The sequence below is a fragment of the Rhinopithecus roxellana genome, chromosome 11 (assembly GCF_007565055.1).
Source record: "Rhinopithecus roxellana isolate Shanxi Qingling chromosome 11, ASM756505v1, whole genome shotgun sequence".
Taxonomy (NCBI): Eukaryota; Metazoa; Chordata; class Mammalia; order Primates; family Cercopithecidae; genus Rhinopithecus; species Rhinopithecus roxellana.
Genome location: NC_044559.1, coordinates 99,923,045 through 100,067,223, shown reverse-complemented (window position 1 = coordinate 100,067,223; position 144,179 = coordinate 99,923,045). Strand labels below are relative to the sequence as shown.

The 144,179-nt window shown below is 36.9% G+C and overlaps 2 protein-coding genes and 1 pseudogene across 3 annotated transcripts; 2 read left to right on the top strand and 1 right to left on the bottom strand.

The window, feature by feature from the left end:
- The first annotated feature begins 67,005 nt into the window (after positions 1–67,005).
- TMEM26 (transmembrane protein 26) lies at positions 67,006–114,855 on the top strand. The gene is made up of 6 exons (XM_010376259.2): positions 67,006–67,431; positions 86,549–86,627; positions 91,480–91,593; positions 93,654–93,874; positions 110,744–110,820; positions 113,560–114,855. Exons 1-6 carry the CDS (start codon positions 67,241–67,243, stop codon positions 113,979–113,981), a joined length of 1,104 nt encoding a protein of 367 aa, XP_010374561.2. The 5' UTR covers positions 67,006–67,240; the 3' UTR covers positions 113,982–114,855.
- On the top strand, positions 73,270–73,713 carry LOC104672458 (peptidyl-prolyl cis-trans isomerase NIMA-interacting 4-like). Its single transcript, XM_030941355.1, is given in 2 exon segments — positions 73,270–73,396; positions 73,399–73,713. Coding segments are annotated over 2 exon segments (393 nt in total). The 5' UTR covers positions 73,270–73,287; the 3' UTR covers positions 73,683–73,713.
- On the bottom strand, positions 100,939–101,462 carry LOC104672459 (annotated as a pseudogene). The gene has a single exon (XR_749395.2). The product of XR_749395.2 is annotated as a 40S ribosomal protein S12 pseudogene (transcript).
- Positions 114,856–144,179: the final 29,324 nt, after the last annotated feature.

Below are 144,179 nucleotides of genomic sequence, written 5' to 3'. Positions count from 1 at the left end.
CTTGACGGGGATGGCATTGAATCTATAAATAACCTTGGGCAGTATGGCCATTTTCACGATATTGATTCTTCCTATCCGTGAGCATGGTATGTTCTTCCATTTGTTTGTGTCCTCTTTGATTTCACTGAGCAGTGGTTTGTAGTTCTCCTTGAAGAGGTCCTTTACATCCCTTGTAAGTTGGATTCCTAGGTATTTTATTCTCTTTGAAGCAATTGTGAATGGAAGTTCATTCATGATTTGGCTCTCTGTCTGTTACTGGTGTATAAGAATGCTTGTGATTTTTGCACATTAATTTTGTGTCCTGAGACTTTGCTGAAGTTGCTTATCAGCTTAAGGAGATTTTGGGCTGAGACAATGGGGTTTTCTAAATATACAATCATGTCATCTGCAAACAGGGACAATTTGACTTCTTCTTTTCTTAACTGGATACCCTTGATTTCTTTCTCTTGCCTGATTGCCCTAGCCAGAACTTCCAACACTATGTTGAATAGGAGTGGTGAGAGAGGGCATCCCTGTCTTGTGCCAGTTTTCAAAGGGAATTTTTCCAGTTTTTGCCCATTCAGTATGATATTGGCTGTAGGTTTGTCATAAATAGCTCTTATTATTTTGAGGTACGTTCCATCAATACTGAATTTATTGAGCTGAATTTATGAAGGGCTGTTGAATTTTGTCAAAAGCCTTTTCTGCATCTATTGAGATAATCATGTGGTTCTTGTCTTTGGTTCTGTTTATATGCTGGATTACGTTTATTGATTTGCGAATGTTGAACCAGCCTTGCATCCCAGGGATGAAGCCCACTTGATCTTGGTGGATAGGCTTTTTGATGTGCTGCTGAATCTGGTTTGCCAGTATTTTATTGAGGATTTTTGCATCGATGTTCATCAGGGATATTGGTCTAAAATTCTCTTTTTTTGTTGTGTCTCTGCCAGGCTTTGGTATCAGGATGATGTTGGCCTCATAAAATGAGTTAGGGAGGATTCCGTCTTTTTCTATTGATTGGAATAGTTTCAGAAGCAATGGTACCAGCTCCTCCTTGTACCTCTGGTAGAATTCAGTTGTGAATCCATCTGGTCCTGGACTTTTTTTGGGGGGTAGGCTATTAATTGTTGCCTCAATTTCAGAGCCTGCTATTGGTCTATTCAGGGATTCAACTTCTTTCTTGTTTAGACTTGGAAGAGTGTAAGTGTCCAGGAAATTATCCATTTCTCCTAGATTTTCTAGTTTATTTGCGTAGAGGTGCTTATAGTATTCTCTGATGGTAGTTTGTATTTCTGTGGGGTTGGTGGTGATATCCCCTTTATCATTTTTTATTGCATCTATTTGATTCTTCTCTCTTTTCTTCTTTATTAGTCTTGCTAGTGGTCTGTCAATTTTGTTGATTTTTTCAAAAAACCAACTCCTGGATTCATTGATTTTTTGGAGGGTTTTTTGTGTCTCTATCTCCTTCAGTTCTGCTCTGATCTTAGTCATTTCTTGCCTTCTGCTAGCTTTTGAATGTGTTCGCTCTTGCTTCTCCAGTTGTAACAATTGTGATGTTAGAGTGTCAATTTTAGATCTTTCCAGCTTTCTCTTGTGGGCATTTAGTGCTATAAATTTCCCTCTACACACTGCTTTAAATGTGTCCCAGAGATTCTGGTATGTTGTATCTTTGTTCTCATTGGTTTCAAAGAACATCTTCATTTCTGCCTTCATTTCGTTATGTACCCAGTAGTCATTCAGGAGCAGGTTGTTAGTTTCCATGCAGTTGAGCGGTTTTGATTGAGTTTCTTACTCCTGAGTTCTAGTTTGATTGCACTGTGGTCTGAGAGACAGTTTGTTATAATTTCTGTTCTTTTACATTTGCTGAGGAGTGCTTTACTTCCAATTATGTGGTCAATTTTGGAATAAGTGCGATGTGGTGCTGAGAAGAATGTATATTCTGTTGATTTGGGGTGGAGAGTTCTATAGATGTCTATTAGGTCCGCTTGGTGCAGAGATGAGTTCAATTCCTGGATATCCTTGTTAACTTTCTGTCTCATTGATCTGTCTAATATTGACAGTGGAGTGTTGAAGTCTCCCATTATTATTGTATGGGAGTCTAAGTCTCTTTGTAAGTCCCTAAGGACTTGCTTTATGAATTTGGGTGCTCCTGTATTGGGTGCATATATATTTAGGATAGTTAGCTCTTCCTGTTGAATTGATCCCTTTACCATTATGTGATGGCCTTCTTTGTCTCTTGTGATCTTTGATGGTTTAAAGTCTATTTTATCAGAGACTAGTATTGCAGCCCCTGCTTTTTTTTGTTCTCCATTTTCTTGGTAGATCTTCCTCCATCCCTTTATTTTGAGCCTATGTATGTCTCTGCATGTGAGTTGGGTCTCCTGAATACAGCAGACTGAGGGGTCTTGATTCTTTATCCAGTTTGCCAGTCTGTGTCTTTTAATTGGAGCATTTAGTCCATTTACATTTAAGGTTAATATTGCTATGTGTGAACTTGATCCTGCCATTATGATATTAACTGGTTATTTTCCTCGTTAGTTGATGCAGTTTCTTCCTAGCCTCGATGGTCTTTACATTTTGGCATGTTTTTGCAATGGCTGGTACCAGTTTTCCTTTCCATGGTTAGGGCTTCCTTCAGGGTCTCTTGTAAGGCAGGCCTGGTGGTGACAAAATCTCTAAGCATTTGCTTATCTGTAAAGGATTTTATTTCTCCTTCACTTATGAAACTTAGTTTGGCTGGATATGAAATTCTGGGTTGAAAATTCTTTTCTTTAAGAATGTTGAATATTGGCCCCCACTCTCTTCTGGCTTGTAGAGTTTCTGCTGAGAGGTCTGCTGTTAGTCTGATGGGCTTCCCTTTGTGGGTAACCCGATCTTTCTCTCTGGCTGCCCTTAAGATTTTTTCCTTCATTTCAACTTTGGTGAATCTGGCAATTATGTGTCTTGGAGTTGCTCTTCTGGAGGAGTATCTTTGTGATGTTCTCTGTATTTCCTGAATTTGAATGTTGGCCTGCCCTACTAGGTTGGGGAAGTTCTCCTGGATGATATCCTGAAGAGTGTTTTCCAACTTGGTTCCATTTTCCCCCTCACTTTCAGGCACCCCAATCAGACGTAGATTTGGTCTTTTTACATAATCCCATACTTCTTGCAGGGTGTGTTCATTTCTTTTTCTTCTTTTTTCTTTTGGTTTCTCTTCTCACTTCATTTCATTCATTTGATCTTCAATCGCTGATACTCTTTCTTCCAGTTGATCGAGTCGGTTACTGAAGCTTGTGCATTTGTCACGTATTTCTCGTGTCATGGTTTTCATCTCTGTCATTTCGTTTATGACCTTCTCTGCATTGATTATTCTAGCTATCAATTCTTCCACTCTTTTTTCAAGATTTTTAGTTTCTTTGCGCTGGGTACATAATTCCTCCTTTAGCTCTGAGTAGTTTGATGGACTGAAGCCTTCTTCTCTCATCTCGTCATAGTCATTCTCTGACCAGCTTTGATCCGTTGCTGGTGATGAGCTGTGCTCCTTTGCAGGGGGAGATGCGCTCTTATTTTTTGAATTTCCAGCTTTTCTGCCCTGCTTCTTCCCCATCTTTGTGGTTTTATCTGCCTCTGGTCTTTGATGATGGTGATGTACTGATGGGGTTTTGGTATAGGTTTTCTTCCTGTTTGATAGTTTTCCTTCTAATAGTCAGGACCCTCAGCTGTAGGTCTGTTGGAGATTGCTTGAGGTCCACTCCAGACCCTGTTTGGATATCAGCAGCAGAGGTTGCAGAAGATAGAATATTGCTGAACAGCGAGTGTACCTGTCTGATTCTTACTTTGGAAGCTTCCTCTCAGGGGTATACTCCACCCTGTGAGGTGTGGGGTGTCAGACTGCCCCTAGTGGGGAATGTCTCCCAGTTAGGCTACTCAGGGGTTAGGGACCCACTTGAGCAGGCAGTCTGTCCCTTCTCAGATCTCAACCTCCGTGTTGGGAGATCCACTGCTCTCTTCAAAGCTGTCAGACAGAGTCGTTTGTGTCTGGGCAGGTTTCTGCTGCTTTTTTTGTTGTTGTTGTTTAGCTGTGCCCTGTCCCCAGAGGTGGAGTCTACAGAGACAGGCAAGTTTCCTTGAGCTGCTGTGAGCTCCACCCAGTTCAAGCTTCCCAGAGGCTTTGTTTACCTACTTAAGCCTCAGCAATGGTGGGCGCCCCTCCCCCAGCCTCGCTGCTGCCTTGCGGTTAGATCGCAGACTGCTGTGCTAGCAATGAGGGAGGCTCTGTGGCCGTGGGACCCTCCCGGCCAGTGGTGGGTATAATCTCCTGGTGTGCCCGTTTGCTTAAAGCGCAGTATTGGGGTGGGAGTTACCGGATTTTCCAGGTGTTGTGTGTCTCAGTTCCCCTGGCTTGGAAAAGGGATTCCCTTCCCCCTTGCACTTCCCAGGTGAGGCGATGCTTCGCCCTGCTTCAGCTCTCGCTGGTCAGGCTGCAGCAGCTGACCAGCACCGATTGTCCGGCACTCCCTAGTGAGATGAACCCAGTACCTCAGTTGAAAATGCAGAAATCACCGGTCTTCTGTGTTGCTCGCGCTGGGAGTTGGAGACTGGAGCTGTTCCTATTTGGCCATCTTGCTCCGCCTCCTCCTGGTGATTTTTCAAAGAACTCAAAGCAGAATTACCATCTGACCCAGCAATCCCATCATTGGGTGTATAGCCAAAGTCATATAAATTATTCTACCATAAAGACACATTAACATGTATGTTCACTGCAGCACTCTTCACAATAGTAAAGTTGTGGTATCAATGTAAATGCCCATCAATGGTATACTGTGTTAAAAAAATGTGATACATATACACCATAGAATACTATGCAGTTATAAAAAAGAATGAGATCATGTCCTTTGCAGCAACATGGATGGAGCTGGAGGCATTATCTTAAGTAAACTGCCACAGGAACAGAAAATGAAATGCCACATGTTCTCACTTACAAATGGAAGCTAATCATTTAGTACATATGGACACAAAGAAGAGAACAAGAGATACTGGGGCCTTCTTGAGGGTGGAGAGTGGGAGGAGAGTGAGGATCAAAAAAATGATGTATCAGGTACTATCCTTGTTACCTGGGTGACAAAATAATATGTATACCAAAGCCCTGTGACATGCAATTTACCTGTATAAAAAACCTGCACATGTACCCCGAACCTAAAATAAAAGTTTTTAAAAATTCAAAAAAGATGAAGAAAAACATATCATCTCAATAGATGTAATTAAAAACATTTTGCAAAATGCATCATCCACACATTGTAAAAATTCTGAGCAACATATAAATATTAGAGTAAGAGTAGAAAACCTTACTTAAGGTAGCATCATACTTATGGTGAAGGATCAAATAATTGTCCTATAAGTTTGGGAAAATGGAAAGAATACCTACCCCCACTTACATTCTACATTGTCTTTGAAGTCCTAGCCTGTGAAATAAAGCAAGAAAAATAAAATAAAATAGGTTTGGGTTCAATTGTATCTTTTCTAAATAGTTATCCATATATACGTGTATGTATAGATATGTATGTATTACACTGTTGAGGTGATATGTTTTTCTTCATTTTTTTTGAATTTTTGTGAACTTTTATTTTAGGATTGGGATACATGTGCAGGTTTGTTATACAGGTAAACTGCATGTTACGGGGTTTTGGTGTTCATATTATTTTGTCATCCAGGTAACAATATATACACACACCTTCCATACACACACACACACACACACGCACATTCATATAGATAGATTAGATAGAGAGATAGATGTTTCATTTGTTTTTTTTTCTGTGTGTGTATATATACATGTGTATATATGAAAGGAAGCTATAAAACTTAAAAATTTTTTTGGATATTGCCATCCTGTACATAGAAATTCCTAAGATCTCTACAACTGAAGCTACTCTAATCAGTATGTGAATATAACATCAAACGAGACAAAACCAGTAGACCAAAGTCAATGATTTTCTCAATTTTAACAACGAACAAATATAATGGCATTAAAAACCATAAAGAACATAGAGATAATTTTAACAATACATGGAAAAATATAAAAAATTGCTGAATGCAATTAAAGGAAACAAATAATTTGGGAGGCATAATGTTAATGAATTGGAAGACTGAATATGGTTATGATATTGATTATTTCCTAATGTATTTATCTATTTAACACAATTTCAAACAAAATTCAAGCAGAAGTTTTTACAGAAATTGTCAAACTGATCCTAAAGTTTATGTAAGTCCACAAAGAATACAGAATTTTGAAAAAGAGTGTATCCAGAAAAGTTTTATTCCCTGAGTTGAAGACACTATCAATATGTAATGCTTATATTGGCATAAACATACATATCTAGATCCGTGAAACACAACTGAGAGTTCAGAAATAGATGTATGATTATATGGTCAATTTAAAAAAATTGTCAAGATAATTCAATGAGGAAAGAATTTGTCTTTTAAATAAATGGTCCTGAAAGATATGATCCAGCTGGATGTCTGTATGGAAAACAGGATCTTAGGCACTTTTCTCACAACATACACAAAATTTGATTCAAAATGGATCATAGACCCCAATAAGAGCTAAAACTCCACAACTTCTAGAAGAAAACATATAAGAAAAATCTTTGTGATCTTGGGTAAGGCAAAGTTTGCGAAGACAGGATGCAAAATATATGACTCACCAAAGAAAAATATTTTATAGTTAAAGTGCACCAATAGAATAAGCTTTGGCTTGTCAGAAAACACCATTAATTAAGAAAACTAAAAGATAAGCCACAGATGGGGAAAAATACTTGCAAAACATACATGTTACAAAAGACTTGGATTCAGAACATATAATGAAATCTTACAACTCAATAACAAGACAATCCAATACGAAATGGGCAAGTTATTTGTAAATGTCCAGCAAGCCCAGGAAAAGTTGTTAAACATCATTGGTCACTATGTAAATGCAAATTAGAACCACAGTAATATACTATTACACAACCATCAGAATAACTACAATTAAAAACAAGCCCTGGCAAAGATGTGGAGCAACTGGAATCCTCACGAACCACCTGTGGAGGTGCTAAATGACTGTCAGGAGAATAGCAGTGTTACAGAAATGGGCTATTCTATCAGCCTAGATTCTGGACTAATGAGGATTCTGGAGTAATGAGACAAAGCAATAGCCAACACAAAATTTCAATAAAGCAAGAGATAAATCAACATTTGCTGTTGCTGTACATGGAGATGTGAGGATTACTACACAGCATATCTTAAAAAAGCTGATGAATAGAGTTGTATTTTTACTGGTATATGGTGTTATATTTTCTTTTTTTTTTTCTTTTTGTCTTGCCACATAAAAGATATTTTGTATTCAGTTCTATTGTTTTTTTATTGCTTCAGAATTTGAATCATAATGGAAAAGACTTTCCAGCTTTCATGTATTAAAATGATTTACTTATTTTCCTTCCAGTATAGGTAATATTCTCTTTTTTATATTTATATCCCTGATCCATATGGATTTTTTGGTTGGTGTATAGTAAGTGAGAGGTTTGGATTCAATTGTATCTTTTTCTAGTTATGCAATTGTTCTATGATCATTTACTTGTAAGTGCATCTTTTTCCCAGTAATATAAGATGCCACCTTTACAGTATATCAAATATCCATATATACTTGCTCTAATTTTGTACTTTCTATTCACTTTCACTGTTTGTCTATTTTTTCTTGTACTAACACCACAATGTTTAATTATACTGACCTTATTATATAATTAAGGTAGTTTTTATTGATTTTTTTCCTACATTTTCTTGACTATTTGCATTTTGAGAATCAAGTCTGTAGCTTAGCAAATAACTTCATATTTTTACTGGAATTGCATATTGTAATTTTTATATTAACTTAAATAATATTAACCCTTTATGAGTCAAATCACCAAATTCAAGAATATAGGGTGTCTTTCTTTTCAAGTTTATTTTGCTTGCATCTTCTAATAGTGTTTTATTATTTTCCATGTATAGATTTCGCACCACATTTATTATTCACTGTATTTCTTGTTTTGCTCACTTTTTTGTTTTTGTTGGGGCATCTTTCCTTCTATGCCATTTTCTATTTTTGCATATATGAAATAATTTTTGCATGCTAATTTTAGATCTTGATTTCTCATGGAACCATATTTTTGTTTGTAATTATATTTTCATTGATTCTTTTCAAGTACACTATTGTAATTCATACATATAGATGTATTTTTATCTTTTCCTTTATAATCATTATACTCCTAATTATTGTGCTTATTAGTACATTGGGTAATTGTATTAGTCCGTTCTCACATTGTTATAAAGAAATACCTGAGACCAGGTAATTTATGAAGAAAAGAGGTTTAATTGGCTCACAGTTTTGCAGGCTGCATAGGAAACGTGATGCTGGCATCTGCTCAGCTTCTTGGGAGGCCTCAGGAAACTTATAATCATGGCGGTAGATAAAGGGGGAGTAGAAACATCATGTGGCTGGAGTAGGAGCAAGAGAGAGAGAAGGCGAGGTGCCACACTCTTTGAAACAACCAGATCTCACGAGAACTCCCTCACTATCATGAGGATAGCACCAAGGGGGATGGTGCTGAATCATTCATGAGAAACCACCACCGTCATGATCCAATCACCTCCCACCAGGCCCCACCTCCACCACTGGGGATTACAATTCAACATGAGATTTAGGTGTGGACAAGGATCCAAACCATATCAGTAATGTCTCTAAAACAAGATGATATACTAGTGGAAATGGTAGGCATCCTTGCCTTATCCCTGCCTTAGGGAAAATTTATGTGGTGTTTTCTACATAATGTTAGCATTTGTGTTGAGGACTGGATATACATACATACACAGACACACAGACACATATGTAATAATTTTAAGGATGAATGCATTGAATCCTATGTCACAAATCCTTTTTTCTAAAGTTAGAAAATGATGTTGAATTTTCAAATGCCTCTTAAGCACCTAGGAAGATGTATGATTTTGTTTCCTTAAATTTATTCGTGTGTTGAATTACATTAAAGGCTTTTTAAAAATTGTTGAACCATTCTTGCATTATTATAATGAATTCCATTTAGAGTCTGGATATATTATTTTTTAATGCACGGTTTGATTTTGCTTGATCATATTTTATTTGAGATTTTTGCATTGATATTCATAAATGAAATTATCTGTAGTTTTAATTACTTAGGGTTCCAGCTTTCTAGTTACAATATTATGCTCTAATCATAAAAATAATTTGAATATTTTTCTTCTCTTAGTATCCTCTTTGATGGTGATGTTATTTTCTATTTGCTCACATCCTTGATCTGTATAGTTCTTGGGAAATTATATAGAGAAATTAGAATTTGCTGATGGCCATTATATAATATGAACCTGGAATTTTTATCTTATAATACCAATGCATGCTTCTTGAAAAAACTTTACTAATTACAGATGAGCAAAAAGAAAAATACAATAAAGTAATAATGGTAATAAAATCAACAATCCTTTATTGTTTTGAATAATTTTTTACAAGATGATTTAAAAACATACTAAGCGATCAGCATCAGAAAAATAAATGTACCTTAAATACTTCTGTCAGTAGAACGTTAGTCTGAAAAGCCTTGCTTTTGGTTTACTAATATATTTTTATTTCCTTTATAATAAAAACATTTTAAAATATTTTGATATACATAGTTCTTCTATAAACTAATGATTCTATACTGTTGGAAGAGTAAAAGACGCCTTTTAGAAAATAAGAAATAGCTCATTTTAGTTATACCAGATGGGACCGCAATATATTAATTATATGAACAACTAAAAATTGATGAAAATGAAGACTATCATTCTTCAGACATAAAACCAATTTTTGAGATCTTACTTTAAACTTCCTCTCAAAAAATGTCATTTGCATACTTTCTGAATTCATACCTTAGGTAATAATGTTTTAGATTCTTCTTTATGATTGGATCTGAGTGTCAAATTAGGATACTCTTACATGGATACCTGATATATATATATATATATATATATATATATATATATATATTTTATTTTTAAAGACAGCAAAAAGTATAAAATAAAATATTCATTTTCTGTTTTATGTTCCTCTATTTCCCCTTTCTTACATTCCTGTGGATTATTTCAATATTTTATAAAATGTCATCTTGTTTTTTATTTATAGTATTTTTAGTTTCAGTAGGGATGGTCCAGGTTCTAACAATATGCGTATTAGTCTGACATTATTAACATTTTGCCACTTTGAGTGAAATTTAGAAAGCTTACTCCCATCGAGGTCCCTTTACCCTACTCAATTACTCCATTTAAAAAATAATTGTTTTATATATTTCTTCTGCATACATTAAGTACCACATTAGAGGGTGTTAGAAATTTTATTTTAATCATCAAACATGATATAAGAACTTAACAAGAAGATTGTCTATTATATTTATTCCTATTTTTACCCATTCCAATGTTATTTCCTTCCGAAGTTTCAAGCCTTCTATTAATATTTCTTTCCCATTTATAGAACTTCCTTTAGTAATTCTTTTACAGTGGATTTGCTGACAATAAATTTTCTTAGTTTTACTTCTTCTGAGAATGTCTTTATTTTCCCATCATTTTTAAAGGCTCTTTTCGTCAGACATAAAATTTATATTGAGTTCTTTTCTTCCAATACTTAAAAAATGTCACTTTTTTCTGTACTCCCTGGTTTTAGATATGAAACTGGTATGTTCTTATAAGCAGTGTATTATTTCTTTGTGGCCATTTTAAAGTTTTTTTTGTTTTTAATTTTCAGAAGTTTATTTATGATGTTTGTATCTTGGCATGGAATTCTTTGGGTATTCTATTTGCAGTTTGCTCAGCTTCTTGAGTTTGTAAGCTTATGTCTTTTACCAAATGTGGAAAGTTTTTAGTCATTGTTTCTTTTCTTTTCCGAGAAGGAGTCTTTCTCTGTCATCCAGGCTGGAGAGCAATGGTGTGATCTTGGCTCACTGCAACCTCCATCCCCTGGGGTCAATTGATTCTCTTGCCTCAGCCTCCTGAGTAACTAGGATTACAGGTGTGTGCCACTGTGCCCAGATCTTTTGTGTGTGTGTGTATTTTTAGTAGAGACAGGGTTTCATCATGTTGGCCAGGCTGATCTTGAACTCCTGACCTCGTGATCCGCCTGCCTTGGCTTCCCAAAGTGCTAGGATTACAGGCGTGAGCCACCACGCCCGGCCTGCCATTATTTCTTTGAATACTTTTTCAGTTCGACTCTTTTTCCTTCCTTGTAAGTCTCCAATGATACTAATGTGTGTTCTTTTGTTTTTGTCCCAAAGGTCCTTGAGACTTTATTTTTATTTTCACTCTATTTTCTTTTTTTTTCTTTTTTTTCTTTTTTTTTTGAGACGGAGTCTCGCTCTGTCGCCCAGGCTGGAGTGCAGTGGCCGGATCTCAGCTCACTGCAAGCTCCACCTCCCGGGTTCATGCCATTCTCCTGCCTCAGCCTCCCGAGAAGCTGGGACTACAGGCGGCCGCCACCTTGCCCGGCTAGTTTTTTGTATTTTTTGGTAGAGACGGGGTTTCACCATGTTAGCCAGGATGGTCTCAATCTGCTGACCTCGTGATCCGCCCGTCTCGGCCTCCCAAAGTGCTGGGATTACAGGCTTGAGCCACCGCGCCCGGCCCACTCTATTTTCTTGCAGCTGTTTAGACTGAGAAAATTATATTGATCTATCTTCAAGTTCACTGATTCTATCGTCTGCCATTCCCATTCTACTATTGAGCACATTCAGTGAGTTTTAAAAAGAAATTGGCCGTTGTGTTTTTTAGTTCTATAATTTCCATTTCATTCTTTTTGAATGACTTCTATTTCTTTGCTGAGATTTTCCTGTTTGTTCACTTGTTTTAGAGAATTTGTGATTGTTCATTGAGGCATTTTTATGATGGTTGCCTCAAAATCCTTATCAAATTGCTGTAACATCTGATTTGTCTTGGTGCTGTCTTCTGTTGGTTGCTTTTCTAATCCTTGCGATTTTCCTGGTTTTTGATATGAAAAATAATTTTTTGTTGTGTCCTAGACATTTTGGATATTATAGTATGAGACTCTGTTTCCTATTTAATAATCTTTTCTGTGCAGACCATGCCTCTTTTAAGGGGCACCTCAAGGTCTGGGTGGTTGTATGTGTTCAGCTTCTTGCAGGGTCTTGTCTACCATACCCTGGCAAAAGTGGGCACTGACTCACACTGCATGGTTGCTGCAGGGTGTCGATGAAGCTTGGTTCCATACTGAGCCTGACACCAGAAGAAGAAGTGGAGTTTCAATTATTCCTGCCTCCCACTACCTCTTCTGCCTGTTCAGTGCCCAACAGGGTGGAGGTTTAGCTTCTCACTAGTCCTGCTGACACAAAAGTAGAGGGACAATGGGACAACTATCCCACTGTCAACTACCCTGCCTTCTACCACTTCATTCAATCTCCTTGATGCTAGGTGGGTGTGGAGGTTCAGTTCCCCACCGAGTCTTGCTGACACCTGGGGTGGAAGTCAACAGGAGCACAGATTAGCCACAACTGACACCTCTTTATTTAATCTTGCTGGTTGTGGGTGGGAGTGGAGATTCAGGCTCCCACTCGGCTCCACTGCCATAACTCTTATGGGGAAATTGGAGCACTGCCCATCTTCACCAGGCAGGGGATGGAATACCATCTCCCTGCTTAGCCCCATGGACATCAATCAGATGTGGGGAATCAGAATGCTGCCTATTTTCACCCGGGCAGGGGATTGGTGTGGAAGATCAACTTCCCACTGCATGGCTGAAACCAGAGGAATACAAGATATACTTTTTCCCCTTCATGTTTGGCTAGAGTTTGGCAGTGTTGCCAAGAAAGTTTTCTTTTTTCTTTTCTTTTCTTTTTTTTTTTTTGAGACGGAGTCTCGCTCTGTCACCCAGGCTGGAGTGCAGTGGCCGGATCTCAGCTCACTGCAAGCTCCGCCTCCCGGGTTCATGCCATTCTCCTGCCTCAGCCTCCCAGGTAGCTGGGACTACAGGCGCCGCCACCTCGCCCGGCTAGTTTTTTGTAGTTTTTAGTAGAGACGGGGTTTCACCGTGTTAGCCAGGATGGTCTCGATCTCCCGACCTCGCGATCCGCCCGTCTCGGCCTCCCAAAGTGCTAGGATTACAGGCTTGAGCCACCGCGCCCGGCGAAAGTTTTCTAATGTCAGACCATGTTTCCTGGTCCTCTTGACTTGGGCTGAGCAGGTTTTTCTTGGAGCATTTTGGTTTGTGGCTGTTGACACTTCTGGGTTGGAAGCTTCTGCCTGGCGTGGTCTGGGATATGCGGGAGGCAATAAGTAGACACAGGAAACTCATCACCATGTAGTTCCTCAAGTCTCAAGGTCTCTTTGCATCCAGCTTTCTTCTTTCCCCCATTTCTGAGAATTCCTTTGCTTGTTGTGTTATATCCAGGGATTTTTTTTTTTAATTGTGAAGGTGGGGCATTGGAGAGAAATGAAACTACTCCATCTTGGCAGAGCCAGAACTCCCTATCATATATTAAGATTTAAAATTTGTAAAAAAACACATTAGCCTTTATTTTTTACTTTGCATGTTGCACACTGACCTGATCAAAGATTCATTTAGCTGTCTGATCCTCCTTATCAGATCAGACCCTAGCAGATCAAGAGCAGATCAAGTTTAAGTCGTCATCAATCTGTTAAAAGATGGTGAAGGGAGAAACATTCTCCCTAAGTAACTAAGGTGGAATTTTTTAATATGTCTTTTGATGATAAATGATAAGTGAGAATATTTGATCCAGTGACATGTGCAATATTTCCTTTGGATTTATATCTACCATTTAGCACTACCATGTTTAGTTCATGAGCACATTTAATGATAAATATCCCTTTTAGGTTAATTTTTCTATATCTAAAATAGTGGCCCAGTGGGAAGAGGTGGCCAATCTATTCCCCAATGACTTCAGGTGGAGAAATACTGAGTTCATCATCAATCTTACCCTTCAGTCCTCCAGGGAAGATTACCTTTGTGGAACATTGTAAAGCTAAATAAATTTAAAAGATTATCAGAGAGAGAGAGATAATAAATCTAAGCATAAGTTCATGATTCTGGGCACTTGTTAGAATCACCTAGGGAGTTAAAAAAAAAAATAACACTAATGGGTTTTCATTGCTCCAGATCAATTACATAAGAATTTTTTTGGGTAGGGCCTGGGCATTGGTATTTTTTAAAGCTCTCAAGGTGAATCTAATATGCAGCCAAGATTGAAAATAACTCATATAGGTGGATGTCGTTTTCTATGACAAGGAAATTCATTGCATCTACCATACCAGATAAAAACTCGGACTGAATAGAAGGTGTTCTGGTTTCATGAGAGAGGCAGCTTAAAGATGGACCCTTTAAGATTGCTCCTCTCAGTTGAGCGTGGTGGCTAACGCCTGTAATACCAGGACTTGGGGAGGCCTAGGCAGGTGGATCATGAGGTCAAGAGTTTGAGACCATCCTGCACAACATGGTGAAACCCCATCTCTACTAAATTTCCAAAAATTAGCTGGACATGGTGGCATGCACCTGTAATCCCAGCTACTTGGGAGGCTGAGGCAGGAGAATCGCTTGAACCCGGGAGGCAGTGGTTTCTGTGAGCCGAGATTGTGCCACTACACTCCAGCCTGGTGACAGAGTGAAATTTCATCTCGAAAGAAAAAAAACAAAAAAGAGATTTCCCCCTCTCATCTTCACTAGTGACTTACTTGGCTGCCAGAATGTCCTCTAAAACCAGGAGAAAGAGTAGACAATACTCTAAAAATATTTACCCCAACAGATAAAGAAACGCCATGAATCCAGAGAGATCGATGCTCTAAAATGTAAGTCTCTTGTACAAAAATTATGTTAGTAACCATCAAGTTCCTTAACTGTGGGATTTACAACTTCCTGACATAAAAGAAACCTTACCTTTCAAGCAATACCTGCCAATGAGTCTGTCAGGAGCAAAGCACTGAAACTGCGGTATTCCTATGTAGGGAGTGCTGAACCCTGCTCCTGGTGGAGAGCTCATCGTGAACCTGGCAAATCAATCTCATTTTGTCTATGGAGAACATTTCTAAGCACGAATTTTCATTTTTGAAACTTCAGGGCTTCTGGGTTGGTTACTTACAGTGGTGAGTTAGCCGCACCTGGAAAATGATGAAGGACTTTTTCCTAAGGGAGTGGTGTTGAGCTGAGAGGGGACGACAAGAATATTCAGTGTCTCCATCTGGAGGGTTAACAGAGGGTGCCAGTCCTGAAGCAAGTACAGGCTCACAGGTTATACAATAATATATCAGGGCTTTAGTAGGAAAAAGCGAGTCCCTTTTTCAGTGGAATCTTGCAAGGAGACATGATAGAAGTTTCTAGATATGATGAGTATTGTTATTAGGGCAAAGGCATCAAAAGTTGTTTAAATCACCTTTCAGGGAAAGCGACATCTATTTATTGGTCATGAGCTTAATCAGCCTTGGGATATGGAAGAAGGATTGAAAAACACCAGTCACAGCCATGTTCTTTTTGTATGAAAGGTAAGCCTATTAACTGGGATAAAATAGATCTCTCCTCCTTAAGTTTTCTTAGCCCATGTTTTCCTGGCCATAATGGGATCTGTCAAATTAAAAGAGCCTCCACAACTGATATAATTTACAAAATTCTATGAAGATTTCACTCTGTCCAGGTTTTCATGAATTCTTATTGATGCTGCAGAGGCATTCACAGCAATTGGCCTTAGTGTCCATGTATTTTTAAGAATGTTTCTCTTGATTTAGGGTCTAAGATTTGGAGTTAGCATCAGTTTAAGATTTGGAAATTTGTATTTAAATAGGATATTTTTCTTGGCTTAACAAAAACAAGAGGCAGAAGGGTTGCGTAAGAATTAGCCAACCTGGCTTCTAGAAATCTTACAGGTAAATTTAGCAACCAATTAGCATCCACATAAATAACACAAGTGGTCAAACTGAGCTGTGTATGTAGGGCAAACAGAAGATTCCTTGAAAGCCATGCCATCCCTAAAATTTAGAAATGGACTAGTAGGTGATTTAACATTCTAGAGACAACGTTGGGCCAGTTTAACAAAATATTGTTGAATACCATTATATGCTAATATGTACAGAAATTGATAAAATATGATCTCTATCCTTTAGAACCTTACAGAACTTTTAGAATTGCCCCTAGTTTCAGACAGTGTTCAAAGAAAGTTTAATTTCTGCTTTATAGTTCACCAGTGATTACATAACTAAGACCCTTAATTCTAGCCTTGAATATAATTACTGCTGGTTGACTTACTCATCTCTCATTTTACATATTTATTATTAAAGCTTTTCTATATAAAGAACTCTACAAGCATTCAAATTGTATGAAGATGGCTCACCAGACCAACTACATAAATTATAGTTGGTGGCTCTTTAAAGTCTTAGCAGGCAGCCACCAACATTCTCAATATTTGTCAGCCATTTCTTACATGTCTGTGTCCAAAAGGAGTTCGAGCCTCATTGTTTACATCTATGAAGAGTTACAGTCCACATGTAGTGTATAGAGCTTGTTGCATGATTAATTAGGTCTCCAAATAAATTGAGTGAGAGTAAAATGAAAATAAAAGTCCATGATGGGTACATTTAATGCTTGAAACTATTTAATTCATTTGCACTTAATGATAGTTGCAAGATTTCTCTAAAATTAAGACAATTACCTCAGTGTATATTAGATGTTAAAGTTGGAATTGAAGAGAAAAAAATTCCATTTGGATCTTCCTAAGCAAATGGCTGATGAAGAGACATCAGCTGCATTACATTACTTCTTTCCATATTGGCTAACTAAACTACGTGCTCATTAGTTTATTGGGTTTATAGATGAGAGACTAAAAAATGTACATGCTCTTACAAGTGAAATATTTTACAGAGCCAAAGGAAGCCTGACTAATTTGAGTTAAATTTAAATCCTCTGTCTTTTGTAATGATTCATACCATGACATAATGAAAGAGTCATCAGCTTCTAATTCTGATGTGGTTGGTGACCCACCAAGAGAAAACTTGGGAAATCCTCTTCACCAAAGGACCACATCGCCATATCTGTAAAAGGATAAGACTAAACTGATGCTTAGGGCTCTACCCCATCAGATAAAGATCCTAAGGGGTTTTATATTTATGTTTACAACTTTGTCTTGCATATAATAAAATCGATCTGTTGTTACTAAAGCATATTCTCATAGAGTCAAGTTCATTTAAGGTCTGAGGTACATCCTAGGCTGAAAAACACTCCAGGGCCAAGACCCATGATGTAGCTGCAGCTATGAAATTGCTGAGCTCTCAAAGGAGAATGGGCTGATGATATATTATCATGAGAGATGATAATGTAAGGGAAAATGCTTTACAAACTATTTGGGGCAATACAAACATCAGGTGTTAGGCATCGTTATTACCTTCTCCATTTACTGAGAGAGATCAACTTACAGACGTGACTTCAGCAAGGCCACATATTAAGTCAAGAACAACCTGGAAGAAAAGCCAGTTTTTTATTCTGACATTCCTTCCATTTCTTCATCCCACCAATATTTATGGATTGCCTTCTACTTGCAAAGTAGCAGTGGGGGAATTAAAGTTGTCTCTAAGACACTATTACAATTCACAATGAGTTTGCAATGTGATAAATACGTGTAGAACAGCATTGTCTACTTTTCTTTAATGGCGTTATGAGTAAAGAATAATTTTCCCTAAGTTTTAAGTTCTTTGAAGGCTCAAAGTAGACTTTTATTTCTTTTGAATTTCTTGACACTGTTCAATAGACTATTGGACATATTGTCCTAAAAACACGTTGATAGGAAAATAAAAACTAAGCTCTGGAATAGTGTTTAGATTCTCTAAAGTGTTATACAAATGTAAGTTATCATCATTGTTTATGTTTGAAACTTTCTCTAGTGCAACTTGAGAAGACATCTAGACACAGATTTCATTGCTATAAAATTATACTGGACCAGTAACAACCCAAAATAATAATCCAAAATATCAACTTTTTTGAAGATTAATAATATGCTAGGCATTATGTTGTATGTTTATATGCAGTATCTTATTTATTGACCACAACAATCCTATTAACTTGAAACTTATTATCTCCCTTTAATAAATGAACAGACTAAAGTTAAGCGATGAAAACCAAAATCACAGGGTTAGTGAGTAGCAGAATGGGAAACTGAATTAAGCATTATAGTTGCCAACACTTGAAAGGTGATATTACTGGGATCTGAATCTACCTGATATACCACATAAGTAATTTCTAGAATTTTAGATCAATTAAGATTAGTGGTTCTCAATGCAGGATGACTTTGCCACCCAAGGGATTTTTGACAATGTCTGGAGGCATCTGAGGAAATCACAACTGCAGGAGTCCTATGGAGGTTAGCATAGAAGCTAGGGATGCTGCCCAACATTCTCCTCCATAAAGAGCTTCCCCCCTCCACAAAGAATGATCTGGCTCTGAATGTCCATGGAGAATCCCTGATCTACACCTCTTTTTCCATGCCTGGATAGTTCTGTTGTAAATTAGTGAATTCCTTCTTATGGCTTAGGCAGACAAGAAAACATATGACCTAAAGCCAGCATAAGAGAGTCAAGTATGAGGGTACATTTGTGATCTCAAAGCTTCTATGGAAGTCAACGCTATGTGGGGTATTTTTTTCCAGAAGGTAAGAAGAACATCCTCCTTTGATATTTATTATTTTTTGATTGAATTTGGAATTTATAAAGGTTTGGTTTATAGGTCATCTTCCTCCCACAACCACCCCTACTCTTCTTCCTAATTTAAACTTATGTCCTATAATTTTCTGAAGTATAAAATATACCTGAAGTCTTTCCTATACTTGAAACTGTTTCCATTTAATAGTTACATGACTTTATCTATGAGTGGCTAAGATAAATAGCTATAGCAATTTCATGGTACTTAAAGTCACATTTCTTGATAATCTCTGGATTTTCAGGGACCATTACAGATCCCTGTGTGAATCTTAGAATAATGAAAAGTACATTCGAGCAAAGACTTTAGGTACCCTGCTATTACTGCATTGATTTAGAAACACATTTCTAAATCAATTTTTTTTCACAATTTTAACTTGTAATAAAATGAGTCTTAACCAAAGTGCCCTTTGCAATCTAAATGCTTAGGTTTGAGAACAGCAGGCCAAATTGAGAATTAATTAACATTTTGAAGTCAGAGTGCTATGTTGTTTAATCCTAAATTGTACTTCAAATAGGGATTGATTTCTACACCACAGAAAAACAAGTGTTGCCTCTTCCCATGCCCCTTTTAATAAAAAATATGGATAGAGTGTATTTAGAGAATAAGATTAAATAATTCAATCATTAAATGTTTTTGATGAAGCCATAATAATATTCTATTACAGAATCCATGTTCTCCAAGTCATCTTTATAACTTTGAGAAAACAATTATTACAGAATAAGTAAGACAGAGAAGCAACCAATACTGAACACATTAGTATAATTTATGTATTCATAAAACTGATCATAGACATTTACTTCTAAAAATTCTTAAAGCACAGGTAATAATGGAACCAGTCAGCAATTTACCACTTGCAATTAATCACTCTCTTCATATTCACAACATTCAATTTTTCTTGCTATTTGAAACAGTAATGATTAATTGATAAAAGTTTAACAAGTGCACTAATAGCAGGTGCTTCTAATTGTAAAGTCTTCAAATGATTCTCCCCAAACCTACCCTATGCTAATTTGTACAGCATTAGTCATAACACTTTATGATTTTACTTTTAAAATGACTTTTCTTTTAGTCACCCTAATTTAATTAAGAATTTTAACTAGTTACATGTATCAAGAACACCAATGAATTTTAAATTTGTGAGTTTGATTACCATAAGAGATTAACAGGAAGACTCATAAAAATGCACGGCTGCCAATTAGAAGCATCAACACTGTGTAAATTAGAATTTGTTAATTGGTTTAGCAAATGTAAATTCAATTTTTTGAAATTTTATGAACTGAAAAATTGATTATATTTTTTGTGAGCCTCCAGAAATATATTATTAGAGATGATATTTGTTTCAGTAGTTGCTGAGATTATCCTTGTATTTTAGCTACAAATGTTTCTACTTCATTTATTTCAAAAATATCTGACTTCAGCATTCATTTTTCATCCACACGTTTGCCCCTCACTATCCACACTATTAAATGCATACTTAAGTATACATATTTCTTTCATCTGTCCTTCCTCTCAGCAAGACAGATAAAATATGCATTCTAGGTAAGGTTTGTTATTTTGTACTTTCAGTATTAAAGTGCATGTAATTAATTTAGCTTCCTTAAACAACATGTGTTTATGACAAAACCTGCAGATGCTTTTACAAAAAATACATATTGAGAAAGCATTTCAGGTATGCAGATTAATACTGTTTGTCTCTAGGAAATAGACCCAGCCATCTCGCATTTTATAATTATAAGAAGAACAGAGCTATAGGTTAGTACACATTGTGGAATGGGGAGGTCTCTTAGCAATGGAAGATCAAAATCTATTCTCAGAGAAATATGGACCCAGGCTGAGTGTTAACCTTTAGTCAGTTAACTCCCATGGTGAGTTGCAGTCAAGAAACTGAGGGTAGAAATTAGGACAGGCCTTACATATGCTTATGACTGAGAAAGCATGAGAAAGTGGGGAAAAATAGAACATTGGGTAACTCTGTAGACTTAGCACCCTGAATTTTCCAGATAATTTGACTGATTTGACTTGTGAATACCCTCACTCTGCCTCCTAACTTCTCCAGTACCTCCCAGAGGTGTATTTGAAATCACAGCTCTAGATATTCTTTCCTAATACCTAATTCTTTCCTAATTCAGCAGCAAATTCAGCAGATAATTATTTGAACACTCAAAACCTCTTGCATCAATACACTATCCTAGACTGGGCACGAGGTCTCACACCAGTCATCCCAGCACTTTGGGAGGCCAAGGTGGGTGGATCACCTGAGGTCAGGAGTTCCAGACCAGCCTGACCAACATAGTGAAACCCCATCTCTACTAAAAATACAAAAATCAGCTGGGTGTGGTGGTGCACACCTGTAATCCCAGCTACTTGGGAGGCTGAAGCAGGAGAATCGCTTGAACCCAGGAGGTGGAGGTTGCAGTGAATGATAAAGACACTGCCCTCCAGTCTGGGTGACAGAGTGAGATTCATTCTCAAAAACAAAACAAAACAAAACAAAAAACCACTATCCTCAATTATAGTTGTAATACTCTACCCCAATTAGCTCCAAAGGACCAAGACACAGAATGAAACCGAAGGGTACAGGAAGAACAAATTTAGCACCTTCCCCTTTGATCAATAGGAGTAGGAAGGGACTTAACATTAATAGAGGATATGCTTCATGCACTTAGTTCTGTACCTCATTGTCTTTAAGCAGGAACTGGAGCCTAGACAGCTAGACATGGCAACCAAGTAAGCCCAAGAAGGCATCTATCTGACAGGGGCCCACTGCTGCAGGAACCCAGGTTTAAAAGAGATCTAGTCACTAGAAATCAGTTGGGTTGTAGGAAGCAGAGCAGCCCCTGATTACAAGAAAGAGGATGGGTTTGTTTCTCTAACCCTGATCCCTTCCTCCTTTCTACTCTCCCCTCCCTGTCATAGTCCTCATGTTATGCTAGTTTAAAAGAAAAAAGTGGAAACAACCTCAGTTTCCAAAAACAATATGTTGTTTAAATAAATGTGGATATTAGTGAAATATTATGCAGCTATTAAGATAATAATGAAGACATACATATGTATTGATATGGAATTATGTGCATGATTAATTCATTGATTTGCTAATATTGCCGCATGCCTCTTCCGTGGCAAGCTCTGAACTAGGTACTTCCGTAGAAAAGAAAACAGGCCTGCACTCAAGAAATTTACGTTCTAGTGGTAGATTCAGATGATGAAAAACTAAACAAACAAACATATAATGTAATTCAGGAGTGATAATTACTATGAAAAAACATAAAGCAAATTAAGGAGTCACAGGAGGTGGGAACAGCATTTCATTAGATACATATTTGAGAGATTTGGGGCCTACACAATTCTGTAGGTCAAAAGAGTATGAGATATAGGGATAAGAACTTTCCAAGCAGACGGAGATGTCAGGATGAAAGCTCTGAATTGGGAGTAAAAAGGATACAGGGTGGAAAGACTTGGGCTGGAAAGGAAGCAAAATAGGAGTTAGGACAAAGAACAGAGAGAAAAACCACAACAATGACAGTAGGTTGGGGATCCTCTAGTACTCTCACTCAAGTTTTTGTTTTGAGAATAGTAGAAAGAAAGGAGGCATTATATGCTCTGAGCTGGTGGTGATTCTGGGTGTACGAGGCATCTCTCAATAGTATAGTCTATATATACTAACAACCACGAGTGTCAAATGCATTGTCTCACATCCAGTGGTGCACAGACAAGTGTGGCTGCACCCTATTTATGTTCATTAAAAATAAAAACACTATATGGACCAGTCAGATATATTTGTGACTTCCTATGTGGGCCTTTTGGCTGGATTTTTGTTGCCCCCATCTTAAACCATTCCAGAATTGAATGTTCTGGAGGAATCAGAAAAACATGTGTTGCAGTCAAAGGAAATGCTTTGAGTAGATTTTCTCTGGGAGTGCATCAACTTTCTTTTCCAATTTGTCAACCTTTTTTCTCTTTCCTAGATGTACCCTAGGACTTTCTCTGTAGTAATCAAAGTTGTCTATAAATTTCACTGTTTTAAGACTTCTCTCATAATATGGTATTGAACATTTATAGTATGTATGTACAGTGATTCTAATTCTCTAATTTCCACTTAAGGTTTTATGGGGGAATCCTGGGCCAAGCAGTTCCACTTGAAGCCACAACTTTATAGGTTATAAATGAGAAGAATAATATTTATCTTTCCCTTGAGATGGTGCAATGGTTGATTAATAAATGCTTATAGGGTGTTCTGAAGATTACAAGTGTCAACTACTATTGTGATTATTATTAGCTGATCCTACAATCCAGAATTCAATGAGCACCAGGTTATGGCTGACTCTTTCATCTTCTGTACATACGTTCTATCCACTGGAGGAATTAAATATAAGCCCAGCATAATTAATTAATGTTTATGAAGCATGTTGTGAGTCTCAATTTCTCTAAGTGCCAAGTGCGATTATAAGAAATACCATAGCTTTCATTTCAACCTTGTAGTAATATTAGATTCCGATTAGCTTCATTTTCATTATAGATCATGTACTCAGTGTCTCATTTCTATATTCTGTGCAGCACCTGCTAGCCTGATGGTATAAGTGTCCAATAAGGGCAGTAATAAAGTTGTAATCTCTTTTCTTTCTTTTTGATTCACCTTTGTGTGTGTGTGTGTGTGTGTGTGTGTGTGTATTTTTTTTTTTTAATAGACTACACAGGAAGAAAGAGCTCTTTCACTTTTGGCAAAAGATAATTCTAAATCTCTGTTGATGGGAATATGAAATCTTCTTTCTCCTGATTACCAATCAGGAAAATGAAAACTATTTACTCTGAAAAGTCTAGTTGTATCACTTCTAAATCATTTATAGTCCACTAAGTGCTTTGAATAATGGAGGAGCTAGGAGAGCCCCTGATTTAATTTTGTCTCTGTGTTTCTTCAGTATCTTTGCGCTTTCTTGCATTTAGAGGAATAGCACAGAACAGAGAGTTTAGATGATTTTTTTTTAAGAAAGCTATTAAAAGCTTTTACAAGGGACTTGAGCTTTAATAAAACCTCTCTGTATGCCGAAAGGCCAAATCTCCAGGGATCTGGAAAGAAGCAACCTCAGAGTTAAACATTTGCAAAGCAAACTAACTTCATGAGTTTAACATCATTTTTTCCGTCTCCCACCCTTATCTTTCTTACAATAAATACAACATTGGTTCAATATATTCTTTAACCCAACGTCTCTAATAGATAGCAATATCAAACTTTAGGAGCACATATTTGCCTGACATTTTAGTTTATAAAATGCTATATTACATATGTATTAGTTTTCTATTGCTGCCCTAACAAAACTACCATAAATTTAGTAGCTTAAAATAATCACTATTTATTATTTCACAGTTTTGTAGGTTAAAAGCCCAGGTTCAGGTTGGCTCAGCTGGCTCTCTGCTCCAAGTTTCAGAAGGCTGAAATCAAGGTGTCTGCAGGTCTCTCTTCCTTTCTGGAGGCTCTGGGAGGGTCTTCACTTCCCATCTCATTCACATTGTTGGCAGAATTCAGTTCCAGGCAGTTAGAGGACTATGGTCTCCACTTCCTTGCTGAGTGTTGGCTGGGGTGATTTTCAACTGTTACAGGCAGCCTGCATTCCTTCATTAATGCCTCATAGTGGATCAAATTCTTTTCAAGCTTTGAATCTTTCTAATACTCCCTTTTGCCTCATCTCTCCTCTGCTCTCTGCCTGGAAAAAAGCATCTTTTTTAAGAGCTCATGTGATTAGACTGAACCCTGTCTGATAATACAAAATAATCTCACCACATCAAGATCTGTAAATTTCATTATGTCTGCAAACCCCTTTTGCCATGTAACACAACATATTAGCAGGTTCCAGAGATTAAGGCATAGACATCTTTGAGGGGAGACTGTTTTACTGCCTGTAATCCCATAGAATTATCATACCAGGCAAGGTGGACAATATTATCCTAATTTTATAGAGGAAGAAATACAGTATTTCAGTAGCATGAATTATTTGACCCAGGTCACAGAGTAAATAAATGGCAGAGCCCAGGAGTAAAGACTAAAATCCTTTTGTCATTTTTAGTTATTTTTGCTTTTAATAAACATTTAAAGGGCTCATGGTGTCAGGTTTCTATATCAAATCTGAGAATACAGGGATGAAAGATGTCTCTGAACATAACAGGTTCGTAATCTTACAGGCAACACTGAGAAATGTCCAAGAAATTTAATATAGTTTGTAAAGACTTGATAAAGAACACAGAAGGAGTGTAATCTCAGGGAGAAAAATAAGTGGGCATTAAGAAAACCTTTACAAAGAAGGTGATCTTTGAAAAGGCTCCTTAAGATCATGTAGAAGTTCATCAGTTAGATAGCCAAGGTATATTGGGAACAGCATATGTAAACGCTTGGTGTCAAGAAATGCTAGGGCTCCTCTGAAATCCAGCAAATGAGGTGAATGGCACCAGTAGAAAGGAATTGACAGATAAGCCTGTGAAGGTGGGTATAGCTATACTGTGAAGAACATTTTAAACAGCACTGTACACCTCCATGGTGAGGAAGAGCTGAAGCATTTAAGCCAGGGTTGACATACTCCAATATGCATATTAGAAATGTATAAAATAAGGGGCTCGATAAAATGAGCTGAGATGGTGAACAACGGTGATCATTAAATTTAAGGCACTTGCCATATATTTTGAAGATTACAAAGAATATAAATGATACGTATGTCCCCACGGAGTTTTTCGTCTTCTATCAAAACTCTTTTGGTTGCAAGGAATGGAAAGCCAATTCAAACTAACATTAACTGGAAAAGCAGAATATGTTGATTCACGTTACTGAAAATTATGGGGCAGATGACTTCAGGCAGAGCTGGATCCAGAGGCTCATTTGATGTCATCAAGGATCTATCTTTCTCCATCTCTGACTTCTGTCCTCCTCTTTTCTGGAATCACTTCAGAGAACTTTCCTTCATGCTACAGCAAAGATGACCAGCAGCAATTTTTGGATTTGCATTATCCATACAGCTAATAATCCCAGAGAAAGGAGCATTTGCTTTCTCCCACCACCCATATTATTCTGAAAAAAGGACTCTGATTGGTCTTGCTTACACATGCCCAGCAATGGACAAATTACTCTGTTTACAGGGGTAGCATACTCTAAATAGCTTAATTTAGTTATACATCCACTTCTGTTTCAGGCAAAATGCAGCCAACCTCATGTGCTGGAGTCAGAGCATTTCCTGAAATAGAGAAATGACAGATTTCCTGAATCAGAGAACGACAGTTAGGCAAATATAACAGATCTCCGTTACACAAGCGTACGAATCACCAGAGGGTGTTATTAAAATGCAGTTTGTGGACCGGGCGCGGTGGCTCACACCTGTAATCCCAGCACTTTGGGAGGCCGAAGCGGGCGGATCACGAGGTCGGGAGATTGAGACCATCCTGGCTAACACGGTGAAATCTCATCTCCACTAAGAATGCAAAAAATTAGCTGGACGTGGTGGCGGGCGCCTGTAGTCCCAGCTTCTCCGGAGGCTGAGGCAGGAGAATGGCGTGAACCCGGGACGGGAGCTTGCAGTGAGCAGAGATCCGGCCACCGCACTCCAGCCTGGGTGACAGAGCGAGACTCCATCTCAAAAAAAAAAAAAAAAAAAAAAAAAAAAAAAAAAAAATTGCAATGTGTGCTTCCGTAGTACTGGGAGGAGGCTTGAGTTTCTGCATGTTTCAAAGCTCCTAGGTGACACCGATGCTAGTGGTCCATGGACCACATTTTGGGTAACAAGGCACTATATTATCTGTGGGGTGGCCAAGCCCAGCATGTGAAAAGGCAACCATAGTAATAAAAAATGCAAGTTGTGATTCAAGATGATGAAAGAAGAGAGGTAAAAAGGGGATTATCAACCAAATTTCAACGACAATGTGCACCCCACAGTAATACAAAGAAGGATTTCTTCTAGGATCCATTAAAAGCCTCAAACTTTGGTCTGCAGTTAACCTGATAGGTTTTCAAGGGGTCCATGAGGCAAAAACTGTTTTCATAAGAATATTAAGATGTTATTTTATTCTTTTTCCCACACTGACTTGTAGTGATTGTACAAAAGCAATGATAAGTCAAACTGCTGGCAGCTTAAACAGTACTGATAGTTTCATCACTAACATGCCCTCGCCTTATTTAAAAAAGGAAGAAAACAAGAAATGTCAGTTTTGTTAAAAAATGTACCCAATGAAGCAGAAAACACTATTAATTCATTAAATCCCAATCCTGAATTTTATTAGATATTTTTAACGTCCTGTGTAGTGAAATGGGAATTATGTATAAAACATTCTGCTGTATGATGGTTGTCAAGAGGAAAAACACTTGTGAAATTGAGTTACAAGCCCAAGTAGCCACTTTTTCATTGCACACATTTATTACTTGAGAGAATGACTGACAGATTATGGCTATTCTGACTTTGGTATTTGGATGTTTTATTAAAAACTAATGAATGACTCTCCTACTTCAAAAAATGATAGTTTTCATTCTTAACAATAACATTAGAACTTTCCACAAACATTAGAACTTTGAAAAATATGTCCCCAGGATTGTGATGGCATCTCAATTCTGAAAAGCTTTGGTGTTAAGATTGATGGTATATTAATAAATGCAATTTTAAAATTGCTGTGTAATCATTTGGATGATTTACATCATTCAGTGAGTCAAATTTTCCAAATGGCCGATGTACAATGTTGCAAAGATATTTATAGGTGAAAAATCCATTGGAAGTGCAAGACAGACACATAGACATCCCTACAATATGTACCGAAAATTCATTGATGTGGTTCCAGATTCCATATTGCAACTAAACTTTAAGAAACTGTCTCTTTCCAAGTTTAGTTCCAAAGAAGGGTATCCACAATTATCTTACAAAATGAGTAAAGTACTCTTCTCCTTCCAAAATACATATCTGTGCGGGCCAGATTGTCTTCACATACTTCAACCTAAACATATATTGCAACAGATTGAACGCAGTAGCTGATATGAGAACTCAACTTATCTGAAATCAGGCATTAGGGAATTAACAAAAATGTGAAACAATGCCACTCTTGTCAAAAATGATTTCTTTTTGGGCCTTGGAAAATATAGCTGTTTTGTCATAAAACTATTTCATTTATTTTAGCATGCATTTGGTTTAATGTTATTTTTAATAGCATTAAAGTAGAAATATTTAAAATTTTTCTTCAGTTAAAAATTTTCTAATTAGGTAAATGTTTATTGGGTTAATCTACATAAATAAAAGGTCTTTGGGATTCTTAATAGTTTTTAAGACTGTAAAGTGGTCTTGACTCCAAAATGTTTGTGAACTACTGGGGAAGGCTAATCAGAAAAACCTGAGATCGCCAGGTTTTTACTGCCTTTTAATTATGGAATGTATTATAATAGCACAAAAACCATGGGTCCTTACTCCTTGAATAAGCTTCCATCATCTAATTTGGTGTTGCTAACCTTTTGGATAAGGTATTTGGAATAGACCCTGTGCTTTAAAAATATTTCAGACAAAAACAAAAAACAGAGGTAAAAAACAATACTCACAAATAAATACAATTAGTCTCCTTTAAACGCCATTGAGTATAATACAGCATTAAATGTTTGTACTTTTACTTAAAATGTGATTCTTCAAAATAAAATTTAGAGATCAAGTCTTTCACATTTCTGAAATAAATACTATTTGGCAGGGCTTCTGTTTGTCCCAATTTTCTTTCTTTCTCTAGCTCCTTCCTTCCTTCCTTCCTTCCTTCCTTCCTTCCTTCCTTCCTTTCCCTCCCTTCCTTCCTTCCTCCCTCCCTTCCACCCTTCCTCCCTACCTCTCCCTCTCTCCCCCTTCCTCCCTCCTTCTCTTTCTCTTTTGCTTTTTCTTTCTTTCTTTTTCTTTTCTCTTTCTTTCTTTCTTTCCCTTCTTTCTCTTCCTTCCTTACTTCCTTCTTTCCTTCTTATTCCTTCCTTCCTTCCTCCCTCCTTCCCTCCCTCCCTGCCTCTGCCTCCTTCTTTCTTTCTTTCCTTCTCTTTCTTTCTTCTTTTTTCTTTCTTTCTTTTCCTTCCTTCCTTCTCTCCTTCCCTTCTCCTCCCTTCCTTCCTTCCCTTCCCTTCCTTCCTTCCTCCCTCCCTCTCCCTCTCTCCCCCCTTCCCTCCCTCTCCCTTTCTCCCTCTCCCTCCCTCCCTCCCTCTCTCCCTCCTTCTGTTTCTCTCTCTCTTTCTTTCTCTCCCTTCCTTCTTTTCCTTCCTTCCTTCCTTCCTTCCTTCCTTCCTTCCTTCCTTCCTTCCTTCCTTCCTTCCTTCCTTCCTTCCTCCCTTCCTTCCTTCCTTCTTTCTTTGTTTCTTTCTTTCTCTTTCTTTCTTCTTTTTTCTTTCTTTCTTTTCCTTCCTTCCTTCCCTTCCCTTTTCCTTCCTTCCTTCCCTCCTCCCTCCCTCCATCTCTCCCTCTCTCTCTCTCTTTCTTTTCTTTCTTGCTTTCTCTTTGTTTTGCTACTGCTTTTTGAGATGTCAAAACACACTTAAATAGTTGTTCGGAGTTGGTCCTTATTTTTCAGTACTTTCCTTTCCCTTTAATGCTAAACTGAAGGTTGGATCACTAGAGGGTTGGTTGATAGATATATTCTACCTAAGATTACCACCTCAGGATGAGGTTATAAAGCTTATTATGTGAATAGCCATATTTCTTCCACCTGAAAACAAAGCTTTAGAAAAAAACTTTAGCATTCCCCATAGGAAGATTTGTACCACTTGCTATTTATCACATATTATTCTAAAAGCCTTGCAAATGTTGACACATTTAAACCTCTTAACAATATTATGAAGAACCTATGAAGACATTGGAGCCCAAGGAGGTTAAGTTACTCATTCAAGATCATACAGCTATTGAGTGATAGAGAGCCCAGGCAATCTGACTCCAGATATGTGTCCATAACCAAAGGCATTAGGCTGAATTAGTGTGTTCGAGATCATTTAAAAAACAACATTTCAAATGAAGAGTTGCTTAATTTTGGTGGGAATAATCTTAATTAGGATTTACTTGTTCATTGGACACATACCCTTGTGCTTGTAAGGCTTCCACGAAGAGATTCAGGAGAGGTTTAGGTCACAAGAGATACAACTTAGCAATAATTTAGAGTTGGTGGAAATCTAGTAATGCTCCTCAAACATTGCCGGCAACATACCCACCAAAAGTATGCAAAAGTATGCAAATCTGGGTTCTCTGTTACAAATGACAAAATGCTTTTGAAATTTCTTACTTTATCTTATGTTTTTGAATTTTGCATATGATAATGCTTTAATATGAAAATCATGTTTTAAGTTACTCCTCATTGAATAAAACTAATTATCTAAGAAATCAGCTGCCACAGTCTTTTGAAGCTTGGAGTGGCTGCTGGCACATTGTACCAATCTCACCTGGAGAAACCAACTCCATAGAATACTTTTGGAAGACCATGGAGTGTTTGTTCTTCTTTGTCTCCTCTTTGTGCACTACTGCTCAGGCACTCCATACCAGCCAGAATTTGGTTGCCCAGTTTTAAATAAAATGTTAAGAAGAGGGCTCCATGTGAGAAACTGTGTACACTAAATAGGTTTAGTGAAGTCATCCAATGGTCCTTCTTTAACTCATGTCAGTAGTTGCAGTATCAAAAGTCTAAAGAGATTAACAAGGTAACTTGAATGAATGAAATTGGTCACGAATGCATATTATAGGAAATGTCGGAGACTCAGATAAATGGAGGGCATGTGTACTATTTAATGTGAGATGAAGTACATACCTCCAACCCACTAAGAATGGGGATCAGGTCGCCTCAAGTTTTGATCTTTAAAAAATTAGAGAAGCAATTTAAATTATTATCTGATTTTTTTTGATTTTGGTAAAAAATTCAGTTTTATAAAATATGTGGACAACCAAATGAGTTTCAGACCTATATGTTGTATCATCTTTCAGTAAAGGTAACACCATTTATGTTGCACAATTGTGTAGTCGTTGATTGTTAGTAGGCACACTCTGGCTGCGTGTGTGTCAGAGAAAGGGTGAGAAGAGAAACTTTTGTCCTCGGATCATCTTAAAGTTTTTGTTTCCATCTACTTACAAGTCCCAAGAGGGGAATTAGTATGTCGCTTTCTGAACATGTTTATGGTATCATCCTCTGAGGAACATACATTTCTTTTGTTCTCTCTCCGATGGAAAAATGGAACAACTTTTTCCCATCCTCTGAAAAGTTCTCTGTATGTTGAAATAGTTATTAAGGCTCTCCTTGTTCATGTTTTTGCTTTCATCAGACAAAATAACCACAAATCCTAAAGTATTTCTTTAAAGATTTATTTTCTTCTTACTTTTTAATTATTTTCACTGTAGAACTATGGACCCTTTTCAAGTTTCCCATAGCTTGCTTATAACATGGTTGCTCTGGACTAACTTGTCCTCATAACCGTTTAGCCAAAGCTAAATATGAAGAGAACATTATTTGCAGTTACGTTTCATATCTTTGTGTTATTTTCAAACAGCATTGCATTTCTGACTGATATGTAACTTATAATCTGCTGCAATCCCTATATCATTCCCATTATATTTATGCATAACCAGTTATTTATTTTTTGTCCCATAATTTGTAACTTTAACTGCCTTATAATTCATCTTAAACACTTTCCTTTCTGTATGTTTTTTTCCATTCTGTCTCCGGAATGTTGGAGCTTATACTACATGGTGTCCAGTACATAATAGGTGCTTAAGACAGGTATAATGAATGAAATAACTAAACCAAGATTAGGCAATATATCCCACAATAACTTTTATTGGCTCTAACACAATATAGATTTATTGAACCTAGTAAAATCTAGTAGAAACTTTTTCCATACTTGACCAAATGTTTGGACTTTATCTAGAGAAAGATCTTTGTTTAAGCCTTGGCTCTTGCTTCTTATTAGCTATTTAGTTTGGAAAAATCATTCAAGTTCTCTAAGCCTTTGTTTTCTGCTGTAGAAAATGTATATAATAATAGCTACCTTTAAAGTTATTGTGACATTTATACAAGATATTGTATGTGAAATGCTTAAAAGTGTTCTTGGTACATAGTGAATTCCCACAAAAATGCTGACTCATAAGAAAATGTAACACCCAAACCACTATATATGGATAAGTTAAAGAGGGGGATGTTTTTCTCAGCTCCTGTTTTCTCTTCTGAAAGGATTTATGATGGAAATCATTCTTGGATGCTTAAGAATTCTTCTTCAAGGTATTCTCTATTGATACTTAACTTTCTCATCTTTCTTCTCAAATTGAATGCATAGTACACTTGTTTAGTCCCAGAAAATACTCACTACAAAATGTTAAGACTTCAAAATTAGCAGCAGCATCAGCTTCATCTTTTCCTATTATCTTGAGATAAGATGATAGAAAAAGAGATAAGAATCTAAATGGCAAGAAGAGCCCACTGATGCAACAAAATAAATGTATACCTGCCATTGAAATACTTCAGAGAAGAATAACATTTTCGAGAATTCAGTGAAAAGGGATGGTACCTTTGGAAAAAAGGAATCAGGTCTTATACAGAGTGTGTGCCCGAGGAGATGTAGGGTAAATGTCTCTTGGGTGATGATGACAGAGATGGGGGTGATGATGGCAGAACTGGTAGTGTTGATGATATGGATGAGTTACCATAACATGGAAAAGAGGGCTTGGCCACTATAGTAACAACAGAGTATTAGATATTCCAGTGAGTATCCGACTATGGCAAAGCTTTAGGAACGTAAAAGAGGAAATGACAGTTCAGAAGTGACTCACAGCAACGTGAAAATAACAAACCGACAGACTGCATGGATGCTAAAATTCACAATTTAAAAATGGCCACCTGACACTCATGCCTCAGCAGATGTTGTAGTTTAAAGTGAAGATTTACAGTTTCTTTGGCAGGAAGTGAGTTGCTCAGGAAAAGGATTTTTATAAGACTTCTTAATTGTCATCAAATGATAGGATTTAGGGATGGCATTTGTTAACACAAGTTGCTATAAGGTGGTAACTCACACAAAGTTTACGTTAAGCTTAGGATTCACAATGCAGATTTTCAAAATCCAGATAACTTTGCAAGGCGATTTTCATTTTCAGCCACTGTAGAACATTATTTCCTACTCAGAACAACTTCACAATTGTATGTTCCAGGGACACACTGAATTTTATTTTTACGCCTGTCTAGTTTTACCTACACTAGGAAAATGGTCACTGATATGAGACAAATAAAAATCAGAAGATCCTAGCGTTATTACTCTTATTGTTAGGCTTATTCTCGGATTACATTTATTTTTTTCATAAAAAGCACAACACCCTTAAAATTATAATGTACTAGTGGCCCTAATATTTGGAGAGCCAAATTGTATGTGGATCCACTTGGGATAATTGTGTATGCAACTGCCTGGAAAAATGGTGAAACTGAAACCAGTTTAAGAATCAGATTGCGGCCGGGCACGGTGGCTCAAGCCTGTAATCCCAGCACTTTGGGAGGCCGAGACGGGCGGATCATGAGGTCAGGAGATCGAGACCATCCTGGCTAATACGATGAAACCCCGTCTCTACTAAAAAATACAAAAAACTAGCCGGGCGACGAGGCGGGCGCCTGTAGTCCCAGCTACTCGGGAGGCTGAGACAGGAGAATGGCGTGAACCCGGGAGGCGGAGCTTGCAGTGAGCTGAGATCCGGCCACTGCACTCCAGCCTGGGCGGCAGAGCAAGACTCCGTCTCAAAAAAAAAAAAAAAAAAAAAGAATCAGATTGCAAAATTTTGTTTTGGTTCTACCATTCATTATCTGTGTGTCATTTGTTAGGCAAATACTTTGAGTCTCACTTCTCCCTCTAGTTAAATGGGAATGATTTCACAATGGCTTCACAGTGCTGTTTGACAGGACAAAGGAAATAATGTAAGGTCAATGAAAACCACAAGGGTTGACCAAACACACATAAGTCACTACTATTACTAGCTACTAATACTACTTCTACTACTGTTATTACTGCTATTATAACTGCTGCCAACATCACTAACAGCATTACTTTCATCTTGGGTTTGCTTTGAGTAGCTACTTCTTATCCTGGGTTTGAAGATGAGTAATATATAGATATACGACATATATACTATATTCCCCTGATACTTGTATAATTAAAACAGTGGAAGATAAGGTAAAACATAGTAATATGATTTTACATATTTACTTTTAATAAAATACACATCAATTGTAAAAAAGGGTCAAAAATAATACAAAATTATGATGTAAAAAGTGAAGTATTTGAATAAATAAACAGAGGACTCTCTTCTGTTATCCTTTCCCAGTTCCATTCCCCAGAGGTTATTCAGTCTATGCTTTTTCAGTGTACGTCTCTCAAGGCTGGTTGTTTCGGGAATGAAATAAGTACATCTTGGATGTAAACACTGTTCAGCTATGCAATTGTCTACACAAGCAGGTAAGTCAGCAAGTTAGTCTTCAAATACTTTGGCTTCTAGTGGGAAGACAAACTATCTTAAAACATCATCAATAACAAATAGATTTTGAGTGCCTGTTACCTACAGGGTGGAGTACTGGTTACACTGAGAGGTACGGATTCTCAGCTTTCCTTTTTGTTAACTTTCATACAGGCTGTTGTTCTCTTCTATCTATATTCAGCACATAGCGTCACTCTTTATTTTAAATAGATTTTCAGCTTATCTCACAGCTCCGAGTTTATAATTGATTTCTTCTGGAATGTGTTTCTTATGACATATAGAGAGTCACTGACTTCAGTAATCCCATATACCTGAGTTCTTTTGCAGGTTGCCCAAAGAGAGTGAATAGCATCTGTTTTAAATGGAGTGGCTGGAGATCTGAGTGAAAGACAGGATCCCATAGGCAGGTATGTAAATGGGCCTGCCACAGATGGCCTAATTTTGGCTAGGTTGGGATAAAATCTGGTTTCTGATACTAGGGTTATGTATGGCTGGCACAGGTGAGGGCATAGAGGGATGCTGGGCCAAGAAGATGTAAAAACATGCTTTAACTTAAAATTAGAGCCTAAACATTTCTCCATGTACATTTAAATGACTTTACAAGAGTCAAGAATATGCTATAATTGCCCTGACCATTTACCATTGTGCATTATATTATTTCCAGTATTGTGTTATGAATAATGGCTGTAAGGAATGCCTTTGGGTATACACATTTCTTCACATTTATACTCATTTCTTTAGAATAGAATCCCTAAGGTAGAAGTTCAAGTCAAAGATTATAAAAATGGTAATGACATAGTTACAATTTTTATATCACCTAACTACGAGACCACAACAATTTAACTCACAACATTAATGGTTGAGATGGCCTGTCTCACGGGTTCCTCATCCTCACCCCATCCCTGGAAGATTCTTCTTTAATCTCTGCTAATTTGACAGGAACAAGAAAGGGATTGTGCTCCCATTTTCTTGATTGCCATGTCTATTTAATACTACTATTTCTTCCTTTGTGAATCGCTGATTGGTATGGAAATCCTCTTACAAACCTTAATAATTTGTATGAGCTTTTTATATAGAAGTGATCTCAATCCATTGTGATACTTATTGTAATATTGTTTCCAGTTTATTTTTGCCTTTTAATTTGAATTATATTTCATTTACAGAATAACAAGTATTTTATGAGAATATAAACCAAAAATAAAATTCTAAGCCCTGCCAACTGACTGAATGGACCCCTCTTCTTGGCCAAGGGTATTCCAAAGTTAACCTGAAAAACTAGTTCAGGCCATGATGGAAAGTGGAGGTCAGACATGCCACATTATACTCTCCTCCCTTTGGAATTCAGGCACCGTGACCTACCAGCATTGACATTAAAAAAGAAATCTTAAGACTGAGGAAACAGACTCTTTGTAGCAGTGATACCAAATTCCATCCTGACTAGTATAACATCACATGACAGATAACAGGCCCTGAAAAGAATCAAAGTATGTTACCCCAAAATATATTTCTTTGATGTATTTTTAAAAGGTCCTTCAAAGCTGTCAGAATCAGGAGAGTGGAGCACCTTTTAAGGTTTACTAAGAAGAAATTTACCATCTATATCTCTGAAGCCGAATAGCTGGAGGTTTCATCTACATAATAAGAACCATGACTTCTACAACCCCCCTTATCTTAACCCAAGTATCTCTTTCTGCTGATTTCAACTCTTCAGGCAAAACAACTCTTTCAAAGATTTGCCAATCAGGAAATCTTTGAATCTATCTATGACCTGGAACACCCGCTTCCCTCCTATTCCTGCTTTGAGATGTCCTGCCCCTCCAGGCTGAACCAATATACACCAACATGTATTGACTGATATCTGTCTGTAACTTCTGCCCACCTAAAATGTATAAAATCAAGCTGTGACCCAACCTCTCAGGACCTTCTGAGGCTGTTCATGGGCCTGTCCTTAAACTTGGCAAAACAAACTTCTAAATGAGAGGAGCCTCAGATACTTTTTGGTTTATAAAATCAAATAAATGATCTTTTATGTTATTTCTATTAAACAATGTAATAAATTAAAGATGAAAATGCAAGATCATTTAATAACTCTAAATGATTACTAATAGCATTATTATTAGTGCTGCTACTAGTACTACTACTACTAATGCCACCACCAACACTATCATCACCATTTTCATTTGGACTATACAGAATAAAATGTGAAAGTCATCTTCATCTTCCCCCCTCACCCAAATCCAAATCAGAGCTAACTATTAGCAGTTTGATGTAAATCCTTTAGAGCTTTTATTTTATATGAATCTGGAATCTTCTTTGCACTTACTCTTCTCATCCTATCAGCCATTGAATCCAGTGGATGCACCTTTCAAACCACGTCTTTAATTTCCCATGTATTTTTGTTTCAAAGCCACTTTTATGGTCCAAGTTATCATCGTCTCTTACAATAGCCTAAAAGTGGCTCCCAACTTCAATTCTGTCTTCTTAACAATGCATTATCTTCACAGTGCTCCACAATCATCATTTAAAAAAGCACTTTCCTTTCAAGCCATGGAGTAGTTTTCCATTACAATTAGATTAAAACACACATCCTTAACCAGTTTATAAGACCCTGCAGGGACTGGCTCCTGCCTATTCCTCCAGTTTCCTACATTACCTCTTTTCTGCTTACCAACACTATTTTTATTTTTTATTTCCTTGAAGCTTTTTTCCTACTTGAGCCACATACGGTTTCCTCTCCTTGGGATGCTCTTTCCTCCCTATTCTCTTTACCTAACTAACTCCTACTCATTCTTCACATTAAAGATTACTTCTTCAGGTTTGTATTTTCTCAGGTTCACCAATCTAAATTACATTTCTCTTTTCATACTTTGAGTTTTCCATTGCAATAGTAATATCAATTATTAATAAACAATCGTTTGTGTAATTGTTTACTTAAGTAAACAATTTGTATTCCTCAGTAGACCATAAGTTCCATGAAAGCTAGGACATGGTCTCTTATTCACTTATTTGTAGAGGTTAGGGAAGGTTATTATCCAGGATAGGGCACCAGGAAAACATCTGAAGTGCTGAAAATGTTTTAGATCTTCATTTGACTTGTAGGGACAGAAAGAGTGTGATACCTTTCCTCACCTGTCATAAGGGTCACGGCTGATACTCCCATAACAAAAGACAAGTTTACAAGAGAAAACATCAATTTATTTAATCAAAGTTTTTTTGTGACATGGAAGCCTTCAAAAATGAAGACTCAAAGATGCGAGGGGAAACTATTTTTGTCCTTTGATTGGGGACAGCCATGTAGAAATGTGATTGGACAAAGGGGTATCATCTAATTAATGGTGACAGACTCAGGTGAGGAACCCAGTAAGGCCTATCCATGTAAATTCTTCTTGGCTTCTATGTGCAGCATCCTTTCCTCCTGGATATGGGGCTGGACCCCTCTGGAATGAAGGTCTTCAAAAGAGAAGGGAGAGAGTAACTTTTGTAGGTTTTAGGACTTCCTGTGTAGGAGAGGGCTTCTGGTTTCTATGACTTGCCTTGGGAAGGGAAATTCTGGTTGCTTTGACTCACTTCTGGGGAGAAAGGAGTTGGAGACAGGAGGGCAAGAGAAGGTCAGAGAGAATTTTCTTTTGAGGCCCTTCCAGTGTTCTTCAGTTCAAAGTACTCAGCATGTCAAAGTGCCATACTTATAGGGTATCATTTTCTGAGCCCCACAGACTGATGGTTACAGAAATGATGGCATTTATTTTTACATGTACGTGAGTATATCAATTTGTAAAAACTCTTAAGGTTTGTGAAATTTATTATATATACATATATTATTAATATTATATATATTCATCAAGTAATCAAAGACATACACATTTCAAATTTTCATAGTGAGTGTCCGATTGTGCTTCAGAAACTATAACAATTTATATTCCATCAACAAATGTGAAGATACTCTTTTCCAACAATATGACAAGCAAAAGGTAGTATCTCATTGATATCCAAATTTGCTTCTTTGATTATTAGTAAAACTGAACTATGATCATATTTTCAATACATTTGGGACTTATTTCAGTATACAATATAAGGATTAAATTTATTTTTTTCATCCTGTTGTCCCAGAACCATTTATTGAATAATCTTTCCCTTCCTCTTTGATTTGTTATGCCATTAATCTTTATCATATTTTATGATGTCAATGGCCTTGATAATATAATACATTGTTGTATATTGTAGGATCTATTTCTAAGATATCTATTCTCATCTATTCATTTGTCTCTTCATTATTGTACTAGTGCCATGCTGATTAAATTAATAGAATGTTAAAAAAGTCATCCTCATTAATCTTCTTTTTCAAATGTAAAGAGAATCCTGATGCTTTAAATGATGCCTAAAGTGGCTTTGTTAAGTTAAAAAGTACCCACTGAGATTTTAATTTGCAATTCATCTTAGGTTGGTTCCTCCTCAGGGAAACAGATGCTGAGATGGAGATTTGCATGAGGGAAGTTTATTTGGGAATCTCATGGGAATAACACCTGTAAGAGAAGAAAGAATGCAAAGGGAGAAGTTAAACTGTGATGGAGTTGCAACAGAGGCTTCAGTTGATTCCATAGGAAGCTCTGAGGCTAGGATTGTTCTTCTGAATTGACTGGAATTAAACAAAAGATCTACAGCAACCTGTTAATGGACACAAGCTACCACCAAGAAGGTGTAGTGGGCAAGGCCAAAGGCAGTTTCTGGAGAAGGACTCAGCTACAAGCTGTCAGTAGCCAATACTCTCAGTCTCTGGAAATGAGTGCCTTGATCTTGAATAGGGATGTGGGCAGTGCACCACAGCATCCATGTCACCATTTTTACAATCTTGCTTGCTTTTCCAGGAAAATGATTAGCTTTCCCTTCTATTCAGTATATTTTAAATAACTTCGTTAGGCTAAAAATACAAAAGAAAACAATCAGAAGAATTGATTAAATTTTCTGTGCAATGAGTAATAGATAAACAGAAGCTCAGTAGATGGGAATCATGCATTCAAATCAACAAGACACCGTAGCAGAAACAAATAACAATCCTTTACTCATTATTAGTGAAAGTATAATGTGGTTCTTAGAAAGATACATCATCTATTCCTTTGTTTCCCTTTGGTTTTTCCAAACCCTTTCATCCTCCTTGAGCTATGAGTGAACTTCAAGAGCTTCCTCTCGTTCTTCTTCCTCCTTAAACTCTGCATCTTTTGACATAGCTGACCATCAAACCCAACATTTGTATGTGCAGATGTCTCCTGAGCATCCCTTTCATCTCGATAGACTCATTATTTTCCCCCCTCAAACATGCTTGTTCCATATGTTCTCTTCAGGGCCATCTCCAACTCTTTCTCATAGCCTACTTTTAGTTTGTGGTCAGGACTTGCCACGCCTACCTATGGGATGGGTTTGAAACTCCTTCTCATTTTTATTCTTGATGCTATAAGCAAAAGTAACATCAATATTATTTCTTATATGGGGTAATGCTATAAACTCCTGATTTCCATGTCTCTAATTGTTTCCATCTGTAACCGGTTATGTCACTGACAATACCATCATCAACACCCAAGTTCAAATATTTTGATGACTACTTCCCATAGAAAAAAATTCTAAGTGTGCTCACATGGAATTCAAAGCTCTGAATATTCTGGACCTCACCTAGAGTCTTGGTCTGTAGCCCAGATTTACCATATTGCTTGCCTTCTCATATCTCTTGTTTATATTGCTTCCATGTGTCTCTTTTCTTTGTTATAAATGTAATTTTCCCTTTGTCCCTCCCCAAAGACATTCCATTCATTTTTAAGACCAATCTCAAATGCTACCTCAGTGAAGAATTCTTGGATTCCCACAGTAGAAATCAATTGTGCATCCTCTTATTTCCAAATGTGCTTTGTTTATGCCACTCTTGCAATGTGTATCCTGTGTATGTATATACTTGTATGTATGCCTCCCTGAATACATTGAGTATTGGAAGGCAGGAGCTTTTTATTTTTTTCATCTTTGTATTCTTCACAGAGTCTGGCCTAGCCTAATTCTTTATTGTGCAAAATATATGGTTGTGGAATATAATTCTGATGTCTAAGGCAAGGATGTAATTGTTTCATTCATTCTATACTCACTGAAATGCACCTAGAGCCATGCTGTCCAATATGGTAGCCATTAGCCACATGTGGTCATTTAAATTTAAATTAATTAAAAGGAAAGGAAAGATTCCGTTCTTCAGTCATACTAGCCACATTTCATGCGTTCTAGCAGCCACACGGGGCTCATGGCTACCTCCCATGGTGACCACTACAGATATGGAACATTTCCATTGTCACAGAACGTTCTACCGAACAGTGCTGCTCTATCGGATTTGCATTAGAATGCTTTCAACTGCAAGTAACGGAATTCTCAACTCATACTGAGTTGGGCTCCTCCAAAGCAGACCCTGAGACAAGGTTTGGGCTTATGTAATTTATTTAGGAGGTGATCCCAAGGTCAAGTAGAGCACATTTTTAGGAAAAATAAAAGTAAGAAAAGGAAGGTAAAAGACCCAGTAGATGGCATATTAATATGAAGTTTCTACTGTAGGCAACTGGGACTCCTTTGGAATCCTCTGAGAAAACTCACTTCAGAAATGTCCTACCAGGTGTGGGAAGGCTGAACCCTCCAACTCTACCAAATCTCCTTCTTTATTGATTAGGGATAAGGGGGAAGAGGCTTAAACTCCTCCTCCACTTTGGCATTGCAACCTCAGGAAGAGAAGAAGAGGTGCAGGTGCTTGAGGTGGAAAACTGTCAGAGTGCTAGAAACTATTGCAGCAGCAGATCATCTCAGGGTGGCAAAGAGCATGTGTCGGTGCATCAACAGACTCTTCTACACATCAAAATGGGGATAAAACAATAACTAAAATCTATTGTCTCACATAAAAATGTCTGGAAAAAGGAAAAGTTAACGTTTTGTTAATTCAGTGGCTTATTGATGAAGGGGCTCTGGATTGGCAGTTCTGCAATAATCTTGAGTTTCTTCCTAACATCATCTCAAGTTGTCTGCAGCCCTTCCAAACATTACGATTTCGGAAGTAAGTATTCCAGTGGCAGGAATGAGTGAATCCACGTTTGGAGTCTTATAAAAAGTAAGATCATTTCTACAAACCCTGCCAGAAGACTTCCTTTTGTATCTCGGAAGTCAAGGCTGCATCATATGGCCATGACAATGGCAGAGTAATAGACTTGTTGTGATTGGTTTAAACTAATCAACACTCACCTCTTGGGTCCAGGGACAGGGCTGCCTTTCTTAAGCATAATGCTTCCCAATATCTGAAAACAATAGACATCTGTTGGCAAAGAGAAGAGATAAATAGGGTGGTGATGCATATGTCCTGCGTAAGCAAGAGTATGTCACAGGTGCAGGCAGCAAATTTTAAGAAAAATATTAACAAACTCGAAAGAATCTAGAGAAAAAGAACGACGATTTCCAAGGCTTAGCAACTGCATTGTATTTTGAGTAAATAAAGGAACCAGGCACAATCAGAGCTCTGATGTCATTACACCAGTACATTAATCAACCTTTGAACTTCTGTAATATACAGAGGTAAAAAGGGTATTATGGTAGCTATCATTAAATATTTAAAAAATAGCATTGGTTGGTAGATAAATTTAATTATATGATGTACCAGAGGCTATAGCTGGGACCAGTGTGAGAGTTAGATTTTTTTTCATATATTGAGCAGAGATTTAGACTTAACAATTAGTTTATATATCATAAATCATATACCATAAATAATATGAAAAAATAGTAACATCTTCACCAATGGAAAAATTAAGAAGAGCTGAATTCCATTAATGGTTTGCATTCGAGTAGTGCTTCATGTTTCAAAGTATCATTTAATTGAACTGTTATTAAACCCTTATAAGGTATAGTATGTAAACACTATTGTCTCTATTTCCCTTATGGAAAGAATGAGTTCAGCAAGTTTAATGATTGCTTAAGATCATGGAGCTAGTAAATCGCAAAGATTTGACACACACTCAAATTTTCTGACCCTCAAATACTGGTATTCCTAAGTCATTGTAACTATCTGGGTTTTTAAAATGTTTTAGGTAATTGAAAATAGCTTTATAATAGACCTGAATTTGACTATGCTTCTATTGCTTTGTATCACAAGCAATCTTGTTCCCAGGAATGCTCATCATTAGCCACTTCAGCCTCCCTCCCTCCCTTCCTTCCTTGTTTCTTGAGACAGGATCTCACTTTGTCACCCATCCTGGAGCGCTCACGGCAGCCCCAAGCTCTAGGCTCAAGTGATCCTCCCACCTTAGCCTCCCGAGTGGCTGGGACTACAGGTGTGCGCCACCATGCCCAGCTAATTTTAAAATTTTTGTGGAATTGGGGTCTTGCCATGCTGCTCTGGCTGGTCTCAAACTCCTGGGCTCAACTGACCCTCCCCATTTGGCCTCCCAAAGTGCTAGGATTGTAGGTATGAGTCACTGTGCCTGGCATAAAGTCACATTTCTTATTGTTCTTACTGCAGTATGTCTATATCCTGCAGATTCTGCCTGTGTTTCCTTTAGTGGAAGATGTTGTATTTGGTATTAGTCATTATGTATATTTTTACCCCTTTCCAGTATACATTGTATGGTATCTGGTTTGTGAATAAATGAAAACATAGTACAGGAAATAGATCTTGTTTCTTTTCTTGGACATTTTGAAATTTTTTTCTCTTTCTTGGTATCTTCTGGTTTATTTTGTGATTCATTGAAACAGCAAATTCTCTCCTTCCTTTCATTTGTATTCAATATTAAGGATTACCATTGCGTCTGTTACACAGTCTTCTGTTCTTAACTTCCTCACAGGGTGGACGTCAGTGTCTTCTATATAGCCTGCACTCAGTGGAATTCTCTTCAAATAAATTAGGAGATTCTATTTTTAGATATGAAATCTCTTTATCCAGTTCTGGATGCTGCTTTATGGCTCGATTTTTTTTTTTTTTTTTTAAGATTAGTGCAACCATACTATTTCTCTAGTTTTTGAGATGGAATTTTTAATATCCACCAGAGCTTCAAGCTTTACATGATTTGAAGCAGCTCATTATATTCAGATAACAAATGGACTTTGCTTCTCAAATATGTTTGATGTAGACTTTTCTTTCAACTACTCACATGGGTAACTTTTGAAGTAGTGATTGCTGATACTGTATTGGTCACTTCAAAATGTGTTATGGCTACTCCAAGCAATACCAAAGAATTTTTACCTCCAAAATTATGCAACATACATGCCAAAAAGTACAGATTTTGTAAATACTTTCCAGTGACTACCGTGGTGTTTGTTTGCTTCTTAGCGTTTACGTTGGTCTGCTATTTCCTTCTAATTGGTGCTTTATTTCATAGTAACAAAAATAATAATACAGATAATAACAATATTGAACAGTTATTGAGATTTTACTGTGTATGAGGCATCACTCTAGGCATTTTACATAAATTAACATAAGAACATTGTCAACAGAGTACTGCTGTTATCCCCATTTTACAAATTGGAAAACTGAGGCACAGAGAGGTTAAGTAAATTACTCAGTCACACAGCTATAAAATGGTGAAGTCAAGATTGCCACCTAGGCACATCACTATACTTTTAAAAAAATAATATTAGTAATAACATTTTGTTATTAACATTTAACATTTTACTAACATGTATTATTGTTATTATTACAAAATGTTCTCCAAGTTGGATTGGAAAGTGGGCAGTAAAGCACAAAGGAAACTTGTTTCTAAGATGTATTAATGAATTTCTTCATTCTCTTCAAACAATCTTTGAGTATTCAACTTGCATATTTAAGTACTGGTCAATGTTTAATATTTGACATCTATATACAAATATATCTAAATATAAAAAATTTAAAAAATGGGCATTCTCACCTAAACCCTCTGTATAGACTCTAAAATCTTTGGGATTATAAATTGTAGCTTATGAACTCACCATTTTTTTGTTCTTAAATTTTCTGTCTCATTTTTTAATTGATATGTAAGGGCTGACTTGACCTGTCTTTGAAGGAAGCCTAAACTAGGAAGTAAAAGCAAGTGAGAGGAATAAAATTAGAGAGAATAGCAGGGCTGGAAGGATTCCTGGTAGCTGTAAAAGCAGTAAGACATATGAATAAAGGAGATAAAAAGTTTAAGCCAGAAACACTAAAAGATAAAAGGAGTTTAAATAGTTTAAATATTCTTATATGAGGAGAAAAAATACGAATGTTTGGAAACAGATGCCAATCTATAGAATCACAAATTAGGATTAATTTTTATAAATCAGAGAAAAAGAAAACTCAAATCTCTCTATATATATTTAGGAAAGAAAAATTGGAGTCATTACTATTTTATCATTTTTCCTCAGAAAAAATGATGGGAAAAGAGAAATAAAAAGTCAAAGAGATGAATAGGGAAAAAAGAAGCAATGCAACAAAAGGAAAACAAGAAAAAATATTGATGGGGCAAGATTTACGGAGAAATTCCTATGATTTTTAATGACTAAATGCCACAGATACATAAAATGTGAGAGGAAGGCAGAGTTGAGTCATTCCCACAGCTGGCTGTTGAAGAAAAGGCTGTAATGTTTCTTTATTATGACAATTGACCGGCCAGATAATTTATGATTCAGTAAGTTACGGGTGTGGGAAATGGAGTGGAAACATACAAGGGACTCAGCAAACTGTAAAACTGCATTGGCTTTATCAGTGGACTCATGTTGAGTCCATCTAGTTGATGAACATCCTTATCAGCCAGCAAATATAAATGACTTATGGGAATAATATTTCAAAGCATAATGACACAGCTATATCTAGTATTCTTCTAAGATCTGGGTTATTAAATATTAAATATCAAAGCTGTAAATTATAGTAGCAGTTTTATATAACTAAATTAAATTCAAACAAAACCTAATTTCCTTAATCATTGGCTGTAATCCTCCAGGAACATATGCTATTAACTCAACTACAAATGGCACAGAAATTGTATGACTTCAGTTAAGTTATTTGATATCAAATTCTAATCCAGGGCAGACTTCTCTGTAAATCTCCTACAGGGATTTTAATACCTCTACAATCATATTGGCTTTTTACAGAGTAACTAATCTTTTCATACTCTGATTTCTTGCTCCTTTATTCAATTTCTTTTTCTCTCTCTCTTTTTTCTCTCAGAGCATATTCTAGGTTAATTTTTAAAACAAACTTCCTATGGAATTTTAAAATTTTGTCCAGAGTTATCACCACAGTTATTATTACCTGGGATTTTGTACAGAAAACTAATTAAACTTAGCTGGAAGTATTTATAGCTCCAATTAACTGTTTATGGCCATGTATGTCAGTGCAAACCCAAAATAGTAAAAAATTGATCAGTCTAATGTGGCTGCTTGTCCCGGTGGCCAGATGTCTATCATGGAGCTTGTTCGGTGATGAAGTGCATTGTGGCTGCTGTAATTGTGAATAAATGGCTGAAGTGAATTAATTTTGTTCTCTTCTTGGCTAACTGTTAACCATTTTTTGAGAAGTTTGTTATGGTCATAGAGTAATTTATCATTTAGAATCTACAATTGCTTGAAACTAAAAGTTTGAACAGTAAGAAAATGAGAGTCCCGAAGAAAATGGATGCCTGAGAGGTTTGGGCCTCTGTTATTAACCAAGGTAAACAGCGATGTGAGGCATGGGGAGATTAGTCTTGCTAGACTCTTAAAGGAAAGAGGGTACCTATTTCAGGTTTTAGTACTGAATGTCAGGCTTCTTGAATACATGGATGAAGTAGTCCAGGCCTTCCTTGAATCTAATAAGATTCCCATCTTACCATTCAACAAGGTAGCCTGGTCAACGGAGGAGACAGTAGCTTTCCTGGAGAGCAAAAGGTGATAACCATTTCCTTTTGCACCTATATGGTAAAAAGTCTTCTTTTTTGGTTTTTGTTTGTTTTTTTGTTTTGTTTTGTTTTGTTTTTTTGGTTTTGTTTTTATTTTAGAGACAGGGTCTTGGTCTGTCACCCAGGTTGGAGTGCAGTGGCATGATCACAGCTCACTGCAGCCTCGAACTCCGGGGCTCAGGTGATCTTCCCACCTCAGCCCCCCTTGTAGCTGGGACTACAGGTACACATCTCCACTCCAACTTTATTTGCTGAAGACTCTTACCTTTTCTGTATCCCAGACTTCCCCAGCCTTAGGGTCTCTCCCAACTCATTTCTGCTTGCCTATGTATATCTTCACTTGGATGTCTAATAGTCAGAGCAACATGAACTTGGCTCTTGTTATAATCAGGGTCTCAGCATGGGACAGCTGGCATACTCAAAAGGTTTAACTGAAAGTTTAATGAGGGCCAGGAGTGGTGGCTCACGCCTATAATCCCAGCACTTTGAGAGACTGAGGCAGGCAGATCACTTGAAGTCAGGAGTTCGAGACCAGCCTGGCCAACATGTCAAAAACCCTTCTGTACTAAAAATACAAAAATTAACCGGGCATGGTGGCACGTGCCTGTAATCTCAGGTACTGGGGAGGCTGAGGCAGGAGAATTGCTTGAACCTGGAAGATGGAGGTTGCAGTGAGTGGAGATCATGCCACTGTACTCCAGCCTGGGCAATGAAAAAAAAGAAAGTTCAATGAGGTAGAGTTTACCCAGGTGTGGGCAGAACTATAGAAGCCAATACAAGGTGTTAAGGCATCCTGGGATTAGCAACAATGGGAAGCTGTTATCTTCTTTAATCCTGTAGGGACAAGCAAAGGGAACCCAGAGAAAGCCTGGAGTCATAGAACAAAGTCCATCCAATTGAAGTAGTAATCCCAGAATGCAGTGACTGGCAAAACTGGAGTGAGACAGGGAGGGGTCTAAAGGAATAAATTCTCCTACTTGTTTCTTATTCAGCCTCTTCCTGGTACCTCATATTGCCTTATGCCATTTGAAATCAGATGAAAAGAGCACACCCCGGCCATAAAGCAGAGCAGAGAAGTGTGGGGAATAGGTGTGTGCCTGTGCATGTACATTGTTTATTTGTGGAGGTGGGGGATTGGCACTACTTGTACTATTACCAATCCCCATGCTCCAAATAAACACACACATCTCATTCTTTCTTCATCCTTCTCCATCTCATTAAAAGGCACCAGTATACACTCAACTGCTCGTGTGAAAAAATTATCAAGGACCATTTTTATGCTTTTCTTTTTTTTCTTTCATGTCCCACATTCAAACCATTACCAAGCCCTGCTGGTTCTCTCCATTTGGGCTGCCAGACCCTTATGCAAACCACCATTTTTTCTCCCTTGGGCCATATTAGGAACACCCTAACTCTTCTTCTTTTTTTTCATCCCTACCTCTCTCCAGCCTACCTCCCTATCTTTGTTATGAGAGACTTCGTAACCTGGTGGTGTCAAGGAGTTTTCACAGTCCAAACAGCTGTCAATAAAGCAATATCTCACTTCACAATTTTATTTCATATGTCTCTCCTGGGAACAGACCACTGTAATAACTGTTCGTTCACAATTCCAAGCCCTGCAGATCCATCTGTGAACAAAACAAAGTCTCTACTCTGCTGGAGTTTACGTTCTTGTAGGAGGAGACAGACAATAAACAAGTAAGTATAAACTGTGCCAGGTATTGAAAATTATATTATGAAGAAAAATAAATCAGGGTAAGCAGATAGTGACTGAAGTGCTATTTTAGTCATGGAAGTCCTCACTAATGAGGTGTTTGAGCAGAGCCTTGAACGAAGTCACAGGGAGTTATGAGCCAAGAGTTCCAAGCAGAGGAAGAGGAAGTGCTAAGGCCTTGATCCAGGATCATGCTTGGATTTTATGAGGAAGTGTGAGAAGACTTCTGTCCATGCAGAATGAGCAAGACAGAAAGTGAGAGGAGGCCAGTTCAGAGAGGAGGTGAGGGGCTGGATCATGATCAAGCGGAAGCTTTCAGGCCATGAAAGGGATTTGGATTTAAACTGGGTGTGATTGTGAGCCAATAGAGGGTTTGAAGGATCAGTGGCAGGAGCTGAGTCACAATTTTAAATCATCACTCTAGTTGCCGTATGGGTAACTGAGGTAAAACTGAAGGCCAAAGTAGGGATAAACTCATAAGTAGAGACAAGTTAGGAGGCTATGGTTATAGACTAGATGAGACCTGAATTAGAGGGATAACAGTGGGGTAATGAGAATGCTTAGAATTGAAGATATATTTTGAAAGTAGAATTTGCTAATGGCATGGATGTGGGGGCTATAAGTAAAAACAAGTTTAGTCAGCTCTGAAATACAGTCTAACTATTAGCAGTTTCACAAATCATCTCTGTCATTTGAGTCATTTGCTATTGTTTACTCAAGAGAAGCACTTTTTTTGGTCAAGACTTTATAATATTTAGTATCTACTTAATAGTCTTAAATATTTTAACGTATCTTTTCTCTTGGACTCATTGCAAATGAAAGAATTATACTTGGATGAAGAGAAAAACATTTAGACTATACTTTAATGAAGGGACTAAAATTCAGTAAGTTGTAGAGGTTCAAAAGTTGCCTGCTGCTCAACTCTTGTGTCTTAGTCAGAGCCCTGAATGATAAATCACATTGGTCCCAAAGCCCAGGACTCCTCAGGACCCTTGTTTTTTTAGTTAATCTTGTTGTTGAAGAACAACTTCTCTTCCACCCTGCTTTCTTTTCTAAACTCAAAGCCTACTGCAGAGTGGGGAGTTTTTCCACATCCGAATTATGCAAAATGTTGATATTGGGTAGAGGAAAAACATAGAATTAAAATAGTTTTACTAGGGGCATGGGAATTGTGAGTGACCGGAAATTTCTGGAATTTTGCAATGCATTGATGGTGCCAGCAGCCTAGAAAAAGACTGACTCTGATTGGTTATTATGGGATCTACGTTGTGCAGGTACATAGTAGAAACTCAGTAAATGTGTGTTATTAAATTAAGAAACACAGTACATTAGGAGGGAACTGAAGAAGATATCATTTGGAAAAAATGTAATCTATATAATCTTTAGGGGAAAAGTTCATTCCCTTGTGTGGTATGAATATCATGAAGTTGAGACAACCTAGGACTTAAAGGGTCATTGCTGCAAAGAGTGGGGAAGGATTCCATAGTTTGCTCTCTGTAGCTAGGACACAAAAATAGCCATTCACTCTAGGTTTACACAGGTAGTTTGATATATTTTGATAATGTTGATATCAGGTAAGTTGAATTTTTAAGAGTTAAATTTTATATTTTCTGTAGGGGAATATAAATATAAAAATGCTCAATTAATTACAAAAGGAAAAGTGAAATTAAACTATCCTGAGATAGCATTTCTCATCATCAGGTTGGCAAAATGCCAATGTCAGTGCATACTCTGTGGATGACACTAGTGATGGGGTGGGAAACAGCCATTCTTACATATTGCTGGTAAAAATGCAAAATAAATGGTACAACCTATAGGAAAAGGAATTTGGCAATATTTAGAAAAATTCACATACTCATTTACACTATTATTGGCAATCTTACTTTAAAAAAATTATCCCAACGATTCAGTGGCAAAAGCAAGAAAATATATGTGGACAAGGCAATTCATGGTAAGGCAGTGCTTTGTAACAGCACACTACTAAAAACAACTCAAATGCCCACCAAAAGGGGACTAGCTGAATAAACTATGGTACATTCACACAATGGTGTACTCTGCAGCTATTAAAAAAAAAATCTATTAGATTGGTGCAAAAGTAATTGTGCTTTTTGCCATTAAGAGTAATGGCAAAAGTAATTAAAAGTAATAACAAAAAGCACAATTACTTTTGCACCAATCTAATATTTATACCTTTCTTTCTTAGATAACTAGAAAAGTAACATACATACTTCAGGGTTTTTTTTTCATTCAATAATAAGACATTCTGAAAATAACTTTAGAATGGCTCGTGTATGTGTGGAGAGAGAGATTCCCCATTCATGTATATTTACATATTCATGTGTATATGTATGTATAAGTCAACTTTGTTCTATATTTCAAACAAAAATAAGAATCAAGGTTTTAGGGTATCAGTTAATATAGACTTCTGGGCTAGTTGACCTTTGCATGAGCCAACTGGCATTGAACTCTTCCTTCTTCTAGGTGCTGTCCATCGCCTGTGAGCATCTCCAAAGGCTCAGTCCTCAGCCCTCTGGTCTTTCTCCTTAAATTCTATTCCCAAAATTCATGGGCTCTGACTTCATGGCACAAGAAATAACTCAGTGGGACAACATATGAATAGGACTGCAGAATTTAAAAAGCATTTTAAAAAATTAATATTCTTGATTAAAAAGGAATAAAGCACACAAGAAAGATAAAGGGGGCAAGTGGTTCATCAAGCTTTCAGTAAAGGACCTAAATTACATTTGTGACACGTAGCCATGGTGTGCTCTGTAACCATGAACAATCCTTGATCATTTGTGCTTTAAGAAAAAGTAACTCAAAGGTTTGCAGGCCTCTCCAGCTCGCGGCTCCTGGATAAAGTCACCCAAAGAGTCTTTTTTCAAAGTCTATGAAGGTGATGATTGTCCCCATATAACTAACTCTCTGTTCTGTTTTAGGGTCGCTGACCATCCTATGGATGACCATCTCCTCCATTAGTGCCCCTAACTGTGGATTCTGGTGTGATCACCTCAGAAAATGTTCTGACCACAGATCCAGAAGGACCATCTCCAGAAGTGCCCTGAAGACAGACCCAGGTGACCACTTCTGTAAATGTCCTGACCACAGATCCAAGGTGACCACCTTCGGAAGTATCCTGACTCCGGACTCTGGAAGTGCCCTGACAGTGGATTCTGGGGTGATCATCTCTGGAAGTGCTCAGGCTGCTAATTCCCAGTTCTTGCTCAAGCTTTTCACCTGGTGGTGTGGATCCGCCATTGATGGTTAGAGCTTCGTGGCGCCTTGCCTTGGACTGTTTGGTTTTCTTCCGTAGGACAGTAAGAAAATGCTTTTCCTTTCTGACATCTCACTATTTTTTTTCGTTGTTGTTAAAGACAGTTTCACTCTTGTCACCCAGGCTGGAGTGCAGTGGTGCGATCTTGGCTCACTGCAACCTCCGCTCCCAGGTTCAAGTGATTCTCCTGCCTCAGCTTCTCGAGTAGCTGGGACTAAAGGTGTGCCATTGAGTCCGGCTAATTTTTGTATTTTCAGCAGAGACGGAGTTTCACCATCTTGGCCAGGCTGGTCTCGAACTCCTGACCTCAGGTAATCTGTTCACCTCGGCCTCCCAAAGTGCTGGGATTACAGGCGTGAGTCACTGTGTCCGGCCCACATCCCACCCTTAAGGTCGATGTCCCATGACGCAGTGGCCCGGTTTCCTAGTGATAACTAGTTTTACTATTTACTCAAAGCACGCAGGTGACTCTGGAGGGTTACAAACAACCTCCCAGAGTGCACAGGACCCCTCTTCCCTCGCCTGAGAGCCAGAATTTTCATCAGTTTTAGTAAGTGACTGATTTCTCTCGTTCAGCGTTCCTCCAGAAGGAACTTTTAACTTTGTCCCTCATTGGTCTAAATTCCTGCTGCATGTGGAATTCAGGCTCTTTGAGGTTTACGGATCCTACAGAAACCTGGGGCATGGCTGTGTCTATTAGTTCGGAATGTGCAGGAGTCGGGTGCTTAGGGAAGAACAAATAGCCTCTTACTCTTTGAGGGCAACAGAGCAAGTTTCAATAGGTCCATTTAGGGTGGGATTCGGAGTCTGTGTGTGGGAGGCAGGAGGTAGAGGAGTTTGAAGTGTGGGGGAAGGGAGCCGTCCATGCTAGAATGTCCAAACCTCAACTCATACCTCAATGTGCCTTGGTAGGTTTGCGTGGTCTGCCATACCAAGATTTCATTTATTGTAAGAAATTTTTAGCTAATTGCATGCAGTATATTTTTACTTGTGACTAAATTGTCAACTCAGTTTTAAATCTTCTTGAACCTGTCTTAAAAAGTAGCACTGGGACAAGCGTGGTGGCTCACACCTGTAATCCCGGCACTTTAGGAGGCTGAGGCAGCAGATCGCCTGAGGTCAGGAATTTACGACCAGCCTGGCCAACATGGTGAAACCGCATCTCTACTAAAAACACAAAAAGTAGCCGAACATGGTGACACGTAGCTGTCATCCCAGCTACTCTACTAGGGAGGCTGAGGCTGTAGAATCACTTGAACCTGGGAGGTGAAGGTTGCAGTGAGCCGAGATTTGCACCACTGCGCTCTAGTCTGGGAGACAGACTGAGACTCCATCTCAAAAAAAAAAAAGAAAAAAAAAAGTGACACTGTCTGGTAACTCTGGTAACTCCCTCCCTACTGTTTCCATTCACCATTCCTCACTCCTTATGACTTTAGGAATCTGTTGTTGTTATTGTTGTTAGAAGGGTACCAACTTGATAGAATTTAGTAATATGGTAGAAGCCATGTTGATATATATTTTTTAACAGCTCTGTGGGAAACAAAGGCAGCATTGGTATAGTTCTTGAATTTGGGGCTTGTAAAAAAATTCATTTTTTTTCCTACATTGGGGGCTTTGAAAAGACGAAACAGTAAGAACAACAGTCAATTTCATGCTCAATACAAAATATTACGAGCTGAAAAGTTCTGTACCAGAGACTTCAAAGAAAATATAAAATATATATACAAAAATGTAAAGGCATAAAGGTTAGCTGTTCCATTAGGTAATTTGTAGACTTCAAATAGCTTCAACCATTTCCGTGAAGTCTCCACAATTTTCTGAAGAAAGTTACTCTTCAAATCACAACTATTGTTCAATAAAAAGAAAAGAAAAGATATTGTCATGATATTTGTGCAATATTTCTGCATTATCAACTTTTGATTCAGAAAAGGGGGGAAAAACTGAGTTTCTCCAAGGAAAGCCTGTAACAATCGATTACATGAATCTAACATTGCACCTTTTGAAAAGTTTAGAAATTGTTTTACAGAAAAATTATTTTGCTTTTATTTATAGCTTCATAGGTCATCTCCAAAGTCTGTGAATGCAGAGTAGTGAAAAATGGAAACACCTTAGTGTTGCTACAGACCACCTTTTGTTTGACTTTTCTTTTGGACTTACAGCATAAAGGTGTTATATTAACACACATGAAAATATTATATTACACTTGAAAATATTTCAAGAGTCCTCTTCAACTTTATAAAAATAAAAATTAGTGTTACTGAAAGAATGAAAACCAACTTGTTGCAAACATAGGGGCCTTGCAACAAATTAGGGTTCTGAAATTTGGTTGTGTAGTATAAATTAAAACACACACACATACACACACACACACACACACACACACACACACCAGACATTGTCTTTGTAATTCTGGTTTAGCTCTTCATTGCTTGATTGCAAATTCCCTGGACCTAAACCAAGTCTTCTATAACCCAACTGGTAGCCTGATGTTGAGATGGTAGTATAACCAGGCTATGGTATCTGCTACTCCTGCTTATAGCCAAAGGTGACAAATGAAAAAGGGAACACCTTTGCTAGTCAGGGAGCAGGTTAAGGCTATTATCTTATCTTCCAGGTTAAGGCTATATGTGTAGCTGTGCTTTCTACTAGAATCTCCAAATGAGCTTCTAAAAGTCAATTTCTTTATTATAACAACCTTAAACGTTCAGATGAATCAATACCCAATCCCCATCTTACCACCTAGGTCCCTCACTAGAGTACTACCTAAAGGGAAGGACAGCCTATGCCTTTACCCCCATTGTGTCTCCGAGGTTCAGCATATGGTAGACACTCAGTGAAAAATTGTTGATTATTTATTCTCTGTTCCAGACATCTCCCTGCTATTGACAGGTTTGTCATGCAGCTTTTAAAACAGCATGATGAAATCTTCCCCTAAGACATAAAGGAATTTATAATCCAGCCCTCAAAATACCCAACAACATATGTTTTCTGATTTCTTCTGAAAAAGAGCCCCATTGAAGGCCTGTGTCCAGCCTGGAAAATAAACAGAAAGGTTTAGAACATGCACACAATAATTGGACTGATATATTTTAAATAAATTCCCTCTTCTGTGATAGTGAGAAATACCCCAGGTAGAGCTTTAGTCATTGTATTACACAACTTGGGCTGCCATAACAAGGTACCGCAGACTGGGTGGCTTAAAAAATAGACATTTATTTTCTCACAGGTTCTGGAGGCTGGAAGCCTCAAGATCAAGAGCCAGCAGGGTAGGTTTCTGGTAAGGCCTCTTGTCCTTGCTTGCAGAGGGCTGCCTTCTTGCTGTGGACCTGCGTGGCCTTTCCTCTGGGTGAGCAGGGAGAGAGAGACCTCTAGTGTCTGTTCCTCTTTCTATGAAAACAGTCTGATTGGATTAGGGCTTCACCCTTACGACCTCATTTCAAACTAATTACCCTACTGAAAGCCCTGTCTCCAAATACAGTCATGTTGTGGGATAGGGTTTGAATATATAGATGGCGGAGGGGAGACACAGTTTACTTCATAACATTCTTCCCACATACTTACTTAAGTTATGAGACATTAAGGAGAAGAGTCCATCATACAAGGAGTGTGCATCCTCTTCTGGGGAAAGGGTTAGTGCAGTTATGCTTGTATGCAGGATAGCTGTATAATGTGGTGGAAGTATGATCTTGTTATTATCCTTATTTGGACATTACATGTGTTTTACAGAGACGTGTACAGTGCCAAGTTGACAAGGGTGGGCTTATGATGGTTAATTTTGTGTCAGCTTGACTGGACCATGAGATACCCAGATATTTGGTCAAACTGGGTATTTTTGTGAGGGTGTTTTCGAATGGGATTAATAATTGAATTGGTAGACTGAGTAAAACCGATGGCCCTCCGTAATGTGGGTGGGTTTTACCAAACCAGTTAAAGATCTATGTAGAGCAAAAGGGTGACCTTCCTCCAAGTAAGAGATTTATCTTGCCTGACAACCTTTGAACTGAAACATCAACTTTGTGTGTGTGTGTGTGTGTGTGTGTGTTCTTTTTTCCTCTGCCTGATGGCCTTTGAACTCTGAGATGCTGGTTCTTTCTGGTACTATAGCAGCCTTACAGCCTTCAGTTTCAAGCTGGGATATAGGCTCTGCAGGTTTGTAAAATCCTATTAATTCTGCTTCTCTGGAGAACTCTGATTAATACAGACGTGCATCTCAAAGGCCAGTTATCTCCCACGTGTTGTCACTTAGTGATGTGTATTGTAAATGTGTTCTGGTTAGTCATGTTTATATTTTATTGTTGCAGAATGTGGGAATCAGAAAATCTCAGCCATAGTTCCCACAGTTTTCTGACTCTTAATTTGAGTCAGAAATTTGAGTGATTACAAAATATCCAAGTGACTATGAAATATTTCCTAAATTCTCTAACATACTAGCTGCATGACCTCGGGTGAATCACTTATTTGCTCCAAAATTCAGTTCCTCATTTGTAAAACGGGTATAAAAGTATATCCTCTTTCTATTTCAAGGAGTCATTTTAGCATCTCATGACATGGCACATGTAAAAGTTCCGGTAAAGATGCAAAGCACCATCATGTGATTGAGTTTCTCACTAATACTGCATAATATACACATGCATTTAGTGCTATGTACGTTCATCTTGAATGGAAAATTCCTAAACCTTAGGAAACATCTTTTGATGACACACTCCTTTGGATAAATCAGAGATGGCAACTCAGTAGCACACATGCTGCTAGTCTTCCTTCCCACTTCCCTGACAGGCATCTGAAATCCACCAAGGATATACTTCTTTCCCACTGAGCATGTTAAGGGTTTAGACTGGTAGTGGTGGCTCATGCCTATGATCCCAGCAGTTTGGGAGGCTGAGCTGGGAGGATCACTTGAGGCCAGGAGTTTGAAGCTGCAGTGAGTAAAGATTGCCCCACTGCACTCCAGCCTGGACGACAGAGACCCTGTCTCTTTTAAAAAATCTTCTAATGTCTAGTATTATATTAGCATTTTATAACCACTACCAATGGACTTGAGTAGGTCCACAAATTGATGCCTCATTGATTAGTAACAAATCTCTAAATTTGTTACTAAGTTAGCAATTCTCTGGGTAGCCTGTTCTGTCAAAGGAATGTCTGGATTACCTTTAATTTAATTGGTGTGTGGATGGTGTGGAGAACTATGTTTAATCTTCATTGTTGCAGTTAGCAATAAGAAGCAATAACTCCTCTGCATCAACTTTGCAAAACATTTCCAGTGTGTCCCTCAGCATTTGAAACCTTTATGGTCAGAAATACAGACATTTCTGCCCCTCTTTGTACATTTTCTTACAAATTCTGCAGTTTGTGGGAATTGCCACTGCAAAAAAGAGTGACTAGAACGGGAACAAGAAATCAGACAGTCTATGCACCAAGAGAAGAAAATGGGCCAGATTATCTACCTTCCTCACCATCCCTTTCTTGTCTCCCTCCCACCAGTATGGGCATAATTAGTCCTTCTGGGGATGGTTTTTTTCGATTCCTGCTCAAATTACATAGAAGAAACCAGAGTTCTCTGATTAAGTAAGCAGAAGGTTTTATATTTCCCTTTGTCACTGAGTCATAAAAAGAAACAAAACAAAACACATTCAGCTCAATCGAAATCTAACCAATCACATAGCTTTATTAAACATAGCATCAACAGAAAGAAAATATGTAGTCTTTGCCCAGAAAGGATGGATGCCAAGAACAGAGTAATTTTCTGGCTTTGTCTTTGATATCTGTAAATTTTATTCTTTGTGCGAGTCACTACGTTCCTGAATAGCTGTTGATATTAAACATTGGGGGAAACTTACAAATGGACAGTGAAATCCATTAGGGATTACCAGATGTTAACTAGCCACACTCCGCAAAGACCCTACTCACATCTGTTTTTGACCTCCAGCGTGCATAAAATACTTTCTTTTCTCTTCTATTATTCTATCTCCTTATTTTTCTGGCCAAGTGTATATTGGATGCAAAACTTGTTCAAATCAAAACTTGGCATGTGAACTCTTGATTTGGCTGCAGTTAGGTTACCACCAATTTGCGAAATAAAGTATGAATAATAATCCATGCTGTAAGAGTGCAAAGTAAAATAAATCTTTGCTTTACATCTTATCAGGGAATATAAATCAATCTGGCATGTAAGTCAACCTTAATTTCTGTGTAGAAGTTCCAGATGTAGTTATGATTGTATTTTATAAATATAACCAACATGTTCGCTATAATGAGAACTAAAGACTTCATAGATCTCATGAATGACCCTTTCCTTATAAACACAATCCAAGCCTAGGGGCATGGAATTCAAGTGGGTTTGCTTGATAACTTTGACTGTATACAGTCTCTTCTCATCTCTTTGCTCCTGTCCCTTACTCAATTCAACTTCTTTCCCCCTCCTTATTTTCTGCCAGGTATGTGTATGTGTCTCCGCCTTAGTTGTAGGAATTAGATTAGCTATCTGGGGAGCAATCAGGGCCAAAAAGGGAATTGTCTTTAGTGTCTGCAGTCGTGATTGGGGATGTTAACCTCCATCATTTTTGTCCTTCGAAGTAGGCATAAATATTAGACATTTGAATATTTCAAACTTGATACATTATGAAAGACTGTAGTCACACCTGACCCTCACTGATGCTCTGTCCACCTGGCACCAGGATGTCATTAGCCCTCTGTCCACTGTGTGCAGGCCTTGCACAGACTTGTAAGACTATCTAGAGCCTTTAGCCACAGTGAAAGCTGGGAGAAGGAAACCATTGGCTCTCTTTTAATAGGTACTCATTCTCTATGGTACAGGCACATTACCTTCTTTGGTGGCACACTAGCATGTTAGGTAGTGCTGTTACAAAGGAGAAAAGGGATGCATAGAAGGTTTAGGTTCTTTCCTGTAGGGACATAGTACTGACAGCCTGATGCTAAGGCCTATGCCCTCACCTTGTGCTGCTACTCTCCCTGCCATATTAGAGAGGAGTTTTTTTAACCCTTCCTCCCATTTTGCAATTTTTGGTCACCAAACAAAATGCATTCCCATGGTATCTCCTTTCCTTGGCATGTTTTTTTTTTTTTTTAATATTTTTATTTCAATAGCTTTGGGGGTATAAGTGGTTTTTGGTTACTTGGATAGATTGTATCCTGGTGAAATCTGAGATTTTAGTGCACCTGTCACCTGAGTAGAGTACATTATACCCAATATGTAGTTTCTTTATCCCTTGACTCCCTTCCACTCCCCTCTTTGAGTCTCCATAGACCATTGTATCATTCTGTATGCCTTTGCATACCCACAGCTTAGCTCCCACTTATAACTGAGAAAATACAGTATTTGATTTTCCATTTCTGAGTTATTTCACTTAGAATAAAGTCCTCCAACTCCATCCAAATTGCTGCAAAAGATATCATTTTGTTATTTTTTATGACTGTGTAGTATTCCATGGTGTATACGTACCACATTTACTTTATCCACTCATTGGTCAGTGGACACTTAGATTGGTTCCATATCTTTGCAACTGTGAATTGTTCCTTGTCATGCTTTTATCCTTTACTGCTTTGCAATTCTGCACGTCAACATCTGTACCTCCACCATCCCAGGATGTATTCTCTTGGCACCCAGTTCAGCTTCTACCATTTTGTAAGTGTCATCCTCTTTTGAAGTTGATGCTATCTTCTTTAATAGCCTATGACTCTCTTAACCTTCCAGTCATCTCCTTTTATTCACTCAGATACTTGGCACATGAATTGAGGTCCTTTTCTACCAAATTTACTTTTAAGAGATTTTACCTTCCCTGGTCATTCTAGAGACATCCAATTTCTTGCTGTGTCTATTTTCTTCTAGTCAGTTGACTTCCTCCATTTTATTTTTTTCCTACACCTCCTAGACTTTACAGCTGATCTCAGAATAGTTGATATCAACATCCTTGGTTCCTTTAGATCTTCATACTCTGTTAACCTTGCCCAAGAAAACTGAATCCTAGATGAATGCCACAGTCCACTTTCTCTATACTTGGACATCTGAAGGTTGCTAGAGAAAATTGCACATCCCTATATGTGGTGTTAATACAAGCTTAGAATTATTATTTTTATTTACCTTTGCTTAGATTTACTCTTTATCTTCAAAGACAAGCTAAAATCCTCACCACTCTCCTCCAGTTCCCCACCCAATGCCCACTCTTCACTATCAGCACATGGTCTCATATCCTATTACTATGATGGTTGAGATCATCAGACCTGACTTACATCGTTTTCCTGTCTCACTTTAGTCATTCCCTTATCTAAACCCTCACCCTTCCTTCCTCCCTGCAATCTCGGAGGACAAGACATCCCTTCTCTTGCCTGGAATCCCTTCCCCTTTTCCCTCCATTTGGTGAACTCTTCCCTCATTTTTTAAGGAATTGCAAGTGGTCATTCTTCCAAGAAGGGTTCTTTAAGGCCAGTCCCATAATTGGGTTAGGTGACTCCTTGGAGCTTTATACACACACACACGCACACACACACACACTCATATTTGAAGCTTTTCTGGCAAACACACACACACTCATTTTTTCTAGTGTTTTGAGTATAATACAAATATCTCTTATTTCACATTCTGAAAGCTGATAAAAATGAAATTGATTGCGACTTTGGAAAAGTCACCTGCCTCTTGTGGGCCTCAGTTTGTTAAGTGAGAAGATTGGACTAGATAAGCTCTGCGGACCTTTTAGCACTGAGATAATGGTTTTTATTGATGACAACAATCATAGAACAGACTATTTTCATGGAAGGTAGCAGAAAGATAATTGATCATGGTACTTGAAAAGTATTCTTAAAATGTCACATAATTCCTTTATCTGACATTTCGGAAGTCTATTTTTAAATGTATAATCTGTTCTGAAATAAAATTAAATAACCAAATAAAATGTTATATTTACCTATCAACTTTTAAAAAAGAAACCTGTAAATTTTATAATAGTTATATTTCCATGGAATATTTTCAAAAATAGTACAGAGTTCCTATGTATCCTTCATTTATTTTTCTTATTAACATTTTACATTATCACATAACTTTTATCACAAATACAGAACCAACATTGGTATATTACTACCAACTAAACCCTTGGCCTTATTTGGATTTCATTTTTTTTGTTACTAATGTCCTTCTGGTGTTCCAGAATCCCATCCAAAAGACCGCATTACATTGAGTCATCATGTCTCCTCAGTTTCCTCTGGTCTTTGAGAGTTTCTCAGTCTTTGCTTGTTTTTCATGGCTTTGACGGTTTTGAGGAGTATTGGTAGGTTATTCTGCAAAATGTCCCTCAATTTGCCTTTGTGTAATGTTTTTCTCATGTTAAACAAGGGCTATGAGATTTTGGAAGGAATATCATAGAGGTAAAGTGCCATTTTCATAACGTCATATCAAAGGCGCATGCTATCAACATGACTTATCACTGGTGATATGAACCTTGACCTCAATGTACAAAGCATTTTCATAATCATTACCTCATGTGATTCTTTTAATGATCTGAAATGGACCAGACTGGTATCCTTAACTCCATTATACAAAGGGAATCTTGAGGCTGAAATAGAACTAAGGTGTTGGGACTTCCACCCTACTGGTTCCTTTGTAACACCTGGCCACCTCTTCTAAATTATACATAAATGAAGCAATGTCGTACAATGCTTTCCCATGTCAACTCACTCTAGAGCTGCTGTGGCTAGGAATGTTCATGATTTAGTGATTCATGTTATCTTCATATTGTAACTGTAACCTTAGGCTTATTTGAACAAATTTAGATCATCACAGAAGATGATCAAATGTTTCTACTGATCAGTGTTCTCCCTTCTTTGTGATGGAGTGAGGCAAATGACATTTACTAGCCCCATCATTTATAAGCAGCTGGCCTTAGAATACTCAGCTATGGTCCCAGCTGGGGAATTATTTGGGTGTTGTTTACCCAGTCCTCACTTATATGTTTATTTATTTATTCAACAAATATTTACTGAGTACCTGCTTTATTCCAGATATTTTTCTGAGCACTTTTGAAATATCAGTTAATTTAATCCTAATAATAGACATGAAGGCCTAACGTTATTTGTTTTTATAGATGAGAACCAAAATTCAAAGAAATTAAGTAACTCTCCAACTCTCACGTAAGAAGTGGAGCCAGCTCTTGAAGAAGGTGGTCTCATCAAGGTCCTCCACCTGCACTTTAGATTCCTATTCCTTGTTAGCTGTTGAAGTGTCTGAAAACTGATCACTACCATTGACTTTTATTAGTTTCTAAAGATGAGTAACTATGATAGTTATTACTAGCTTAATAAAGTTCTATTTTCCTTCATATTATATTATAATGTGAAATAATTACAATTCCTTTTCCTGTTTAATACACACATTTCGAACAGTAAAGCAACCTGTGAGTTTTCTGTTTCAAACTGGGAACTGGGAATTAAGATTTCATCTTTGAAATGGAAGAAAGGATTTTGCAAAACCAAAAAGATACAATAATAGCAGCATTAGAAAGCATGAGGGGTTGAACCTCCTTTTTGAGGAAATCCAGGGAGACAGAATACAGACAGGATTTGGTCAATGGAAAAACCAGTGCAGAGGAAAACAGAGCAGTAATGTTTGAGGTGTTTGTTCAACACCTATATTGAGAACAATTGAAATGTCCAGAGATCATTTCTGCTTCTTTACTTAGAGGATATCACTAGTGATGTTTGCCCCCAAGCTAAAACCTGAGAGGTGTTCTTTAAAGAAAAGTTGTTGGGTGGACTGTGAGGCTTCTAGTAAGGGCGTGAGTAGAATGGGAGCATTGTTATGGGTAGATATGGATCTTCACAGCAGCCAGAACTAGGGCATGGAGTAGAAGAGAGACATCAAGGCAGCTCTACCAAGGACTGAATAAGATGCACTAAGAACCAGCTCTCAGGGGAACCTTCCTTGCCTTGATACCCCTGCCTGCTCCTCTTCATTGCACCTGTTAGGGAAGCTGACCTGGCAAGTGTTTCTTGCCCAAGTGTCCAGGACCACAGCCAGCTCTTCCATTTAATAGATAAACAGCAACTCATACACCTATTTCAAATATGTCCTGTAACCAGCCCAGTCCTCGGTTTGTAAAAATAAATGAACAACAAAAGATCATCAGAGTATTTGAGAACCGTCATGTAACAAAACCCTGGATGTAAAGGATGCAACTGAGCAACCAACCAAGTAAAAACAGAAATAATTCAGGAAGACAAAAAGGTATTGTATCCACCAGAAAAGAATAAACTGCTGTAAAAATAAGTCTCATTAATGAGTAAGGCTTATTACAAAATAAGTTGACCAACAACAAAAAATGCCTTATAGTCAACAATAAAATTAAATAATCCAAAGACTAACTTAAACATATAGAAGATAAAGGTAAGAAACTACAAGAACATGGATGAAAAAGACAAAGATGAAAAATATAAGGTATTCCAGAAGGAGAAAACAGAAACAATGAAGGAGAAAAAAAAAGATCAAAGACATAATAAAAGAAGACTTGACTCTCTACTGAAAGACACAAGACTACTGTGTTGAGCAGGGTATATGAAAGAAATGTCCAATATCTAGATGCAGTCAAATGATAAACATTCCAAGGTAAAAAAAAAATTCTAAAAATTTCTGGAGGTTAAAAAAATACTTATCTACATGAAGAAGACAATGAGACATAAAACATACTTCTTATCAGTAACATTGCATTCTAGAAAATAATGGACTCTGAAAATATGTGAAAATATATTGAGTAATAATTATATATTGTATTACATATTTTAAATATTGTTTGTTGATTTTCAATTTTTAGAATAAACCAGTTGAGAAGACACAGTATGCAGGCTTAATTATAGCTGGAGAATAGAATGTTACAGACAACAATTTTAACAAATTTGGGTAGTACAGGTGGAATGAGGAAGGAAGAAGGTATTGCAGGAGTAATGGATTCCCCAAATTTTGAACTGAAAAATCAAGTTCTGTAAATTGGTAAATCAGGAAATAGAGGAATATAAAGTGTAATTTTAAAGGTATAATTGTAACTATCAGAAAAAAAAATTGAAAATGGTAATTGTGAGTGGTTCTTCTGGGGAATAGATACATCTTCCTGTAGTGTATGATTTTTTTTTCATGCATTGTATTACACACACACATACACACACACACACACACAAACACATTTATGTATACAAGTGATGTCTGAATAGGATTAAATGGAGCCACGGGAGGAATGAAGATTGCCAGGAGACTGCAGCTTCTGTGAACAATCTGCAGCTTTGGTGGCCTCTGGATGCAGATGTGACTTTGTATTGCATCCCTGTTTGGAGACCATAGCTGGGTGCATAATTGCATGCACAATGTTTCAATAATACTAGGGAGGGGCATCTTTGGCGTCATAGGTGTAGGATATGGCATGTCATCCCACAGCTGCATAGTACTCCACGTTTCAGTGTACCTGCCATGCCCATTCCTCCCCTGCTTAAACTCTGCTGCCCAGAATTTTACATTGAAGGATGAACAAAACAACACTAAACTGGTATTTGCATAGGGATAGTCAATGACTGGATTTCAGTCAGTAGCCTGCTCTGCGGTCCATAGTGTGACCCTGGTACTTAGAGTTGAAGGAAGTCAGTTGAATTCCTTATCTCAGCAATTTGAATTCAGTGTGGAGAAATCTGGCTAGAAGACAACAGTGTCAGAGAGTTGCTGTGCAAAGGTCTGGAAACTGGAACCTTGAGATCCTTGCTGCCGCCCAAGTCCACAGCTGTCCTCTGGCTCCCAGTTCCCAGTTCAGCTGTCTCTTCATCTACCTCCTATTCTTCAGTCAAGAAAGTCCATCTCCACTTTTATACCACACATTCCCTTCCAATAACTACTCCTTTTACATGAGCGAATAGAGGAAGTCTCTTCCTTGTAGCCAGAATCACCCAAATTGAAAGAAAATCCTGATAATTATGTTCAGTTTGCATTCAGAAGGGAAGTTGTTAGCTGCCTCCTGGGATAGTGGAACAAGCAGGCTACATTTTAGTGCAACCTCAGCCTCTACAAGACCTGGGTGCATGCAACTGAGATTGCTTTTTTTCAAGAAGAGTAAATTTTTAAAATTGCTTATTTTTTTCTTTTTGTTTAAACATTATTGGGCTATTTGCCTGACAGTTTTAAGATACTTGTGAAAGCTTCCAGTCTTTAAAATGGACTTAGGAGAAAATTAAGAAGAAATAACCTTTAATTCTCTTTAATGACAATTTTGTTTGTCAGATCCAGAGACAATAGAACCTAATTTGTTTCTGAACCTTCAAAATAGGGAACAACAAATGATTGGAAGATGTCAGACTGACTGCCTTCCCTTTTTTAAAGCTCTCCTAGAAAGCCCTTCCTAGTAGGCTTGAGAAAGAGAGAAGTTGCCGAATGCGGTGGCTCACGCCTGTAATCTCAGCACTTTGGGAGGCAGAGGTGGACAGATCACTTGCGGTCAGGAGTTCAAGACCAGCCTGGTCAACATGGTGAAACCCCGTCTCTACTAAGAATATAAAAATTAGTGGGGCATGCTCCTGTAATGTCGGGAGCCTGAGGCACAAAATCGCTTGAACTTGGGAGGCGGAGGCTGCAGTGAGTTGAGAGCGCGCCATTATACTCCAGTCTGTGTGACAGAGCAGGACTCCTCCATCTCAAAAAAAAAAAAAAAAAAAAAAAAAAAAAAAAAAAAAAAAGGAGAAAGAGAGAAACAACTCCTGACTGCAAGCAAGTGGTCTGACACCATTAGCCAGGCACTGACATCCTCCTCTTGAACATACAAGTTTTACACAACATCAGGTAAGGCCACTCTGAGATCATGGTGGATCAAATAGGACCTCTCCAAAATCACGTCTGAACATGAATTTTGTACAAACCACAAACATCCATTTCTATATTAGATTTATCAACACGCCCAACATGAAATTAACCCCACTTCCTAACAGCATTCCATCTAGAGTAAAGCCTCACTTCCCTAAGCCCCCAAATCACATAGGTCAAGCCCAAATCATGTCTAATGTTATCTCCAATGCTTTTTAACCTTTCTAAAACTTTCATACTGAGATGCTCCACAGTGGCCCATGGAGTGTGCCCCCTCACTAAAAAAGTAATAAACTCAACTTGTTCAGTTCCAGATGTGTTCATCTGGGGTTTTTCGACAGGAATGTCATGTACCTCCACTCCAATCCTGTTATTACTTGTCTCAGATCATCGAAGAGCAGCTCCCCTGGCGTAACTTTCTTGGTCCTTCCAATAATCGCTGATGTCTACCAAGCATTTACCACATGCCAGGCACTTCATATGGATTAACTCATTTGATCCCCACAATGACCCTGTGAGTAGATAGATTTAGTGCCAAATTTACAGAATGACAAAAGGCACAATACTACTAAGTGACTTAGTGAGTAGTCTAAGTCAGCTGGTTGGTGGGTACAGGGCTCTAACCACCACAGCACACTGCTTCCTTCCATGGCATTCGTCTGCCACACTATGCTCTTCCACTTCACTGAATAGCCTGTGGTCACTGTGTCATCAGCCAACATTGAAGGACACTAGGAACTAGAATAAACAGCACCTGTAAATCATTGCTGGGTTTCCTGTAAGATGTGGGAGAATGCTGACCCACAGGAGGACGCAAAAATTCTCTCAGATCTCAGTATCGGAAATCACTTCTAAGCTTCTTGTGAGCAATCAGAGATTTCTCACCTAATGGAGACATTAATCATATAACTCGCAGTTTTTCAACTTGATTTTAAGAAAAGTATGACATGATTTCAACTTGACTATACCTAATCAGAAAGCTATTCCCCATGCACTTTTCTTTCAATGTTACTAATGTGGTCAAGGGAGCATTCCTGCTTGGTTGGTATTATAGTAATATGACTAATTAATTCTATATCTTCCTTTATAACAAAGAAAGAGGGAGTTTGAGGCACAAAGCTTTGGAAGGCACTAATTAATATCTAGAGAGATTTCAATAACTTAGTTTATTATATTTTAGTTATTTTTGTAATTACCTTCCAACTATAGACAACTCTACAGGCTTTCCATTTACAAGTGATACAAGTTTCTTTTTAAAATATATTTATTTGAGTAAAAATGTGAGGACATTTAAAGAAAAGTGTTAAGTCAATAGTAGTACACCAAACAAGGAAACAAAACGACGAAGGTGTTTTGGGAAACCCTGACTTCATTCCTTGTGTTGGATGCTGGAAGGAGGAGAGTTTAATTCATGGTCGTTGATCTCAAGAGCACAGGTCGTTGAACTTGGGAGTGCATGCATTTTACCTTCTAATCGCATTCCTGGCTTTATTTATCATCCGTCGTCTCCTCCTCCACTTTCCCCTCTGCTGTCTTATCTTGCTACTCCTATATTTTTTTCAGGAAAAACAAAACAAAACAGAAAACAAAACAAAACAGGGATGTGGTGTGGTGGGGGATGGCACAATAAGGAATCTTCAAGGAGTAAAAGTGACCAGGGCTACCCACTGGCCCAGGGAGGTGTGCTAAGCTCGTAGAAAGCCCGGAGGGTCTGACTGCCTCTGATCCTAGGAAGTTTTAATTCTTCAAGCTGGGCAGTAGCCGGGTTTCTAAAACTGCTTGGATTCTTTGGCCCTCCTGCGTCCCGGCTTCGGGTCACCATGACAGCGTGAAACGTGGGAGTGAATTAAGTAAGGAGGAAAAGTAAGGAGGAGCTGCCAGAGATGCGCTCCTCCTCCGCCTTTCTGGCTCTGCTGCACCTTGACCTTCAGTCCTCCTCCCTTCTCTTTCCGCCCCCTCGTGATGGGGAAGTTCTTGGGGACCTCACGGAGGCCCGGGGGTGGGGATAGAGGACAGGGATGGAGACTGGCCCCGAGATTGGGAGGGGGGTGGGCAGCGCTGGAGAATAACGCCCAGGAGCCAGGGCAGCGCAGCTACACACTCCCTGGAAATCCCAGCCGTCTGGAAAAGCTGGGTTTGGATTCGCCCCTCTTTGAAGAGTTCTCAGGAAGTTTGGGGGAGGGGCGAGCTGCGCACCAGCTCTACCGGCGTCGGGCGCTGAGGGTGAGAAGGGACCACAAGCAGCAGCAGGTCTCAGTGCTTGTCATATTCCTGCCCACGGGTGGGCGCCGGGCGCGCCCGGCAGGGTCCTGGGGGCGCAGGCAAGGGGCCGTAGGCAGAGTGCGCGGGCCAGCATGGAGGGACTGGTCTTCCTCAACGCCCTGGCCACTCGGCTGCTGTTCGTGCTGCACTCGCTGGTAGGGGTCTGGCGAGTGACCGAGGTGAAGAAGGAGTCGTGGTACTGGCTGCTCGCGCTGCTCAACCTCTTGCTCTTCCTGGAGACTGCGCTCACCCTCAGGTTCAAGCGCGGCAGAGGCTACAAATGGTGAGAGTGCCCCGGGAAAGCGAGGGCTCACGGGGTCCTAGGGTATTGTCCCCCACCGCGCTCGCGGGCAGCCCTAGAGTCCATCTTCCCGCAACCCGCAGATTCTACTAGAATTTGGACCCCATTTGTCCTCGCTGGGAGCTTGGAAGGCACGAGATGCTTGCGCATCTCTTGGGCACGCCAGGGCTACCCTAGGGTCTCAGTGCAACACTGGGAAGGCTCGATCCGTGAGCCTAGGCAAGAGTCACCCAGTCTCAGGTTTGGAAACTTGGAAGATCAGTAAAGAGAGGAAGCGCTGCTCTGTTTTGCTGAATGTGCCCCCCAAATAGGGGAGTAATGGGACAAGGAGGTTGCCATGTAGTGTGCCTTCTGAAACTGGGGTGTGTGAGTGTGCGCGGGTTACTCTGCGTGCGTGCACGTGTGGGAATGTCCTTCGCTGGGCATCAGCTACCTTCGCAAGAGCTGAGCACACGGGCCACCCTCCTAAGACGAGAAGACCCTCGCTGCGCATCTGGGGTTTCATCCAGCTTCCCTTCCCTCCAGCCGCAGGCGTTGCGCGCTCTCTGGCACAGCGCCAGCTTCAGGTGTCTGGGTTTGGTGGCTTTGGGGCTTGGCTAACGGCCTGCCTATCTTGCCAGGAACGGGTTGTAACGCTGGTGAAGGGACCAGCAGGTAGTAGTTCAGTCTTAACCTCTGTGTGCGAGAACTACACGCCACGTGTGGTGCTCATTTCCTCCCCGAAAGGCTTGAATGGCAATCAAATAATTGAGAAAAATATTCTCTTGCCATTGACAAAGAGCCTCTCCTAACCCCCAGAGGAATCCATCTGGAAGTTCATCCAGAACTTCTGCAAGTTAGGCCTCTTTCTGTATTAATTCTTAAAATGGGATGTGTTTTCATATATATCAATACATTAAAAATACCTCATGCTATGAGAAAGGAGAAAATGGTATTAGGCAATTTGCAAATTACATACACAATGGCATTATAGTCATTGTATTCAAAAAATGAAACCACCCCTCTACAGTTTTACATATTAAACTACAAAACGCTTTGTATTTCCTGACAGTTCATAGAAGAAAACATGTTGCCTCTGAAGATGATGTGAATCTTGCTTACATTTTCTACTGTTGAAACATTTCTAGAATTATCAATGCTCAAATTATTCAAGAACAATTCTAATTTAATACAACCAGGATGGGAATGTGACTACCCTTGCCTCCACTTCCCCACCCCCATGAAGAATTTATTAAGCATGAGACATTTGAGGTACTTTCCAGGTGTGCCTTTTGGAAATCTCAAAGAAAAATGGTGTTAGCTTCCCAAATAAGCCTCAGGGTTAAAGAAACAAAAGGGGAGAAAAGTGTTTGTTCACTCAGCAGGTCATATAACATTGATTTAACTTTGACTGAGTAGGTTTAACAAACCAGAGTGGAAATATCTTTGGTCACAGAAAGATGAAGTCGGAGGCTGAAAACCGGTTCCATGGAAAATAGTCCTGCCACCAACCACCAGAGATTCTAGGAGACCTTCAACCTCAGAAGAGGGGCTTGCTCTCTCCCTCCAAGAGTAGACCAGAGGCCTTCACTCGCATTAAGTCAAACACTCCTATTGTGTATAAATACGATATAAATGGAACTTTACCTTCGTGTCTACGTCTTTGTTTACTGCTGATTGGGACTGACATGTAACTTACAACTGAGAGAGGAAAAATGGTTGGGATGAAAATGAGTGATGGTCAGTAAGTCAAGTAATGCAGGGAACTGGGGATATACTAGTGTTTAGTATATCACCTCAAAATCAAACAGATAATGGGATAAAATCTGGGTTTTCCTACTTGCTGTCAGACCTTGAGCAGGCTACTTAGTGTCTCAGCCTCAATTTCTTACCTGTGAATATTTACCTCATGGGCAATTAGAGAATTATATGAAATAATATATGTTGATTGGTGATGAATAAAAAAGCAATGATCTTTTCTAGATCCAAAGATTTTTCTTTATTTTCTTCTTATTAAAAATACTCTTTTTTTTATTTTTTTATTTTTATTTTTTGAGACGGAGTCTCGCTGTGTCGCCCAGGCTGGAGTGCAGTGGCGCGATCTTGGCTCACCGCAAGCTCCGCCTCCTGGGTTCCCGCCATTCTCCCGCCTCAGCCTCCGAGTAGCTGGGACTACAGGAGCCCGCCACCGCGCCCGGCTAGTTTTTTGTATTTTTAGTAGAGACGGGGTTTCACCTTGTATCAGCTAGACACATTTTAGGTCTGCACATGTCAGACAAATTTACTTGAGCGACTAGCCAATACACCATTGGTTCCAGGCAAAAATGTTGAAAAAAAAAAAACCTCTCACCTTTATTTCAGAAGAACAGACCCATTATATATACTGTGCATTATAACACTAATTCAAGGAAAATCTTGCTGGCATAGTATCTACACTCATATTTGAAAATAAGCAAAGAAAAAAGTTGATTGATTTGACTTAGCATAAAATTTCAGCAACAAATGAGTCTTAGTAAATGGTCTAAAAAGGAATATGATTAGTAGTGCTTTATTCTGTTGATGTTACCAAATACAACTGAGTATACAAATACGTTCATTCTTGTGGTGGACAAAGCCCACACACTATTCTGTCATAAATGTGAGAGAAAAAAAATCAGAACATGGGCTGCTAAAACATGTAGGAAATTATCCTTAAAGCAATATGGTAACAATGAAAAAGGGCTAGATTTGGGGAACATTCCCTTTCTAGGTGAAGTATTCTGAGTAAAGCAAGGTATAAATTTTTGGTTTTGAGTGTTAAGAAAAAATTTCCATTAGAAGATCAAGGCTGATGGAATTAAATAGAGATGAAGCAAACATTATGACAACATCTATACCTCTATATAGAAAATATGAATATGCATTAATCTATATAGATATATAGATAAACCTTTGTTCCATTGCTCTTATAGTCTTATATTTTGGAATCTACCCTATAGAATCAAAGGTACCCATATGTGAAGAGATGAGCAAAAATATTAATATCCATCTTGTTTGTGGAAAGTAAAACTGAAAGCATACTGATTATCCATCAAAGGAATAGTTACGAATTGTGAAATATTCATACTATAGGCTATTTTACTGACATTAAAAATAATGAGCTAGATGTTAACCACTAAACTCGAGGAATGTCCATGATATATTATCAAGACACTGAAGTTATAGAGTTGTGTATATTGTGGTTACATTTTTTAAAAATGTAAAAGAATTGCCCTTTGTATCAATTGAAAGCATTGTTTCTACAAGTTGAAGTGAGGAGTGAAGGAGAAGGAGGAGGAGAAAGAGAAGGGGTAAAGGAAAAAAATAACCTTCCAGATTGAAAATAAATAAAGAGGAATATATTAGAATAGACTGAGTGATTGAATAAACCTGAATGATGGACTAATATATATATATATATATATATATATATATATATATATATATATATATGGTGGAAAAGTTCTTTTCTTTGAAAATCACATGCATGAACCTCCTTTGGACTACTCTGGGCTACTTTGAATATAGTCCTTTTAATTTAAATTTACACTTGGACCCAAATGAGTCCAATCTATAGAAATCGTGGAACAATAAATAGAGCTATAGAGGAAAATGTGAACTAAATATTTTGAAACATAGCAAACATATGACACTTATCCAGAGAATGTTTCTTTAGCTGTCCTTTGGAAAGGAAACATGGAACTGGAATTGCTGAGTTCAGCTGTCCAGGGACAAGCAACATTACATCAACACTACTAACTCGCCAGTTGGAGAGGTTTAATTTGTTGGAATACTATAGAATAGAGAAGGTGAGCCAACAACACGTCCCCCATTAAGCTAAAAAAATGTGTACTCCTGGAGTTTGCTTTTTTTTTCACCTAATATTTATCTGTTTCACCTGCGTATTTAATTACATTTCTGTAAGATGAAAATGAATATCACTTGGCTTAAGCTTTTCTTGATTTGATTTTCTATTGTCTGGGCAACAATCCAATCGATCTGTGAATTACCATTTAGGTAAAGTCAAAGAAAAGGCAACATTTCAGCTGCTTTCCAGCCAATAAAATATTCCTCAGGGATAGAAAAAAATTACTAAGACTGTGACAAGTTTGAAGCCTGTTCACTCGAAAGCAGGCATTATCTGAGAATAAGTAGAAAGCTAAGTTGAACTTACTAGCAAAAGCATACAATTTTAAGCACTGGAGCTTTCTTCCCCAGATAAATCCAAGGAAAATATCATTTGTGAGTTAATAAATAATAACTCACCTATTTGGTCACGTTGCTTTGTTATCTCTCATTTCCTTTTACTTTATTAGGTTCAATCAGACAAGTATTTTTGAATTGCTTAATGAGCAAGCATGATATGGTACTATGCTAAACACTGAGTGACCAGACCAAAAAAAAAAAAAAAAAAAAAAAAAAAACAAACAGAAAACAGACACGGTTGACATTTAAAAGGTAGCATTTTGATAAAGTGCTCAAACGTGCTGCAATCAGAATGAATATGAATATTTAGCATTTCCTATGTTCCAGAACCTTCCAAGTGTTCCACACAGATGATCCCATTTCATCCTTTCAATGTCTAGTTTATTTTGTTTCTCTGTTTTCTCCCATTTTTAGATGAGGAAACTGAGGCACAGAGTTATTAAGTCATCTCTTTTGGGACCAGTTAGTTGTCGGTTGAGAGAGAAGAGTGAAAACTCCAGGTTCCCAGTCTTGCTCACTCCAGCATTTCAAAGGAGAAAGGATGTGCTGCCGAATACTGGGTCGGGAACAGGAAACTTGACAGCATTTGCGCTGTCGCAGGAAGAATGGGTGAGAGCTGCATCTGGAGAGAGGTGTGCGAAGGCCATGTAGAGACAGAACCTCCTGGGTAGGCAGGTGAATTAGGCAACCTTGAGCAGGTTTCTCTAGAGAGGGCACAGAGTGTTTACACTCTTCTTTCAACAACAATGTATGGAACATCTACTACATTGTGTAAGGCATTATTCAAGTACTGACAATATGGAAGTGAATAAACAGGCAAAATTTTGCCCTCGCAAACCTCACGTTTTAGTCATGGGGCTCAGAAAATAAAGATGTAAGTAATTAATAAACAGATGAATGAATAGGTAACAGAAAATTGAACAAATGAGTGATCAGAACTCTGAAGGCCCCAGTGGTTTGGGTGACAGAGTGAGGGGGGTGTGCAGGGGAAGGTGCCACTGGATGGTCAGAGAGTCCTAACTGGGGATGTGACCTTTGAGCTTAGGCCTTTGAGGAGAGAGGGCGCCAGCCAGGCATGAGGAGGATAAGAAAAAGGGACAATCTTCATGAGCCTTCAAATATTTCTGACATACCCTCAAATAACCGATTAATACTGTTTTTCTATTCTTCCCTTTTTCTTATTATTCCAGTGTCCTTAGACTCCATGTTAAAAACTCTTCTGAATTTCTTTAACTTTACAATACCTCATGTTAAACACTGTGTATTAGAAATTGTCTAGATGGCTCACAGCTGAAAACAGAAAAGACAAGTTAGGAAACAGAAAGGATTCTATCCTAAATTGATCTCAAATTCAAACCAATTTTGTAAAAAATTCACTGAAATCTGTTAGGATCATTCAATTGCATTTGAAAAGTTCAGCAGTGAAATTGAAAACCTAGACTCAACAGATGCATACTGTGTGAAATTTGGTCTTGATTTATAAGTTTTGAGCAATGTGGAAGAACTTTGTATGATGTAATTCTGTAGTATGTGATACTATGTAATTTCCTCCATAAAAAATGTTTATGAAAATGCCAGAGAGAAGGTTTGGAAATAAAATTCTTCCTTCCGAGAGTTCAACAACAAGCTTCCAAGATGCCGCCCAAAGGAAAAAGTGGTTCTGGAAAAGCGGGGAAAGGGGGAGCAGCCTCTGGGAGTGACAGTGCTGACAAGAAGGCTCAAGGTCCCAAAGGTGGTGGCAATGCAGTAAGGTCAGACACATTCTATGTGAAAAACATGGCAAAATCATGGAAGCCATGGAAAAGTTAAAGTCTGGGATGAGATTCAATGAAGTGGCCTCACAGTATAGTGAAGATAAAGCCAGGCAAGGGGGCGACTTGGGTTGGATGACCAGAGGGTCCATGGTGGGACCATTTCAAGAAGCAGCATTTGCCTTGCCTGTAAGTGGGATGGATAAGCCTGTGTTTACAGACCCACCAGTTAAGACAAAATTTGGATATCATATTATTATGGTTGAAGGAAGAAAATAAAATCATATGAAAGACTGAAAAAAAAAAAAAATTCTTCCTTCCCCACTCCCCACTGCAATCTTTTTGGACCCCAGAGAGGATGAGATAGAGGGATTTGAAAGGAGACCCTGTGACTTCCATATGGCCAACTTGGGCACTGGAAATTCTCCCAGAAGATAAACAATTTCTCTCCCTCTTCACACTTCATGTCCAACTTTCCTGAAATCTCTTTTTAGCTTTTTAGTGTATCTGAGGTTTTATACTACAGGCATACCTCATTTTACTGTGCTTTGCATATAGTGCTTTTTTCTTTTTTAAGGTTTGTTGTAGCCTTGATGGGAGCAAGTCTTGACACTGTTTTTCCGACATGTGTGTTCACTCTGTGTCTCTGTGTCAGCATTTTCTTTTTAGGAATAAAACATTTTTATTTATTTATTTATTTATTTTTTGAGATGCAGTCTCACTCTGTCGCCAGGCTGGAGTGCAGTGGCATGCTCTCGGCTCACTGCAACCTCCTCCTCCCGGGTTCAAGCCATTCTCCTGTCTCAGCCTCCCGAGTAGCTGGGACTACAGGTGCGCACCACCACGCCTGGTTAATTTTTTGTATTTTAGTAGAGACGGGTTTCACCATGTTGGCCAGGATGGTCTCGATCTCCTGAACTCGTGATCAGCCCACCTCGGCCTCCCAGAGTGCTGGGATTACAGGCAGGAGCCACCACACCGGGCTGGTATGTACATTTTTTAAGACATGATACTGTTGCACACTTAATAGACTAGAGTATAGTGTAAATATAATTTTTATATGGACTGGGAAACCAAAAATTTTGTGTGATCTGCTTTATTGAGATATCTGAAACCAAAGTATGCATTTGTTATTTTCCTGTATGTTTTTGGGAATGTGTGTTTTATATCCTGAGTCTTGAACTCACTGCAGAAGGATAACTTAAATGTGCATCATTTTGGGAGGCACACACTGAATGTTATTAGCAAATGACTTCGCTTTTAGTAATCCAAGTCATGGTTTAGGAAGAAGAGTCTTCTTCAAAAATTAGTACGGTGCTTTACTCCCAAGAAGTCATATTTCCTTCTTTTGCCTCACAGAGGACTTCAGACCAATGTAATAATTATGTCTGCAAGTAGAATGGGAGCTCCAAGAAATGGAACCACTGAATGATGGCCATGCTTTCTTTATGATCATGTTCAACTGAGACACTTAGAACTGAAAATTAAGGTTACTGATATTTTTTTTTCACTTCTTGTACTTGACTGGAAGAAAAACAAAGTACAAATTAGCATGGGCAGCTCCTATAAGTCAGTATAAATATATTCCTACTTTTAAATTTCATGCATTTCTTCTCATGGCAGTGACATTATGCATACAGCATCAGGACAAATCTGAATAGCTTAACTTTTTTCCAACAGTGGAAAATTCACATTTACGTCAAGGTTTATTCTCCCTTTGTGTATATTCCCCACTACTCTGGAAGTTCCTATAAAGTCTTGGTACTAGGACAATTAGGCCTTCAGTATATAAAATGTTTTGCTAAAAATAACAGTTTCTTTCCCTTTTTTTAAAAAAATAAATTTTTAATGTAGGCACTTAATGAAATGTACTTTTTTGGAAAGTCATATTGAAATCATATTAAGAATATAAGGCTTGTTAATGTAACATGCCAGGGTGAACGCTAATTTTCTTACTTTTCTCTGAATATAAACCTATTACCTATAGTTATTTAAGGAGATGGGTTACATTTTATCTTTGTTTTGTCTGACTTACCTCAAAGAGGTAGATAATGTACAACTGACTTAATGTTATCCGCTTATTAGAATAAAAATCAATCATCCTTAAGCACATAAAGAGGTCCTCTAACATCAGTGCTGCTGTAGCCCTGGATGAGGGAGTGGAGCTGTTCCTATAGTGTTCCTTTGCTTTCTTATTTCCCAGATTGAGCTTCCTGTCCCATACATATTTTAATCTACCTGAAATAGCCTCAAAATAAATTGGCTGGTGCCATTCTCAAACAGTCTTCTAATACTAGTGGTGATGATGGTGATGAAGGTGATGATGGTGATGATGATAATGGAGGTAGTACCACTTATCAAATATTGGGTACTGACAATGCTACAGCCTGCTTTCTTTCCCTTGTCTCATATAATCCTTACAATGACTCCATAAATTAGTTGCCATCTTAATTACCATTTTAGGGTGAGTACACTAATGCACACCAACACTAAATCATTTATCCAAGGTCACAACTGATAATAATAGATAATGAAAACAACTCCTAGCATCTGGTGAACACTCACATTTATTGAGCCAGGCACTGGCATTGCACGCATCAACTCATTCAATCCTCACAATAGCCCTGGTAGTGTCTTTATGCCCCTGTTTGCAAATGGGGAAGCTACAGCTTCGAGGTCTGGAGAAGGATTCTTCTTCCCAGGATTGAAAGCTTGGTAATCCTGTGTTAAGCCTTCCCCTTACTCCATCAACCTATTTGTTATTTTTTGTATTCAGTAACTACATTACTACATAATTTTTAGGGTCAAGGATTGTCTGTAGTAGAGAAAGGGTCAAAGTTTTGTTGGTGGTGTTTTTTTTTCTGTTTTTGTTTTGTTTTGTTTTGTTTTAATTATGTAGGTAAAACTCAAGTGACCAGCTAAAGGAAGACTGCGATGATTTTGCTTAGAACACAATGTAGGGAAGTCCACACTACATACAAGAGTGTCTGCCTCAGATGTACTCTTGCACAAGCAGATATTCTTGTAAAACCAAAACAGGATGTAAAAGGAAGAAAAGGGGGAAAATTCTAGACTATTTTAACTTTTGTCCTAAAAAGCCAATCTCTTCTACAGAACAGAAATAAGTACTACTGTCTTCACTTAGAATGAAATAAACTAAAGCCTTACACAAATAACAATTATAATGCATTTTATTTTCTCAGAGAGCATTAAAGTTCCTGTAGTTGGCAGCAATGTAAGTTCATTTGTTTATTAAATAAGCATTTATTGTACCAGATGCTGTGACGGTGGTTATATAAAAAATAGAAAATATATATAGTTATATGAAAACAATATAAAATGACATTTAGAGAACCAAATAATTTTTCACAAATTAAGTCCGAGAGTGTGGAAAGCCTGCAGAATCAGGATACAATCAGTAAGGTAGGCTTGTTGACAAGGAACATTTCAGAGGTAAATGATTTCTGAGGTACTAGTGGTTATGAGTGCAGAAAAGAAAGATGTGCTTTTCAGGCTGAAAGAATATCATGATGTTGATAGTTAGGATTTCAATTGGAACAATTCATTTAGGAGGATGCCATGATTTGCTTTTTTTCTAAAATATTTTATGAGAAAGATAGTATGTAGATCCTCAAATGAATTCATATTTTGTCGCTATAACTAGTTTAGTAATAGTGAAACATATTGCTGGAGTTTGTGAACAACTTCAGTTGTAATAAAGCTTGTGCTTGCTTTAGGCCTACTCTTGGAAAATTTTAGATTGAGTGAGGTATATGGGGTACTAATTTTGCTATCAGTTTATATTATTATTTGGGAATATGACTTTATTTTTTTAAATTGCAACAACAAACAATGAAAATTATAATTAAGAGTCACATTCAGCAGTATCTTCTCTTTACAAAACCTAAATGTAGACAATCTTCAAGGGCTTTGGAAATACAAAGAAAGATTTCATTGTAATGGATTTTCTCAACCCATTTGAAATTCCTCCTTGTCTCTTCTGTCATTATTTGTCTGGTGTCCTTAAGATCACTGAATAAACAAACCTATCAACTGATCTTGGCACTTTTTTCTTTTTTTTTTGAGACGGAGTCTTGCTCTGTCTCCCAGGCTGGAGTGCAGTAGCATGATCTCGGCTAACTGCAAGTTCTGCCTCCCGGGTTCACGCCATTCTCCTGCCTCAGCCTCCCAAGTAGCTGGGACTACAGGTGCCTGCCACCACACCTGGCTAATTTTTTTTTTTTTTGTATTTTTAGTAGAGATGGTGTTTCACCATGTTAGCCAGGATGTTCTCGATCTCCTGGACCCTGTGATCCACCCGCCTCGGCCTCCCAAAGTGCTGTGATTACAGGCGTGACACACCGTGCCCGGCCTGATCTTGGCACCTTTTAAAACATTCTCATTTATATTCAGTTTTCCATTTTGGGGGGAATTCTCATTAGCTCTTGGCCATTTAGTTGTGGCTTACTTGCCAGGGGACAGGCACTTGCAAAGGTCTTTGGGAAGGGAGGTGGTGATGAGGGACATTCTAGTCAAGAAGATTAATGGGTAGTGGCTGGGGTCACACTGGTGACTTCCCAGGCATTCAGAGGCTTTGTGTTCTGCAAAAGCACTGGGTTCACTTTGAGGAATTGAAGAGAGGTAGAGGAAATACTGAGGTTGTTATATTGGTCATCATATTCCCCTTACACACTAACAGAAAGCCCTTGCCAAGCAGCCTTGATGGAAATCGTACATGTTAAGGCCCACTTAGACAAATGAGTCTACATGTAAGAAGGACAGACAACCTTTGCATTGTTAGACAGGTTTAGGGACTTACAAAAGAATATCATGACCTAGTTTTCTTATTTCCATGAAAATAAATTTTTATAAATTGCTCCAGAAATTTTACTGAGAACATGCAAAATCTCACTTAACATGAGATTTTGAAACTTGGGTCTAGTATTCTTACAATTTCACTCTGTTTTTACAGAGGAGAAAATACTGAGAAATGAAATACAAATAAAATCTGGGTTCAATTAAAGTACATTTTGAATATTATTTTTGCTTCACTTAAATACTATCCATTTTCAGATATATACGTATGATCAGAAGACAGACAAAAACTAAACAGGGTAGTGATATGGCTGATTTTTCTTCTATAGGCTTATTTATGTTGTTTGTTTATAAAAATGAGTGGATGTTATTTTTTCAATAAGAAAACATTAACAATTGTCATTTTTAGGAAGAGGAAAATGGAATCCTAATTCTAGACTAATGGTGAGTCAAAGTAAATAAAATTTACTGCAGGGCTAAATTGCTAAATGTCATGACATATCATTTTGTAGAAAACATTATAATTTGTTGAAATGACAACTTTGTATGGTAAATAATATTTTACTTTTGGATGAAATGAACTGACAAAAGCAATGAGTAAAGCTTTTCAAGAGCTTGGAGCAGTGTCTAATATGTAGCAAGACCTATATATATACACATATACCTATATATTTCATAAACAAATAAAATAAAACAAATGAATTTTTAAATAAACGAGTAAATATATAAAGAAAAACTCCTTTGAGATGGTGCTCCTGTTTGTGTACTTGGGAGAGAATTGGTAGGTAGGCTAAGAGCTATGGAATTAAAACAAAAAAACACAACTTCATGGAAAAGAAAGATTTTAAGAGGGTTTTATATGAAAAAATAGTTGAGCAACATAATTTGGCATTAAAGAATTCATGTTGGACAACTTTGGTATTCTGACAGGTAATTGGGATTGTAATAAATCTGAGTTTCTAAGGGCAGATAGCTCACTGGTAATAGGATATTGTCCATTTGTAAACATTTTTCATTTGGACATGTCTTAGTCATTGAATCATATACTTATCAGTTTTTTATCAGTCCAATATATTGTATTTTTATAAACAGTTATCCAGAAACCTGATATAAATGATTTGTGAGTTGGCCAGACCTTTCCATGGTATTAGTCGTCATACAAGGTACTCCATATCTCCTTACTCTTAATGCCATCAAGACAAAGACTAAAATAAAATCTGGTTTATTAATTTTTAAACTTCACACTCTTCTTTGTTCTAAAAATGAATTGCACTGACAATACATGATCAACAATACTGCAAACCCTCAAAATAATAATTAGTGGTAATGATATCACCCTAAAATATTACATTTTTCATAGGAGCAGAACATATAAAATTAGTTTTCTTCTGTAAAACTTCCAATAAAAATCAGTTTATGATGATATTTCAAGAAGAAATTTTTAGTCAAACCAGCAACAGAGTGTCAAAAAAGTAGAAACTGTAAATCAACCAGAGCCTTATCAAATCGCTAATGTTTGTGGCAAGCTCATCATATGCGAGATACTCTGGAAGGAGCAGAGAGTATACGGTCAGCCCTTCATATATGCAGGCTCCACATCCGCATATTCAACCAACTGCAGATAAAAAATATTTGGGGGAAAAAATACAACAATGTGACACTAAAACATAATACAAATAAAAAACAATACAGTACAGCAATTATCTACATACCATTTACACCTATGTCAGGTATTATAAGTAATGTAGAGATGATTTAAAGTATAGGGAGGATGTGCATAGGTTATAGGCAAATACTACACTATCTTATATAAAGTAGTTAGGCATTCATAGTGTTTGCTACCTGCGGGGTTTCTAGAACCAATCCCTCCCAGGTTCTAAGGGATGACTGCAATTTTGAGCAGACAGACCCAGTTCTGGTGCTTGCATTATTTAGAATTGCTTGGAGTCAACACTTAAATGATATCAAATACACACACATATACATATGCACATATGTAATTATAAATATTGAAAATTTATGGCTTAGAAGTGACCAGAGAGGGCTAATTTAGACTTAAGGAATAAGGAAAGTTTTCTGAAGTCCCATATAACTGATATGTGGTAGGGGTTGAGGGATAAAAGACTACAAATAGGGTGCAGTGTATATTGCTCGGGTGATGGGTGCACCAAAATCTCACAAATCACCACTAAATAACTTACTCCACTAAATAACTTACTCATGCAACCAAACACCACCTGTACCCCTATAACCTATGGAAAATAAAAAATAATTTAAAAAATAAAAATTAAAAAAAATTTTAAAAGGTAGGAGAGGGGGCATTTCTAAAGAGAGAAATACATGTGTGAGGGCTTCAGTTACGATAGCACTTTGGTTTTTTTTCGAGAACTGGAAGAACACTGTTATATGAACACAGTTGGAAGAATGGCAAGCAACAGAGCCCAAGAGGTGGGCAGGGCCCTGAGTGGGCAGCATCTTGTAGGTCCTGATGGACAGATACTCCATGCAAACCATGGCAGTGTGACAGTAATTGCCTCAACATTGATTGTGAAGTTAGGCATAATGATGTTTGTATTCAGCAGTACAAAAAAAAAGGGTCCTTGATTCAAGGGGTTTTATATAGGTTTAGTTTTTGTTTTGTTTTGTTTTGTTTTTTTACTTTTTTTTGAGACACAGTCTCGCTCAATTGCCCAGGTTGGAGTGTGGTGGTGTGATCTTAGCTCACTGCAACCTTCACCTCCTGGGTTCAAGCAATTCTCCTGCCTCAGCCTACAGAGTACCTGGGATTACAGGTGCAAGTCATCATGCCCGACTAATTTTTGTATTTTTAGTAGAGATGGGGGATCACCACGTTGGTCAGGCTGGTCTCGAACTCCTGACCTCAAGTGATTCGGCCCCCTTGGCCTCCCAAAGTTCTGGGATTACAGGCATGAGCCAGTGTGCATGACCTTATACAGGTTTAGTTTTGAGAATCATGGTTTAAAAATATAATTCATTATAAATTATATGAAGAACCAGTGTCCTAACTGGGTGTCCTCTAAGAGTCCTTCATAAGCATAAGTCACAAATATGTAGCCATGAGTACATTTTCAGAGCTGAGTCTAGGGAAAGCAGTAAGTACATTTGTTGAGCACCTAAGGTGTCAATCTCATGGCACACATTGTCTTATTTAATCCTCATAACCACACTATGAGGTGGGTATTATTTTCTCTGTCTTACAGATGAGGACATTCAGTTTCAGGGAAGGATGTGAATTTCCAAAGATGAGTGCATGGAAAAGGCAGGATTCAAATTTGGGTCTTCTAAGTTTCTGAAATTTATACTGGGTCTTACTAACATATAATATTTCAAGGGTCATAGCTAGAAGAGGTTACTTGACACCAGACCTCTTGAAATGAAAGATCCTTGTAGATATCAGTAGTCTTTATTCACTTTATTTGCTCAGTCCTTCCTTCCTTTATAAATTCAGGCATTCAAATATTTAGGCATTTGCTTAATAAGCATTAATTTGAGACTTAGTAAGACACTATGATTCCACTGGGGAGAAGAAAAAATGAAGGAGTGGGAAGAGGAAAGAGATAAAAAGATATATAAGACTAAGGACGTTTCTTCATGGAACTTATACTAGGAAAGCAAAGTCTAATATACATGTAACTATAAAACAGTACAGCATATGTTGGGCCACAAGAGAAATACAGGTTAAGATTAATTCCTGCTATGCCTTTAAAATACAAGTAGAATGTTGGTGGATAGATGTGCAAGAGAAAGACATTCCAAAATAAGCTTTCATAATTTTGGGAGATATTTGCTGTAAAACCATCGTAGAACCTCTCTCCTTAGATTAACCAAACTAAAAGAGCAGAGAGCACTTTGTTCTTACCAGAGACACATGGTTAGTTAAACAAGGCTGAGAATTGAGTTGAATATAATTAATTCTTGGACCCTCAATATGATTCCTTTTTCCTAACCCCTTTCTTCATTAGGTCAAATAATCTAATAAAGAGGATTGAAGTGAGAGGAACTTTCCAAAGCATTTTGTTTGTTTAATTTAACATACACAGTTGGTTGTAACTACTGAGTTGCTCAAATTGATAGGATGTGATAAGGGAAGAGGAAGGAAAAGTGGAGATAAGACCAGATAATGAAGTCTTCGAATATCAGATTATGGAGTTTAGATTTTCTATTAGGCAAAACAAAACATCTTGAATCTTGAAGTTTGTTTATATAACCAGTTTCCCAGTTAGATGAAATATGTTGAAACAGGATAGTACTTTTTTTTCCAATTATAGAAATAAATCTTATGCATAGAAGATGTTAAGGGTGTTGTTTGTTTTATTTTTAACCTTTTTCAAGAGCTATTATGTGTTCAGGCTATGGTTTCCCTAGATTATTATTGTTACATTGTTGTTAGGGAGGAGTTAGTCTTAAAATTAATCCCAAGAGACTCAACAAAATTGCAATCCAGCCAACATTTGATGTCTCCAAACAAAAATATGCATATTCCTACTGTCCCTCTGACCTAGAATTCAATTTCTTTCCCAGTTTCACAAGGGAAATACTCTCTCCTGATGTTTCCTTTGATATGTGAGGTCAAAAAGTTAATTGTTCTTTTCTTTTTAAGAGCATGCTAAACATGGGCTTTTGATATCCCTCTACAGCTTCACCATCCTCCAACACAGATTTTAATAATATCATGACCCATAACCTTTTGTTTCGAAATTGGTTTTCACAGGAAATCAAAGGTGGGGGAGTATCTATATTAAATATTGATTTTTTAAGAGATCTCTCTTTCTCTTGCCCTTTCTCCCTTCCTCTCTCTAGAAATTGAAAAAATTTATTAGTGAAAGAATTAATAGCCTTTAAAAATATCATTCTAAATTTTCTCTTTTCATTTCACTTTTCTCTCCTGATTTATAATAACATAGTTTGGGTAACATTTCATCTCAAATAATTCTACTTGTTGAGCAATTAACATTTCTATTTTCTAGGTCATTTCAAACTATTGCTGTGTATTAAAAGCATTTTTTTTTTTTATTATACTTTAAGTTCTAGGGTACATGTGCATAACGTGCAGGTTTGTTACATATGTATACTTATGCCATGTTGGTGTGCTGCACCCATCAACTCGTCAGCACCCATCAATTCATCATTTATATCATGTATAACTCCCCAATGCAATCCCTCCCTCCTCCCCCCTCCCCCCTCCCCATGATAGACCCCAGTGTGTGATGTTCCCCTTCCCGAGTCCAAGTGATCTCATTGTTCAGTTCCCACCTATGAGTGAGAACATGCGGTGTTTGGTTTTCTCTTCTTGTGATAGTTTGCTAAGAATGATGGTTTCCAGCTGCATCCATGTCCCTACAAAGGACGCAAACTCATCCTTTTTTATGGCTGCATAGTATTCCATGGTGTATATGTGCCACATTTTCTTAATCCAGTCTGTCACAGATGGACATTTGGGTTGATTCCAAGTCTTTGCTATTGTGAATAGTGCCGCAATAAACATACGTGTGCATGTGTCTTTGTAGTAGAATAATTTATAATCCTTTGGGTATATACCCAGTAGTGGGATGGCTGGGTCATATGGTACATCTAGTTCTAGATCCTTGAGGAATTGCCATACTGTTTTCCATAATGGTTGAACTAGTTTACAATCCCACCAACAGTGTAAAAGTGTTCCTATTTCTCCACATCCTCTCCAACACCTGTTGTTTCCTGACTTCTTAATGATTGCCATTCTAACTGGTGTGAGATGGTATCTCATTGTGGTTTTGATTTGCATTTCTCTGATGGCCAGTGATGATGAGCATTTTTTCATGTGTCTGTTGGCTGTATGAATATCTTCTTTTGAGAAATGTCTGTTCATATCCTTTCCCCACTTTTTGATGGGGTTGTTTGTTTTTTTCTCGTATATTTGTTTGAGTTCTTTGTAGATTCTGGATATTAGCCCTTTGTCAGATGAGTAGGTTGCAAAAATTTTCTCCCATTCTGTAGGTTGCCTGTTCACTCTGATGGTAGTTTCTTTTGCTGTGCAAAAGCTCTTTAGTTTAATTAGATCCCATTTGTCAATTTTGGCTTTTGCTGCCGTTGCTTTTGGTGTTTTAGACATGAAGTCCTTGCCCATGCCTATGTCCTGAATGGTACTACCTAGATTTTCTTCTAGGGTTTTTATGGTATTAGGTCTAACATTTAAGTCTCTAATCCATCTTGAATTAATCTTGGTATAAGGGGTAAGGAAAGGATCCAGTTTCAGCTTTCTACTTATGGCTAGCCAATTTTCCCAGCACCATTTATTAAATAGGGAATCCTTTCCCCATTTCTTGTTTCTCTCAGGTTTGTCAAAGATCAGATGGCTGTAGATGTGCGGTATTATTTCTGAGGACTCTGTTCTGTTCCATTGGTCTATATCTCTGTTTTGGTACCAGTACCATGCTGTTTTGGTTACTGTAGCCTTGTAGTATAGTTTGAAGTCAGGTAGCGTGACGCCTCCAGCTTTGTCCTTTTGACTTAGGATTGTCTTGGCAATGCGGGCTCTTTTTTGGTTCCATATGAACTTTAAAGCAGTTTTTTCCAATTCTGTGAAGAAACTCATTGGTAGCTTGATGGGGATGGCATTGAATCTATAAATAACCTTGGGGAGTATGGCCATTTTCACGATATTGATTCTTCCTAAACAATTATGGTGACATAATTTTGACTTTGAGATGTTCTGTAATGCAAGAGTCCTCTGAAATAAAGTTCAGTTTGTTTTGTTTGCTTGTTTGTTTGTTTGTTTTTCTTGAGACGGAATCTTGCTCTGTTGCCTAGGCTGGAGTGCAGTAGCCAATCTCAGCCCACTGCAACCTCTGCCTTCTGGGTTCAAGCAATTCTCCTGCCTCAGCCACCCGAATAGGTGGGATTACAGGCCCACACTACCATGCCTGGTTTTTTTTTTTTTTTTTTGGATTTTTAGTAGAGACGGGGTTTCACCATGTTGGTCAGGCTGGTCTCGGACTCCTGACCTCAAGTGATCCGCTTGCCTCGGCCTCCCAAAGTGCTGGGATTACAGGCCTGAGCCACTGTGCTCGGACCAATTTGAAGAAATAAATTTGGAAAGTATGTTATTTTTCTTATTTCAGCATTTTAAGGAAACATTTATGTTGTACCATGTCTGATAATAATACGAGTAATATCTACCTATTATTGAACTCCCACCACTGCCAGGCACTGCTTTACAGGAAGTAAAATAAAAAACTCTGTGAGATGAATGTAACTGCTGAATTGTGTCCCCTTCCAGATTTCTAGATGTAAGTCCTAATCCCAAATGTGACAATATTTGGAGATTAATTTGGTCATTAAGGTTAAATAAGGTCATAAAGATAGGGTCCTAATCCAATAAAACTGAAGGCTTTATAAGAAGAGGAAGAGACAGATGTCTGAGGACACATGGAGAAGGCACTGTCTACGTGTCAGGAAGGGAGCCCTCACCAGAATCCCACTCTTCTGGCCCCTTAACCTCAGACTTCCAGCCTCCAGAGCTACCGAGAAAATTAATGTCTGTAGTTTAAGTCACGTAGTCTATGGTACTTTTGTACAGCAGCCTGAGTTGGCTGATACAGTGACATTTTTGTGGATTAGGAAACAAACTGAGAGGTCAGTGCCAAAACTGGCATTTGAACCTGAGTGTGCTGGATCACAAAAGTCCACTCTTCAGATTCCTCTCTGAATTTTGAATGAGAAAACAGTGAATATAGATAACTTAAAAAAAATACCAAAGGCTTACACTGTTGGTTGGTTGTGTTTTTATTTTATAGGTTTAGCAAATCACACACAAAGCCAATGGGTTACTCTCATTCTTAGTCCTTATCATCTGATTTTTGTGTTCTAGCACCATGTTATTGTTTGAGCTCTCAGAATTCCAGGTTAATGTTGCAAAATGTAGCCAAATCTTGAAATTGTAATGTCTAATAAATCCAAGATTTACTGCTGCTGTGTTTGCTTTTTGTAAAACATATTTTGTAAAACATATTAAATACAAAATATCCAGTGTTGTGCCTGAAACTAATTGGCAGTGTCCCATTAAACCATATCAAAATTAATGTCTATTAATTGGATTAGAAATTCAGTGAGAATGACAGCTGCTAGTGCCTTTTACAGTTACTTTGTTTCTTTGTAATCCATATGGCAGAAATCACATAATGCTTTTTCCTTCATTGAAATAAACACTTGAGATAAAAAGGTTCGACTCAATGTGGTCAGAGTATGTGCATTTGTTTTTCATTCTTCCTCTTAATTTTTTTTGAAAAATTAGCTTAAATTAGCTAAACTATTTTTTCTTCTCTCTTTCACAGGTTTTCACCAGCCATATTTTTATATCTGATTAGCATCGTTCCATCATTATGGCTTCTTGAATTGCACCATGAGACCCAGGTACTTCTTTTTGGAAAGTAGGAATTGACATATTCAGCAATAAGCTACTTTTACAGTATGATCCAATTTATTTCAGGAATGCACTTTTCTAAGTAACTGGAGTTATCAAGAATTGAATAAATAAGAGGCTATCAGCAAAAGGAAGTGAATCCATGATTTACCAATAAAAGCCCCAATAAAATATTACATTTTTGTAAGATTTAGGAGTATATAGTGAATTAACATTTTGTGTTAGAGATCTGACTACTAAGACTTCCCCTGGCCCCTACCCTCTAGGTGGAGGCCTACAGGTAGAGTTTACATGGGGGTGTGGAAATTTGATTTCAACCCTTCCAGCTTCAGTGAGTTTCTATGTTGTGCTATGAATGGGCACGCCTCAATGATCTGGCATTCTGTAAAGTGACACTTTCAGGAATTTCAAAAACAGAAACAAAACCCTTATCTGTACTCAGCTATATAAATACAATTAAACTTATAGGAGCCATTTAAAATAGTCTGTTTTAAAATGAAGGTTATACAGATTACAGGAGATTAATTTTTGGGAGTCCCACGGGCTGCCTTAGTAAAATAGAAATTCTTTTCTAGAGCCCTGAAACTAAGATTAAAGGAGACGAGTCGTAGGACCCACCATGTGGAAGGTGGGCTTATATGTGTTAGAAGATCACATTGTCCTAAAAATAAAATAGTAGCTTCCGGCCGGGTGCGGTGGCTCATGCCTATAATCCCAGCACTTTGGGAGGCCGAGGTGGGCGGATCACGAGGTCAAGAGATGGAGACCATCCTGGCCAACATGGTGAAACCCCGTATCTACTAAAAATACAAGAATTATCTGGGCCTGGTGGCGCACGCGTGTCGCTTCCGCTACTCGAGAGGCTGAGGCAGGAGAATCGCTTGAACCTGGGAGGTGGAGGTTGCAGTGAGCGCAGATTGCATCACTGCACTCCAGCCGGGCAACAGAGTGAAACTCCGTCTCAAAAAAAAAAAAAAAAAAGGAGCTTCCAATAAGAGTCCCTAATTTATTACAGAGATTTTTAATACAGCTATTTTCTACACAGCTCTAATAAGCAGTCTCTAGGTTGGGTGCAGTCATATACTGCTGTTGATGTTCCTGTTCAACGCTGGGGAGGCCGAGTTACTAAAGTCCATCAGATTCCAGCTTTGACTTCATAGTTCAGGTTATAGGACTACGTTACAGAGAAATGTAGTTATGACCTAATAATATTTCGGGACCTTCACTGATAAAATACTTTAAAAAAGATCTGCGAGAATTTGGACTTACATAGATTTCTTTGTTATAGTAGGTCATTTTATAGCAAGGTTAAGCCTCCAATATGTAGCCCTATCTGCCTCCAATGTATAACCTTATCTGCAAAAGCCTTGCTCCAAATTATAGGCACATAAAGGGGAATTTAGTTCTGTGGACCACTTTTGAAGAATTCCACAAGCAAGTACCAAGAATGTAGGGATGAAGAAAACATTTTTCTCCTTTCAATCTCCTGCTAAAAATCACGAAAGTCATATAGACTATTCCTATGTCTGTAGCAAAAGTGTTTTTGTAACTGTATATTTTTGGTTCAAGTTATCATAGCTTTTTAAATCTATACTGTAAGGAGTTAGGGGACTGTTTCAATCTCTTTACTACTTACTGCTTTCAAGAGTATGAAAATAAGCTCTAGTGATTTGAATCAGTTGTTTCTTTCACATCCAATTCTATGACATGGCTATCATACACAATAACCATTCATTTCCCTAAATGCTTTTAGAATATAAATTTGTTGCACAATTAATTGATAAACAGGTCAAATCCTATTACAACAAATAACGTGCAACCAAAAACTCCCTTTTTAATAAAAAAAAGATTTTTGAGCCCCAAGCAGTAGCTCTCTAATTTTCATACTGCAAAAGAAATTGAACCTTTAGTAGTAACAGATTTGACTCATTTTGACACAGAATTAAAATGAATGCCCAGAGATTGAATTGGGCAGACTGAGCAGAAATGAAAGTAGAAAAATAGTAAGAGAGAAAAAAAGCATTGGAATTGCAGTTAAAGAAAGAAGAAATGGCAGAATAAAGGGAGTTACAGTAATTCTTCTAGTGTACTCATTTAGAACATTTTGGGAGTGATAGTAATCACTTTTCTTCAGGTATCCTCCTGTACTTTCACAAATGTTTTCACAGATATGGACCCAACAACTACAGAAGTTAGGCATGATACATACATTTCTATTTTAAAGATGAGGATCCTGAGGCTCAGAAAGGTTAAGTAATTTTCCTAAGTTGATACAGTAAATACACAGTAATGCTGGGGCCTAGAACCTAATGGATATCTAGTCCATTAAACCATATTGCCCTTCTCAGCTATCTGTTCTGTGTTTTAGAGGCATTTGCATCAGAATTATCTGAGTTGTTCCTTGTAGAAAAGACTAGTTTAATTTTCTTTCACATTTTCCATTTACTCTATATACTATATGTTCTAACCCATGACTTGGCATTAGGAAAACATCCTGACATATTTCATGAGACATTTCTCCTAGATTACTAATTTCTTACCTTCATTCCTGAATCTGGTTGGGTCTACATGTATGGGAACGAAACATTCATGACAATGATTGTGACCTTAGCTCTCAGGTCCATTTAAGAAGTGACAAGATTAAAGTAATGGAAACATTCTGGTCTTCTTGTTGTCACAGTGTCTTGGACACAAAGCAATATTTTTGAAGCTAATAAGAGTTTAATAGACACAGCCTATTAAAAAAGAGGCATATTGATACTCAGATAACCTATGTGAACTCACCTATACAAGATGGAATGTAAACAATATAATCCCAAAACAATACAAGTCAGGCTAGGTTTTAAGAGTGAAGTCACTTGTTCACTGCAGTCCCAATGTAGAGGCCACTTGGAAGAAAATCTCATCAATCTATAACAACTAGAGTAACAGGAGTGGAGAGCAACTCAGATAAGTCTTAATACCATAATATGGACTATATGGACTATGAAGCTATTTGCTTCCACGTTATCTTCTACTGCACTAAAGCATGGCCTTTTTTCTTAAATAAAAAGATGTTATGTATTTTTAATTATAAGAATGTCAAAAACATATTAAGGTCACCACTTTTAATGCATAGTCTGTTTTCATGCCTACAGAGTTGTTAAAATGTTTTTCCTATTGAAATAAATAAAGTCACCAACATGCTTTGCAATGAAAATTTGTTGCTTGGTTAAAGATTTAATTTTTATCTTCATTATCTGTTTTTGGAGCCTTAGCTGCACACATATACACACACACAAAGTGTGCAAACAACTGTATTTTTGCTCCTACAGTTATGGTATATGGCCATTTTTCTTAATTATTCTTGTCATTTCAACCATAATACTAGTTGTTTGGATAGAGGGTAGAAAAAAACAGCTTCTTGCAGACTTTCTTTTCTGCTTTTTCAAGTAGCTTATAGAATAGTCGATGATGTATCCAGAATGGTTAAGAAAAATACACTTTTTACAGCTTTAATTTTTTTAAAAAATAAGTCCTCTCTAAATACAAATGTGTGATGGTGGATGTGTAGTGGTTGTAGTGGTGGTGGTGGTGAATGTGTGTGTGTTTCAAAATATATTAGCACTGCAGATGTTTGAAAAACCTTCAACTTTTTTTAAGCCAGTTTGTAAAATATGCATTGGTACAGCTACATTTTCAAGTGTCACCCCTTTCTTCTCTTATATAATTTTTCCTTCTCTTACTTTACCTCGGATTTCCAGCATACGGTGGGTAAATATCATGCACAATTCACCTGCAGAAATTCTGATACAAAATGAAGAAACAAAAAAGGAAAAATGGCACTTTTTATGTCTATTGTTGAATTTTCCATAAACCTAAATTGGCTTTTGCACTGTCACTAAAATGTATGTTTTGGTGGGTGAACATGCTAATTTTTTAGGTTGTTTCAGTGCTTGACAGGATTAAAAATGATTGTATTATTTACTTAAGCAATATGATATTTTAGATAAAGAGGCTTCTGGATAAGAAACAAAATCTTAAAATACTATATACACACACATATACACACACAGACACACACTGTGGAATACCACACAGCTATAAAAATAGCAAAATCATGTCCTTTGCAGTAACATGAATGAAGCTGGAGGCTAGTATTCTAAGCAAACTAACACAGGAACAGAAAACCAGATACCACATGTTCTCACTTATAAGTGGGAGCTAAAAACTGAATACACATGGACACAAAGATGGGAACAACAGACACTGGAGACTACTTGAGAGGGGAGGGATGGAGGGAAGTGTGAATTGGAAGGCTGCTTATCAGGTACTATGCTCACTACCTGGGTGATGGAATTCTTTATACACCAAGCCTCAACAACATGCAATTTACCCATGCACGTGAGCCCCCAAAACCTAAAATAAAAGTATAAAAAGAAAAAAAAAACACCATAATTTCCTTGACCAGGATCATATATGTTTTATTGTTGTCACTGGTTATTTGTTTGGTTTTAAATTCTTTCAGGGTTTAAGAAAGGAATCTCAGTTACCAATCTATAAATTCTACAGCTCTCTGCAATGACTCAGTATTTGCATTCTCATCGACCTAAGGAAAAATAAGATTTTGTATAGTTGACACTCTTTTCATATAGATTAAAAAGTGGATTCCCATCTCAGGCCTATATTCTGATTTTTGGAAATGTTTATGCATATGCTGTATAAACTTTGCATATCTGCTCATAATCTCTTGAACAGATTGAACTCTATATACTATATGTTATGAGACATACTGTATGTTTTGAGCTCTACCATATTGTGCTAATTTTTTGCCACAATTGCCTTCCCCAATCCCATTCTTAGTATTGCAGTATCCAGGCTGAAGGAATATCACAGAATATCAGCAGAAAAGAAGTCTTCAATCAAACATTGACATCCAGTGAACAAACCAGTAGAGCTGATGATCTCATTGAGACGGTGAGAGCTTTTCCACTGTATATTAAAGGATCTAGCAAATGGTGGACTTGGTATAATCCTCAATTACCTGCTATACACCTCTCCCAGCTAATTCTTTTCAGAAGGAAGTTATCCATTATTTGGCTCAGGAATTCACAAAATAATTATATTTTTAAATTATTAAATATATTTAATATGCATAAATATATACATTGATACATTATGTATAAATAGATACATTTAACCTGCATCATTAAGGAACACTTAAAGAGGATAATGTTTGCACAATGAGAGACATATACATTTATGAAGCAATGATATAATTAAAAAATTGGGATATGATAATTTTAAGACTTTCTTTTTTAGAGGAATATCAGATTCACAGCAAAAATTGAGAAGAAGGTACAGAGATTTCCCATATACTCTGTATTCATGTACAGCCTCCTCATCCATCAATACCCTGCACCACAGTGGTGTGTTTGTTAAAACTGATAAATCTACATGACATTGTTGTGGATGCCAATAAAAATTGCATTTTGTTTTTAATTTCAAATTTCACTTATTCTTTGTTGGTATATAGGAAAGAGATTGACTTTTGTATATCAATCTTTTATCCCACAACCTTGCTATAAACATTTACTAGTTCCAGGAGGTTATTTTTTTTGCCAGTTCTTTGGGATTTTCTACCTAGACAATTATGTCAACTGTGAACAGAGACAGTTTTATTTCTTCTGTCCCAATCCCTATACGTTTTATTTTATTTTCTTGTCTTATTGAATTAGCTAGGGACTCCACCATATATATTTTGTAGATGTTTATTAATAAAATAGAGAAGATTTCTGGCCAAAACAGAATCCCTTTCTTTTTCTTCATAAGGCTGTTATTTGGCAAACTGACCATGACCTGTTTAAAAAGGAAAAGGCCCCTATCACTGAAACGTATTTTCAATAATGAGATGTACTATTAGTTCTGCGAGGTTTAATGGAATGAACCTTGGGTTCTAATTCAAGCTCCAATCACAATTTATTTACATCAGTCTGGACAAATCACTTAGTTTCTCTATCAGGTTTTCATCTGACAATCAAAATTATTAATATTTACTAGTGTGATTCCTGTATAAATTAAATATGATGTATGTAAAGTTTCATAGTAGTGATATAAGAAAGTACAAATGGAAGATTCTTCATTTTCATGTCTGGCTTCAATCAGGATAGCATCATGCCTCATCTTTTATCCTCCCTTGTGCATTTGATATCAGCAAGTGATGGAGAGGGACAAATGAATTTTGCACAAACAGTTAAGTCACTTGCATAAGTAAGTTGGAATCATTATCCACTGGAGACCTAAGTCTTTGTAGGGTCAATAGTACACTTTGAGACTTATTTAGAAGGTAATTGGGCAAGAGTTGTCATCCAGAATACATTGGTGGGATGTAAGTTTTTCTAGATCTAAGAATAATGGCAGAGTAAAATTTGCTTGCTGGCCTATGGATTATTGAATAATATGTTATGTACTCAGAATAAAAATAATTTTATAGTTATTCTCTTTCTTTACATTTAGGTAATTGATAAACATTATTACATTTTTATGTTTAGCTATAATAGAGTTTTAAAGCAAAAAAAGGGAAGATTTGTACAATGTTAAAAATATTTCAAGATTAGTAAATTCAGATTTTAAAATCTATTAAAAATATAGGAAGTTTTTGTGCTATTAATGTGGATTTTGTAAAACTTTGCTATGTGTTGTTTTTTGTTACACAGTGTAATAAAATGAGACATGATCTTTAAAACATTGTAAAATTGGTTCTTTAAATACCATATGGTACAATCCCACTCTTAAGTTTAAGGCTTAAATTACTTGCTAGTTATAGGCACCCTCATCTTAAGGACCACATTAGCTTTTTATTTTTTCCAGAGTGTTCAGCTGAAAGGCATTTTACTTTCTTTAGCAAGTAAAGAATAACACCTGAAAATGACAGTCTACAAAAGCAAACTCTTGATTGAAATCATGGTGAAGAAAATATTTCTCTCTCAGGTGGTGGCTCATAATCCTTCTGTCTGTATGATATTTCTGTTAAACAGGCCAAAGTTTTTGTGAATAACTTATCTACAGTATGTGAGAAAGTTTGGACATTGGGACTCCATCAGACATTCCTGTTAATGCTAATAATTGGAAGATGGCTTTTACCCATTGGAGTCGGGATCACTCGAGATCAACTCTCTCAACTTCTTCTTATGTTTGTGGGGACAGCGGCTGACATACTGGAATTCACAAGTGAGACCCTAGAAGAACAAAATGTGAGGTGAGCATTCCTTGCAACAAAAACACCTTGTTTTCAGGGTCAAGACCATGCACCTGTCTCTTAGTTCTGTGACTTGTATATCACATGAATTCGAATTTTTAGTATATTTTATATGCAATGTTAGGATCAGAGAATTTGCTGCTATTTGCATATTAGAAACCAACACAGTCTTTATGCTTTTTGACAAATACATAAAGGAGATTTCTGCTAGAGAAAGAGACACATAATATTCTCTGTGGGCGAGAACAGAAATGCTCTGCATGTTTTCATGACTACAGGTTAGATAGAGTCATGGTTCTCTGAAAACCTGAAGTGGTATGACCATCCCTAGCCTCTCTTTTCCATTCCTAAGTGTGAGAAGCATAGCCAATCATAAAATCCTCTCCTAGAACACAGCACAGCTACAGTTTAAGAGAGCACTGAGAGAAGGCGTAGAGAAGTCTCTTCCTATCCATTTGGGGATTTGCATTCCCTGGTGTAAATGGAAAATGGGGCAGAGGTTTTATTTTACTAAATTTTATTTTTAGTCAGTTTTGTTCGAAGTGCCCAAAGGCTTTCTGGTGTAGAGGCCTATAAATTAAAACTTATTGAGTTGGTACTTTTATTTTTGCCACAAGCAAATAAACTCAGAATCCATGATCACATCTGTTTACGGAACGACTTCCTTACCATTAGGGATTTAAGTCTCAATGCCTGAATATACTTTAAGCTTGGGTTGTTTTGCACTATGCCATAAAAATAAATTGGAATGAGGCTGGCTTTTAATGCTACAGTTTACTTTATGCTGTGCTTCTCAAACAACAAAACATAAAGCTCAACAAAATACACTAACTTACTAAGTAAATTTAATATCCCAATTATAGCACAAATTATATTTATAACCATGAGCTACCTTTACAAGAGAATTTCCTATTTCATTTATATTAATTTTTCTCATAGCTTATTAAGTTGACATATTTCTTTAAAAAAATCCAATCTAAATTGATTCATCATCATCAAAGTGTTGATTTTAGTTCTGTAGTTTTAATGTCTTAAGTATGGTCAATGCTTTACATTGTAAAATGTATTTTCAAATAAAATACAATATTGTTACAAGAAAAACTTCAAGAAATCATGACAGAGCATATAAAAGTGACAGGGACATCACAAAAGAAACATAATTAACTCCACCTATGTAGAAATAAACATGTACATGCAAAACATTTAGGGAGATGGGATAAAACATAGGGTAGTAAAAGAGATAGTAAGGAGGGATATGTTTTGTGGGGCCAGTCATAAAATTGTAAGAAATGCCTAGCTCGGTTATCTTAATGGACTGTTAGTAGTCCCATCCAGAAGTGACACCAAGGAGCAATTTATAGATCTGTGTTTTCCAATAAAGTTTGAATATTAAATAATTTCATGAATAAAAGTAGATTTGCCCAGCAAAACAAACAAAAAACCCAAATAAACAAAAAAACCCAAATCTTGAAAACCATAAGGCATTTTTTCACTCACCCAGTACTGATTTGTTATCTAATATGTGTCAAGCACTGAGCTAGGCAGAGATTGGGGAACAAATTGTGAGCAAGTATTAGTAAAAGGACACACAGTCCTATCTCAATTAAGACTGTTTCAATTCAGCAAGAATTTAGGAGCACTTGATGTTTCAAGACACCATAAATACCCCCAATTTCTTCTATCACCTACAAATTAATCTGAATGCTTCATAAATACATATTTTTATCATTTTAAACTTGTGTCATATCCTAGGAAAGCTGATGTTTAATGGAGCCCAATAAATTATGTCATAGTTTTTAATGGTTACTGTTTTAAAAATTTGCTTTCAATTTTCATTGTCTCAGGTTGAAGTCATTTTCATTTTTAATATTACCACATTGTGACAGTAGCCTTCTGTAATTCCCATTCAAGTCCTATGTGCCTCTATTACTCAAATATTCACTCTCCCAAAAACCCTCCCAAAGTGAAAGCCCAGGAAGAATATAAAATTTTTCTCTCTCCTAGAAATTAGCTTCCATGTTCTGATTTCCTGTTTTGGTTCTCACCTATACTGCAAGAGTTGACACTGCAAATATCTTTCTTTTCAAGGAAGGAGACCCTTAATCCTTTCCCACTGGGACATAAGCCTTCCCTTTTAGGCTCAAGAGGATAATCATGAAGAATAATCTTAATACATAAGTAAATGATATTTATATCTAATAGAAGAAGGGATCACTTCATTGTAGTCTACTCAGCATTGCCTATTATTATGACATTTTACTTTTTCTAATGTTTTATTCCATAGTTTGGGCTGATAGATTTAGGAGAAAGCCTACAATGGTATCTACATCACAAAAATGTCTAAATCTCTTCCCCATTTTCTAGCTAATATATCAAATTCTATTTTTTATTAAATACATTTCCTTCCTTTGTCTCACATTAAAGTTCATCTACCTAAGTTTTATGCATTTACATAAATTTGTAAAGCTTCTGATTCTGCATTTTTTTCTTAACAGCTTTATGAAGTTATGGTTTAAATAACATAAATTTCAACTGTAATTCTAGAGTTTAATGATATTTAGTAATTATAGATTTGTTTATCCATAACCACAATCCAGGTTTAGAACATTCCCATCACTCCCAAAAGATTCCTGTGGCTGTTTGCAGTCAATCTTCACTCTTTACAGGCAACCACTGATACACTTTATGTCTCTGTGGATTCCTCTTTCTTAGAAATTTCATGGAAATTGAATTATAAAATGTGTATTCTTTTATGTATGGCTTTTTTATGTAACATAATGTTTCTGGGATTCATCTATGTTGTTTCATGTTTAGCTCCTCTTTAGTTGCTAGTGTTCCATTAAACGCATATACCACATTTTGTTTATTCATTCAGTAGTAGATGTACATGTGGATAACTTCCAGCTTTTTGATACTAAGAATGATGTTGCTAAGAGGATTCACTGACAGACTTTTGCCTGGCTACGTTTTCATTTCTCTTTAGTAGACACCTAAGAATGGAATGGCTGGTTATATGTTAAATATAGCTTTAATTTTTTAATAATCTGCTGAGATGTTTCTAAAGTAGCTGTATTAATTTTATTCCCACCAACAATGTATGAGGATTCCATTTTCTCTACATCCTTACCAACAATCATTTTCCCCCCAGTCTTTTTTATTATACCCTTCTGATGGATGTAGAGTGGTATCTCACCAGGACATTAATTTGCAGTTCTTTAATGACTAATGTTGCTGAGCATCTTTTCATGGGAATATTAGCTATTCATATCTCTTCTTTGGTGATGTGTCTGTACATTTTTCTTCATTTTTTATTGGATTGTCTTTTTATTATTGAGTTGTAAGAATTCTTTATATATCCTTGATACAAGTCCTTTATCAAATACCTAAATATAAATATTTCCTCCCTGTGTTCAGCTTGTTTTTTAATTTTTTAATGTTATCTTTTGAAAAACACATTTTAAAAATTTTGAAGAAGTTCAAATCTATCAATATTTTCTTTCACATTTTTGGTGTCATATGTAGGAACTATTTTCCTAACCCTAAATGAGAAATATAATTTCTTTTGTTTTCTTATTGATATGGTTTGGCTGTGTCCCCACCCAAATCTCATCTTGAATTATAACTCCCACAATTCCCAGGTGTCATGGGAGGAACCCGGTGGGAGGTGATTGAATTATGGGAACAGGTCTTTCCTGCACTGTTCTTGTGATAGTGAATGAGTCTCACAAGATCTGATGGTTTAAAAGTGGGAGCTTCCCTGCACAAGCTCTCTTTGTCTGCTGTCAGTCACTAAGATGTGACTTGCTCCTTCTTGCCTTCCCCCATGGCTGGGAGGGCTCCCCAGCCATTTGGAACTGTGTGTCCATTAAACTCCTTTTCCTGTACAAATTACCCAGTGCCAGGTATGTCTTTATAAGCAGCATGAAAATGGACTCGTACACTTATGGAATGTTTTAATTCTTACATTTGTTTCTATTATCTGTTTTTACATAATTTTTGTGTACAGTGGGAGGTAAGGTTCCAAGTTTATTTTTTATTTTTGGCACTGCCCCATTCCAGCTGGGACTAATTTCCCCAGTACCATTTGTTGAAAGGATTCTTTCTTTATTATATTGCCTTAGCATCGTTGTCAAAAAATCCATGGATCACAGATGTAAAGCTTTTTCTCTGGACTTTCTGTTGTGTTTCATTGTTTTATGTATTTGTCATTATACCAATACCACACTATCATGATTATGTAGCTATAGTGAGTTTTGAAATTAAATATTGTAAGTCTTCCAGAATTGTTCTTTTAAAATTTGTTTTAGCTATTGTAGGTGCTTTGCATTTTTATATAAAATTGTTATAATTCTCCTTTCAGGTTGTAAAAAGGGTAAAAAAATTTTTAAAAACTTACTATACTCTTGGTAGAGAATGAATTGAATCTAAAGATCAGTTTGGGAAGAATTGTCATCTTAACAATATTAAATTTTCCAATCTGTGAACACAAAATATCTCATCCTTTGTTTAGATGTTTCTTAATTTCTCTCAGCAATGTTTTGTAATTTTCAGTGTGCAAGTCAAGCTTTTCTTAACTATTTCCTAAGTTTTTATTCTTTTTGATGCTCTTACTAGTGGAATTATTTTTTAAATTTTATTTTCACATTTTTCATTGCTATAATAGAAACACAGTTTACTTTATATGATGATCTACTACCACAGCCATGCTCAACTTGCTAATTAGTTTTATCCCTTAAATTTTCTCCTTACAGGATCATGCTGCTTGCAAACAGACTGTTTTGATTCTTTCTAATCCGTATGCCTTTAATTTATTTTTCTTGCCTTACTGCACTGACAAAAACTTCTTTCAATGTCAAATAGAAGTCGTAAGAGTAGAAATTTGAATCTCAAAAGATAAGCATTCTGTCTTGCTATATTAAAGATGATATTAGTTGTGGGTTTTGTATAGATGCCCTTTACCAGTTCGAAGAAATTCCCTTTTATTTCTAGATTATTGGGAATTATTTTTTAGTGCGTGTTAAATTTTGTTAAATCCTTTTCCTGCTTCTATTAAGATAATTAAGTGTTGGTTATCTTTTATTCTATTAAAACAATATATTACACTAATTAATTTTCAGATGTTAAACCAACCTTGACTTCCTGAGATAAATTCTACTTTATTATAACATATAATCATTTTTTCTCCTTTAATACAGGGTCTTGCCCTTTAGCCCAGGCCCAGATACCACCCAGTGTGGTCACCACTGCATTGACCTCCTGGGCTCAAGTGATTTCCTGGCTCAGCCTCCCAAGTAGCTGGGACCACAGGCACATGCCACACCTGGCTAATTTATTTTATGTTTTGTAGAGATAGGATCTCCGTACGTTTCCCAGTCTGCTTTTGAACGCCTGGTCTCAGTCCCCCGGCCTAAGCCTCTCAAAGTGCTAGGATTATAGGTGTGAGCCACTGTGCCCAGTCTGTAATAATTTTTACATGTTATTGGATTCAGTTTGCTAACATTTGCTTATGAATCATATTGATCTATAGTATTCTTTTCTAATGATATCTTTTTCTGTCTTTGGTAATGCTGACTTGATCAAATACCTCAAGAAGTATTCCTTCTTTATTTTCTGAAAGATTTTACATAGGTTTGGTCTTATTTTTTCTTTAAATATTTTATAGAATTCACCTAGGGAGCCACCTGGACCAAGGTTATTTTGTGGGAAGATTTTTTAAATTATGAATTTAATATCATTACTTTATATAGGTCTATTTAGATATTCTATTTCTTCTTAAATCAGTTTTGATTACATTTTCCTTTCTGGGAATTTTTCTATTTTGTCTAAGTTGTAGATTTTTGTCATAAAATTGTCCATGATATCTACTATACATGTGTTAATTTCTGTGGACTGAGTTGTGGTACCCTCCTTTTTCATTCTTGAGTTTAGCAATTTCTGCCTTCTCTCTTATTCTTTTAGGGGGTGAGAGGAAGGGCTGATTTTTACTTTTTTGGTTTGATCAGGTTTATTGATTTTGTTATTTAAACATAACCAGCCTTTGGTTTTATTGATTTTCTCTATTGTTATTCTGTTTTCCACCTCATTGGTTTCTGTTCTGATGTTTAATGTTTCCTTCCTTATCTTGCTTTGGATTTAATTTGCTCTTCTTTTTTTTTTTTCTAATTTCTTCAGGTGGAAACTTTGATTACTGACCTTTCATATTTTCTGCTATATTTGAGACCTTTCATCTTTTCTACTATAGACATTTAAAGTATGAATTTTCCTGTAAGCACTGCTTTGCCAGCTCCCCGTAAATTTGATATGTCTTTTTTTTTGTTGCTTAATGCAGTTCAAAATATTTTCCAATTTATCCTGGCATTTTTTTTATATGGGTTGTTTAGAAGTTGGCTGCTTAACTTCTAAATATATGGGAATCCCATAGACTTTCTGTTGTTGTTGTTGTCTGCTTTAATTCTACTTTCATCTGAGGATATACTTTAAATTGTTTCAGTATTTTTCAATTTATGGAGACTTACTTTATGGTCTATTATATGGCCTATCTGGAGATCTATGTGTGCTTGAGAAGAATGTGTCTTTACTTGGTGTTGGGTGGAGTGTTCTATAAAATGTTAGTTACATCACCTTGGTTGATAGCGTTGTTCAAGTCTTCTGCATCCTTACTGATTTTGTGTCTAGTTGTTCTATTGATTCCTGAAAGTAGAACATTGAAATCTTTCATTCTAATTGTTGGAATGTCTGTTTCTCTTTTAAATACTGTCAGTTTTTGCTCCATACATTTTGGGGTTCTGTATGTAGGTGTGCAAAATTGAATTGTTAACATCTTTCCAATGTAGTAACATTTTGTCATGAATGATCACTTTTTCTTTAGTAACATTTCTTTTCTGAAAGTCAATTTTGTCTCCTACGAATATAGGCACTCCAGCTTTCTTATGTTGACATAGGGATATCTTTTCTTATTCTTTTACTTTCAAATTATATGTATATATGTGTCTACATTCTGTCCCTTATAAACAGCTTACAGCTGGATCCTGCATTTTCCTTCCCAGTTGAGTACAGTTTTTGTCTTTTTTTTTTTTTTTGTGAGCCAAAGATTTATTTATTCATTTCTTGCATTTGAAGTACTCTTCGATAACATCCTTGGCCTGAGACTCCTTTCCATAGTCCTTAACTACTACACAACTGCAACCAACCACTTTACGGGGTTTCCCCTCTCTGTCAATTTTACAGAGGCCTACCCATTCTCCTAGTTTCTTGTTGTCATCAACCTTAATTAGGTTGATCTGGTGTTCAGCACAAAGGGCCTCCACCAACTTGACATACATAGGCTCATCACGGTTGGATGCAAGCACACAAAGATGGGCTTGGCGCTTGTCTAAGGCTTTGGCAGCTTCGCGAATTCCACGTGCTAGGCCATCGTGGATGAGGGCGGTCTTCAGCACCTCTTGTAAAGCAGTATTAACGTCCATTACACCTCCAGCAGCAATGCCTTCCTCGGCCATGGCGGTGGGTTACGGGTGAAGCGGAATCTTGAACGCACCCAAGCCTCCGCCTCCGCGCGACTCCGCGGCGGCAGGGAAAGAGAGTTTTTGTCTTTTGATTTAAGTGTACATTAGTTTACTAGGGCTATTATAGCAAAATACCACAAATATGGTGGCTTAAAACAACAGAAATTTCTTCTCTCACAGTTCCAGATGCTAGGAATCCAAAACCAAGGTGCTGGTTCCTATTGGAGGCTCTGAAGAAGAATCTGCTTCATGCTTCTCTCCTAGTTTCTGGTGGCTGCTAGCAACTCTTGGTGTCCCATTGTTCGTTGACATATCACTCCAATTTCTCCCTCTTTCTTCACATGGCATTCACCCCAGTGTGTCTGTCTGTGTCTCCAAATTTTCCTTTTTTTATAAAGACACTAGTCATTGGATTAGGGCCCACCCTAATCCATATGACCTCATCTTAACTTGATTATATCTGCAAAGACCCTATTTCTAAACAAGGTCACAGTCTGAGACTTGCGTAGACATGGAATTTTAAGGGACACTATTCAAGCTGGTACACTGTGTTTAGACCATTAATATTTAATGTAATTATCAATATGATTAGATTTATAGCTGCGATTTTACTATTTGTTTTTTTCTATGTCTCACATCCTTTTTATTTCTGTGTTACTCATTTACTGTTTTGTTTTTCTGGTGGGGGTGGTTATACGAGCATTTTTAAGTCAATGATGTTAATTTCTGTATACATTTTTTGTATTATTTTATTAGTAGATGCTCTAGGGATTAAAATATACATTTTAAAAATTTACACTCTATTATAGGGTAAAACTAACTTAATTCTGATAAAGCCTAACAATATGGCTCCATTTGGTCATAGCACTGTTGCCCCACTTGCTCCATTACTGATAACTTTGTTTCCTCCTCTTCCTTTTTGCTATTGTTTTTATAAATATATTATATCTTTGTATGTTATAAATTGAATAATCCAGTGTTATAATTAGTGTTCTATATAATCTTTTAATGTTTTAAAAAGATATTAGAAAATGTCTATATAAGTGTATATTTATATGTTCCTTTTAATTTCCCATACTTTTATCATTTTCATGCACTTCATTTCTCCATGTGTATGTCAGTTACTATGTGGTGTAATTTCCTTTCAACCTGAAAGACTTTATTTAGTGTTTCTCCTAAGGCAAATCTGTAGTAAAAAATACTCCAAGTTTTTTTTTTTAATCTGAAAATGTTCTTATTTTGCCTTCATGTTTAAAGGAGAGTTTTACTATATAAAGAATTATTGGTTGACAGCATTTTCATATATATATAATTTGAGGAAAAACGTAGTTTACAGGTGTAAGAAGATCAACAAAACCATATAATAAGTAAAAACAAAGATCTACCATTTTACATATATACACATATATATAATTTCACTGTCTACTGGCCTTCATTGTTTCTGATTAGAGTTAGCCATTATAGTTGACCTTCAAACAACATGAGTATGAACTGTGTGGGTCGATTTATATGCAGATTTTTCAAAAATAGAACTTACATTGGGTGTGCCTGCCTCTCTGGCCTCTCCTTTCACCTCCTCCACCTCCTCCACCTCTTCCACCCCAGAGATAGCAAGACCAGCCAGCCTCTCTTCTTCTTCCTGCTTCTCAGCCAACTCAATGTGAAGATAATGAGGATACAGAGCTTTATGATGATTCAGTTCTACTAATGAATAGTAAATACATTTCCTCTTCCTTATGATTTTCTAAATAACATTTTCTTTTCTGTAGCTTACTTTATTATAAAAATATAGTGTGTAATACATATAACATACAAAATATGCGTTAATTGACTGTTTATGTTATTGATATTACTTCCAGTCAGCAGTATGCTATTAGTAGTTACGTTTTGGAAAAGTCAAAATTATACACAGATTTTCAATTGTGTGGGGCGAGGTCAGTTCTCCTAACTAACCCCCACTTTGCTCGAAGGTCAACTGTACTTATTTGTTGTTACTCTGTACATCACGACTCAATTTTCTCTTGATGTTTTCTTTTCCTCTTTCGCTTTTAGTAGTTTGAGATGTGTCTAAGTGTGGATCTTTGCTTTTACTTATTCTAGGGCTTTATTGATTTTCTTATACCTGTAATTATGTTTTTCCTCAAAATTTTCAGCCACTATTTCTCTAAATATTTTCTCCTCTCTTTTATATCTTTCTTCTTCTGAGTTTCCTATTAAAAATATATATGACTGACTGTATTCCACAGGTCTCTGAAGCTCTGCTGTTTTTTCTTCAATCTTTTTTTACTCTGTGTCTTTCAGATGAGATAATTTTTATTGATCTATCTTCTAGGTCACTGATTCTTTTTTTCTGCCATCTCAAATCGAGATGTAGAGTCCAATTGTAGAGTTTATCGAATTTTTCACTTCAGTTTGCATATTTTCAATTCTAGAGTTTCTATTTAATCATTTTCATAGTTTTGGTATCTTTATTTACTCACTTGTTGAGTCATTGCCATGAGACTTTTCTTTAACCAATCACACTTAGTTTTCTTTCATTCTTTGAACATATTTATAATAGTTGCTTTGAAATATTTTTCTGCTAACTCCAATGTCTGGACCTCAGTAGAGACAGTTTCTACTGTTGTGTTTTCCCTCTTGATTGTAAGTTAGATGTTTCTGGATTTTTTCTTTTATTTATCACATACTTCCTTTGTTGAGAACTGGGCATTTTGGATAATATATTCTAACAATATGTTATCTTCAGGCTCCCCACCACTGCCACCACCTGAGGCTTCTCATTTTGTTGCATCTGTTTTCTTAATTGGAGGAATGTATCTCTCCTTGGATTGTAGTCACTGATGTCTCAGATTTTAAAAAAATACCTAGTTTTATTTTTAGTTCGACATCTTACTGGTCACACCTATAGCTATGTTTTTGGTCAGTCAATAACTTGGGCAGATTGGAATCAAACACTGTGAGCCCTTATGACTTCCATTCTTTGATGATCCGTGCATGGAGCAGATAGCACATTTACAGTTCAAGATGTTTTCATGTCTGCCTCAGCTTTTGATTCCCACTGGGCCCTCTTTGGCCTTCCCTGAAGATGCCTGCAGTTTTTCAGTCAGCCAGGCCTACAGGAGTACTCATCTAGCCCTTCTATAGCTCTCATTTTAAGAATCTCTCTGTTAAATTTAAAGTTATTTCGTTACACTCCAACTGGGATTGCAGTCTCAAAGTAGCAAGCTACAGATTTTTAAAGTATTTCCAATCAAATTTGTTACTTCTATTGACCACACCGCTGAATGTAAGATTTCATACTCCACTCCAAAGCCATCACTGGTAAAATTACCACTTTAACTGATCAATATGGTGTTACCATTCCCACAACTTGAATTAACTTAGACTTTTTTTTTTCTGACTATAAGTCCCTAATTTATCTTTTCATACAGCATTTACGTTAAGAAACTTGATATCATAAATTCTGTGTCTGCCTCTTTGAAATGTAAATTTCCCAGCCTCTTGCCAGTTTGCAAACCAACAATATCTTTCTCAAGGACCTGGGAGCCATCTATTTAAAATGCAGTCTTAAAGAAAGATGGAGCCCCTATCTCCCAGCCTCTGTGAGAGGGTAGGATCCTAACTTTGAAAAGTGCCAATTACCAAACACAAGTGGCCTAATCAAATTGACCAACCTCCATCCTAATATTCTCCAGTACTTTTCCAGTAGGTCACCCCAGTTCTTGAAAACTCTCCTACTTTTTGTTTTAGCAGAGTTGAGTTTAATCTTTCTCTTGTATTTCAATAGTCTTGAATAAATTCTTCCTCATCTGTTTAACTTCATTCAGTACAGTTTAAAAAAAAAAAAAAAAAGCCAACCGGGGGTAGGGGAATGAATATCTGTGGGTAAGAATCCTTCAGATTCCCGCTGTTCTTACCTGAAGGTTGGCCAACTTTTCATGAATAAATGTTACTTAATTTGTTGTTTGACTTTGGTTGATTTTTCAGAGCCCTGATGGTTGTTTTTTACAATTTTTGACAATTTTTTAATATTATACATGTTTGTTGGGGAAATGATTTGCTGACCTTTTCATTTCACTACAGACACCTTCCAACATTTTCACAAGTCAGAATGTCAACATCATTGCCATGGAGAGTTCCTTGGCCATTTACACCTTTGGAGATCACTTTGTGCAGTCTTTTTTTTCCCCCAACATATTAATAAATCATGTATTAAAAAGAATTGTATTCTCACAGCATTACTAACACTTCCCTGTGAATACTTGACCATACAAAGGAGACTCTTCTTATGTTTACATTGTGTTTTACTTTTATTTTGCAGAGTTGAGGCTAATCTCTCTTTCACCTGGAAGAAATGGTGAAATATTTCTTCTAGGATAGGTTAATACTTCATTTTTTTCTTCCTTTCTATCATTTTTTCCTTTTCTGATGGTATTTGTCATTTTCTTTAAAAAAAAAAAAAAAAAACTAGATGAATTCTATCTGCTGATTGTCTCTTTTCTACATGAATATTTACACTTCCAAAAAGAAATAGCCCCTACAAAGGACATGAACGCATCCTTTTTTATGGCTGTATAGTATTCCATGGTGTATATGTGCCACATTTTCTTCATCCAGTCTGTCACTGATGGACATTTGGGTTGGTTCCAAGTCTTTGCTATTGTGAATAGTGCTGCAATAAACATACATGTGCATGTGTCTTTATAGCAGCATGATTTATAATCCTTTGGGTGTATGCCCACTAATGGGATGGCTGGGTCAAATGGTATTTCTAGTTCTAGATCCTTGAGGAATTGCCACCCTGTCTTCCACAATGGTTGAACTAGTTTACAGTCAGCTGGAAACCATCATTCTCGCAAACTATTGCAAGAACAGAAAACCAAACACCGCATGTTCTCACTCATAGGTGGGAATCGAACAATGAGAACACTTGGACACAGGAAGGGGAACATCACACACCGGGGCCTGTCATGGGGTGGGGGGAGGGAGGAGGGATAGCATTAGGAGATATACCTAATGTAAATGATGAGTTAATGGGTGCAGCACACCAACGTGGCACATGTATGCATATGTAACTAACCTGCACATTGTGCACATGTACCCTAGAACTTAAAGTATAATAAAAATATTTTTAGAAAAAGAAATAGCTAAGCAAATTGGTAAAATATGACTTTTTATTTTTATTTTTAACCACCAGATTGGGTGTGCTGATACACCAAATGCCACTCTTTTATCTTACTAGTTTTTCAAATAGAAAAGTGATACTAATGTTAATAATTAAACTTCCCAAGTTTTTTTTGTCTCTCTCTGAATCAAGTTCATTGTCTCCTTACATGCTTCTCAGTTGACATTTGTGAAGGCAGATTATACACATGGGACAGTGGTGAATAAATCCACCCAAAATTCCTTTGCAGATCTTGAGTGTTTGCCATTAATCTCCATGATTTATTTACATTCTAACATTTAACCTTCCTGAGAATTTTTACTGTCTGATCTAATAATTCATATTTGCCTGCTTTAAAAATTTTCTGACCTACTTTTCCAAAATTGTGTTTGATCATTTTACTAGTATGTTTTTCAACACCCACATTCTTCCATATTTTGTGTGTGCATAGATAATATATGCATATGCAAAAATGTGCATTCATTATTGCATGGTTAAAGTTGAACTTATGTAAGGCTAGGGTTAGTATATCATTTATCCCTATTTTGTAGGATGATGAATAATATACAAAGATTTTAAGGAGCATGCTGACACACTAGTAATATTACTGCTGCTACAATTATGTAATGTTTATTTATCACTTGTTGTGTGCTAAGAAGTCTTAAATGCTTTAATTCAGTAAGTTATTTTGCATTTACATTCACACTATGAGGTAAATATTCTTACTATCACCATTTTATAAGCAAAGACATGTCAGGCGAGGCAAATAAAGTCTCAAGATGACATGAAACCAAAAATAACTAATTTGTTGTGATCTACCATAATAGCTTGTGTCACATGCTGTTCTAAGAGCTTTATATGTTTAACATGCTTAAATAATATACTGAATAAAATTATTATATAATCCAATTCTTATTATTGTCTTCTTCATAATGTAAATGGGTAAACTAAAGCATACAGATGTTAAACTACTTACTCATATTCATATAATTAATAACTGATCAATCTGGACTTAAGAGTCTCACATTCGTATTTCTTTAGTGAGAGTTGGAGCTGGTGTTAGAACTCTGGTCACTTGGCACCAAAGCCCCCTGCTTTGCCACTGCTTTCACTGCCTTGCAGGGAAATTGCACATAGTTTTTGGAAGAATTATTGAAGTTTGGGATTAGATGCAACTTCAAAAGATGTTGTGAAAAATTTCTTTTGCATCTGTTGAAAAAACCTCGCCAAAATATCCTCAACAACTTTTTCTGCAGGCTCTGTTGAAAAATTACACTAATAGAAGAAATACTAACCCCAAGTGGCAACTTGTTCTATTTTGAGGTAATATTATTAGAAACTACTTTCCTCTATTATGATGAAATTTGAATTCTCACAGGTGCAACTGAAATCCTTTGAGCCTGAATTGGCCATCTCAAGTCAAAAGAAATGTTTCATTCCTTTTCCACATTATAGTCCTTAAACATAGGAAATAAAACTAAGGAATTATCTCTAGTTTTCAGTTTCCTGAACTATCTCACATAGATCATGACTCTGAATTCTTTACCATTCTGGTTCTTCCCCTTTGGTACAAGAAACTTTATAAATGTTTCTTCTAATACATGAAGCACCACACATAATATTTCAGGTACATTGTAGAACATTGTAGAATAGAGCAGAGCTAAAAGTTTCCATTTCATTCATGGAAATAATATAATGTAATGATCAAAGGAGTAAATACTGAAATCAGCTGTCTAGTTTTGATTTCTGCTCTCAATACTCTTAACTACATTATTTTGGACACATTTCCTCAACTCTCTTTTACCTCCTTGATAAAATAACAAGATAACAATTGTGTCTACTTTGTTGAGCTGGTATGAGAATTAAGTGTGATCATAGAGTTAAGCATTTAGAAAACTGCCTGCCATGGATGTCAGAAATCAGAAACTGTCCATAACATTATTTAAAAATTCAGGCACTTATTGAAGATCCCTTGTGTATAGACATTGACCATGTAAAGAGGGAAAAGTTATAGTCTGCATTCCCAAGGCATTTCCACTTAAAATTTTAGACTTTATATTTCTTGTGAAGCAACCTATGATTTTATTTGATTTTGGTAAATCATAAATCATGTCATACTGTGGACTCATAATCAGATAATAGTAAGGGAAAATCTTTGAGCCCTGTTTTATGGCTACTGCTGTGAAATGCTATCTCTTCTATTCAATTCTATTCTAATCTAGGTCATCTAGTTACCTCTTTTGGAATCCTGATTGTGTCTTCCAGGGTACTGGTTTTCTATCCACGCTCCATGCCATATGTGCATATGAGAAGCATTCCATCAATGTCAACCAAATCATGATAAAATGTGAAGTAGAGAAGAATCCTCCTGGCTGGCTCGCTTATTCCCACCTTGCCGGGCGCGGTGGCTCAAGCCTGTAATCCCAGCACTTTGGGAGGCCGAGACGGGTGGATCACGAGGTCAGGAGATCGAGACCATCCTGGCTAACACGGTGAAACCCCGTCTCTATTAAAAAATACAAAAAAAAAAAAAAAAAAAAAAAAAAACTAGCCGGGCGAGGTGGCGGGCGCCTATAGTCCCAGCTACTCGGGAGGCTGAGGCAGGAGAATGGCGTAAACCCGGGAGGCAGAGCTTGCAGTGAGCTGAGATCCGGCCACTGCACTCCAGCCTGGGCGATAGAGCGAGACTCCGTCTCAAAAAAAGAAAAGAAAAGAATCAAAAGCACAGCCTTCAGCAACTCATTGGAGAGTCCCCCTGTGGGGAGCCATTTACACAGGAATCTACCTAACAGTATTCACACCTGGAATATATGTTAATTTTGTTAATGAGAACACTATGGGAGACTTTTTCAGAAGTCTTGTTTTAATCTGAATGTCTGTCATCAATTTACATAACATTACCTGCTTGGTAATCCTAACTATATTTTTTTCAAAGGAGGAACTAAGTTTAGTTGAGTGCAATTTTTCTCAGAGAACCTGTGCTGATGCTTCGTAATAACTGTCTTCTTCTAAAAGGGCTCTCAGAATTCTTTTAAAGAATCATTTATATAATCTAACCAGAGATTAATAGTAAATGTGCCTTTTGTACTTTTAGACATATTTCTGTTTCATTTTGAAAGTTGAGACTTTATTTTTTTATCACCAGCCTTGTCTCCACCATTAACTGCCAAGACAGATAATGATGGTTTAGAAATCTCATTTACAAATTCTCTCAGAGTTTTGAGATTTAATTTTGCATTTAATGCCTCTACACTTGAAGCATTTAAAGATATCCCTTACAATCACCTCATTTCTTTTGGTTTCAATTACTCATCTTTGATGCTTTTCAGACCTCTTCAATCTGAAAATCTCTTTTGACAGAAGATGGAAACAAAATCTATTATTATGCCACCAAGCTCAAATTGATGACTTCCTTTCTATCTTTGCTAAAAATAAATGTGACCCTTTTTAATATCCTTTGCATTTCTGTAACCTCTATTCTTTCTGATTTTAGCCTTCATGACCATTTTTCCAAGTCTAAGACATTTCTATATTTGTCTGAATATGGACCCTTCTTTAGTGCATTTAACCATTCCTTCCACAAATATATGTTGTATCCATCAAGCCCTGTTCTAGGCACTACAGATACAGTGGTGAATGAAACAGGCTTATTCCTTGCCTTACGTCCTACTATCTGGTATAAATCTTTGTTTATTGGATTTATCTCTTTACCTTTTTCCTATCTAATGACAATTTTCTTTCAATGTTGAGCTTTTAGTTTTTGAGCATCATTTAGCTTTTTTGAAATGTCTTTTCAATTAGATCCCTGGTTTCTTAGAATAATTATTAATTCCCCTGCTGACATTCCTTGAAATCAGCCATTTGAATATCCATGTCAATATCTATATTTTCTTCCCTATCATTTCTCTCCCATAGTATTTCCATAATTTATAAAACTAAAGACAGCAATATGGGACCAAAGGCTTTGTCATAATTCGTGCATATTTTGGGTTTTAAGTCTCAGATTACTTATTTTTCACTTCTTCATTATTCCATTATTATCAGGTAAGGATTTTTTTCCTTGATATATTAAATCACCAAGATATTTTGACCACAAGAGGTTTATTAGGAATATACTAAAAACATGGGCTGAGAAGATTTTTCTCTTCTGCGTGTGATCATACTTTTTATTACAAATTTAAAATTTTGTCTGTATTCTAGGAATAACCCTGCACTAGTCTATGCCATTCTTGTTATATGGACTTGGAGCATGCTGCAGTTTCCACTTGACCTAGCAGGTAAGTATCCTGATGTTTGTGCAAAAAAACAGAAAATTACACCTCTTGATTATCAACTATGCTAAAACTAAGAAGGCAAGTGAAAGGATTATCATGTCTATATCCCAATGTTAGTTCTAGTTCAGCTTAGAAGGAAAGTAGATTGAAACTTAGTAAGCCAAGAAGAGTGGATCCACTGTGGTACATGGTAAGCTTAAGATAGCAGAGCAGATAATTGCACAGCATTATATTTACTTCAAACAACAGTTCCATCAGTTATGATTTATAAGACCTCCTGCAAACCAGGTGATACCTCTGTATCTCAGCTTTCTTTCATCCATGAAATAAGGATGATAATCATAGTCACTAGGATTGAAGATTCTTGTCATGACTCAGTAATATACACTTTGCTTAGCAAGTTGCTGTCATAAATGTTTTATCTCTTAGTATTTATAAGAAGTAATTTTCATTCTTTTTCCAGACCCATGTATTAGAACTTCAGAAGGCATAGGAGCAGTTAAAATTGTCCTCATTGGTGGTCCTTGGAATCCCACTGGTCTTATTTTAATAAAAACATAAATCCCTAAGATTTTGCAAGAAGAAATCTGTTTCCCAGGCATTTCATACTAGCAATAATCTAGGGCTTCATTGTCCAACAGGGGACCACCAACCACACATAGCTCTTTAAACTGAAATTAATTAAAAATGTAAAACATTAAAAGTCCAATTCCTCAGTCATACTAGCCACATTTCAAGTGCGCAGTTGCCACAAATGGCTACCATATTGGACAGCAGTAATAATGAACACTTCTACCATCACAGAAAGTTCAGTTGAGCATTGTTGATCTGGAGTCATCTGAAAACTTCTTGGAACCCTAGAATTTTGATTTGAGAATTCTCCTGGATGTCACTTTACTCCAAAGAAATTCTAGAAATTGATAATTACGTTTTCCTTAGCCCAACTTGTTTATTTATGACACCCTACTTGCTGGCCTCAGGATTAGAATTAATCCTTAGGACAGGGATATTTAACTTTTTTCTCTTTTTTTGGTTCACTTTTGTAGACTCAGAGGTCTGAGGCCATTTTAAACATAGCATCCACTTGTTGAAATTATTAACAATTTGAAATAGATGGGAAAACTTGCTGTAGCTTTTAAGAAATACCGAAAATGGAATCACTTATTAATAATTACAAACAAATCTATGCTAATAATACACACACACACACACACACACACAGATTTTTGACATAATGAGCCCTGGAAGGTATGGTCTGGACTCATTGGTCCAGCTGGTATCCACTTATAGAATATTAGGTGCCATCACATTAGATATTGAGTTAATACCTTTAGAAGGTCCTTTGGGAGCCATTTCCTGGCCCTCATTTCTTAGGAAAGGCTACCATTGATATAACCTCGGTTTCTCTTTTGTCTTTCACCCTGCCAATCCTCACCCTCCCATATCTTGTGGTGTGTTGCCTTGCTAAGAAAATTTGTATTTAAGAAAGACATTTTGTAAACTTTCAGGAGTGATAATGTTATGCAGCTGTTTGAAAAACAAAGACCAAATGTTACTTCTGACTAAATCATTATTGTATTTTCCAACAAATAGTACATTATGTTTATCCATATCAAAGCAGCTTCATAATATTTGCAGGCTCCAGTAGACGATGGCATTCTTTGCTTGAAAACTCCAAATGGAAGGCTTCATTATTATAAAAGGATTATTTTCTGCCCTTGACCCTGAATTAAATTTACACTTGAGAAATTAAGACAAAAGGTTCTTCTGTTGATTGGACTTCCCTTTGTTTAACTGGAAAACCAGTAATTATATCCAGTCTTTCTTGTAAACTGTGAAACAAATCACAAGGAATTAGGACAAAATAAAATAACAATGGCATTTATTCAGGTTTTTTTCCTCCATCGTTTGAAAAATATGTTTAATATGAATTAAGTTTGAATTTGAATATAAGCACTTGAATTTTCACAGCACAGTTTGCACACATGCTTGAGTGTGTAAACCAACAAACAGGTAGATCCTAAAAAGAGTATATAGAATGATCAGAGCCACGTACACTTTGCTCCGTTTCTCAAGCCTATCGATCAGGCAAATCATTCATGATCCTAATGGGAAGATCACGTGGACAGGGAAAAAGAAAAGTGGACAGGAGGCAGGTCTGTTATTCTAATGGAAACAAAATGAGCCAATGAATAGGGACCCCTCTCCTCACTGATATGATTGTTATCCCAGTTTTCAAAGGAAAAAACTGTGGCCCAGGAAGGCTTAGTGACCCTGCCAGCAACTCACTGCTAGAAAATGAGGCAGTCATGCTCTCTGACTTGAGGCCGTGAGCATGTAACTGTGAGTCTTCCTTACACTGTGGATCCCAGGATCACAATGGCAGCTTCCTTTATTTTTTATTCCCCCCACCCGGTGCAGCTTCAGCCTCACAACGAGCTTGAGCTATGAGCACTTGTAACCATGCCTGGCTCCTAGAATCTATTTCATGTGGTGCTTTGCCCAGTGTGAGGACTAGATGATCTTACATTTTCTATTTGGATGCAAGTCACAGGGCAGGGTGTTTTCACTTGTTCCACTCAGAATTAAATCACGGGATCATTCCATTTCATTTCCATTCTGTAATTATTCACAGAATTATTACTAGCACAGTCCCCATTGTTAATGACTTGTCCCCATGTCATTGTCTTATATGTCTACACTTCCAAGAGAGATAGTAACTAGTCTGTCCTTTGTTTTCAGTACAGAACGTCGTTTGCCCTGTGTCTGTGACAGAGAGGGGATTCCCCAGCCTGTTCTTTTGCCAGTACAGTGCGGATCTGTGGAACATCGGAATCAGCGTCTTCATACAAGATGGCCCCTTCCTTGTCGTGCGTCTCATACTGATGACCTATTTCAAAGTGATCAATCAGATGCTGGTGTTCTTTGCAGTGAAGAACTTCCTCGTGGTGGTGTTGCAACTCTACCGCTTGGTGGTGCTGGCATTGGCAGTCCGTGCTTCATTGAGAAGTCGATCAGAGGGCCCGAAAGGAGAACATGGTTGCCGTGGACAGACCTCTGAGAGTGGGTCCTCTCCGCGGGACTGGCAGAGCAAGTCTAAGGAGGGCCTGGCTATTCCTTTGCGGGGCTCCCCAGTCACCCACGATTCCCAACCCACCCCTTAGTTATTGATTGACAGAGGTCTGCGGCTAGAACCTGACTCCCTGGTTCTTCTTATAGGGAGGATCCTTCTTCTCCCCCAGCCTTGGCATATAATAATTTTCAAAAGAACAGCATAAAAAGGTGATCTTAAACCAAAGCTGAGGAATTTTCTTTTTTCAACTGAATAGAAGGAACTTTGATTAGTGACTATTGCTACAACTTCTGTGTGATGGTATCAGATGTTATAGTTGTTCAACGACTAAGTGATTTGTTTGTCTTGAACTGTTTGAAAAGCTGTGGAAGGGGTTACAGTGACATGCCCTCGAAAGATTTAGTGCAGACGAACTGTCGCGGCTGTTACCTGAAAATAGAGAAGCTTTGAACTTTGGCTCCATTGTCAGACTATTTCGTCTGATCTTTTCTGCAATGTCCCTCTGACATCAAAAAATGTACATTCAGTGAATGCAGAACAAATGAAGGGAAAAGTGCCTTTAAAATTACCTCACTGTGGGCTGGAAGCAGCGAAAATCTCTGCCCAGCTTCCGTATCATAGAGAGCCTTATTCATCGCTGCACAGGCCTTTCCAGGAAAATCATTTTTCTGGGCTGATGTTGCATTCTGCCATGGCGCATATGCTCTTACAGAGATTTTATTGCTTTTGGCTTGGGTGCTACAAAATTCACAGCAAGTCATTTTGGTTACATATCTACTGGTTGCAAGGCAGGAAATACTGGTGAAATGCTAGCAAAGTCACAATTTCTACTGTGAACATGATTTGCACTGTTCGTCAGTATTTTTCTGAACCCTACTTTACCATTTTCTATATTGCCAAGCCGAATCACGTGGGCTGATGCAGGGAAGCTCTGAAGCGGTGAATAAAGGTGTTTCAGGCCCTGTAAGTGTTACCATGGTTTCTGGTGTCTGCCAGCAGTAGCGAACAAAGCTGCAGCTTCTCTGAACCGCCACTACTGGAGGCGGCCTTTGGTCTCAGGGAACATGGTGATGGAGGCTTGCATCAGCCCCACCCAGGGCCAACAGCGCTTGTGGAGTGACGGGAGTTGGAATGTGCTACCCCGTTGTGGGAATCAGGCAATTCGCTTTATTTTCTTGTGTTAAGACTTCATTTTCCCAGTATTGAAATAGTCATACTTTTCCTTTACATACCTCTATACTTTCCAGATGGAGGTGATTCAGAACCTTTTAAAGTGATTTTTGCTTTTAAAGATACAGTGTGAAAATTTGCTCGGGTTTATAGCAGTAATTACATGATGCAAGCAGTTCCAAAGCTGTTCTTTTAGGTTCAAAACCTAATTCCCCCGGATTAGTATACTCGAGAATGCAAAGGGACATTTAAGGTGGGGTATGCCCTTAATTTGGTGTGACAATCAGTTGGGACAATTTTATCTGTAACTCTCTGGGTGAGATGATACCTATTAGAAACATTTTATACAAACTTTTATACATAAATTCTGTTTTTATAAGGCGTCATGCATATTTTCTCGTAAATGGCTTCTTCAGCGCCATTGTTATATGTTTTTATTTCTTTCTTCCTTGTGCTTCTAATTTTAACAATATAATGACTATAAAATGACACATGGAACTAATGGAATACGTTTATGATTTTCCATAATTTTATGAAAGTTAAGATCAAGAAATTATATGTATATGAAGTAAAGCACTTGACAACTTTTAAGGGCACGTTATTTAAAGTGCTCAGCAGTTGAAAGCAAAATAATAACTGCTATTTATAAAAATGCCTCAGCAGAATCTGTTTTTATGTTGACTGCTTTATGTTGAATATTTTCTTCCACAACATGTATGTGCTGCTTATTATTGCAGATTTGCTCATGGCATACTTTTCATGTTTTAATTTTTTTCTTCCAGCAAAACAAACACTGAGGCCCTAAAAATAGATAAAGTATAAAGTAGTACGGCTGTTGCAAGGATATTTTTAAATGCTTTCAAATCTCAGACTTGGCTTGGCTTCGTGAATGAGTTTCTAGTGTTTAAATTAAAGTATTTTGTAATTAGCAGTCCTCGTGGGCTTGAGAAATAAAAAGCCTGTCCAAAGTCTAGCTTTATTTAGAGGGTCAGGAAGTCAAAGAGCACCCAGGACCATCTTGGCAAATAATAGTGGCAAAAATAGACCCAGATTCTGCAAGGTTTTCCAGGAAAATCTGCTTGGGACAGCATTTGTTAACCTAGCTGCCAGTACTCCCACTCTCTTAGACTGACTGCTTTTATAGTAGGAAAAAAAATCTGCATTTGCTTAGTTTATTTGAAATAAAGCTCTAAACCTAGGTTATATATTAGCCATTCCTAAGACTCATGATTAAATATTACAAATTTATTCAGTTAATTGTTGTTTTAATGTAGACTGCTCAATACTGTAATGTTTCAAAGCATCCAAGTGTTTGTTATAAAGTGGCTAGAACATCAATTACCTCCCATGTGTGGACACCATGGGACTTGTTTACATTTTATTTGTAATAAGATAACTGACTCACAACACCTGTATAATGTGATACAAGCCATCCTCTCTATCATAACCCCTCCCCCAGACACACAGAAGGTCAGTCCCCAACCCCTGAAGAAAGTGGCTTATTTGAGGTTGTTGGTGCTGTTATTATTATTGCCATAGTTGTTATTTAATTGCTTGATTAAAGCTCAGTCAAATGTCCTTCCTAAAAGCATGTCATTCCACTTGTGAAAGAAAACACAATGTGCATGTTTCAATGATACTTTGCGGAAACACACCTCATCATCATCTTATGGGTTTCCTTTGCCCTTACTGGATGACTCTCAGAGGACATGGCTTGACGTAATAATAGTAGTAAACTATGTTTATCTTTGATTATTCTTTTAATTTTTATTTGAGCTGTTTCAATAGCATAATAAAATAAAATTTTGAATTGGCCAATAATATTCTTTATAATCTTCCAGTGAAGAGTCTGATACAAATTTATTCTTGGCTGTGTTGTAGTTCCACTAACAAATAGCACTTCAGGCCTCACAGAACCATATAGATATGGCCAAGGAATATCAGGATTCACTATTATAATACTAATTGTTAACTCATTATTTAATTGAACATTTTCAAAGCTCTAGAAAGGCACGCATTTGTAGGTGCAAATGCTTTAAGATTATGCATCTTTCAGAGTTGAATGTAATAATGTTTGGCATTTAATTCTTGATAATTCTTTTTTTTTTTTTTTTTGAGACGGAGTCTCGCTCTGTTGCCCAGGCTGGAGTGCAGTGGCGCAATCTCGGCTCACTGCAAGCTCCATCTCCCGGGTTCCCGCCATTCTCCTGCCTCAGCCTCCCGAGTAGCTGGGACTACAGGCGCCCGCCACCACGCCCGGCTAGTTTTTTGTATTTTTAGTAGAGACGGGGTTTCACCGTGTTAGCCAGGATGGTCTCGATCTCCTGACCTCGTGATCCGCCCGTCTCGGCCTCCCAAAGTGCTGGGATTACAGGCTTGAGCCACCGCGCCCGGCCAATTCTTGATAATTCTTAACCAACTTTTCCTGTTAAAAGAGAGAAAGAATTGCAAATGCCAGACATCTCTCCACTTAAGCCCTCCTCCAATGCCAAGAAAGAGGGATGGTGAAGTATACTACAGCAACGCAAATGAAAAACCAAACAGTCTTGAATTACAAGAAAAAAAGGGGATTGTTATTTTTTTTTTTCTAATTTCAGACTTTGCTTTTTACTTACTGGACATTCTGATTTGCTCTCAGAAACATCTGATTTGGGGTTAAACTAGGCAGCTGGAGGATGTTTACAGCTTTGAGGCTTTAAATAAGTTTCCATACGCAGGGAGTAACTTTAAACAATGTTTGAATAATTAACTGCTATGGTCTTATATTTTATGTGTATCTATTTCATCCTCTGACTCTTTCTTACTAGAATACCATATAAGAATATTTTCTCTGCAGTATTCGTATTTATACTATTTTGCTATGAGTGGCCTTTGTATTTTATTCTATGCATTAAATAGTGTGTGCACAATTTTATCTTAATGTGGATTTTTTTGCTGGTTTTTCATGTCTTTGTTCTCTACTGCAATTCATTTCCTTTATAGTTTTTAAGCTCTGGTTTAAAAAATAAAACTGATCTATTTAGAATATGATTAAAGTGGCATTTCAAACCAGTGAGGAAAGGCTGACCAATTTTACAAATGATGTTGGGAAATTTTGCAATCCATCTGGAAAAAATAAAGTTAGATTTTTATCTCCTGCAATATATAGAAATAAATTCCAGATGGATTAAAGATGTAAATGTAAAATGAAAACTATAAATATTAGAAGAAAATATGCAGTCTGTCTTTAGCCTGTGGGGGATGGGAGCGATCTTCTGAAACAAGACATGAAAACTCAGAAGCTACAGAAGAATTGACAGATTTTTCCTACATAAAAGCTTAATGTTTCTCAGTGGCAAAAACTATCATAAATACATAACTCTTATTTTCTTTTCTGGAGAAAGGAGTCAGAGAAATCAGACAAGAGAAATGAGAGGTATAGAAATTGGAAAGAAGGAGCCAAATGTATTATTTATTCACAGAAGACTGAGTCTCAGACATCCAAGGAAAACATATTAAACCTAAGAAAGTTAAGGATAATCTGAAATCACACGCAAAAATCAATAGATTTTCTACATACAAAATCACGTAGAATATATACTTGAAGAAGATATTTCCTTTGCAATATAAACTAAATCTATAAAATACATAGGAATAAACTTGGGAAATGTATAAGATCTAAGTGAGGAAAACCTAAAAATGATTGTGAGGGCCATACATGAATAATTTAACAAAAAGAAAGACATTATTTTATGGGGATTGGTAAGAAGCCTTGATTTTTTTTTTAAAGTTTCAATTTTCCCTAAATTGATCTATAAATGGATCAAGTAGCACAATCTTCATCATGCTATCAACATATTAATTTTTTTGTGACTGCCCAAGTTGATTCTAAAGATTTCATGATAAAAGAAGCATGAAAGAATAGTTAGAAAATACCAAAAGAAAGTTGAAAAATGAGAGAGATATTTCAATATATTTACATATGTTATACAACTACAATAACCAAGAGAATTTGGTTCTGGAATATGAATAAGCAGGCCAAAAAGCTGAACAGAATAAGTTTAATAAATAGAGTGAGCTACACAAGGGATTCTGATATATGATAAATCATGGGTGGGGTAAAATATTATAAATGGTTTAGGTTTTGGAAAATATTAAATTAGATCCTTACCTCAATCCTTATGTCCAAAACATTTCCAGGTAGAGCAAATAACTAAACATTTAAAATAAAATAAGCACAGAAAACTTTGTTTGTATAATTGTGATGGTGAGAGTGCTTTTTGATCAAGATATGAAATGAGACACCACAAAAGAGTCATAAATTTCAGCTCATAAAATTAAAAATTTTAGCATTGTAAAAATGCCATAAGCAAATTCAAATGTTGAACAATGAACTGAGTTAATTTGTTTGCAAGAAATATAACAACACATTAGTTTTCTTAATGAACAAACCATTCTTACAAATAAGAAAAAAAATCACTGAAAAAATGAGCAAAAGGCATAAGTGTATGATTAACTGCAAAAGGAATAGTTGAAGAAATGCAAATCAAACCACAATGAAATGCCATTTTTCAAATGCAGACTCAACTGCAGGGTAACCATTTTTCACTTACGTGGTTGGCAAAGACCCAAAAGTTCTTTAGAATGCTGTATTAGAGGGGAACAAGGAAAGTAGGCATTCTTATTCATAGTTAGTGAGGGTGTAAATTGGTACAACTCCTTTGTAAGACAATTTGGCAACAGCAGTCAGAAAAAAACACATTTATCATCTGACCTAGCAACTCCACTTCTAAGAACGTATCCTGTAGCTATGTGTGTGCAAAAATGTGGGTATAAGACTGTTCAGTATTTTCTATAGTTGCAACATAATGTCCATCAATAGTCATGGTTAAATAATGTTAATAATTTAAAAGAATGAAGTAGAGCCATAGTGTTGATAGGAAACAATAGCTTAAATATTCTGTTAAGTAAAAATAAGGATATGAAACAAGTTAGCATGTTACTCTTTTTGTAAATGTTATCCATACCTTCATAAGTGGCTAATAAGCATGAAATGATGCTCAAGTTTCTAATGATCGTGGATATTCCCTCCTTTTTAAAACTATTCTTATATATTTGATAGCTTGAATTTTTAAAATTATGCATTATTTTATAATGTTAAAAGTAATTATAACAAAGGAAACCTCACCTACTTGTGAACTTGACTTCAGCCTACTGTCATGTACAGATGCTTTGATACCATTTTGCAAATAAAGTAAAAGCACATCATTTACTTCCACCCAAGAAAATAAAGACCTTCTCATTATAACTAAGGATGATCTTGAGAAGTTTTAGATAAATCAAGGCCTTAAACCATGTCAAATTCTGCTTGCCTTATGAAGTGTCTAAAACTAGGGAAATGAAATAATGAATAGATACAGAAGAGCACAGAAAAATGTAACTGACCAAAAAGATTCACTGGGTCTTTCTTGATGAGTACTAAAGAGACTACTTTGAAGCTGCCAGTCTAACACTTCCACACGCCTGACATTTATGGAGTCACCAACACAAACCATCAAGAAATTTCACTTTGATTGACACAGTCATGCTGATTTCCCCAGAAGAGATTGAGAAGTGAAGGAACCCTGACAGAGAAAACTTCAGAAAGAATCTGCATCTGTTTCCATGTCTGTATTCACAGCCCATCTAATTTGTGTATGTAAGCTTTTATGATTTTTGCCAAGTATTTACTAAATTTATCACTGATTGTGGTAAGTGATCAAATGGATCGTATGCAAATCTGATCGACTTATTGAGGAAAACAAACATTTCTAAACCAGCCATATGTCTAATATCGTATAGTCTTTGTATCCAAACTAAGAATTTTGGGCAAGGAAAATTGGATCTACAAGACAAAATATGTTTTCTCTATGGATGCTGGTGTTCAGCTTCTGCCAAATGCATAGCTGAAGAATTCAGATGGTTGTGGCTCTGGGATCTTGGGGGTTGTTTCTACCTTCTGGCAAAGAATATTTCTCTCTATTATGCAAGAGTCCCCATATGACCTAAGTGGCAGCAAACAGCTGGGTCAAATGCTATAATTATTTCATTGGATCTCTTGGTTTCAACTAATTCCTATAATTAGTGATTTTTTTGGTATCTCTAACCCCAAACTCTTTTCTTTCCTGGACTCTATGCCTGGATTTGCATCTCCTCTGGATATTCTGCAAGTATTACAGACTCAATTATATGTATTTAATTATATGTTATATATATATAGTTATATATATATAATTATATATGTCTTACCACACTCAACCCCCGATCTACTCCTTTCCTGTGTTCCAAACAATGACTAGTAGCATCTCCAGCCACTAAGGCACCCACGCCAAAACCAGATGTTTCCTAGGTCCTTGCTTCTTTTTTCTTATACCTTCTTCCTAAGTAATCCCTAAATTCTGTCAGTTATGCGGCTTATACTTCCTCTCAATCTTTATCCTACATTCTCTATTCCAAGTGCTACTATCTTAATTTGGTATCACATCATTTCTTCCCTCAGTGATTGCAATTATTTCCCAACTGATCTTCCAACCTCCTGGTTTAATCCTCCATATAATCTTCCAAACTGCATTCAATGCTGGCTGTTCTAAAATGCACATTTGATCACATCTCTTCTATTCAAAACACTTTCACGATGCCTCACTGCCCATAAGATCAAACCTAAAGTCCCTCTAAAATAATTCAAGAACTTTCACAATTCCCCCCTAACCTAATTCTTCAACTTTGTCTCCCATTACTGCAGTCTGCCCCCCAACACACAAAACTGCCACCATAAGACCGTAATAAACTACTTGTGTTCCCCTAAACATGCCATTATCCTTTACATCGCTGTGTTTACAAGCATAATTCTTTTTTCAGTGATGCCACCACTCCATTACTGATGGCCTAATTTCTCCATCCATAGTTGATAGCTAGGGAAGAAAGAAAAATCCCAGAAGCAAAGATTGTTCTGCGCCCTCTGGGAACTCCAGGTGAGTGAGTGTAGACATCCCCTGTCCTGACAGCAGAGATGTCCTTCAGTCCTGGGTCTCTAATTTGTAGGTTTCCTTTGAGGCAGCAATCCTAAGGATGCCAGGTAAGGCAATGTGGGATATCGAGCTATAGCACTGATCACTTACGATGAACCTTGACTAGAGTCTGCAAGAGAAGCAACAGGCCAACTGTCTCTAGAAGTTTTATCCTATCTTGAATCTGGCTGAACTATGCAATTTAATCTGTGTTTACTAATCCAACAGCTTATAAATATATTATAAATATATTGTCTTATCCCTTCCCCTTCCAGAGATTCTCCTTGCTAGCAATATCTCCAACTCACTACTTACCATCTTTTTAGCAAAATCCCTCTTAAAAGGTTCCGAAAGTTTATGAAAAATATTACAGATTTTTCATAAACTTCCAGAACTGAATGTCTCCCCTCTATTACTGTGCGTTTATAGCACTCATACTTGTCTGGTCTCTATCCCTGTGCTTACCATAATGTATTGGAATTATTCGCCGCTATGTTCGTCTCTCCCATCAGACTGTGAGCTGTCTGAGGATGCAGGTAATGTTTTGTACTCTGCCGTAATAGCCACAGAACTCCAGATGCATTGAAATTTTGTCTGTTCCCAGAATTCACCAACCTTCTTTCTGTCTCTGGGACTTCATATTTGTGGGTGCTTCTTCCTGAGATGCCCCTATCCCACCCCAACCCCACCCTAGAGAAGCTCCTTCTCATTTTGATTCCAGATGGAAGGCAAAGTCCTCCTAGGGGCTGACACACATAGTGGTCACCTCCACTCCTATGGTTATATGAGAACCATCATCTCCTGGATCCTCATTATTGGCTCCTTCTATCTCCATGGGTCTATTTATTCCTTCACTTTCTGAATTTACAAGCCCTATCTTGTTCATTTGGGCTCATCTGTCTCTCTGTGACTCCACTCTTATCAATGCCCTATTAAATCTGCATTTCCAGCCTTGTTCTAAGCTTCTCTTCAACATTTCCATGCAGAAGCACTTCTGGCACTTCCAACTTAATGTGCTGACAATTGGATTCAAAACATCTCCTCCCCCACATCTGTTTCTCTTCCTAATCTCTCAATTTCTCTTAATGGAACCATTAGCCATCCAGTCATTTGGGCTCAGACTAAGGAGTTATCTTTGACTGCTTCTCAAAGTAATTTGCTGCATCCTATACTCTGTTTCATATAATGAATACAGTTTTGTTGCTTTCTCTGATTATATAAAATCATATGTGATCAATGTAATAATTTCAAACATACAAAAGGATAAAATACATACAGAGGGTAAAACATACAGAGGGCAAAAATCACATGAACTCCCACCTTATTACAATTCATTATTAACACTTTAAAGGTTATTTTTTTGTGAAACTTTAAGATAAATAGATAGATAGATAGATAGATAGACAGATAGATAGATAGATATAAATGGAATAATACACTGGTTCATTCTTTAAAAATAAAAAAAAACATCGAAAGAGCTCCCAAAACTTTGGCTTAAGTTAAGAATGTATTTTGAACAACTTAAGCTCTCAATCTTTTCAGTATCACCTCTATGAAGGCATAAATAACCTCACTTGGAGAAAAGAGAGATTTTTCAGGCCTTTTGTGAATTTGAAGCCTAGACCAAATGGTGCCCCTGTGGTAAACTCTGGAATTGAAATCTCATTTTATTATTTTTTTCTGTAATCCACGGAGACTCTCAGGGTACATGAGGAATAATATTTTTGCTCTTTGAATGATCAATGATGTCAACAAATATCTTTTAATATTTATCATATACAAACCACTGCTAGCTATGTGAGGGATACACAAATGAATAAGACATTTTACTTACTTCAGAGAAAATTTTTATATCAGTGGTCTTTAAAAAATGTTGCTATAGCCTCCATAAACTTCGCTCCCTGACACCTATCTTCTTGCCTGTGAAGGGCTCATTTTGGTTCTCTATGAGTTTTGTGTGGAACCTGAAGTCCCTAGCCTTGCTCCAACATGCACTTTGAAATACAAGAGGAAATGCAAAAAAGAAAGTAGATCTTAGAGGGCTGATTTAAAAGAAATGAGAGTTGTTTGTTTTCTGAAAACACACCTTTGTAGCTTGATGGCCCTTGATCACTGTGGGATGGGCACCATAGGATCCCCCAAACATGGCAAGAGCTCATCTTAGACTTACAGTGGTTTTGGCTATGATTTGCTGTCTTCTTTTCAAAGGATGCAGCTCTTCTGGAGAGGCTTCTGTCTGAACTCAGCCACATTTCTATGCTCAAAGTGGTAAAGCACCATTCATGTGAAAGCCCCACAGAAGACTTAAAAGCACTTTACAGGCCTTCAGAATAATTTAAAGTGTATCCCTGGTAGATATCCAGGGCAGAAGATGCTCATTTGTCACATGTCAAAAAGCACTGAGGTTTATTTTTACAGAATCACTGGCTAACAGGAAGAATACTTGGGGCCATTACTCTCTGGCAACTTTAATTACAGCAACACAATGTTAGAAAGAAGATATACTTGGCCCATACTTGAGGATTATAATCTCTTTTCTTAACTCTTTCAAATCCTTTTTGAAAGATTTAAAATAATATTTAGTGATAGTGATAAATGGCATAAAAGCCATAGAGAAAATGCTAGTCTGGGGAACATGTCAGTCATTTTTAAGAACAGATGTCCACCACCACTTCTCTCTTTTGGGAAGGAGCCCATTAAGCTTTGTGCTGCTGAATCAGATATGACAAAAAAGTTCATTCAGTCTGGTTTATTTTGGCTTGGGAGTCAACATCAGGAGAGGCAATGGCCGATATTTCTGGATCTGCTGTTGCTTCTACTTTAGAGACTGTTGAATCAGACTTGATTGAACTTGCAGACATCTCTGGTTCTGCTGCACACACATGCTGCTTCATAGCCTGAGAGCTGGTGATCTATATAGCATCTTGAAAATGTGTGTTTTAAAATTGCTCACCTACCTGCACAGATGCACAGATGTAAAATCAGCACAGACGAAAATAAGCTCACCCTTGAATTTCTGCATTCTATGTTCTTCCATAGAAGACTAAACATCCAGGCACTGATCCATTCATTACACTATGGCATCTCTGGGGTGACAGACACATTCATCAAAGTTCCAGTCCCTCAAAAGGGATAATGTTCAGGAAATATTTGAGCAGCTATCACAAAATTCACCCTCGTCTTATGGCTTTTCTAAAACTTAATAAAAATCCTCTTTTCAATTAGAATCTTCCAAAAAATATAGACCTTGTTTCTCCAACTTCTTGGAGAAGCTAAAGCAAACATTGACTATCATAACTTCTATTTTTTCAGCTTCAAGTCCCTCAAAAATGCTGTTTCACTTAGTGTCATGCTGTGGACTTCCTTTCAGGGGTTGCCTGTACAAGGATTTTACTCATAGACTCTGCCCTTTATTTGTACTTTGAGTCACATACTCCTGGAGCCTTTGGGATCTCCTTATCTCCTTGAAAGCAAAGAAATGAAAGCTGAGAGAAGGGTCAGCCTGGTTGTAGTCTAGGGATGGCATACGCAATATCAGAATTACCTGTACATAAAAGCAAAATACAAACAAAATCTACAACAAAACAAAAAGTTAAGCATCTTTAGTTTTCTGCTAATAGCACGTAATATCTATAATATCCTTGAAACAATTTTACTTGCCCACCATTTCAAAGTTTATACATTTTCACATCTTTATCTCAATCTTGACAGCCACTCTGGAGGCAAGTCCTAAAAAGACAAATGAGGAAATGAGCACTCAGAGAGGTCAACAGACTTAGGAAAGGTCAAGTCTTTGAGTCCAAGGGATTCAAGTCCAAAGATTCAGCTCCCAAGGTAGGAATGCATTATGAAAGGACTTTGTTCCAACATGGGGCAGTAGTGACAACAAATCAACTTAAAAATCTAAGTAGATATTCTTTTCCCATTGGTCTGAAATTTTCTACACTTAACTTTAACCAGTAAAATAATCTCACCGTCCCTGGAAGTGGGTACAAACCCACTTCCATAAAATGACAACTCCATTTCTCAGCATAATCAGAATGGGATTGAATTACCACTCTTTCTTTGGGACCTGAGCTGGTTTGTTGCCAACAGGGTCCATTTCCAGAAATATTCTAACACTCATCAAAAATGAGAAAAGTCATTTGACTACCTCTTCCCAAACAGAAATTTAAGTTGTGCACATTCGTTCAAAGAAAAACAATTGCCCTTGTTTCTGCGGTACTAGAATTATTTATGTCAGAATGTTTTCTTTTGATTGGCTTCTCTTCTGTATTCAGCAGAGCTGGAAAAAAGAACACGCATTTTTCCTCCTTCCTGCACTGAAATCCTTACTACATTTTCAAAAACAATTAAAAGAATACAAGAAAGGCACCATGGCAGGGAATCTGTAGGGTTGTATAACAGAAGACCCTTCAAGTTTCCATGACACAGGTTTCCCCCTTCCTTTCTCTCCCTAGCTCTTCCTCTTTGCATGCAAGCACTTTAGGTCATGGGATATTAATCTGCAGCAAGTAAAAGTGAAACTAAAATGGCATCTTCCTTTCTTTTCTTTCTCTGACTTCTTCATCTGAATAAATTAAAACCTATTCTAAACTGACTTTGTCTATATTTCATGAAAATAAGTTCTTAAGTACTCATTAAATGCCCAGTGCTGGTGATGTCACTTCATCCTGTCTTCTGCTTCCTTAACTTTTTATTCCTCAACTTCTCCTAGATACCTTTTGTCAGAGTGGTATAATTCTTTTGTAAAACCTGAAATGGTAACCTTGGAAAGTCTGAACTGCATCCAAAAAGAATTCATGACTGTGTGGGGGTGACTTTGACTTTCATGAAAATGAATGCTCCAAAACCATCAACTTTAGAAAATAATTCATTACACATTTTTTATGGTGAAGAAGGGGAATAAAAATGTCTTACATAAAAGCACTTCTTGTATGCGTATCCTGCGTGACCTATCTCTTATGAAAGAAAATGTTAGGACAGTCAGCTATTTGGAAACATTTTACGTGTAAGCTTTTATGCTGACTTTCAGTGAGAACAAGATGAATCATGAATACTTAATTTTTTTTTCCCCATAGTTTTGTTTAAATCCTAGTTTAATTGTTTCAGAGTATGCACCTGGGAGACTCTGTATGTAATATGGATTTGGGTGTTAGAACTTCCAAGAATTGTCTAGCTTAGGGGCCAGTGGGAATGTAGCTCCCTGGAATTTTTATCTTAGTCCTCCTTTCGTTCATCATTTGGGCAGATACTTTCATGTCTCTTTCTCTCTCAAGGTAAAAGAACACTTACAACTAGCTCCAGCATTTTGAAGGTTAACAAAATACCTTCAAAGATTTTGTTCTTAATTTTGAACAATTACAGTAAAGAACAGAGTATAAGATTCATGTATCTAACATCCAGGTTTAACAACTCTAATATTTTGTCACATTTGCTTCAGACGTTTTAAAATATGAGTACTTAAAGATAATGGAGGGCAACTGAAAATCCTCTTTGTACTTCTATTCAGTTGTATTCCTCTTTCTCTCTGCCTGGAGACACACATTTTCACAAATTTGGTATGTATTCTCACAGTCTACATTTTGATATCTTTTATTACTTATATTTAAACAACATGTAATATTTGAGACAATAAATTCTAATGACCCACCTAGTTGTCACTAATCCCCTCTTCTCTTCTGTCCTATCAGAACTTTGGTCTGTGGTCTAGTGAGTCCTAATCATCTCCCCTCCCAGGCTCTTCTGTCATTAGCTAAAAAGCCAAATGGTAGGTAGAGAAGGACATGGCCAAGTTTTGGTCAAGGAGCTACAAGTAATTTAAAAGGTAGGACTTCTAGTAAAACCATAATTTTCTTGGTGAGATGGGGCAGATTTAGATTCAGTTTCATCTTGTGTCTCTCCCTCTTTAGATCTAAGCATGGATGCAATATTTGTCACAAGAGTTTTCGTCTTCTGATCCTGAGGATGAATGCATAGAAGAAAGTAAAATAAGCCATGATCCTTACAAAAGGGACCCTGGTGGCAAGTTTGAGCCTATACGAAAAATAATTTTTGAGTCCTTTAGCAAAAGTGGACTAATTACACAGTATCATCCTTTGTTCATCTTTTGGACCACCAGACCGGGTAAATTTTATTCCCCTCCTTGCTTTGTGGGGACACAGTTGATGGCAGCTGGGAGCCAACTTCAGCTGGATAACCTTTAGCTGAAATCTTACAGGAGAAAATTACAACACCCTGTTTGGTTGAGCCACTGTTGTTAAATTTCTTTAAATGCAGCCAGATACAATCCTAACTGGTATTGTATTATTTTGCTGTAACAATTTGTATAAAAATGAGGTTGCCTTAACAAGTTGTTCTGCAACTTACTTTTTCCACTCAATATTATGTTTGACCTTTATCTACCTTGATATGTATCTAGTTCATTTAAAATTCACTTATTCTATTCATTTCTTCTTAAGAGATATTTAGATTGCATCTAAGTTTTTACCATTACCAATGCTATTGCTTTGTGTAGCCCTGCACACTCACATGCCAAGGGTTTCTTTAGGATGTATGCTAGATGTGGACTCGCATGAATCTTTTCAAGATTCTTAACTTGTTTCCAAGCAGTTTTAGAAATAGAATTATTTATGAATTTAGAGGCAGATGGGTAATAGTAATCTCCAGGACTCTAAACTATTCTATTCACGTATTCTTATTTTCTTACAGTATTTGTTAAGTCTCTGACAAAACTAGAAGCAAAGATCAGAAAAACAAAATCCAGAAACAGCAGTACCTGAGTAAGGAACATCTATTTCCACCAGCTTTATGGCAGTTTCTTCTGTTGGTCCCCTTCTGGAAGCGAAATTCTACACCAAGATTTCCCAACCTTTCAGGTTTTCTCAACCTTGACACTATTAACATTTTGGGCCAGATCATTATTTGCTATGAGGGCTGCTGTGTGCACTCTAAGATGTTTTACAGCCTCTTTGACCTCCACTCACTAAATACCAGTTTTACATCTCTCCTCAGTTGTGACATTTAACAATGACTCCAGGCACTGCCAAATACCCTTGAGGCAGAAGGAGAGGGGGGCACAAAATCACCCAAGGATAAGAACTGTTGATCTACAGTAGCTGATCTTGTGGTATTTTGGGCCAAAATAAACAGAGAATCCCACGAAGGCAATGAGACACCATGCAATTTTAAAAAGTGGTCATTTTAAGCCCATTAAAGAATGCTACTACAGTACTTGGTTTGAGGAAATCTATATTTCCAACCTTTAAGATGAGGGAATTCATTTAGGATAGTTATAAAACCTTTGTAAAATAAAACTATAAAAATAATAATTGCATTTAGTCTACGTGGGAATTTTTCTTAGGATGATACATATGCTTACCTCTTTAATCTTCACAACTCACTTATGATATAGTTATTTTATATCCATTTTATAGATGAGAAAATCGAGCTACAAGAAGGTTAAGGCTTGCTCTTCATAGAAATTCTCTTTAATTTTCATGGCAAGTCTTTAAGGTATATGCTATTACCACCATTTCATAGATGAATAAATTGAAAGAGAGATTAAGAAACCTAACGAATATCCCATAGTGTTAAACTGTGAGTCTGTATTCAATCTGCATTAATATGGATACATTCATGAATGTGATACAAACTAAAACTGGTACCTACTTATCAATGTTATTTTGCCTTGGAGATGTGGATCCCTCAAGAGGAATTTAATTACCTTTTAATAAGTATAGAAGAACTAGATCTTATAATTTGTCATAGAACATTATGCTTATGTCTAAGTTTACAAATTTCAACTTTCTTACTCTTTCTCCTCCCCAACCCCCACAATCTTTCAAGTAAGTATTTAAAAAATAAAGCAGCTAAACAGAGGTGTAAAGCTAACAAAACATAATAAAACATGGTGTAGGAGCATAAAGTGGATTCAGAAATGATGAGAAAAACTCTGACTATAAGAATCTATAAAAATACTGGCAAACCAAATCCAGCAGCACATCAGAAAGCTTATCCACCAAGATCAAGTTGGCTTCATGCCTGAGATGCAAGGCTGGTTCAATATACACAAATCAATAAATGTAATCCATCACATAAACAGAACCAATGACAAAAACCACATGATTATCTCAATAGATGCAGAAAAGACCTTCGATAAAATTCAACACCCCTTCATGCTAAAAACTCTCAAAAAACTAGGTATTGATGGAACGTATCTCAAAATAAGAAGAGCTATATATATACGTATATATGTGTGTGTGTGTATATATATGTATACACCCACAGCCAATATCATAGTGAATAGGCAAAAACTGGATGCATTCCCTTTGAAAACTGGCACAAGACAGGGATGCTCTCTCTCACCACTCCTATTCAACATAGTATTGGAAAATCTTGCCAAGGCAATCAGGCAAGAGAAAGAAAGAGAAGATATTTACATAGGAAGAGAGAAAGTCAAATTGTCTCTGTTTGCAGATGACATGATTGCATATTTAGAAAACCCCATTGTCTCAGCCAAAAATCTCCTTAAGCTTATAAGCAACTTCAGCAAAGTCTCAGGATACAAAATCAATGTGCAAAAATCACAGGCAATCCTATACACCAATAATAGACAACCAGAAAGCCAAATCATGGGTGAACTCTCATTCACAACTGCTACAAAGAGAAAAAAATACCTAGCAATACAACTTACAAGAAATTTGAAGGACCTCTTCAAGGAGAACAACAGACCACTGCTCAAGGAAATAAGAGAGGACACAAACAAATGGAAACACGTTCCATGCTCATGAATAGGAAGAATCAATATTGTGAAAATGGCCATACTGCCCAAAGTAATTTATAGACTCAATGCTATACTCATCAACCTATCATTGATTTCCTTCACAGAATTAGAAAAAAACTGCCTTAAACTTCATTTGGCACCAAAAAAGAGACTATATAGCCAATACAATCCTAAGCAAAAAGAACAAAGCGGGAGGCATCACGCTATCTGACTTCAAACTATACTACAAGGCTACAGTAACCAAAACAGCATGGTACTGATACCAAAACAGACATATAGACCAAAGGAACAAAACAGAGGCCTCAGAAATAATGCCATACATCCACAACCATCTGATCTTTGACAAACCTGACAAAAACAAGCAATGGGGAAAGAATTTCCTATTTAATAAATGCTGTTGGGAAAACTGGCTAGCCATATGCAGAAAACTGAAACAGGACCCCTTCCTTACACCTTATACAAAAATCAACTCAAGATGAATTAAAGGCTTAAACATAAGACCTAAAATCATGAAAATCCTAGAAGGAAACCTAGGCAATACCATTCAGGACATAGGCATGGGCAAAGACTTCATGACTAAAACACCAAAAGCCATGGTAGCAAAGCCAAAATTGACAAACGGGATCTAATTAAACTAAAGAGCTTCTGCATAGCAAAAGAAACTATCATCAGAGTGAACAGGCAACCTACAGAATGGGAGAAATTTTTGCAATCTATCCATCTGACAAGGGCTAATATCCAGAATCTATAAGGAACTTAAACAAAGTAACAAGAAAAAAACAAACAACCCCATCAAAAAGTGGGTGAAGGATATGAACAGACACTTCTCAAAAGAAGACATTTATGTGGCCAACAAACATATGAAAAAAAGCTCATCATCACTGGTCATTAGAGAAATGCAAATCAAAACCACAATGAAATATCATCTCACATCAGTTAGAATGGTGATCATGAAAATGTCAAGAAACAACAGAAGCTGGAGAGGATGTAGAGAAATAGGAAAGCTTTTATAGTGTTGATGAGAGTGTAAATTAGTTCAACCAATTGTGGAAGACAGTGTGGCAATTCCTCACTAGGATCTAAAACCAGAAATACTATTTGACCCAGCAATTCCGTTACTGGATATATACCCAAGGGATTATACATCATTCTACTATAAAGACACATGCACATGTATGTTTATTGCAGCACTATTCACGATAGAAAGACTTGGAATAAACCCAAATGCCCATCAATGATAGACAGGATAAAGAAAATGTGGCACATATACACCATGGAATATTATGTAGCCATATAAAAGGATGAGTTCATGACATTTGCAGGGACATGGATGAAGCTGGAAACTATAATTCTCAGCAAACTAACACAGGAACAGAAAACCAAACACCACATGTTCTCACTCATAAGTGGGAGCTGAACAACAAGAACATATGGACACAGGGAGGGGAACATCACACACTGGGGCCTATCGGGGGGTAGGGAGCTAGAGGAGGGATAGCATTAGGAGAAATACCTAATGTAGACGACGGGTTGATGGGTGCAGCAAACCACCATGGTACGTGTAAACCTATGTAACAAACCTGCATGTTCTGCACGTGTATCCCAGAATTGAAAGTAAAATAATAATAATAATAATAATAATAATAATAATAATAATAATAAAAAGGACCTACACATTGCTAGGAGAAGGCTGCATATTAGAATTGTTTTCTCTCACTGCCAGCATGAAAAGGGAAACCTGGTCAATTACACAATTCCCACGGTCCATTATATATATATTATGTATATATATAATGTATAATATATGTATATATTATATATGAATATATAATACATGTGTATGTATAATATATATGTGTGTGTATATATTAAAAACCCATTACTCAGAAGAGGTATACTAGTGTTCTTAGTACTAAGACAGACAGGATCCCTCTCACTGGGCCTGGAGACATTTATTGAACAGCACTCTTAACATCATTCATACAACAAATCCAGCAATGAGTTTCATGAGATGACGGGAGGTTGTAGGGTCACTTGTGGAAAGCATGTTTATTAATGGTGAGGTGTCCTTTTTTGGGCTGATTTACTTCTCTCACGAATACTTCTAAAGTAATCAAAATGTCAAATTAACAAGAACTTTACACATTATCCTGACATTTTGTTTTCTGATTCTCTGGAATCTCCGTTAAACTCCATTTGACACTCTATAAATCTCATGACAAGTTTACTCATTTTTGACTATACTTCCTTTTTCAGGCTTTAAAAAACTCCTGATTGTGCCTGGTTTCCTGAAATGACAGTATTGAACCATCGTAGGGTCACGGTGGTTTCTGCTACTAACTTAATAGCGATTTATGTAACTTTATTTCCCCAGTTTGCTCAATTGCTTATATTTTGTAAGGCTCAGGGCACTTTATAAATTAATAATTTTTAAAAAGCCTGTGATAATAGTTGCAAAACCAGCAAAACCCGCAGTGGGCAGATTTCACTTTCTGTTCCAAATTGCTAGCACAGGTCTATTAGCAACCAGGACAACGGTGAGGATTATAATGGCTGTTTTTTGCATTACCCTTTTAAAAGAAAATTCAGCAGAGCCAGTCCCACTGAAACTTCTAGTTCCTGTTGTAATTCAGAAAGTATTGATATTTATTGTTATTATTATTATTATCATTATCATTACAAATAGTGAAAGTAGGGATGCATAAATAAAGTCTGCCTTAGGGGCAGCCCGAAGCTATATTCCAGCAAGTTACTGTGCTACAGTATTATGAGAATTTTTATCCATCATCAATAAAAAATGAGCATAGCAGTTATTATGGCAGTTGCCACAGTCAAGACTGTTTCTGCTATTACATCTCCTAGTAAAAGGGTGATACACTGTCCATTATATGATGGCAACTCATCCACCTTTCCAACATTAAAGTATAATGTACAATCTTTACATGGATTCTTCCCTCATGAAGTCACATTTCCATGAACTTGGGGGCAAGGACACAACGCGGATAAATTAACTGTGGGCCAAAAGTAAAGTAAATTACATTTCTTCATAAACCAATAGCACAGAGATACCACCATTTCTTTTTTGGAAAGGAATGCAGTTAAAATAAAATTGATAAAATAATACTTTACCGTGTAGGCCTATGCCCACCAGTGGTGGAATTATGCCAGACCAACACCCTTGATGCTCCACTGGGCACACTGGAATCACAAAAGGAGCACCAACATCTCTATTCCCCAGGCTTTCCAGCACCAGGCCCATGAATATGCTGTCTGAGCTAACTGGACACTGTGGTCATCTTTCTGGCATCATGATGGTTGGGCTTAGATTATCAGAATAAGGATGTCCTCATTCTCATAATCTGCTTTTTCTGCTTTTTTTTTTCTTCCCCTAAAGCCTATTTCAATTTTATCCTTTCTTTCAGAGACAGGGTCTTACTCTGTCACTCATTGGAGTGCAGTGACTTGATCATAGCTCGCTGCAGTCTTGAATTCCTGGATTCAAGTGATCCTCTCTCCTCAGCCTTCCAAGCAGTTAAGACTATAGTGTGCACCACCATGCCTGGCTGCTAATAATAATAATAATAATAATAATAATAATAATAAAAGATTAAATATGGTGTCTTGCTACATTGCTCAAGCTGGTTTTGAACTCTTGGTCTCAAGTGATCAGCCTCCAGAGCCTCAAGTAATCATGCTGGGATTATAGGCATGAGACGCTGTGCCCAGTTCTTGTCCTATTTCACATTTTTTTAGCTAACCACTCTTGCTTATGGTGATCAAAGTGACAGAAAAACTCATGGGTAACTCACTAAAGAGTATGTATAGGGAAGTTTAAAATGCCCAAGATTTAGAACAGAAGACCCCAGTTCAAATACTGCTTCTTCAACTTCTTAGGGAAAATTTATTTTCTTTCTTATTTTAGAGAGTTTGTAGGGATCTAACCAGCTCAAAATGGTTTTTACTTCTATGGGAAGCTAGCTGTCTTCTTTGCTACTTACCCATAGCAAAGTGGACTTTTTACCAATCAGATTTTCCCCCAGGGAAGGTTAATAAAAGGTAAGCTGTGGGCCGGGCGTGGTGGCTCATGCCTGTAATCCCAGCACTTTGGAAGACCGAGGCAGGTGGATCACCTGTGGTCAGGAGTTCGAGACCAGCCTGGCCAACATGATGAAACCCCGTCTTTACTAAAAATACAAAAAAAAAAAAAAATGGCTGAGCATGGTGACAGGCACCTGTAATCCCAGCTACTCGGGAGACTGAGGCAGGGGAATCACTTGTACCTCGGAGGTAGAGGTTGCAGTGAGCCAATGAGCCAAGATTGCACCATTGTACTCCAGCTTGGGCAAGAAGAGTGAAACTCCATCTTAAAAAAAAAAAAAAAAAAAGTGACCTATGAAAAGCTGTATTCTTCCACATGCATAAAGGAACAGAAAAAGTTAATTTGCAGGGAGAAAACAATGTGGTAGAAAGGAAGAGAAAAGCAAATATGAGAAAGGGAAACTGAGTCGATGCATTCCTAAGCTATCTTGGGGTAGGAGAGAGAATCAACTTGTCAGCTTTCTTACCTCACCACTCCATTTAAGTCCTACCTGTGGCTTGGCTATCCACCTACTCTCTGATTCTGTGAGATAGCCAATGTTATATTGCTGGAGTTCTTTCTATTGCTTTTCTAGATTTTGTGAGTTTTTATTACCTGCAGTCCGAGAGTTCTAAGACACTCTTTGAAGTCTTGGTTTTCAATGGACTAACAATTTCTGAGCCACTGAAATATAAATAGGTCATGGTGTCTAGTGAGGGGAAAGTGAGTTCATGGACAATGATGTGCCATTGTTAACCACTTACAAGCTCATACATGTGGTCAACAAGTGTTTACTGGGCATCAACTACCTGTCTGACACTGCCTTAGATATGTGAATAGAGCACTAAACAAAACAAAGTCATTGCCAAATGGAATTCATGTTCTGGGGGAGGGAAATAGAAAGTAAAAATTCTAAAAACAAGTAAATATATCATATGACAGGTGGCAAAAGGAAGCAAAAAATAGCATAAAAGCAACATGGAGTGATGGAGGAGAGGGGTTGTTATTTCAGGTAGATTGGGTAGAGAAAGTCTCAATAACGCAATGGCATGTGAGACCTGAAGGAAATTAGGGAGTGAGATGGGACTCTTTGGAGAACAATGAACAGGGAAAGCAAGTACAAAAGTCTTGAGGAAGGAGTGGACATGGCATATTTGAGGAACAGAAAGACCAGAGTGACATACTAGAAGATAAATTATAGAAGGGGCTGGCATAAAGACTTTTACTCCAGATGAGATGGGAAGCTGTTGGAGGCTTCTGAGCAGAGATGTGACATGATTTGACTTCCATTTAAAAAATACTGTTGGGGTGCTGTGTTAAGAATACAGTAGAGGAGAATGGGTGCAATGGCTCATGCCTGTAATTCTAGCACTTTAGGAGGCCGAGGTGGAAGTATTGTTTGAGTGCAGGAGTTTGAGACCAACATGGCCAACACAGCGAGACCCTGTCTCTACGAAAACTTTTAAAAATTAGCCAGGTGTACAGGCTTGTAGTCTTAGTTGCTTGGGAGGCTGAAGTAGGAGGATCACTTGGGCCCAGGAGTCTGAGGTTACAGTGAAACATGATGGTGCCACTGGACTTCAGCCTAGGTAACAGAGTGAGACCTTGCCTCAAGAAAAAAAAAAAAAAACAGTAGAGGGGAAAGGAGAAGCAAGGAAGGCAGTTAGGAAGCCCCTGTGATGGTTTAGTTGAGAGATGGTCATGACTTGGACAAGAATCATGGTTAAAGAAAGATACAAAAATGCCAGGTTCTCCTGAATGTTAAGGGAGAAGCTGTAAGGTTTGCTGATGGTTTAGAGATGAGTGTGAGAGAAGACAGGAGTCAACAAAGAGTAAAAGTCTGGGCCAAACAGAAAGATGGAGCTGTCATTGGTGAGATTGGGAAGATGATAGAAGTGGCAGTTATTTAAGTGGGGAAATTTAAGAGTTTCATATTGGATATGGTAAATTTCAAACAACTACTAGACATGTAAGTAGAAAAGTCCCTTAAGAATCTGGATATATGAATCTGGAGGCTTGGAGAGAGCTCTAGACCGGAGATCTAGTTTACATTCCTGTCTTTCTCATTCAGAGGAGCATCCCATTTGGGGCTGCTAGAAGATCAATTTTTTTTTAGTCAGTGAGATTAAGGATTAAGGAGATTACAGATGGTGTAATACTTTAAGATCAAAGTGTTTGGAAGGGAAGCAAGAAAATTTTTAAAAGCCTGGCTGACTTTCTTAGCTTTCTGTAATTAGTTTGGGTCAACATATCTTTTATCTTTGAACAAAATACCATTGGCAGTAAAACATCTCATATCTACAAATAAATTTATTAGAAACACTTGGAATTTCTGAGTCAGAAAATATATAGAGAGATTACTGTGCTAATAATTAACAAATTATTCTTTCATGCATAAATTATTGGATGAGCATATTGATGGTTGAATATTTATTAAGCACTGATCTTGTGCTGTTGAGCATAGCCTAATAAAGGCTAAGGCTAATAAAAATCAGTCTTTCATAAATAAATTAAAATAAAATTAATTAATTGATTAATTACATTAGATTAAAAATTAATTTCTGCCTTCAATGGTTTTACAGGAAAGAGCTTAAAATCTGGCATATTACCAAGGTCAACTCACGGCAAACTTGCAAAATCTGTCTTTGGTTCTTTTCTACCACCATATTGAAAATTTAACTTATCCCATAGCCCATCCACTTTCCCAAACAACCTGTAAACCATAAAGGTTGTGTAGGAGGGTAGACCTTGAAAATTCACGCAAATAAAAAGATCTTACTACCAGTACATCTCAAATATTGGAATACAGCTAAGAACCATGAAGGCAATGCAGTTTGGTATAAAGAACACCGAAATAGAGCTGACTTCTTAATCCTACTCAGCATGTTACTTATCAACTGTGTCTTGTATGCTATATTCGTACTTACAATAAGTGTATATGGAATACTTCAATGCCTCATTGATGCAAGACAGTCAGTGATTATCTTATACCAAAGTCTCAGGCACTTCTATCTTCAGTCCTTCAGACCTTCTTCAGTGCTTCACATAGCTTTATTTTTTAATCCTCATTTTAGTGGGGTTTTATGTACCCAACCTCCAAGTATTTTAATGTATAATTGTCACATGTGGCACCTGTGAACCAAGAAAACATTAATTGGACACCTACCGTGTGCCAGGTACACACTGGTGACACAAAGAACAAAATGCAGACATTCTCTTCAAGCAGAGAGGAGAAACCACGGAAATCTAATGTGTTATGAAAATTTCAAAGGTGTATCTTTGCATGAGATATTATGAGAATCCAGAAAAAGGCAATTATCAACCCAGGAGGGGCAGCAAGTCTTCCTTGGCAAGTATTAGAGAACAAGTAGGAGTTTATTAGGCCAAGAGAAAAGAAGGTTATAGGTAGCAAAAAAGATCATTTCAGTTACATAGAGAATAACAAAGAACAGTGAGTCAGTTGCATAAGATTATGTGCTGTTGGAATATAAATTTAAAGGTAGGAAGTCATGAGAGTTGCAACGGGGGATAAATCAGAATCAAGTCATGGGGGATTCTGATAACTTAATTCTGCTCTTGCTATGGAGTCATTCTTCCCTAAGCCAACTCAGATCCTTTTGTGGGGGAATGGAAATACGGCAGGATAAATAACTAAGTAGATGACTTTACACAACTACAAAAGTTTCTTCTTTTATGTTTTCCAGATGCCTGGGGAGAAATGATGCAAAAGGCAAGAAAATAAATACTATGGAAATTTATTACTTAAGATATTGCTTTTGTATATAAGTCATCAGAAATAATAATACATGTTACAAACATCTTTTAAGTGATTATTGGAGATTACAACCCAAAAACATAAATTTTATGTCAATAACCTTTGGGGTCCCTTATAACAGTTTTAAAATTCTGTAATTATGGCAGTGCTTTGAATTTTATTTCTGAGGAATTGCTAGAGGGGAAATAACTCTAAAGAAGGAATTAAGAACTCAGTCTTGGCTTGTGTTACAATATCTTTCTGTTGTTAGGACTCACTTTATAGCAAACAATGAGGCTGCTTACCAAGGGTTTCTCAGAAATTATTTCAAATTTCAAGAAAGTACAATATAGGAATTGAGGAGATTAGTCTGCTAAAAAGCTTATAAGAAAGATACAAAATGTGAAATTATTGACTTAAGTAAACTAAACTTACTATAGGTAAATGAGGATAGATATATATGTAATATATAAATTATACCTCATTAGTGCTTTTTGATGTGTGTCTGATTCTATGACTAAAAACTGTATCCATTAACACACACATGTTTGGTCCTGGTACATTTTCGTTTTAAAAATTATTTCTCAAATCTTCTCATTATTGACATTGCTGTCTAGTGCTATTTGAAAACTCTTTGTGGTCCAGGTTACTTATCATCATGTTGGATAAAAATAGGCAAATGGCATATGCTCCCTTTTAAGAAATACAGTTCTTGGCTTCATCTAACCTAATTAACTGGCTAGAGTAGTCATCCATAAAAGCAGAAGCTAACACATCAGGGCCCATTAGCATTGCCCCATGAAGTTGATCTCCTTAGCTGGTTGATTTCTCTCTTTCTAAGCCTAGGAATCCTAACCTATACTATGTGGTAAGTCACATTCAAATTTCCTTTTACCATTGATCCTGTAAGTAGTTAGATTAGGTTTCTAAAAGGTTAAATAATGGACTGAAATCCTGGGCAGTTTTTCTGATACTGTTTCTTTGGGTTCATGCCTTGCCCTAGTTAGTTCTATCAATATTAAGAAGGAAGTTAGTTCCATCAAAATTAAGAAGGCAGACAACCAGTAGTAGGTATAGATATACGTTCTCTTATAGAAAGTACACTGTAACTTAAAAAAAAAAAAAAAATCTAGCACTAAATTTGAAATGTTTGTTTTATGGAACACTAATTCCCAAAAAAGTTCTTTTGAAAGTAAAGGAGAAATGGCTCCAAGGTCAATCTTTGCATATTGAATGGTTGAAATGTTTCATGGATGGCTCAATCAAGAAGACTCCCAAACATCAGCATATTAAAGGTTCTGAAACTTCCAGTTATAAATAAACCTGTTTCCCTTCATTTAACCAGAATTATGAAGCTTACCTGTCAAGAAATTATTTTTTTCTTATGAAATATATCAATATTCTGTGGAATTTCACAAGTTTGGAAAATCTTATTGAAAGATATTTAATAAGAATTTTAGAATTCACAATGTTCAAAAAATGTATTTATTTTATATATCTAAAGTAAATCTCATTTCATAGATAATTTGGGCATCATGAATATTATTCCAAGATTGGCTTGTTCCAGTTGCAGAAGTAGAAGTGATAATACAGTTTCCTTATTTCCATTCCAAATCATCTCATTGTTACCAGAGAATTCTTAATTGGTTGCCCAAAGATATTCATTAATACTTTATCTGGAAGTATAATATACTTTCTACCAGGTTTGGGATAGGAGCATATTTACAGTTTTCAATTTAATAACAAATAAATTGCCAAACATAAGCAAAAGGGAGCATAGTTTTCACTTTTTGCATATGCACAGTTCCAAAATTATAGCAATAACAGATAAAATATGCTAGGCATTTGAAATGTCATCATGAGGCTCACCAGGATAAACTCTTATATAGAAAAGACATAGAATAGGAAAGCAAAGCAGTGAACAAGACCGACTCCACAGGTTCAGATCTAGGTTGTTGCAGTCATTGTTAGGGTGGTTTTAAAAAGTTCCACATGAAATTAAGACTAAAACAACAATCATTTGAAAACAGGGGTTGGGGGTGTGTGGGTGGTTCCTGCTCATTAAAAAGCAAAATCAAAACCTGGAAAAACAAAACCAAAACCACTACTGCTGATTTACTTTCTGAAACTATGCTGTTACAGGGATATGGGAAGACAATGACATAACCTCAAATGAAAGAATACTTTCTGCAGAGCAAGAGCAAGAATCTATAAAATGTAAACATTTGTAAATAATTTCCAAAGAAGATGAGACAGACTAAACCACCAACTGGAAGTGAAAAAAATATAGTCATTGAAATTAACACACACACACACACACACACACACACACACACACACACACGGTGAAACAACTTTATAGTTGGAACGACTCTACAGAAAAAGAGTTCATGAATTGGAAAATTATACTGGGGAATTCTCATAGAATGCATCACAAAGAGCAAAATGAATTTCTAAAGGGCAAAGCAAAGCAACTAAGAAATACAGATGATTGATTTCAGAGACTTCAGGATGAAAGGAAAGAATAAATAAAATCTGAGCAGATATAACTGAATTTTCCCTAAGTGAGGAAAAACAAAAATGCTTATAACAAATTTTGAAATCTGAGTTGTGTGCAAGATACACATAAGTACAGTCAGAACCAAAAGGTTAAAGATATTAAAAATAATTGTAAAACATAGAGGAAAACCATTACAGAAAAATGACACAGTCTGTCAGGAAATTTCTCTTTAATAATAGAAAACCCAGAAGACAATGGAGTTCTGTATTTAAGATGTTGACGACGATATCTGTGACTTAGAATTTTATTCCCAGGTAAATTATAAAATTGAAAATAAAATGAAGTCAGTTTCAGACATATAACCACTAAGAGTATTTACCGTAGACACTCAGCTTAAAAAATAATAAAGATTGCCATCAAGTAGAGAACACAGGAACGGATAAAAATGCCACTAAATTTAATTATTTATTGACCATAAAAACAATTTTCTGTTTTATATATTGTTTAAAATGTCAAATCATAATTCTAATTGTAAATAAGTAGACGATAGGTTGAAATGATTAATGCATAGTTGTACCGTGGTAAGTTCTGTGTTATATATGAGAGAAGGGGAGAAATGTTGTGTACTGTTAGAATTTGTTAAAAAATGTAACCAACTATATACGTTTTTCAAAATTTTAGCGTATCTACGAAAGTGATTATATAATTAGAGCTTTTAAGCCTGTAGAGAAAAGTAAAAGTAGCTATTAAAAGTTTTATTGATTCATTAAATTAACTATCTTCTATTTCCTTCAAAATTTCCATAATTCGATGATGATTCATATATCTGCATGCATATATCAAATGATTTTAACAACTAAACAATACCCATGACATTTTTCATTAAGTTTGCTTCAGAAAATGGAGCACTGTTATTTTCAATGTGTTTCTTAAAGAAAACCATAAGAGAAATTCAGTCTCTTGTATCCTTTGCAATGATTGTTGAGTGGTAGAGTTTCATACATATCTATCTTAACATCATACATATCTCCTATAATCGCCTTAAAGGTTTTTCTGAAGCAAGAGAATAAGAAATTCTTAAGCTAGAACTGGATTTATACTATGTACGCTACTTTTGTAAACAATTGTTTCTATCAATAGTACGTAATGAATATTTCCACCTGTCATTAAATATTTAAAATGCAGAAAAAATATTAATTCCAAAGAAAACAGGAAAAAAAGGGAGCGAAGGGAAAGGATATGGAAAAAAAAAACACAAAATAAGTGCCAAAAATAAAAATAAAAGTATATGTAATAGATTAAGCTCACAACAAAATAGTATGATTTACTAACTTGAGACTAGTTATCAAAATTCAAGCTGCAACTAAGCTGAGAAATAGAAAATATAGATGTGGCAAAAGATGCCATATAAACAGTAACCAAAAGCAAGCTGGCAGCGAATTATTAATATCAGACAAAACAGAACTTAAGAACTAAACTGGAAGAAACATAACAAATAATAATTCACAAGGCGTATATAAGAATCATCAGTTCTTGAGTAGCTAAAAATGTAGTTTTTAATCTATATAAAGCAAAACCCAGCAAAATGATAAGGTAAATTTTACAAACTAACAATCATGATGGGATATTTTAATTCAGCTCTGTCAAGAACTCCATAAGTCAAGCAGCCAAGAATAAATCAGTTAAGTTATAGAAGTTTTGAATGAAACACAGAGAGAGAGATTGATTTATATCTAGGAAATAGAAAGTATACTTTCAAGAACACAAGAATCATTTATTAAAATTAAATTCATACATTTCACACATTCTTTTGAAATTAAAATAAAATTAATAATTTAGTAATAAATAATAATTTATATTAAAAAGTTAAAAATTTAGGAAGACACTTCTAAATTACTAGAAATTTTTAAATATTTAGGATTGAATAGTAATAAATACAGCAAATAATAAAAGTATGCAGTATTTAACTACATCTGTGATTGGAGTGAATCTTAAATACCTTTATTAAAAAATAAGAATATTTGAAAATAAATAGATTTAGCTTTCAAATCAAGAAGCTAGAAAAGTGAAAAACAACAACTCTGAATTAGGGAGAAGGAAATTTCAAAATTAAGATGAGAAATTAATTGCAAAATGAATCAAATGAACAAAAGATAAACAAAAGTAAATATAATTATTTAATGAACTAATAAATCTAATAACATAGTCCCATTACCTACAGGAATGATCAAGAAAAATAATAAAACATAAAAATTACAGTCAGGCACCACATAACGACATTTTGGTCAGTGATGGACCACTATAACATCATAGCATAAGGCATTACTCATGAGTTTGTCATGATGCTGATGTAAACAAACCTACTGCACTGCCAGTTATATAAGGTATAACACATACATTTATGTACAGTACAAAATACTTGATAATAATAATGAACGACTATGTACCTGGTTTATGGATTTATTATACTACACTTTTGATCTTTATTTTAGAGCTTACTCTTTCTACTTTTTTTTTTTCAAGTTAACTGCAAACCAATCTAAGCAGGTCCTTCAGGAGGAATTCTAAAGAAGAAGACATTATTATCACAGGAGATGACAACTCCATGTGTGATATTGCCCTTGGAGACCTTCCAGTGGAATAAGGTATGGAGGTTGAAACAGTGATAATGATGATCCTGACCCTGGATAGGCCTAGGCTAACATGTGGATTTGTGTCTTAACTTTTAACAAAAAAGTTTTGAAATGTTATGTGTGTGTGTGTGTGTGTGTATCATACTATATATTACATGTTATATATATTATATTTTATATATATAGCTAACAAAATAAGGATATAAAGAAAAAATATTTTTGTGCAGCTGTACAATAGTATATTTTGTTTTAAACAAATGTTATTACAAAAAAATTTAGTAAGCTTTTACTAAAAAAACTTAAAAGTTTATAAAGTAAGAAAGTTATAAAGAGAGAGGAGCCAA

Excerpts from the sequence above, each read along its gene's own strand:
- TMEM26 (XM_010376259.2), top strand. The coding sequence starts at position 67,241 with ATGGAGGGACTGGTCTTCCTCAACGCCCTGGCCACTCGGCTGCTGTTC. Across the intron at positions 91,594-93,653 it reads CTGATGATCTCATTGAGACG|GCCAAAGTTTTTGTGAATAA; the intron begins GTGAGAGCTTTT and ends TCTGTTAAACAG. Across the intron at positions 110,821-113,559 it reads GTTTCCACTTGACCTAGCAG|TACAGAACGTCGTTTGCCCT; the intron begins GTAAGTATCCTG and ends CTTTGTTTTCAG.